General features: G+C 38.1%; 1 protein-coding gene and 1 long non-coding RNA gene across 8 annotated transcripts; both read right to left on the bottom strand.

Annotated features, from left to right (window-relative positions):
* Nucleotides 1–9,290: 9,290 nt before the first annotated feature.
* On the bottom strand, nucleotides 9,291–42,591 carry LOC117325355. Of its 2 annotated transcripts, none has more exons than XR_004532245.1 (4): nucleotides 42,460–42,591; nucleotides 35,310–35,385; nucleotides 23,744–23,788; nucleotides 9,291–12,650 (listed from the first exon to the last, which is right to left on the bottom strand). It is a non-coding gene; the product is annotated as an uncharacterized LOC117325355 (long non-coding RNA). The 2 variants fall into 2 exon arrangements; XR_004532244.1 differs by lacking the exon at nucleotides 9,291–12,650 and adding an exon at nucleotides 22,115–22,246.
* A 23,313-nt stretch (nucleotides 42,592–65,904) lies between these two features.
* LOC117325354 (GTP-binding protein Di-Ras2-like) lies at nucleotides 65,905–138,543 on the bottom strand. Of its 6 annotated transcripts, none has more exons than XM_033881507.1 (4): nucleotides 138,478–138,543; nucleotides 131,269–131,862; nucleotides 66,597–68,837; nucleotides 65,905–66,477 (listed from the first exon to the last, which is right to left on the bottom strand). In XM_033881507.1, the coding sequence occupies exons 2-3, from the start codon at nucleotides 131,356–131,358 to the stop codon at nucleotides 68,208–68,210; spliced, it is 720 nt and encodes a 239-aa protein (XP_033737398.1). In that variant the 5' UTR covers nucleotides 131,359–131,862; nucleotides 138,478–138,543; the 3' UTR covers nucleotides 65,905–66,477; nucleotides 66,597–68,207. The 6 variants fall into 6 exon arrangements, with proteins under 6 accessions (XP_033737398.1, XP_033737400.1, XP_033737401.1 ...); XM_033881509.1 differs by having other exon boundaries at nucleotides 66,696–68,837; XM_033881510.1 differs by having other exon boundaries at nucleotides 66,793–68,837.
* Between the last annotated feature and the right edge of the window lie 1,671 nt (nucleotides 138,544–140,214).

Genomic DNA, 140,214 nt, shown 5'->3' with positions numbered 1-140,214 from the left:
TGTCATACTAGACAATAAATCATCATTGGATGCAGGGGCATTCAGTCTGAATCTAGCACACTAAGATGGATGGCTACAGAAGGAGGAGTAAGACATTTTATGCCTGAACATCTATAGTGCTGCTGGATTTAAGGCTGGGTGCCAATCCTGTATCTAAGCAATAGCTGTTAACTGAGAACAAAATCTTTTTATAACTCTGTAACATGATATAATTTGACAAAGGATATACTAGAACCTTATTACCTCCCTTTCCCACTAATTGTTAGTTCTTTTTATAATTACCTCCCTTTGATCATATATAAAAATCAATATATTCATAAAAAAAAAAAAATTCATCTCCATAGATATTTCATCTCCATTGACTTAATTTATATACATATTTCTTATACTTTTTCACTTTCAATTGTTTTAGTTTAATTCTACTATTGTTCTGTTTGTATTGGGGAAGACTTATATAGGCCAAGCCTGCTGTCTAACCCATTTGTATAAATGTTATACAATAAAATATGTTGAAATGAAATGAAAATCATCATTTGATAAACATATGTGAATAGGTGAATAAAGATAACTCGATAATAGGAATTTTACGGAGACCAATAGAATACATTAGTCTGGACAGTTATAAGTTGTTGTACACGGCTTTGGTTAGACCACATATCGAGTATGCAAATCAAGTTTGGAACACTCATCTAAAAAAAACATCAAAACGATAGAAAGTGTTCAACGATATGACAGAGATCTACGCAATACTATCCGGGAAATATGGTTGTGAAGTGTCAGATTTTTTTTAAAAATCAGGAATGGTTCCTCAACACGTTGGCTTGGCCTTAAGATGTTAGACAATATGCGTTTGCACAGAGAACTGTCGATGTATGGAATACTCTCCCGTCGAATGTAGTAAATGCAAACACTGTCAAGGCATTTGAATATAAGTTAGACGAGCATTGGAAATATCAGCCACAGAAATATTGTTTTAAAGAAAAACTTGAACTGTTAATTTTTCATTTTTCATATATTATTTATTACAAAGCTGATTGTCATAGGAATGTACATGTATTTTCCTACTTTTGTCAGATTAAATCTATGTATCTATGTATATTATAGCTTTGATTAACAGACGGTGCGTTGGAAAAGAATTACAGTTGCTGAAAGAATTGCACACGGATGCTTATTACATGAGTTTTTAGAATCACAAATGTGTTTTTCTGTTTTTATCAAGTTGTGACTAGGGCGAGTAAAATTAGCAGACGTGCCGAATGGTCATTTCGTCCCCGCTTCGCAACATCTAACAGATATAGTAGTAACGTGGTCAAATGTTCTCCAGGAACTGTACGCGCGCTTCAGCTAGTTGTAAGCTTACCTCATAGAGAAGTTATATATGTATAAGGAAGAGATGTAACTATTTTATTATGTCCAAAAATCAAAGAAAATCGTAAATGCAAATGACTGCTAGTGACACTAACGTTCGAGGTTGCCTATCGGCAGTATACCGCCATGTTACTTTTACTGTACCCGGTTGGAATACAAAGAGTTAATATATTTCTAGCAGTTGAATGAGATTTCATTTTCTTTCAAAGCGTGTATATAGTATTGGTTAATTATGGGATTAATGTGACCAGGAAGAATTTGTAATGCAATCAGTAGAAGTCAATATCAATATGGACCAACTGTCTCCGCGAGGGGCGCTGCTGTTGGACAAATCGGCAATCACATGACATCGTGTCTGGTGAATGAACGATCAATTGCATAATTTTCAATCAGTAGGCTTAGGTAGATAGATCGATAGTGATATTCGCCAGGACGAGGTACTGTAAGCACCGGCTTAATGCACTACCGGCAACAATCGGATCAGGATAACATTGCTTTCATGTACACCTTTGTGAACATTCATTGTGGCGCCATCAAAGCTGTGTCGGTAAATAGCCGTGGCTAATTACAATATGACAGCTGATACAAGTCGAGTTGTCATGGCGACTTGATGGCATATATATATGTGTGTCTATAATGACACTGGAAATTATTCCTGGAGAGTTCATTAATTGCGTAGTGTAGGATTGAATCTCTTCTAAGTTAATATAAATTGACCAAACAGATTAACTTTGTCATACGAACTGTCATAATTGATCGGGAAAGGTAGTTTTCACCAAACGTAAATACATAAGGTATTATGAAAAGCCAGTGAGTCAGGCGGACCCTAATAACTACTCGCCCATCAACATCTTTCCAATTTATTATGCCTGCCGTGCTACTTTCAATTTAACAGTTGTACACCATTGGGGCATTCCGGGGCCAGTGATTGTTGTTTTGCCCTAGGCCTGTCATTTTCTGACCACTACAGAAATTAACAAAAGGTAGAGTATCCCCCCCCCCCCCCCCCCCCCCCCAAATATCGTTAATTGACAACACGTTATCATTGACAACACGCACAGACGTTATCATTGACAACACGCATAGACGTTATCATTGACAACACGCACAGACGTTATAATTGACAAACACGCACAGACGTTATCATTGACAACACGCACAGACGTTATCATTGACAACACGCACAGACGTTATCATTGACAACACGCACATACGTTGTCATTGACAACACGCACAGACGTTATCATTGACAACAAACACAGACGTTATCATTGACAACAAGCACAGACGTTATCATTGACAACACGCACAGACGTTTTCATTGACAACACGCACAGACGTTGTCACTGACAACACGCACAGACGTTATCACTGACAACACGCACAAACTATCATTTATAACACGCACAGACGTTATCATTGACAACACGCACAGACTATCATTTATAACACGCACAGACTATCATTAATAACACGCAAAGACGTAATCATTGACAACACGCACAGGCGTTGTCACTGACAACACGCACAGACGTTATCATTGACAACATGCACAGACGTTGTCACTGACAACACGCACAGACGTTATCATTGACAACATGCACAGACGTTGTCACTGACGACACGCACAGACGTTATCATTGACAACATGTACAGACTTTATTATTTATAACACGCACAGACGTTATCATTGACAACACGCACAAACTTTTTCAGGTACAGCACATCCCGACATTATCATTGACAACACGTCACAACATAGTACGAATTATTTTGACAATCTTTCACAACAATATTTGTTCCCTCAGCGGCGTCGTAATACATGCTCCACAGAGCCTATGTTGCTTTAACCATGTAAACGATGATAGATAAAATTGTAATTGTCGTCTATTCAGATGTAGCGAGTGCATTGATAATATAACGCACATAAATCGAAAGGGTAGATATCTTTGCATTAAAACATCGAGATGTTAAATTTTCAGATTTCAGCAGGTACGTCCGTTTTCAAGGTCACCGTGTTCATAATGCGCGTTGTAAAAGGTCACGTGATGTATGTCTCACCGGAAGATATGTGTTTTTACCCGGGTAACCCGAACCCTCGTATAGTGACCGCAAAAAAACAACAACAAAAAACAACAACAAAACAACAACCTTAGGTTAAAAAGAAAGCTAGTGAATATCTGTACAATACCTTACCTATGTAAACAGTCAAAGGCTCTGTTCGTACGCGTCTGAATAGAGCAGACGTTCGCCCCAAGTCTGAGTTGGAGCAATATTTTAAAGCGGATATATAGAATAATCATAGACTAGTCCCGACGTTATCATTGACTAATACAATCTTCTCCTACCTTGAGGGTGTGATAGATTAGTTTTCATCCAACAGATGATATTCTAGGTTGTCTAACCCGAAACTCTACGAGGGTTGAACAATCAAGAATATAATCCTAAGGGTTGGAGATTTCTATATCACATCCTTAAGGTAGGGGTGATTCTTTTCCTCCCATCAGCCTGTTCAAATATTGAAAAAAAAGATATACCGCAACACATTGTTGATGTGATGCGTTGAATTTTTGCGGCGACGTCATTGTATTGTTACCATGACGTCGTTACATTGTTTGAAAAAAATGCGATCTGTCATAACTAAGGGTTGACCGAGATATCACATCCCAGGGGGAGACAGAGAAATCTAAAAGTTAAATGGCAGACAAATCTGTGAACAGTGGGAAAAATACGTTCTCGTGGTTATCATTGACAGTATGTTGGCCGAGGTTATCATTGACAGTATGTTGGCCGAGGTTATCATTGACAGTATGTTGGCCGAGGTTATCATTGACAGTATGTTGACCGAGGTTATCATTGGCAGTATGTTGGTCGAGGTTATCATTGACAGTAAAATGGCAGACAAATCTGCGAACAGTGGGAAAAATACGTTCTCGTGGTTATCATTGACAGTATGTTGGCCGAGGTTATCATTGACAGCACGTTGGCCGAGGTTATCATTGACAGTACGTTGGCCGAGGTTATCATTGACAGTACATTTGGCCGAGGTTATCATTGACAGCACGTTGGCCGAGGTTATCATTGACAGCACGCTGGCCGAGGTTATCATTGACAGCACGTTGGCCGAGGTTATCATTGACAGCACGTTGGCCGAGGTTATCATTGACAGTACGTTGGTCGAGGTTATCATTGACAGTACGTTGGTCGAGGTTATCATTGACAGCACGTTGGCCGAGGTTATCATTGACAGCACGTTGGCCGAGGTTATCATTGACAGCACGTTGGCCGAGGTTATCATTGACAGCACGTTGGCCGAGGTTATCTTTGACAGCACGTTGGCCGAGGTTATCATTGACAGCACGTTGGCCGAGGTTATCTTGACAGCACGTTGGCCGAGGTTATCATTGACAGCACGTTGGCCGAGGTTATCATTGACAGTACGTTGGCCGAGGTTATCATTGACAGCAATGTTATTTCGTCAGTTATAACTGTCCAGAGTACATGTTATAGGTGACAGATGCTTTGGTACATGTGCATTCTTAATTGACGAAATAACATTGGTTCACCCCTGATTGCATTCAACTAGTAATCAATCAGAATGAGAATAGGTGTTAGATTTAGCTGTTGTCAAGCTAAATTTTATCGTCGATCACCCATTCCGGAAATCGGAATTCTCACACCAAGTAAAAACTAAATGAAATTGACAGGTGTTTTTTATTACTTCTCATCTCGCCCACTTCTAGACGGGAAATGATCAGTACCATTTGTACATATGTAAGTTCTTGTTATTCCTATCTAATAAAGAGGTTAAAAGTGTATTACCAAATAGCAATTCTCGAGTAGGTCTATGCTACTTAATATGACCATACTTATTTCAAATCACACATCGCAAATTTTCATGCATCGGAATGATACAAGAGGCCCAGAGGGCCTGTATCGCTCACCTGATTTATTTGAGCAAACATTAAAGTAATGTTTATGTTCCATTTGCTAATAGCTTTATTTTTTGATGTATGATTACAATAATGTATTTTGCGGGGATCTCAACTGATTCAAAGATATAACTCAGAAATGAAGTCAAGACTCAACATAATTGCATTTAAAGAAAATTTAAGTCCTTGGGGTGGGGAAAGACCCTGTGCCTATTTTTACATCAGGATTGTGTTAATCTCACGACGCTCAGCAAGGCTATATATGGTTATGGCGTGGGGATCTGAATGGTTTCAGAGGAAAAACAAAAGAAATAAGTCTTCAGGGGTGAGGAAGGACCCAAGACACCAGGGGGTGGGGGTTGTCATCCCCATTATTTGTATAAATTTGAATCCAAGCCTCCTGCAGATGTTACCACTGAAAAGCTAATGTCATATGGACTCATTTTGGGCTCGCACCTAAGGCCCCCAAGGGTCAGCCCCACCATTTTTACAATCTTGAATCCCTACACTATAAGGATGCTACCAATCAAATATGAGCGATGTACATAACTGAGTTTCAATATAGTCATTTAATTGTCTTTAGCCAAATTGGCCACTTTTAGACCAACCCCTTAGCCCCCTGGGGGTCAGCTAGACCATTTATAGTTTTTGGAATTCCTACCCCTAGGGATGCTACCAGTCAAATATGATTGATATTCATAGTTTACTTCCAGACAATTAATTGTTTATATCAATTAAGCCAAATTGACCCCTTTTTGCCCCACCTCTCAGGCGCCCACGGGGTCACCCCCACCATTTCTACAATTTTGAATTCCTACCGCATAAGGATGCTGCCAATCAAATATGAGTGACACACATTGCTTAGTTTCAAAGAAGTCGTTTATATCAATTTAGCGAAATTGGCCCCTTTTGGCTCCGCCCCTCAGGCCCCCGGGGGTCAGCCCTACCATATATACAATTTTGAATCCCCACCACATAACGATACTACCAGACAACTATGAGTGATATCCATTGCTTACTGCTAGAGAAGTCGTTTTACATCAATTAAGCCAAATTGATCCCTTTCGGCCCCACCCCTCAGGCCCCTGGGGGTCAGCAACACCATTTGTACATTTTGTTTTGTATCCCTAGTCCATAAGGTTGTAACCAGTCAAATATGAGCGATATCCATTGCTAAGTTTCAGAGAAGAAGTCGTTAATATCAAATTCCGCCAAACTGACCCCTTTCGATCCCACCCCTCAGGCCCCCAGGGGGTCAGTCCCCACCATTTGTACAACTTTTTATCCCTACCCAATAAGGATGCAATCAATAAAATATGAGCAGTATCTATTGCTTAGTTTCAGAGATGAAGTCGTTTATATCAATTTAGCCAGATTGAACCCTTTTGGTCCCTCCTCTCGGCCCCCGAGGGGGTCAACCTAATCATTTGTATGATTTTTATTCCCCACCCCATAATCATGCTACCAGTAAATTTTTTTTTCAATTTCGATCAGCGGTTATGAAGAAGTCAATTGTTGACGGACGGACGACTGACGCCGGACGTCACGGTATGGCATAAGCTCGACCAGCTAATTTACTAACAATTCACTTTCTAGTAATTCAGAATTTAAGGTTTAAATCACTATATACCATATATGTGAGGAGCCTTATTTTATGTTTTAAACATGAATGAATATATTACATTTTATGTCGTGTGTATATATATGCGCGCACTGGTGATGTATACTGTCTATAACATACCTTATACATGTCCATGTGACCGATCGAACCGAATAAAGTCCAGATAAAAAATATCAATCACCGACACCGTGAAATTACCGTAGCTTTTGCTACTGACTCACATTGATCAATACAAAACAGATCGGATCAGGTGCGGTTTTTCACACGTTATTTGGTCGTTGCCAACCAAGTAAAAATCATATCGTCCTAAAACCACAGAATACCCTTTTCCCTCGTTTTTCTAGCTAATGTCTATATGTAGGTTACTTCGTGTGCCCTTTAAGGGGATACGTCAGTCTAGAAATAATGAACCTATTGTGTTTAGAGGTTACTAAAATATTGAACTTTGAACATTTTTTCCAAAGAATCTTTTTTAAATGAATGAGATTATCTGACTTTTCTTGCATTGATAAATCATTGCTACCTTCCAAGGATAGGATGGTAGTAGCATTATAATTAGTCGCTGTACTAAACATATGGTAGGGATTAAACATTGATACAAATACTCTGTTTACTTTGATTGGCTCTCTAGCATTATTTCTGCTGATTGGTTACCTGCTGTCCGTGATTCCACCATTCGTAGAGGTACAATTATTTGCAAACAAAAGGTGATCGATAAAATCAAAGAGATCCGATTGTTCATACAAGATTGTTGGACATTGTGCTAATGCACGCACGAAGGCGTTGTTGTTAGGTTGTTGTCAAAAACTGATATAATCAGGGAGACATGCGGATGAGAGACTCCCCGCTCGTGGACACAATTAACACCAAAATATATTTCTCAGAAATAAATACTCAGCATAACTACTCAGCTTCAACACACCTATCTATCTCAAACTTTACTACAACAGATTACTAATAGATAAAACTGTTGGTAGTCCTCTTAACGTTTTGGGAAGCTAACACGTTTGATAAATATCAGATTATGGAAAAATAACAAAAGGCCCATGGCCACCTGAGTTTTGATAAATTTATGCATATTTGACTCCTGTGACCCATTGAAGTTAAAGGTCATTCATTCGGAAATCTTGATAGTCTTTCACCCCAGTATGCTACAGGCCCAATAACAGGTCTCGGAACCTCATGCATAATAAGAGAAAATCATTTAAATAGTTTGCCATATTTAACCCCTGTGACCTAAAATGTAGGTCTAGGTCATTCATTAGAACAAATTGTCTACCCCTTTACTCCAGCATACAACAGGGCCTATATCCGTTTTCATGACCTCTTGATTATAGAGAAGTTGTTTAAAATATTTTAGTATATCTAATCATGTGGCCTTGAATTAAGGTCAAGGTCATGCGTTTGAACAAAATCAATTTGGTAGTTATTCATCCAAGCATGCTGCAAACTCAACTTATGTCTTTGAGCTTTTTGGTTGTTGAGAAGAAGTCGTTTAAAATATTTTAGCATATTTAACCCCTATGGCCTTGGATGTTAGTCAAGGTCATCCATTTGAACAATTTTGGAGACCTTTTATCCCAGCATGCTACGGACTTTCGACTCGGGTAACCTAAAACATAGCCTTACCATGAAATATATGATTGCCGTTTTTCTTTTTATCACATAAAGATGTGTTATCTTCCCTTTATACTTCACTCCTTTCATACAAACATCGCTCCTGACCACATTAGCACTCACTTTGGGATAACTCTTACGAAGTGTATCTAAACACAGGTCTGGCGTTCATTTGGAAACTTTTTCTCGGAAGGTAACATACTATAAGTGTTTCGTGCCTGCGTTCTGGCTATCGTTGGGATCGGGAAGTTATCCAATTGACAGTTTGCACTGCTCCTTTGAACAGTCGCTGGTGTTGGCAGGAAACTGTTTTTACCTTTTCTGTGTTTAGGGTTGTAAGGGTGTTTGAAGTGATTTTGCCATCATCGTGTTTTACGGGTTGATTCCGTCCGTGCCTATAGGTCGTTCGAAGCATTCTATCACTGCAGTATTCGATTGTTGATTGTGTTGGTAGGTTGTTCGAAGTATTATTATTAGTTTTGTCATTGTTCTTTTTTAAGGTTTTGTAATATAGTAGGTTGTGCCAAGTTTTACGCCATTGCCGTGTTTTAAGAGTTGCTTACATTCGTACATGCAATTGTTGCGTTTAAGGGTTACATGGCGTTTCTAAGTTGCCTGAAGAGTTAACGACTTCGCTTTATTCTTAAGGATGGCAATGATTGGTACATTGCCTAAAGGCATACGTTGTTGTGCCAGGTATTGGCTTCGGTTTTCCTGGTTATATTAACCAATATAAAACACAAACACAGTAGTTGCTGTCTCTTACGATAATTTATTGGACCAATCCTAGAAGAGCACTTGTGTCGGGATACATTATAAATGACAGAGGAATCCTAGTCAGTATGTAAAAGAACAGTGTTGTTAATCGTATACATGCATTAAAAGACATGCAGGTCGCTCCACACAAGCACGTGCTCCTTATAAACACATGACGTCATTCTCCAGAATAATGGATGTCTAGTGATAGTTGTATATCAACGTTAAAGTCCAAAGGAGAGTACTACTGTTTCGTTATTTCAATATAATTTCTAGGTCTTATTAGATTTCGACTCTTTCTGTTTGGCCTCCGATGTGCAGTGTCAAAATATATAAAGGATTAGATACCGAATATCACCTTGGTAAAATCTAGAAAAGTTATGTTTACAATTTCCACATATGCATGCGTTTGCAAGAAGTACATAACTTGTGTGGGCGACGTTGTTCTGACAAGTTAACTTTATAGATTTGCTAGTGTAGACGGATTCCATGAAAAACTTTATCAAGGCTGAGGAAAGGAACATTTCGTAAAGTTTATTTGAACTGGCGTCTCTTTGTGTAAAGACAAAGGAACCCGATTTGTCACAATATGGCAGGACTTGAGCAAATGGCTGGACCAGGACAGATACTTTTAAGTATACGATGTTGTAAGTTAACGATCTTGTAGAATATAACGTGTGTACGATAAACCCTTACTGTAGGGTGGACCTCTGTATCCTAGGTCAGTAACCATGACTCTCCTTCTATTTACTCCATACCTTCCCGGGCATGCGTAAAGCGGACAGTAACAGGAAGGTGGAGCGACGTCAAGCGGACAATAGCAGGACTAGAGGCAGGGGTCCACTAAGTGAGGTTTTCATTGGACAGAACTCCGTCATGTGATATGTCCAATGATTGGATAACAAATCGGCAAACCATTCATACGGTACAGTTCGAGCATATCACAAATTTAGACAGCTTACAAATAATTTCGCATTTTTCAATATAGTGTCATAGACAAAAATGTTTACAACCATCACAACACACGAATGATTAACAGGAAAAATATTTTCCATTATGATACTATTCACATTTATAACATACATTCACATTCAGTGTACGAAATCGATCAAAATAATATGGGACCAAGATATCAAATGGGTTAGCATTACTTTGTGCTGATATAATTAATGAGATTTCGAGTTCATACATCCGATTTTTAGATTTCGATGTTAAAACATTTAAAATAATTTTTGACTTTTTAAGTTTTTGATCATCCAGCAATAAGATAATTTTATACAAACGAGAATGCAATTTTCGCGGAGAACATATGCAAGTTGCAATCAATCATCGATCTCCATGAAGTCTCGTGAAACGAAACAGCGCTTAAAGAAACAATCACCAACCCAAAATATAACCACCACCATCATCACTACCATTAAATAATCTACATTACAACAAGCGAATTACCAGACTCGCCCAACTTATCTTTAATATTAAATTCATACTTCTGTACTTTTCATCTTGGTGTAGGTAGGTATGAATCTAGAGAAAAAATAAAGCTTTATAATATATTAAATTTTCTGTATAACTTTATGTGTCTTGTATAGGTAACATCAATAAAATGATTTTTGAAAAATATATATTAGTAGTATACGCCAACTAGAGCAATGCATGTTTATATATTAATGACTATATACGCTAGCTTTCACCACAGTGTTAAAGCCTCCCTCTAAAATATAAATGTATGTTTTGGGTTTCCAAATGTTTAACTGATGACAACACGTACCAAACATCAGATTCAAAAAAAAAATCAAAAAAATCGTGAAATATCTTTGACTATTAGATTATTGAGTCTAGCTTTGATTAACTCGGCCGATAGCTACCACAGTAACCCAGCGATTACACAGGTTTTCCCTTGTGGCAGCAAGAGACCCCATACTCTCCCAGTTACTCTGATAGGTCCAGGAGAATCCGTTAGAATTCGGTATTCGCGACATAAAATGGGGCAACAAATCAATTTAATCCACACTTTAAGCGTGAAACTTTTCCGTTAGCCAAACTTTCATGGGCCTTACGGTAAATGTAATGTATATGTGTCTATGAACAACAATCTATATGCAGCAGTGACCAATATGAAAATAAATAAAACTTCAATCACCATACCCAAGAAATTTAAAGGTACTACAATATAGTATGTATCGTAATGTATATCATTAATTAAAATCCGAATGATATTGATCTATCAATAATTATCTAGAAATAAGGCATACACGTCGTGAGACACATGAATCCGCCAATCAGAATAGAAAGCTCGGCTCAAAAGAGTAAGTGTGCATAAAATATACGAATAATTTGCGTAAAATCTTAAGTTATACACGCAAAGTGGTACAAAAACCTTGTTCAGTCATTTTTTTTCCCTTTTAGTCCTTTTCAAAAACTATTATAAATCCCAAAAATATGTTTGAATCAGGTTATACAAGGTCTTTATTGTGGGCCAAAACACCGAAATGGCATCAACTACTATATAGCAAAGAATTTGATGTTCATAATGAGACAAACCTACTTTAATTTCTATAAAACTTGCGAGCTTTTTTCACATATCATTAACCTGACACTTGCTTCTGTGACACAAATCTGTAATTATGAAAGTCCGGCGAACCATTTTTTCCTGATTACGGAAGTCCGGACTCACAAATTTTCCGGTTAACGAAAATTCCGACTAACAAGTGATCGGGATGAATAAGATGACATGGCAATGCGTGTCTCGCTGTCCCTACGTATCCGAGTGTAAGTCATTCAGACGTGGGTTTGTTACCCACAACGGATTTATAAGGTTGATTCCGTCACAATAATATATGAAATACACACGAAACAAAAGTTACATGTATTACCAGCAGCTTACGACAAATATATACAATACGAAAATACACATTTGATTTAGAGAAAAAACATTTGAAATAGCAAGAGTCACTTTTGAGCCAAACATTCAAGGGAACGGGGAAATTTGGAAGGTACATGTATTTGAATTCGACATGTCTTCATTATATTATTCACGTCTTTGGCAATAAGTATTTTTCCAAGACAAAATCCTTATACAATATAGGTTTGAACCAGCATACAGCTGAAGTGTGCCCGACGACACCCCGTACAAGTCCTACAATATCGCACATCCACCCTTCTCCTTGAAGGGGTTGTCGCTGGGCCTTTGGAATCCTTTTAGTAAAGCGTCCTCCTCCGAGTGTTGCTCACAGTACTTCTCGATGTCGTAAATACACTCTGATACGCGCACACGCTGGATGGCCGCCTCAAGGCGTAGCTGCTCTACCAACTTCCGTTGCTGTTGAAGACCCTCTTGGAATTTATTCATTTTCAAACTGAAAGAAAATAGTCAGAATCAGAGTTCAGTGAAATATTCCAGAAATAACAGGTAAGATTAGAACATGTAGATTTACACAAAATACTATTAACTATTTACTATTAAATACTTAAGTTCCTCACAACCTTATGTAACTGATCATTACAGATACGTGTAGAATTCCCAAAAGAAACACGTGAAAAACACGTTTTTGATATAAAACTAGCATGGTAAAAACTTTGTTAATTGGATAATGTAAAAAGAACTTGCAATACGTGTGTATATTGCTTTATAATCCCAAGACATTACATGTATATACACAACATGTACATATATTGTATGAAAAGTAACGGTTAAAAGCATTGAATAAATCATGTATTTACTATGATACTACTAGAGACGATATCGCATGGAAAACAGATCAAGTTACCTGCCAGTTCGATTGACCTGGCTACAATGTCTTCGTTAAGTAAATATAAAATACACGATCTTGTAACCTGATAAGGCCCATTTAATCAATGTCTTCCTATCTGCATGCGATCCATACCCATGGCCCTCATAAATCGAACGGTGATTTTATATGTAAACACAAATGGATATCAATAATAAATTGAGAACGAAACAGAAAAACTGAGGATATCTAACTTCAGCTAGCTAAAGGTCTCTGGCTATTATTTGGTTCGGACTCCAACCGACCTTTAGCAACCAAACACTCTTTTACACTGCGTAGATTCGGCCCTACAATAATATCAGCATAAGCCTAAACTTGATGACAACGATGTGTGCTTACAAGTTAGGTATAGTATATTCCCTTTACACAGTCTAATCACTTATTTACAATAAATTAATAATACTTTAACACTAGAACACTTTGCTACCTCATTCAACGCTTCAAGTGACCTATTTCGAACATGGCGGATTTGGTTGTAAAAATGCGGAATGTGTGTATCAAGCGGAACAAATATCAAGAACAAAGAAAATAGCTTTTTGTTTGTTTTTGCTTTATATTCCATTTTTGTATATACCGGACCGCCATTTTCAATCCAAGTTGTTACCGGAATGAAACCTGGAAGTGAAAATAATCGTGATTGTGTGTCTTTGAGGGCTATTTTTATGATTCATGAAAAAGAGGTAATAACATGACACCGTTAAACACTTAATTTTATGTAATTTAGCTGTCAAATATAATAAAAATCCCAGCTTTGAAAATTTAACATTCTGGGTAGTGTAAATTCGCCTTTGGAAGTTAGAGAATACACGGCGACCTTCATAAGTTTCTCGCCGTGTTATCCTGACGGGTGCCGAGGGGAAAAACACATTCTGGCCAAATTCCAGTTGCGTGTTGATTGGTTAGTTGATATGCCATCTGAGTACGACACCTTACCGGTCACTGCCAGATGTTCGTGACATGTAGTGTTAAATGATGACCTGCATTTTAATCGGATAGAACTCCATGTTGCCAAGTTCACATGCTATTAACTTGCATCATAATATAACAAAGTTCACATGCAATTAACTTGCATCATCTTATAACAATGTATACGACACTTCAGCTGATTTAACATGTTCTAAACTGACGTTTTCTGCTTGTTATCGTCCTTCTGTGTCAGCTCTTCATTGACTTGTTCTGGTAGCGTACGGTCGTATTCGAAAGTATTAATTTTACAGTCGTCAGGCAGATACAGGGTAGAAAGTTGTTAAGGCAAACTCTCTGCTTCACTGTCGATAACGCATCGAAAACCAGAAAGACCATCAGGTTTGGGTGATAGCTAGGGTTTATTACTGTATTTATCATTATTACGTTATTAATTATATGTGATACATATATTGCACAATAGGATTACGTAACATATCTACGATTATTTCAAATACAGTTCGAGAAAATCACATGTAATAAACCAGGTCGTAAATTGCAGATAGAACCTCAAGTTGCCAAGTCCACATGCAATTAATTTGCATTATCGTAAAACAATGCATACCATACTGCAACTGATTTAATATTATCTAAACTGACGTTTTCTGCTTGTTATCATCGCTCTTCTCTATCAGCTCTACATCGACTTGTACAGGTAGCGTATTCGAAAGTAATCACGCTTTTTTCGTTAGTTTCTACACAATCATGATAAATAATGAGCGGATGCTTAGAGCAAGACTCGCACAAATAATTAACGGTAAACAAACCCAACGTATTCTGAGAAACACGCGTTTCCTTGGCGACTCATGTGAACTTGAAACTTTACGTTAATCCCCCTCAACAGTCGATGCAGCATACTAGGAGGTAAACCGCCGGCTATCTGTTCTGTTTTGATGCAATTTACAAGATACAAAGTATAAGCCGGTGACTTTTTTAAATATTATTTTGGGAAAACATGGGGCTAACAGCAGACAAGGTCATCGCAGCAAATCATCAGTTATAATCAGGCCTAGAGCAGAAATCTACTCCTAAATAAATGAGCTGATGTCCTATTCAAAACAAAAATATCTATTTCGGTTACAACTGATATCTCACTAAGTACAGAAGTCTCCATTTCGGTAACAACTGATATCTCATTAAGTACAGAAGTCTATATATCAGTATCAAAATATATCTGACTCAGTACAGAAGTCTCTATTTCAGTAATTTTAAACTGATATCCGACCGAGAAAATGAGTCTCTATTCCTGGTAACTGATACCTCACCCAGTACAGAAGTCTCGATTTCAGTAACAAATGATACATGACCGTGAAAAGATGTCTCCAGTTTTGGTAACAACAAATAGCTGACCAAGTTAACATATTAAATCATTGAAATTATTAACATCACATGTTAATATACGAGTCCTGTGGTCTTGAGAATAGGTCACGGTCATTTATAAGAGGAAATTTTAATGTACTCTTCCCTATGTACCTCATAGCAAAATATCAGTTATCAGATGCTTATAGTTTTCTAGAAGAATTTTAAAGTCGACGGACGGACGGACGGACGACGGACCACCACTCATACACATACCATAAGTTCACTGGCACTTCTTGCCTTTGGGTTAAAAAGAATACTTTATAATCACCATCTCAGGACCCGTTGGATCAGATGGCATAAAAATGCATTAACGTAATCTTACCGTAGTTGATCATTATATGACTACTGCTTTATTTAGGATATGTCCGTTGGTGTTTTGTAAGGTATATATCCGATCAAGGTGTGCCAGTCGCTCTGAATTTTGACTGAACTGGTGTAAAATGTAGTAAACTTTCATTGAAGGATGCGCGCGCCACAAATCACACATGGCTAACATATCTATATATCTATTTAGTAAGGACATGGGAAACATGCTAAATGTTTTTGTCTCGTCCGATCTGTCTGGCATCTTAATGACGTCATAATATTAAGTGCCATTAAATTCAATCGACCTTCTGGCGCATAACAAATGAAAGTAATTCAGTGGAATTCTAGAATTTAGGATTTCTAGAATTTAGGATTTTGTTTATGTTCATGGGGGAGAAAAGTGACATAATGCCCAGCTATTTACATCTTATTCTTAGATTCGTCTCAAACGAGATGTTTTATGTCAGCAGCTCTCCAACACATACAGGTAACAGTGTAATTGCTCTGCTGTCTCCTCCACGTTTCTGCTCGTCTCCTAGTTATTTGAGTAGGTTTCTGATTATATAATTTATAAGCATGACTTAGTTCAAGAAAAATATCTACTTGACCTCCCTCCAAAGCTAGCTAATTCCTATTGTAAATTTCGAACTTGTAACATTAAGTTACCAGTTGAATATGGAAGATGGAATAACATCACAAGAGAAAATAAAATCTGTAGTCTTTGCAACTTGAACGAAATAGGAGGCGAGTTCCATTATTTATTTTATTGTAGCGATCAACACATATAATTAAACAGGAAAAAAATATATATCTAGATACTTGATGTACTATTATGAAAGACCCAGTACATTCAAGTTTAATACCCAGTTGAATTTTATAGTAGATGATGAATTGAAATCACTTGTGAAATTAATTAAGCAAATAAGTATACGACTCAACACTATTTAAAATATTATTATCTAGCTTAACAAATGTATCCATGTATTATATCATATGTCCTGTATCATTTTTGTATGTATGTCATTCTCTACTCTTTACATGTTTATGAGAATAAAATCTTGTCATTGTCATTGATTTGATTTTTGTTTTAAATCGTTATCATGACTTTTGTTATTTCATAACAACATGAAACATAGGTCGAAATGTTAACGTTACATTTGATCTTTTTAAAACTGTTTTCTGTACCGTTTGCATTATTTACTGAATTTACTTAATTAATATGTGTCTGTATTCCAAGGATATGATTTCATAGACGATTTGCGTTGAAAAAAAATGTTAGGGAACAATTTCGCCATAATATTCATACACCCAGGCGGCAAAGAAGATTACTTTCGGAGCAAAAAGTGCGAGTTCCAGAAAATCGATGAATTAACTGAATATAGGTTTGTTTTTTGTTTTGGTTGTGCTGCACTTTTTTTTTATAGTTTTGAATCAGTTGGTAATCAAGGAGGCTTTATAATGCAGCTGACATTTGGTAGATTGTTTACTGTGACTGTTTGTACAAGCGTGGTGAATACCGTAACCTTGGCCTCAACAGTGACGAGAACGCTTTTCAGAAGGTTTGGCTAGATGTTTTATATGAAACTGAAATATTACGTTAACAGAGACCGAATTATTCAGTCTACATAAAAGAACGTCTAGATCAAATGAACATCACTTAAAAAGATTTGATGTCATCGGGCACAACCATGTTTAAAATATGAATTCCTGAATTACAGATATTTTCGTCCAATGTGTGTATAAAACAGGCTATTATTGTGAATGCAGTGTTGTTAAAAATGCTACAGTCCTACCATAGAGAAACCGACCTACAAACTAACGCACTAAAACTGAATACGTAGTACTGGAGCGGTCAGTGCCATTGATGTCATATGAAACTCGAGAAGATCCTTGATTTGTTTTTACAACACGCATCTATCTACATGCATTTTAGTATGAATTAATGAATGACAAGTTTGCCTATCTATTGCGTGTATACCCGTATCCGCCACTTCTTGTTTCCATGAAAACATGCTGTAGTGCCATGTTTGTTGAATATTGTTGACCATTACTCTATTCCTTTGAGTAGTTGAGGCTACAAACATGAAGACATTCCGTGGGTTCCTTAATCGGGTTGTATCAAATAGATACGTATCATATAATGCAATGTAATTTTGAATATCAAGCTCGCTTCAAATATAAAACCGATTATTTTCCTTTAATACCTGAAAAGTTCCGTCAAAAACAGACATATAATTAATAAAATTTCATCGCAAAGGGAGAGTCCCCGTCTCGTTTTTTAAACAAAAAATACATTTGCATGACAAATGAAGAATCACAGTACCGCATTTTTTATCCGAGTTGTACATTTGAAAAAAAAAAAAAAAAAAAAGATCCACGAAAACCGGTTCGAGTTGGCTGGTACAGAGCGTTCCGTTATGCGTAGAGCAGACTCGTGCCGGTAGAACTCATACGAACCCAATAAAGGAACGCACGGTACTTGTTTGCTACTGACGTACATAACGTACACACTGAATCAAATGTGTGGTGCTCGAGCGTCTCCAAGGGGTACTTGTAATCCCAGTACAAATGTAATCCCATTTCTATGCATTGAAGTTCATGATGATTCTGAATTTAGAGTACTGTTGTAAACATTTTAATTGATCGATAAAGAAATAACATCAGATGTAAGATGACATGGTTTTATTTAGATTGAATACTTTACCACCGATGTATACATTAAATATGATCGATACAATATACATCGATGTTATATGGGCTGCAACATAAACTATAATTTCATATGTTCTTTTTTTATTTTCACGATTCGACAACACCTGCATGCGGACTATTATTTACAACAAATTGATATTTAAAGACATGCAAACTTACATCCGTGAAAAAGACTAGACAAAAATAAAATCGTTACGTGCAGTTATGGTCACTACAGGTACACTAATAAAACATACTTCACGCACCACTGAATCGGGAAAAGAATCGGTATAATTTATGGGGATGTGTAGTTTTGTCGTGGAGGTACTGTATAGTATATAAAGTATCCCCCTCAGCAACGACACATGATTGATAGTTCTTCGTCACTGTCCTCTACTCTTGAGTTGATAACATTTTAACTCTTATTTTATTCAATATTTTTTGGTTAATGCGATCTTACTGAGAGATGACAATTCACATAAGGAAACTGCAGTCACAGCATGGTGTTAAGAATAATGAAAACGGGGGAAACTCGGGGTTCTGCCTGACGATAGTCCTTCCTTCAATATCAAATTACGGAATGATTTCCCGCTCTAGGAACAAATAGATATTTCTTATATATATGTACATAAAATAAATGTATATACAGATTAAAACAAGGTAATGTGTTGAAAATGTTTAGGAATCTCGTGTCAAATGTATCGATGGGAGGGAAAATAGTGTCCATCCCGTCAAATTTAAACAAAAAGTATAAAGATTAAAAAAAGAAAGCACGAATTTCCTAACATTACATCTCGAGTTTGTTTTAATATTTACACTTTTGTTTTAAATCTTACGGGCTAAATACCACTGGCCTCCATTCGATACATTCAACATGAAATTCCTAAACATTTAAATAATTCTAGTTCACGGGCTTCCCCTTAACCTCACATTTCCGTCCTCTGTCTTAGCACTGTTACCTCTCGAATTCCATCGAATGTGGTTTCTTATTTTTCACCTATGTAATGCAGTTGGCTTTTCAAAGAACATTTCAATCTATAATCCATACATTACAGTATGTATATGATGGCATCACCCAACCTCCGATCCTTCCATTTCCTTCTCACCAATACCACCTTCCAAACCCCATCAAATAAGGTTTCCTACACATAATAGCTATAGCACACCTAATGAAATTGACTTTAAGAATAATCAAATGTTCTAAACTTAAGGAGTCATCAAAAACCTTCTTGATTTCTGTGAAAAATATCTTTACACTAGTGTTTCTATCTGACGGGATCACAACTTCTCGCATTCCTTCTTCTTTCTCACTGATGATACCTTCCAGAACTCTTACATGTATTTCTTTTGAAAGCAGGATACAATAAAATTGACTTTTCTAAAAAGAATCAGAGAGCTGTCCATGCAACCAAAAACTTATTGAAATACAGATGATCATTGTGAACCCATCTGAAGGTGGCGGCTAAGGGATCATGGTTAACCTCATGCTTATCTTACACTGGGATCGAAGTTGTATTGTATATATATTTTCAGTCAATCAAAACGCGTCTCTAATAGTAATATGCCTGTTCAGCACTGTCTGCAAAAGGAACGGGCAATCCAAATAGTTTTGAAAACGCGAAGTTCAAGTCTCTCGTCTATTTTTTCCTTCTTTATCTCTTTCAAGTGATATCCGTTAAAACAAAAGAAAATCAACAATAGCCATGCTCAAATAATGGATCGTTTGGGGCAAAATTGGGGCTTGTAATGGGCGCGGCCATTTAAGTTTGGTGGAAACTCGGAACACTCGGATATCATTGATTCAATAACTACCAGCCATGATAAATAATGTGCCGAGGGAAACAGTTTACCACTGGCGTTGTTTTAAAGGGTTGGATGTAAGGTAATAAACATGACCCCTTGCCGGCCAGCATCAAATCTTCATAATGCGTAATGATGATCTGTGTTTGTAAACAGACTGGTGTAATCTTTGCTGTACCGCCGTTTGAATTGTTTTAATCTTTACGGATGGAAATTGTAAATATTTAAATAAATCTATTTTTGCTTTGTAAACCACATTTTAAAAGAAATTAGAAGTAAATGAAACAGTGTTATATATTGAATGCTTGTACATACACCTCATACATTCCAAAGGCCTTGTTACGTGTAGCTATACAATGAACAATTGAAATGCTCGAAAGGCCGCACATGTCAAAAGTTCCTAGAAAAACCTCCTACTCATTGGACACGTCGATGCTAAATGGTGCATCATCGTTCTTAAAAGAGCATATAGATTGATTTTAAAACGCTTATCGATTGGATAATTGTGGCCAAAACATTAAATAGTGTATTAAAGTAAATAGTGGTTTCAAAACTTGTAACTTTGGAAAAATAACTAACGAGAAAGAAAGAAATACTATATACAACACCCAGGGGTTTGTGTGAAATGTTTCTACAACAATAGAAAAGCTATTCTGAAGATTAATTGGCCTGTTTTGTGTCAACGTGAGTTATTTTGACAATATCAGGTGTGGTCTAAGGATACGACCTAAAACGAATTGCCGCTAACTTATATGCCTAACTAACAACATCGGAAATGTATGGCAATATTACAATCTATTACAAATCATAACAAATAATAAGTAGGTTTATTCCTTTCGATGCAACAAATTGACAAAAATCTATATATATTTTCATGAGTATAACAAAAACTGCGGGCTATTTCTTATGCGTTATCATGTCCGGGACATCGTGATGCGGTCTTCCGGTCAAAGGTCACTGTGTCAATCAATCAAAATGCATTTAGAGGTATTTCACGTGTGGTATAATCTGAATGTTATTCAACAGTTGTATAATGATTATTTCTTTGGATTTGAATAACACCCACCTATTGTGGTAGAAACATTTTTATACGTTTCTTTTTGAAAATGAACGAAGTGTTATTGTCCATCATTCGTGTAATTGTAAAAAAAAATATCTGTCTTGCTTTAATTATCGGAAAAGGATAGGTATTTTCTGTGACCAGAGGTTGATAGTAGCCTGTATCACTGGTCGATAACCCATAACGTGCATATCTCCCAAGTCAATATAAAACGGTGTGGTGCGCCCGCACTATAAACTACGACTTAGAGCACATAGGGCGAAATCCCAATGACTCGTGTCCAATCATTTCAGCTATCTACAATAAAACCTGTTTTAATCAAATCGATATCAATAGACTTGCCTGAAGACCCTAAAAGCAATAAGTTTTCAAATAAATTTATATCGACACTACATATTATTAATCATAACTGAATAAATCCCCCGCCTCAATTAATCCAATTAAAATCCTGTGCTAAAGTAGTAACCTTTGTCCTTAATTTCAAGAGGACATCAAGTCGAGCGTCTGTGATATTAAAAAACTAATCATTACATGTAGTCAAGTTTGCAATAACCCGTTAAACATCAGCCATGTATATTAGCGGAACTTTGTATAGCAATAACCACAGAACAACAATTAGACTTTGGACCGTTACAGTTCATATTATTGTGCATATCTTACACGGGTCGTCCTTAAAACGGTTTTCCTTGACAGGATTTACAAGAGGATCATTAGCAATGTTTTGTTGACAAAAATTGATCATTTCCTGGATAGAGACGCTCATCGGCGTGCGCTGACATTGCAGGTGGCGCTTCATCTGATTCACGTGACCTGTCGCTTTCTCTATTTGGTCACTTCGGCTTAGAACTGGCATGATGAATGATGACGTGGTACACAGATGATGTTTTTGTGGTGCACAGATGTTGGTGACGTATCACATATATGATGGTGGGCACGAAAATGTTTCACAAAGACACCTACATCCAATAAGCAATGCACTTTGCTACAATAAACGAGCAAAAATAAACACAACATAAACAAACAAAAAACAAAAACAAAAAAAAACAGAAAAACACAATGCAAGCAAACAACTGAACAAATTACAAAAATGCTACTCAACTACATTAACACATTAGGACAACACAAATTGATTGTTTCTAAAATGTAAATTGATTGTTAATTGATTAACGAGTATTTTACGCTAATTTTCAAACAAGAAGAAATCATTTAACATATTTTTTTTCATTTCTGTTAGCATTCAATTACTTCTTCAGTGTAATTAATTAATCTATTTTAAACTAAAATGCGTTAAAGAATTAATTTTGTAAAGGAAAGAAAATGAAGCTAGAAAAAAGAAGTTTTTACTTGTCAACACGATTGCGCTCTGACAAGTCAAAAACAGACACGTGTCTCCATGCAGTACCAAATTGGCAACACAAGATTCACAACATTACAAGCTACACAAAGATAAATCATTCTATTAAATATATTGATACCTTGACATCCTCACGAAGGCAATAACTTAAAAGAATACTAGAAAAGAATATAGAGGCTTTAAAAATTTTGAACTTAGAGAGAAATAACATGTGGGCTGTAACGGCTGGAAGTTACGCGTGCACGCGTGGTTTTGGGCAGTATCTTAATTGACCCAACAGACATATACATAATGTTATAGACGTTTTTACATCATATAATCGAACTTCGACCCGTTTTTACTGCAATTCCGACCTTGATTAATATGAATCTATATTTATGGTACATGTGCCCGCTAAGATGCTGCAGTCCACTTTATCTGACTTTTGACCCTCTCATTAGGCGGTACCAATATCTGGTAACACATGTACTCCTTCCTTGACGTAATACTCTTACTAGTTATAACGGTTGATCAAATTCAACAGTTCAAAATTACCAGAAACTTTCTTTAACGAAAGCAAAATCTACTTTTGAACCTTGTTCAAGTCTTGATTATTTGTTGACCTGGACATGGTACGAGACGTACCGTCTTTTTAAACGATGTTTGGGAATTCTTTATCTGTTCCGGACAAAATCTGCACCGACAAATTAAAGTAGTAATTGATTCCCTTCAAGCTTCGGTGTTTTCCAGAACGATTTGATAAATGAAATGTAAAAGCGCGTATGAGGAAATGTTGAACTTCAAGGGTACACTCAAAGGACTAGGACTTCCCAGCATAAATATGTGTACACCGTGTATTATCATCCGTTACACATACTGACAGCGTCTGACAAGCCGATTAATGTTCTAATAAGCAATCGCATTACAAAGGAATATGTATCAGTCTAAAATTAGATCAAATCTGACAGAGGAATCAAGGTCGTGCGTAGCAAAGAAATGCAAGACGATACTAGTATGACATGCTTTGTTACATGTAGCTAGGAGATAATTCCAACAAGGAATGATAGCCATCAACAACAAAGCTCAAGCGAATGAAATAAAAGATAATAAAATAAATGAATGAGGAAAAATATGGCGTTTACTTACTTGTATTGTAAATGATGTCACTGGTGTTACGCCGATAGTATTGATCTGAAAATGAAATATTTTGTTTCAAGACTGGTACAGTACATGTATGATGACGAAGTATTATCTAAATATACCGGTTCCAACCCAACACTGCATTTAAAACAGTACTGGCCACAGCGATTTTGAAAGTTCTGTGTTTACTACACTGGACTTTCCTAAAAAAAAACTTATAATGACTTCCTAGTGTAATGTCTACACATGCAGTTGAAAACGAAACCCAATGTAAATACAGTTATCATAATGTCCAATTATTTCCTTCTCGAAATATATTCTTTTGAGGGGAAAACGTCTTTTCCATTACCGTCTTGTCCTCTATTCCAAATAATATCCAAATTTGGAAACAGGAATATCGGATCTTTTGTTTCAACAGCAGCAGCGAGATTACAACTTAAGTCTTATTCAGCGCAGCAGACGACACGACACAAGGAAGTCGACAAACAATCCTATATATAGTCTGTTTCATATTTATGGTCACAAAGGCGACTCATCTAATTTCATCGCCAACGCAGGAAAATCTTTAAATGAAACAAGATCAAACAAAGGAGAATAGTATTTCAAATCAATAAAGGTGCTCTTGAAAGCGAGCTCTCCTAAGTATCGTTCAGCCGATTGGGTTTTGCTATAATCTCTCTCCGCGGCCACTTGATAACTTGAATACACAGAGAAAATGTTGATCCTGGCGGCTGTTTTAAGTTCCTGACAGCATACTGCTAATGATGTGAACAACGAGACAAACACTGGTTGAGCTGCTGGTCTAGTCTTAGATCAGCCCGATTGGCTAAGAATTGGTCAGACAGATGGAACACCGATTAGTAATTCGATTTCTGTCGAGAGATTTACCAATAAACCCTGTGAAACTACTTTGTGCTATCTGTTCCTTAATTTGTTTTAGATATGATCAAATATTAGAGCGAAATATAAAAAGCCTTTAATGAAATGACCCATAGACATCTACTGTATTTTCAGGAATTGAAGAAAAGTGAGAAAGTTCCATTCAAAATTTATAGTGCAAGAAGTCTAGAGGTGACGATCGCGAATGTGTAACAAAAAAAAAAAAAAAAAAAAACACCGAACAAAATAAACCAGTTATTCACATGTAATTAGAACACATGAAATGTATATGAAGTGTGTGTTGATTTGGAGGACACTGGTAGCGAGAATTGTATAACCGACCAGGAACTATTTGGTTACGTTAACGTTTAATTTCTTTATAATAGAAATCTTATCAAAGACCCCCTCGCAACCTTGAAGCAACGATAACTGTAAACTCGAAAATATTATCAGGCATATTTTTGATATAGAAAAACTTCCCCTTAAAATAACGAAAATTTAAAGTGCTCGCAACCTGCATGGTTTTATAAATAGCTAAACCAGTGTAAAACAATAACAATGATATATGTTACCGCTCGTTATAAACAGAACGTGTACGCTGTGCGGATCATCACTCGCACCCATGGGACTCCATTCGGCCTTCTAGATCTCCGTGTAGTATTCTTTAAGGGACATCTAAACAGCAAATCCAGTCAAAACATTGATATTTTACGACCTTACAAATTCCTACTATGGTGCAATTAAACAGAAATAACTTTATGAAGTTTTAGCAAGTATCATGGCAAACTGTGAGACTTGCTGTTGACATGTAATTTGTTAATCTGTTTTTAAATTTCAACAAAACATATGGGAAATCTATGTTTCAGGGGGACATAATTAGCTCATTTGTATCGCATATATTGCACAAACTAGTCATGTCATTTTGCTCACAAGTGTCTAAAGCACAAAATGTGGGCATTGGTTTGACAAGATTTAACTTTATAATATGTATAAACACTGTTTTTATTTTGACCTTGAAATGCAAATGGCCGTTGTGAATGATATCACACAAATATGGCATACGAGGAGGCATATTAAACATCAAAAATGCTCTTATTAGACAATATAAAGAACTCTTATACAGGCAAAAATTTCTGAAAAAGGCCTCAAACTCACCAGTTAAACAATTTGACTTAAAACGGTCCTTCTTACTATGATCAGATGTCTTAAAAGCATAATATAGGAGCATTTTTGATTGAAATGTCCCCCTTTATGCCATATTTGTGTAATATTATTCACAACCGCCATTTGCATTTTAAGGTCAAAACAAAACATGCGTTTATACGTACAAAAAGTAAAACCCGGTCAAAAAATGCTCCTACCCTGTGCTATAGACACTTGTGAGCGACTTAAAATTATTCCATACTACATCTTACTACAAAGTAACTCTATTTTATTTATTTATATGACGAAATCGGCGTTAATAGAGTAGTTAGTCACTTTAATACATTACATACCCAAAATGCGGGACACTGTACATGTGGTAACAATATCTTTTTGTATATTTTCTAGGCTTGTCCTCGTTTGATTTTTCACTTACCTACATGTACTACATGATATGTCTGATGTTTTCAAGAGAGAACATAGACTTGGTTAATAACAGATAGTACGTCTCTGAGGAGAGTGATACGCATCAATATGAACAATGGTATCTAGTTGACCCTTGATTTTTACAGGAATTAAGTCAAATCACTATTTTGTCAGAAATATGAAGGATTCCCCAATCCCAAGAGTCAAATCTCTTATTAATGAAATAGGCTCCAAAAATCCAAACATGAACGTGGCCGGAACAGCTCTATGTGTAAAACCCGTTGTATGTTCCTACTGCTGCGAAAATGATCGCGCGTTCTACGTTATAATGAAAGGTCACATATTTTATTTGATATAATCGCCAGTATAATCAGCAATATGTCAGAGTTGAGTTAGCTACAACTAGTTTACTCTCGTACAGGAAAGGGCAGCGGGCTTACGTTATTTACTTCCATTGGTAGAGTGAACAGGGAAGCTGAGGTTGAAGGTTCCTTTTGAAACACGTTACTTTCTGTTTTCCTATTAAAGAAGTTAGGTCAATGTGTCACTTAACTGTAGCTAAGTCACCACAATCTCATGCCATGTAATCACATAGATACCATTCACTACACTAAACTGTTACTTAGTCTACACAAATTACCAACATATATGCCACGTAATCACATAGATACAATTCACTACACTAAATTATAACTTAAGTCTCCACAAATTACCAACATATATGTCACTTAATCACATATGTACCATTCACTACACTAAATTGCAACTTAGTCTACACAAATTTCCAACATATCACATAGTCTACACAAGTTACCAAAATGTATGTCAGGTAATCACATAGGTACCATTCACTATACATTACCGCTATTAGCATTTCAAGGTCAAAATAAAAACAGTGTTTACACATATATTATAATGTTAAATCTGGTCAAACCAATGCTCCTTTTTCGTGCTTTAGACACATGTTAGCCAAACGAAATGGCTATTTTGAGCAATGTATGCGATACAAATGAGCTAATTAAGTCCCCTGAAACATGCATTTGTCTCATGTTTTGATGAAATTCACAAACAGCTTAACAAATTACATGTAAACAGCAAGTCCCAAGGTTTCCCATGATACATGCTGAAAGTTCAAGTTATTTCTGCTAAATTGTACCATAGTGGGAATTTAAAGACTTAAAATATAACTGTTTCGACCGGATTTGCTGTTTTGTTGTCCCTTAAGCTTTCAGCTTTCCAGCTGTTGAAATCAAATTATAGGGGTCTGTCCCTAAACTATCCTATAGGAATTTATGTTATACAAAGGTGTATATTAAAATCAATCATTACGAAATGGTTGTATTCATATTTGTAGAAAGAGGGAATATGGCACATTAGGTTCTAATAGACCGATAGCGGCATCATGATCAACTGTCGACATATTGCTGACCTTAGCTATTGTGTGTGTTCCCCTACCATTTGTGGACACGTGTGGGATCGTGTTGGCTTTTGTATATATTCATAAGCATATATTCATATTCATTTGTATATTCCCACTATTTTAAACACTGTCTTCATGCATATATGACACTAGTTTTAATTAACCATCTTAATTTGTGGGCTTAGTCATGACAATAGATTGTTATGTTTATCCCCGTAATTTATACACTGTTGCCATGACACTAGGTTGTGTTTATCCTCGTAATTTATAGACAGTTGCCATGACATTAGGTTATGTTTATCCCCGTAATTTATACACTGTTGCCATGACATTAGGTTATGTTTATCCCCGTAATTTATAGACACTGTTGCCATGACACTAGGTTATGTTTATCCTCGTAATTTATAGACACTGTTGCCATGACATTATGTTATGTTTATCCCCGTAATTTATAGACACTGTTGCCATGACATTATGTTATGTTTATCCCCGTAATTTATAGACACTGTTGCCATGACATTCTGTTATGTTTATCCCCGTAATTTATAGACACTGTTGCCATGACATTAGGTTATGTTTATCCCCTTAATTTATAGACACTGTTGCCATGACACTAGGCTATGTGATTGATGATTTATAGACACTGTTGTCATGACATTATGTTATGTTTATCCCCTTAATTTATAGACACCGTTGCCATGACACTAGGTTATGTTTATCCCCTTAATTTATAGACACTGTTGCCATGACATTAGGTTATGTTTATCCCCGTAATTTATAGACACTGTTGCCATGACACTAGGTTATGTTTATCCCCGTAATTTATAGACACTGTTGCCATGACATTAGGTTATGTTTATCCTCGTAATTTATAGACACTGTTGCCATGACAATAGGTTATGTTTATCCCCGTAATTTATAGACACTGTTGCCATGACAATAGGTTATGTGATTGATGATTTATAGACACTGTTGCCATGACATTAGGCTATGTTTATCCCCTTAATTTATAGACACTGTTGCCATGACATTATGTTATGTGATTGATGATTTATAGACAATATTGTCATGACATTAGGTTATGTTTATCCTCGTAACTTATAGGCACTGTTGCCATGACATTAGGTTATGTTTATCCCCGTAATTTATAGACACTGTTGCCATGACACTAAGTTATGTTTATCCCCGTAATTTATAGACACTGTTGTCATGACACTAGGTTATGTTTATCCCCGTAATTTATAGACACTGTTGCCATGACATTCTGTTATGTTTATCCCCGTAATTTATAGACACTGTTGCCATGACATTAGGTTGTTTATCCCCGTAATTTATAGACACTGTTGCCATGACACTAAGTTATGTTTATCCCCGTAATTTATAGACACTGTTGTCATGACATTATGTTATGTTTATCCCCGTAATTTATAGACACTGTTGTCATGACATTATGTTATGTTTATCCTCGTAATTTATAGACACTGTTGTCATGACATTAGGTTATGTTTATCCTCGTAATTTATAGACACTGTTGCCATGACACTAGGTTATGTGATTGATGATTTATAGACAATATTGTCATGACATTAGGTCCTGTGATTCGCCATTTAGTGTTCCTATGACCAATAACTTATAGACACTGAACATAATATTAGGATTTTTTCATCCCAGTAACTTATATTAGACATTGTTTATATAACATAATTATAAGGTACTATTTACTCCCATTATTTATGGACAGCTGTTATATTAGGTTGTGATTCCCCATTTATGGACAATGTTGGCATGGCATTAGGTTTTGTTAATCCCCATAATGTATCAACACTGTACATGTTATCACAACATTAAGTTAGAAGTTGTCTCTTAATTCTTTGACAGCTTTAAATTAGTAGTGACATTAAGTTTTAGGTTGACCCATAATGTATCGACTCCTTTGTTACGACACTTGGTTTTGTTTATACTCATAATTCATGACGTTAGTTTTCTTTTTCGCAATAATTTATAGGCACTGTTGTCATGACATTAGGCTCTTGTTCTCCATTGGCCATTTTGCAAATCCCCATTATTAATGGACATTTTTGTCATGGTATTAGGTTCCATGATTCTCCATCATTTAAAGACATTGTTTTGAAAATAGATTTTGTTTATCCCCATAATGTATGGACATTTATTATGTTAGTTATGAATTCTTATTGGCCCATCAATATTCCATAAAGGTCATTACATCAAGGCTAGAGAGGTAAGGATTCTTGTTATGACAATAGGGCTTTTTTTCTATTTTATTATAAATAATTATAGTTACAGTATCCTTGCTCCTTGCAGTACAAGAACCAACCCCTGCAAGCATTTGTGGTAAGGAAAAACTGCATGAAGTTGAGTTTGCTAGGGTCAAGGGAACTTAGGTTATCACTCGGAAACAAATTTTCTATTTTAGTAACAGTGACCTTGACCTTCAGACCTGAAAAGCAATCCCAAGCAAATCACTTTTGGTAAGACAGATCTGCATGAATTTTGAGTTTTATCAGCCCAAGGGAACTTGAGTTATCGGATGGAAGCCTCTGTGCAGACACCACTGACACGGACACCAAATTAGTGATACCTACATACATGTTGTCTGCAAATCTGCTTTTTGCAGGCGACACAAAAAGGGCTGTTTTATCCCTATAAATTGTGGAGGTTTCTCTTAATTTAGGGACATTGCCTTCATGACATGAGCTTTTGTTTTATGCTACCAAAATACATTTGTTTAATTCCTCAATTCATGGATATTTTTTGTTGCCATGACACAACACTTGATACAGCCTTGAATATTCTATAACTGGGATCCCTGGAATGTTGGTAATAAATCATCTCTCAAAAAACAAACAACAATAAATTATTTCAGATTTTCCATAATTTAATACAAAAAGTATCCAAAACCCGGATTTAATTATACACAAAAATACTCTTTTTAGCTTTATACATTATTTACATTTCAAAACGATACAATTTTTGCTAATTATGTGGCCTAATTACATATATCAATAAATTACAATGATGTAGACAAGTGAAGCTCCAAGTATTTACCAATATGTGTAAACTGCTACTATAAGTAATAGTGTAACCCACTCCATTCCATTGCACAATAATCTGTATATACAGTATCACTAGATATTCAGCACTTTATATATACACAGCAGGGCGCCAGCGTTCTGGATCAGGTTATTACTAATGTGATGTGGCTGTCACAATAGTACCTTTGTACTCCTAACAGATAATTACCTATACTCTAAAAGGTCTTAATTCTTCTGATCCGTTTCATAAATATTTAAAAGAAGAAACTATTCAAATACATCCTTTTTGAATCTATAAAAGAATATTATGTGTCTATACTTTAAAATTTATGTTGTTAAATTTAAAAGTCCCAGGACCCTTTTTTAGTATTTTTATTTTCTGGACTCCTAATGAATACATATGAAAAGCTGCCACTGATTAACAAAATGGTAATTATTCTAAATCACAGCAGTTTTTGTACACATTAATACACATCAACAGTTAAGTATGACTGCAGGCTACTTTTCCAAAACTGAGTTAGTGCAAGATGTAAATTGGCCAGTTTAAACAATATCTAACTCATTCTTCATGGGCATTCACTATTCAGCAGGTTTGGACTGGGACAGTTTATACATTGATTAGTCTAAACAGTATTTTGATGTCTGAAAATATTTATAAGTTATCAATGAATTAGTCTCTGAGCATATTTTGCTCTCATGAAGTCAGCTGAAATTGTACATTCATAAATATTGGATAAACAATTTACCAAAGCCTGATATTTTTGATTTATAAAAACTTTTTTAAATATAAAAGTATTTAGTTAGGTTGCAAGTACTAGTTCATGTGATCATGCAGACTTTGTTATATCAATGCATGCTGACTCAAAACTACTGTCAGGGTAAGATATCTATAGCCTGATTTAAATGCACTACTAAATAGATACAGTATCGCAGGCATTCAAATGTGAAAGTATGATAGAGATAACACAACCAAGCCTGCAGTAGAATATCAGATACATTGACATGTAGAGTTTCCAGAGATTACCTTTACAACATGCAATTCAGGCAATTAAACTGAAACAGATTTTTGACATTAAGGTACAGTGTATGTCAGAAATTTATATTGGGTTGTGCTCTTAATCTGCATACAATTGCAATAAATGCATTACTTCACAGACCAGATATTCACAGAATTGTTATACTAGCTATATAGATCACTAAAGATCAGTAGTAAAATGTCAGAAAACAACATGTACATCTGTTGGATATTCCCAGTCAATATCGAGCGACTGATAAATGTCATAAAACATGTAACTACTTTAATGATTCAACGATATCCTCATTTTATAAATTACAATTCACAACATACCCGACCAGTTCTTATCAGAAAAGATTTTCCAAAAAAAATTCACAAGCTCTATGTAAAAACTGATTTCCCCAAAGAATTCACATGTTTTGATCAGATCTAGAAAGTGATGTTAATAAATGGAAAAGGGAGAAATTATCATTTACCAAAATATTCCTGTCAGCTTGTTTCAATATAAGTTAATCAAATTTATAAAGACCAATATGATACCTTTTCTACATATTTCCTGTGGCCATGTGTAACTTAGCAACCCAATATCTGTGTCTGAATGTAGGAAGCACTTTATCTACATTCAATATAAAACAAGATCTTGATAAATAGGTATATAGGCAGCCCCAGCTGAAAGTCAATATACCAACCACTCAACCAGGAACAAATTGGTCCTACAGTACATCCAATTGTGATCTGCATACCAACATTGTTGTAATTACCAACAGCATAAAGCCTAGTAATATATTCTGTTACTGAAGCTATAATCAAAGTCTAAAATTATTCTGAGAGTGCATATTATGAGGATCTAATTATTAGGAGCTACCAAATGTTCGGTGTACATTTTATTTGCTGTGTTAAATCATTTGACAACTATATTATGACTCCTGATTTATAATTACTAGAATCACAAATAAAGGCATTCTGTATCAACCAAAAGCTAATTACTACCCGCATTTTAAATTAATTTCAGACCAAATTTGCTATTGCTTTGAAGAGTACACACCCACATGATGATAAGTCAATGCTCAATCAGCATGATTTCCAGAGAAGGATATCTGGTACAAGAATGTTTGCTATCAGCTGTTTACAAGCTACAATATCATTTCACTTTGACCATGACAAGACCAATGCAGAAAACACATAATGTTGGTATACATATTACAGTAAATGACTTCATGTTACAATATACTGCAGGGTTTCTTCTCCTTGAATGGATTTTCCTTGACGGGGAAAACTAAGGGATCCCCTGTAATATTTTGTTGGCAGAATGTGATGAGTTCATTCATGGTCCGACTGGCTCGCACTCTGTCAAGTTTCAGGTGGTGTTTCAGCTGTTCCACCTGACCTCGGAGCTTGACGATTTGGTCATTCTTGTTTGGGATCACCATGGCGACAAGATGCTATGTGAGGATTCAGTCAGTGTGTATACTACGACACCCCAGCCAAACAACACCATGCACTCAGCTAAGGTAAACAAAACGAAACAAAAAATGAAAATAAAAAAAAAAAGCTATAGGATAGACACACCAAGAAAGACATGCAGGAGTTATACTACAACATTTACACAACATAGAGACAGAAAGAAGGCATACTAGAGCAAAGTCTTCCATTTCCAAGAGAAAATTTGGTATCATTATGTCATACAGAATCAAAACCAAGTAAGTAAATCTTCATTTCTTTCTCTTGGATACTGTATAGTGAAGTTGTATGTTCCCCTATATATATTGTATGTACATATTGTTGCACATACATTTCAACTTCCTGAATCAAAGTGCATTATTGCCAATGATCAGATAAATGTTATTGTATTGCATTCAGTGAGGGCTACATCAATATTTTACATTCTCTACTAACTGTGATATATCTGTAAAATGTGTTTCTGTTTTCCTGCTACATAACAATTGGTTATCCCTGCAAAATAACAGTCTGCCTATAGCTAGCTGCTAGCTACCAAACATTTTTAAAGTGCTAAAAGTGGAAACACAAGTACTTAATTTATTTGACCTAGAAAAACTCTTTCTAATAACGTGAAGTGTATGTGAAATTTATCATTATGTCTCTAATCAAAATTAAACCTGTCAGAGATGTTGGAAGTTCATTTGATGAGACAAAGAGGATGAACATATTTTGATATTCTCCTGAAAAATCCTATTTAATTTTGTATATATACATATATAAACCAGTGACAGTGTTTTTTTTCACTTGTTTTAGATAGGGCCACTTTGTCCCAATTTGATAAGAAAATTGGCAAGTTGCAAAAAGAATTTTCAGTTCTGAGCAAGCTTAAGGGAACTTGTACATGTATCAACTTATATTACAGGAGATGATTTCATGGAATCATGGGGACCTGTCCAAACATTATGATAGTCGCCATAAAACCAGAAACAAAAGCCTGACAGGACAAATTTATGTCAATAAAATTGTTCTCTGATTTGAAGTCATATATATAAAGTTTGTATACTGTGCCAGGACTATAGAAGACTGGGAATGAATCAATGATGAAACGAACATGCGTCATGCAACAAACTGAAGTAATTTACAAGCTATATATACAGTACATACAGGACATGATGTCGTTCAAAATGCTTGTTGGTAGTTATATAGAAGGAGGTTAGGCTGTCACCTCGGCATTTGTACCGATATATGTTGTAGTGACATTATGTGGTTACCTCAAGCTCATCATCTGTAGGTATTGACATGTACAGCTGTCACCTAATTATAACTATAGGTAGCTATAGTGGCCAATTATGTCGTCACCTCAATATCTGTGAATAGTGACAGTGGTCACTTGATCATAATTAACTGTAGGCAGTGACAGATTATGTTGTCATCTCATTATAATTATAGGTAGTGACAGATTATGTTGTCACCTCAATGTAGGTAGTAACAAATTATGTTGTCACCTCATCTTATAATTATTTATATATATATAGGTAGTGACAAATTATGTTGTCACCTCATTGTAGGTAGTGACAGTTGTCACCTCATTATAATTGGCTGTAGGTAGCTTAAATAGTGACAGAATATGTTGTCACCTCATTGTAAGTAGTGACAGTTGTCACCTCATTATAATTATCTGTTGGTAGTGACAGAATATGTTGTCACCTCATTGTAAGTAGTGACAGTTGTCACCTCATTATAATTATCTGTTGGTAGTGACAGAATATGTTGTCACCTCATTGTAAGTAGTGACAGTTGTCACCTCATTATAATTATCTGTTGGTAGTGACAGAATATGTTGTCACCTCATTGTAGGTAGTGATAGTTGTCACCTCATTATAATTATCTGCAGGTAGTGACAGAATATGTTGTCACCTCATTGTAGGTGGTGACAGTTGTCACCTCATTATAATTATCTGCAGGTAGTGACAGAATATGTTGTCACCTCATTGTAGGTAGTGACTAGTTGTCACATCATTGCAGGTACTAACAGTTGTCACCTCATCATTATTTATGTACAGCAGCAGCTGCAGACAGATTATATTGACATCCTCATTATCTGTGGGTAGTGACAGGTTATGTTGTTGCTCCATGAACTGATTTTGGTCAGATGTGTGACAACAGATCAAATAGCTTTAATTTCTTGTCACTTACTTGGAATCAGAGGTTAATTCTGGTCCTCCTCACCATGTGCTGACTGCACACTTCAACAAGAATTGGCTTTCGAATTCTGTCAGAACAAAATGGAAAATTATATGAAATAGTTATAGCTGGAAATTCAAAGAGACTGAAAGTATTATTAATTACTGTTGTTACATGTACATAAATCATATTAAAACAAGCATGGGGTAAAACAATGTTGAATGCCATAATATTATAGTACTAGCTATATAGAGTTATCTTGCAATTAACAATGTATGAATTATTTGAAATTGTACACTGTCAGATGGAAGCGAAATGCGCATCCATGTGTTAAGTTTCCAGCAATTTTCTGTTAGTTCCCAGCAATTTTCCACAAGTTTAACCATATATATATGTGTACAGAAAACTATAAATTTTGACGTTCATCTAATTTACTGAACAGAAAAGTATGGTGGTTAGTAACTTGGTTTCAATGCATTTAAGCATTGAACTGCTTCGCGCTTCATGTTGAATTTGCCTTTGTCCAGTTGGCATTCATCAGCCCATAACTTCCAAATGAAAGCAGTTCAATGCTTATATTTGCATTTGACAACGAATTTGAAAGATTATATCCAGGAATTTTACTCTGATAATGAATGAACAAATTATTATCGTCAAAGACGGAACAGCCTTTTCAACAGCCATCTTTCGTTATCGCCGACTTGACAATTATGACGTCACTATAATAATGACGTCATAATAAAGATTTGGAAGTTATGGACTCATAATTATAACTTCCAAGTGAGCTTGCATTGGTAAAGTTATATAGTGGGGCTGCAGTGTAAATGTAAATATATATGCATGATCGATATGGACCTAATAAAAGCACAATTACATAACTGATCAGAAATAAAAAACATAATAAAAGTGCTTCAAAGAGATCAGTAAATAAATGCAGATCTCTGGACGAACAAATGTTGCTGTCATACCCCAATTCTCCCATCTTTGACAGCTGGCACACATAAACAATGAACGAAAGGTTTCAGCAATATGAAGAGAGCCCCTTGGTATGTATTATATATTATATATATATATATATCATTTATGTCCTGCAAATTTCATTTTTACAATTTGTCAAGTCTGAAGATGGATATATATATGTTATAATTACTTCAGCTCATTTCCTGTGTACAGGATGAAGTCATGATCATATACAATAGCTGGAAATTTCCAACTCCTTTTCAATCATTTCTAGTTGTTTTTTGTATTTTTCAGTGTAAGCTAACTAAGCTTGTGGCTACTCTTGGCTGTGGGGCTATTTTTTTTTGCAACACTCACTTCCATCTTATCCTGTCAGACTCAGTTTACAATCCCTAATGCAAGCTTAAGTGTTTATGTTTTTTATGTTGTAGTTACATATTGTTCAACAGAAACACTAATATATATCATTACTTAAGTACATGTACACTAGCAATTGTCTGGTATGTACAGCCGTAATAATTTTAATAACTTTGAAAAGCTTTATTTAAGTGGTTACTCTAGGGTGTTTTCCAAGAAATACAGTGCATTCCGCTTAATCGGGTTGCCTATTTGCGGGGACTTTTTACCCGATTAACCGACTTACCCGATAAGCCGAAATGCACGTCGCCATCTTGGATTTGGTCCGTAATGGTAGTCAGACTTGGGTCGATTTTGGATGAAAATATTTGCGTTATTATTGTTAATAAACGGTGTTTTTGTTTGTGCTTTTACTGATGTCAAATTGTCAGATTACTATTACTAATTGTATAAAAATGTGTGTATTAAAATAACAAAACCTTAATGATTTTCTTATTCGCGGCACAGTACAATCGTAGCACCTCAAATCGGGGGGTCATACATCCCTGTTTCATCCGTGTGTTCCTAATTTGACATACGATCTAAGGACTCTCCGACAATTACATCTAAAATCATTTATGTTTATCATAGAGACATTCTTATGTTCGCTTTGAAGTTTAAAATATTCCATATTATTTCCAATTACCAAAGCACAGAGATCGGAGAAACCCGAGTTTATTTAGGTCGTTTCCTGTGGTATAAATTTATACGAACTTGACACTGGCAGTCACTGATAAAACAACACGAAATCCAATGTAATGTTTTTATTAACCAGTTCTAATCCTAACCTGAATAGGAATTATGAGCTAACGTCGGGCGTCTGTCATTTTACTGCTCGCTACTGATTTTTAACTCACCTGTGTATCGGTGTCGTCACATTTCCCCGTGGCGAACCCCTCACTTTGGATTCGCCACATACAGTAAGCGGTGATATCAATCGATCTGTAGCAATATCAGACCCAGGTAAAAACCTATTGTTTTGGTTTTTGCTTCGAAGATTTTACATCCCAGACGTAAAAGTTTAATTGTCTAGTCCCTTAATTATGCTTTTAAAACCCCATTACGTTTTGCCTGCTGCTGACTCTAAAAATAACATTTAATTTTACCCACAATTCTTAGTCGACTTCCTGTTGGGGAAAAACCACACGAGGCAGAATCAACAACAACACAGTTCTGAACATGACAAAACCCCGACATAACATTACCGTTTAAGGTAATATTTAACTGTTTTTTGACATTTGAACCATCAAAATTACACTATTTGTTGATAAATGTCTAAAACTTAAAGAAATACGCGATGACTTTCGTGAAAATCGGAGCATTTCTATTTTTTGTCCCGATTGTTCTATTCGAATAACCGAAAAATACGACTTTTCCAACCCAATTAAACGAATTTTTTTAACATGATTTAAGAGAAAATGGTTTTGGTTTTTAAAATTTTACCCAATTAAACGAAATACCTGATTAAGCGTTACCCGATTAAGTGGAATGCACTGTATACGTATATACACTTTTGAAAGTAAAAACTGACAAATGCAAGACTTGTACATTTAATAAGTCCTGTACATGCTCCTGCATCTTTTCTATAGTGCTTTTGTTATGCAAGAACATGTACATTATGATTTACTTGGTTTTCGACTCGCTGTTATAATTACCTTGTTTTGAACTTTGGCTGAATATATGTACATTTTCTTTTTTTTTACTACTACTACGCAGTAAAGACTTTAATTATTTTCGAAAAAAGTGTTTATTAGAATCAGGGTTGCACAATTCAGAATTGCAGTAGCCCGACACCCCATGCCAGGGCCAGTGTTATTTAGTCTGGGCTATAGCTGCTCCATAGCACTGATCATGATTACCCTCAGCTCTGGGCTAGTGAAAATTTCACTGATATATAAATCTTCCGTTCATCAATCTACATTAAAAGTTTCTGTACACGTGTAGTTCTGCCAGGTGTAGACATGATAATTGGTCAAATTCATAAGATATTACAACCACAGTTGGTTGGAAATTGACATTGGCTCATGATCAAAAACCATTTCTCAAATTCTCAAATGTAAATCACTTAGTTATCCAAGTGATGGAACTAAGAACTCAAACATGTCGAACCAGATGTAAACACAAGTGCAGGTTTAATGACATGGGCAATAATATATATATGACATGACAGTGAGTGATCCTATCACTTTCATTATAAAGATATTGATGTCTTCTTATCAATTGAGTTAATTTTGCTGCTATTAAAATTTCAACATAGATTGTTGGTTGTACGAACTGTATCTGTTCAGGGGTGTAAAAATAATTTTCAAGTCACTTGCCCCGGGCAAGTAGAGCTCAGAAAGCCACTTGTCCGAATGCAATTTCTACTTGCCCCAGTGTGCGTTTCATTAAAATATATAAAAAGTCCATATATCAAAAATTTTATTTGATATTAAATAAATAGAAAATATTAACAATCCATAATTGAAAGAAAAGAATATGTATTTTAATTTAAATTGTAGTTTTTTTTTTGTTTTTTTTTAATTATTGTCTCTTTTATTTTTTTTATTTTTTGTTAATTCCTGAATTCCGGTCCGGATTCCAATCCGACTATTAGTCACACAATTCAAACTTCCTGTTTTGATAAACAAAGATCGTTTTACAGATAAATTTTTTTTTTTTCCTTTGTCTATTAAAAACATTTGGTCAAATATTACAGTAAAGTCATAAAAACGTTCGTGAAGTGAAGGCTTCAAAGTGCCACCAGCGACCTACTTTTCCCACCTCGGAAATTTGATTTATCAACACGGAAAATAAAGATAATTCAACTACTAATTGTTTATTTTATTATGTTTTAGCATACTTCTACACTACTGTCATTCTGATAAATTCCCTAATCACACAGAATTCAGGAAATCGAACATGAAAATCATTTGAGAGATAGAAAAATCTTATTTGTCTCGGGCAAGTGTACAAACATTTTTGGCTTGCCAGAACTCAAATTTTGGTTGTCCGGGTGTCGGGCAAGTGGATTTTTACACCCCTGCTGTTACGTACTGTATCTGTCTGTTTTCATGTGTGTATATTAATATTCACAAAGCAGACAAGATCAAACCAAATTTGTTAAACGGTTGGCTTTCTATATCAAATAGGAAAATCTTTCAGATATATTCATAACATTAAAAAGTTTTCAGTAAAAATTATAATATTGTAGTTTTTTTAAATCAAAATTTGAACACTACGTATACTTCTCTTACAGTTTCCTATAATTATAATTATGAGATAAAAGTGATATTAATTTCTTTGATATTGGCACCTTTAATAAGTTCAAATCCAATTCACATTTTGCTAGCTAGCTGTTAGACTAAATGTATCCCTCAGAAAATCAGATGGAGAACAATCAGATATGCCTGCGTTTTAACAGTATAGCGGGAATAATATGTCTTAAATGACATCGCATGACTATCATGCTAAGTGCACGCTCCGTGCGAGCAAGAACATGTGTACGATCTTAGGTACAGGTGTCTGTATGGTCAGTTTCTAGCTGCCATCTCAGCAGGGCGGACACAGCAAATTTTCATTTGTTTCCATTTGCTGTGTATGACAGTCATGAAATGTAATATAATACATTTTCTCAATAACACAGGTCCAGTACCAGTGTTACCCCTAGGTCCACCTGTACAGATGTAATTAGTTTCCTGCCTTTGAATACAGGTTTCTGGGGGCTATCTCCGGTTTTTCCTGGGTGCCAGGTGTGTACCGGTGATAGGGATATAGTATGTGTGCTGTAATATTTAATAATTTCCAATGCTTCATGTATCAGTATCATCACAGATACGTCAGAGAAGCAAGGTAGTGTCAGATATTTGTATAACATGTATATAATTAAACGCCGGCTGCTAAACAGGCACCCTAGTTTGCTCTTTTAGTTGTCTTTTAGGAAAGTAGAGTGGAGGGAAGACAATATCTAGCTAGAAAGAAGTGGATCAGAGATCAGAGTGACTGACTAACTGACCAACTTTCAAGTTCACATTAATGACATGAAATAGAAGCTATTTCATAGTATGCGTAGTGGTTGTATTGATAATCAGGATGTGTTACATCAAATGGTTTATTTAAACTAGCAGCTATAAATTTCTGAAATTAATTCCCTTTCATACCATGGTGCTTTTTTTAAATTCACAATTTAAATTTAAGTATATTTCAGAGTAACTAAATACAGTCTATAACATGTTGGTGTATTGGAAAATATGGAAAAAATAATACATGTTTTTACCAAAAAATAGGAACCGAAAAATTGCTAAAAGCAGGGACTAGTAAAATTCTGAACAATGATCAAGGCTAGTGGAAAAAATGGACTACTAGCCCCTGGCCTAGTGGGAAATTTTCAGAATTGTTGCATGCATATATACAGTACCTCATTATAGTTTAGTTATTTATGAAAAAATTAATAAGAATGACTTTTTTCACATTTTTCCCCAAATCAGTAGGCCTACTTAAAAGGAAACTTTGACTAACATGTACATCCAAAGGACACACATTAAACATATCTCATAAACTAAACAGATATCATCGCCTAATTTTCAAACTAGATAATCTTTTCTCACAATTTACAGAAGTGTTACATAATTGAGTTTGCGATGTTGAATTTTATAACTTTCATATTCAAATGTCTTATATGAATCACCTTTTTTTTTTCTTTTATGGATAGATTTTAGTGAAAATGTGTATTAAAATGAAATTTCTAATGTTTCCTCACATTATTTAGAGGTGCAAATGTTGGAAGAAATTAAATTGTTGAAGAATTAAAATAAGGTAGTGTACAAAACCTGATTAAGTTCATTACCAAATTAACATCAAAATGGATTTGCGAAAATCATGTTGTAATTTTGATTTGGACTTCCTTTATATTTATTAGCACCTCGAAGCTCGATCTAGGTCCCCCACCCCCTCCTCCTTCAAATTAAACATAACATAGAATATATTTGGAGGTGCATGAGATCAGGATCCAATTTGATTTAAACTTTCCTAATAGCCACCTCAAAATTCACAATGGTTTTTAGGCAATTTTTGGGATTGGGTCGTGTATCGGAACAAAAGGAATTCAAATTAATCGACCCATCAACAAATTCAGGAAAATCCATTGAAAAGAAGTTGGTACTCAAATATTAACATTATACAGTAAAATTTAGTTTCTTCGAACTCACTTTGGCATAGTACTGTAGTTATCCTAACAGTAAATAATCACTGCCCATCAGTTTAGTTAGAACTAATTAATATAACCTGTAGATTACCTTTCTAATTAATGACCAACTGCAGGTAGCTATATATAGCTAGCAGTTACATGGCATAATTTATACATATGCCTCTTTGGAGAATTCCATTTGAACAGTCAATGTTTTTCATATACAAAATCACAGCTTGCATACAGTACACTAGGCCTACATATTGCGTACATTTACAGTAAATGCCTATGTCTGATTTAGGCAGTCGTTAGCGAGAAATGTCGATGACATGTCAACATTACGAGTTGACTCGGCCGCACCCATTAAATTTGTGTTATACCCATACACGTCTTACAAACAGACGTTCAGCTTATTCAAATAGTAAGTTAAACGTCAGTAATTTTACTATAATTATGATGTCATAATTAGGTGTAGGGCACAGATTTTCTCGGCGATTTGCACGATCATTGGTTTCCGAGATTAGGGCACCTGTCGAAATAATGACATCATGTTTAGGATTCAAAATACGCACAAATAGTCAACGTGCCGTGTATAAATAATACATCATCAACTCGAAAGACAACAACGATATTATTGCTTACCTTCAAAATGTCGAGATTTCCTCGGCAACGACGGAGCAGTGAAGACGTCGACTGTTCCTCGATTGGAAATAACAATATGGCGAAAGCCTCGTTGTGAATGTGTAATACTTAGCACATACCAACTATAGTCTGTTTCTGAAAAATTGTCCTTCAGATTCATAATCAAAGTTTGATTATAAAAGCACATCGTAAAAATCTCGAGAACATATCAATATACGTTTCTCAAAAGCAATAATATCTCGCATATATATGCAGAGTTAATGAGAATAAACAGATTTATTTTATTTATCCAATGGATATGGGAGTTATTTCCCTTCAATCACATAGCCAGAGGCAAAGTCCCATATATTCATGAAAGACATGTTTATACTGTTTATCTACACTGTGATTTATAGTCTAGTTAACTAACAAAAATAACTCTCACCCCAAGCTAATTGAAATAAAACTGATTTATTTATCTATTTTCAGTTGTTGGAATGATAGTTATCAGTATTATAACAAGGAAAAATTGTCATGAAATTAAACTCAGGGCAAATATTTTTGGCCTTCTTTAGGACCAGAAAATGAGGGAAAAAAACGTATCTGAGCACGTTTAAAGTGTAATATCTATGGATGTTTTCATGAATTAAATTTGAGATAAAACATAAATACAATTTCAATATTTTTCTCGAAAATTATGTATCCTCCGTCCTGTACTATTGCGCGAAAGAAAAACTTTCACTCAAATATGATATAAGTTTAAACTTAACTCCCCTTAATGGAAAGGATAATGTTATGGCAATAATAATGCCAAATACATTGTAGTTTATCAATCGGATATATCAACATTTCTGTTGTTAACAAAGATAGCATATTTGCAAAGAATAACTAGATATTTATTATTTAACAATATTAATGATGTGATATTTTCCCAGTGTGATGATTCCTATTGGAAGTTTTGTGTCTAATCTGTATAATACACTGATTGTTCTTGTGATACAGTTAATTTCTTTTATTCGGTGTTGTACAAGATATCACATATTACATATCACACTTCAAAATTGGTCCAGACAGCAATCATTCTTATTTTTCTTATCCTATTTCGGGCGAAAAAACATTATCACAAAGGTTCATTTTTGGAGATAATTTTTTTCTGTTATAAAGTATATATCAATCTGTATGAAAAACCAAGAATAAATTCTGTTGTTATTGGTTTGAGATTTAACCATATACTAACCGGGCTATTATACTGTGCGTATTGTGAACAATATTCGTCATAGACTACGTCATAAAAAAAAAAACCCACTTTATTGTCATATTCATAGCCACCGCACATAACTGATTGTTTCTCAATTTTCTTAAATGTCACAAGTGGTTTCAAGGTTTCAATGTTTTATTGATATCACTCTGACACACTAACGTGTGTAACAAGAGGTCACATATACATAATAACAATGATACATGGCGTACAGTTATACAATCTTACTATATTCTATGCATGATATTTTCGGTAATTTTTATTCAAAGTTTCCAAAGCGTGGTCAGCTCTTGGATGGGTGACCGCTCCGTTGTTCCCCCTGTGCATGTTACATCATCACACTGTTTCTCTCTATTACCTTATGTGATATGAAGTGTTCGATACCTCTTGATATACCTGGTGGTTATGTTGTCATCGCCCTGGTTCTCTCTATTACCTTAGGTGATATGAAATGTTCGATACCTGTTGATATACCTGTTGATATACCTGGTGGTTCTGTTGTCATCGCCCTGGTTCTCTCTATTACCTTATGTGATATGGAGTGTTCGATACCTGTTGATATACCTGTTGATATACCTGGTGGTTCTGTTGTCATCGCCCTGGTTCTCTCTATTACATTATGTGATATGAAGTGTTCGATACCTGTTGATATACCTGGTGGTTCTGGTGTCACCTCTCTTGTTCTTATTTTGATATTGTGACTTAACCCGATTGCACCTAGAAGTGCATGACCGATGGCGTCTATGAAGCCAAAGACGCATACTCTTTAGGAACACCCGGTCTTATTGTACTCCAAAGGTTCGATATTTTGCCTTCGTTTTGTCGATTTTGAGTCAAAATTAAGACTTCGTTTGCGTATGGTATTCTCTATCATTTCTGCTTCTCTTCCTGAGTGAATAACTACAGGAAATAACATTTTAATACTCCCAGCTGGTCGTACATACAGCTCATAGCTAGGATTAGAAATAAATGTCTATACAAACCTCTTTTGGCCAGCTGATTATAGATTAGCATGAACACCCGAGGGAATGATGTATCAGAACTCGGATCTATAGCAGCTATGTGAATAAAAGGACTAAGATATTGGATATAGTGATATTCTCGAGAGGTGTTCTGACACAATGACACGGTATATACATGTACAGACCTGTACAGAGACAGTTTGAATGAAGTTAGCTGCATAAACGCACAGGAAAATAAATCATAAACGAGGGTTATTAATTATCAGGGAAACTGAAAAAAGAGTTTTGGAAATGATGATCGATTCGGATGTTTTCCAGCTGACCGTACAGTTATTTGTATGTTTACTGCATGATCAATATGTCAAACGTACAAAGGAACCATTCGTTAAAGAGTAAAATACTTAAACACTGAACTTTCTCGCTACGACATGCTCAATGCTTTTAATTGTCGTAATAAATGTCACATGGTTGCAGACAAAACATTATTTGGCTCTCTGTAGCTCATAAATATTTAGCAAATAAACGCAAAAATAACAATGTAAACTGATACCATGCAGGTGATCACGTGATTTTGTTATTAATGTGATTGGCATCAAGTCGTTTCTCTTACGGGATTGTAAAACTGTAGCTTGTAGATGATGGAGAAATAACAATACCGCTTGACTTAAAAGACACACTAGATATTGGTATCCTTCAAATCAAATTATATCCATACATTGAAACAAAAATGAATTAAAACCAAATTCACCGACGAATCCGTCTATTTACACCAAATTCGCAAATAAAAAGACTATAAACATCAAATAAGTAAATGGTTTTGAATTCAGAAATATTGTTTGTTTGTTTGTTTGTTTGTTTTTTTGTTTTTTGTTTTTGTAAAAACATACGATAATGAACTGACAGTAGAGGCGGAGTTACTCCACACAACTCTTTCTAATTAAAACGGAAATACCTATATTTTCAAAACAGTTTTGCAAAGAGCTGTCCAACTGGTTCGGTAAAATAGGTAAGCCAATCAGACAGCTCCTTGCAAAAACTGGTTTGAAAATACAGACACTTCCGTCTCAAAGAACAGACGATCTCTGCTTCAGAAATATATGAGAACAATGATGTCTTATACCGACAAAACATACATGGCTTATGTTTGGGACGTTACCTAGCTGTTAGTAGAGAGTAAATGAAAGTGATCAATGTAACTTCAAAATGCGACCAAAGCAAAAGAATATCGAATTTTCTATATTTTTATTTACGAGGGTGTTCGAGCGGTTTTCCGAGGATCTCGAACGGAAGCCAAATGCCTTTCTGTGTATAGTACTTATCGAGGATATTGGATGCTAACTACATGTGTGAGTGTTAATTGTATTACCAGATAGAAGTTCCTATTGCTGCTCCTACAAAATCAGAGTTATTCCTCTTCCATTATCACCGAGTTCCCGAGTCACTGAGTTGACATCTCAGAAAGGCCAGTTCGGACCGATGGTGATGATTCTTGAGTGGGTAATACGCGACTTATCGGGTTACGTACATTACACGAATGTCATTAATAGTATCTATGACAATGGAATCTTCCCAATTTCAATTCTTATCATACAAGGTGAAACACAATTTAGCTATCGGCCTGGTCTAATAAAACGACATATATATATGACGGCGAACAGAACCTTGGTTATTGTGGGATAAAATACAACAGTAACTAAAAAACAGGCAGCGGTTTGGTGAAAATCACCACCCGAGGACTGCCCTGCAGGTAGATCGTAAAAAATGAACATGCTGCCTATTGCACGATCGTAAGAGGCGATTGATTTAGGATATCATCACTTCTTCTCTTTCTGATTCTGAACAACGTTTTTTTCTTCATAAGTCTTGTTCATTGTTGGTCTCTAATTGAGGTTAGGAACAGTTCTGTCCCCTGACAGAGACCTGTCCACCATTGAGGAGTGGGACGACTGGTGACATAGAAGATGATTATCCCTGCCCTGTCTCATTGTTGGTCTCTAATTGAGGTTCAGAACAGTTATGTCCCCTGACAGAGACCTGTCCACTAATGAGGAGTAGGGCGACTGGTGACATAGAAGATGAATAGCACTGCCTCATTGTTGGTCTCTAATTGAGGTTCAGAACAGTTATGTCCACCATTTAGTTTGGTTTATTTTGTTTAACGTCCTATTAACAGCTAAGGTCATTTAAGGACGGCCTCCCGTGCGTGCGACATGCATGCGTGCGGTGAGTGCGTATGTGTGTTTTGGAAGGCTGCGGTGCGTTCGTGTTAAGTCTCCTTGTGATAGGCCGGAACTTTTGCCGATTTATAGTGCTATCTCACTGAAGCATACTGCCGAGGACACCCAGCAGCAAACCCCACTCGGTAACATTATACTGACAACGGGCGAACCAGTCGTCCCACTCCAAATATGCTGAGCGCTAAGCAGGAGTAGCAACTACCATTTTTAAAGACTCTGGTATGTCTCGGCTAGGGGACAGAACCCAAAGCCTTCCTCACAGGGGCTAACGCTCAACTAAAGGCCAAAAGTGAGGCATTGTCAAGGGAGACATTAGGAAGAAGAAAGTTGTTAAGAAAGAAGAGAAAAGATAAGAAACCAAATCTAGTCGCCTCTTACGATCATGCAATGGGGGCAGCAGGTACAATTCTTACGCCCTACCTGCAGGGCAGAATACCATTGAGGAGTGGGACGACTAGTGACATAGAAGATGAATATCACTGCCTCATTGTTGGCCTCTAATTGAGGTTCAGAACAGTTACGTCCCCTGACAGAGACCTGTCACACCACCATTGAGGAGTGGGACGACTGGTTCGTTCGTACCAGTAAAATGTGACCGGTTGAACTGTCCTGCCGAGTGTCTTCGGCAGTATGCTTCTCTTATTTACAACATGGCCAAACAGAGTAGACAACCAGCAGGAAACGTAGGTAAGTTTTGTTTTTCTCTGTACTGGATTTAATGTTCCAGGAACAAGTGTCATAAGAGGACAAATGTCAAGGAAACACTGTCTGTAGGCGAAATGTAAAGACAGGTATGTAGTGTAGGTAACCGGATAACTAGAAGGTAAAGTAGTGTATAGGTAACCGGAATAATGAAAGGTAAAGTAGTGTATAGGTAACCGGATAACCAGAAGGTAAAGTAGTGCATAGGTAACCGGTATAATGAAAGGTAATGTAGTGTATGGGTAACCGTAATAATAGAAGGTAAAGTAGTGTATAGGTAACCGGATAACTAGAAGGTAAAGTAGTGTATAGGTAACCGGACTAATAGAGGGTGAAGTAGTGTATAGGTAACCGGAATAATAGAAGGTAAAGTAGTGTATAGGTAACAGTAATAATAGAAGGTAAAGTAGTGTATAGGTAACCGGAATAATAGAAGGTAAAGTAGTGTATAGGTAACCGGAATAATGAAAGGTAAAGTAGTGTATAGGTAACCGTAATAATAGAAGGTAAAGTAGTGTATAGGTAACCGGAATAATAGAAGGTAAAGTAGTGTATAGGTAACCGTAATAATGAAAGGTAAAGTAGTGTATAGGTAACCGGAATAAGAGAAGGTAAAGTAGTGTATAGGTAACCGGAATAATGAAAGGTAAAGTAGTGTATAGGTAACCGGAATAAGAGAAGGTAAAGTAGTGTATAGGTAACCGGAATAAGAGAAGGTAAAGTAGTGTATAGGTAACCGGAATAATGAAAGGTAAAGTAGTGTATAGGTAACCGGAATAAGAGAAGGTAAAGTAGTGTATAGGTAACCGGAATAATAGAAGGTAAAGTAGTGTATAGGTAACCGGAATAATAGAAGGTAAAGTAGTGTATAGGTAACCGGACTAATGAAAGGTAAAGTAGTGTATAGGTAACCGGAATAATAGAAGGTAATGTAATGTATAGGTAACCGGAATAATAGAAGGTAAAGTAGTGTATAGGTAACCGGAATAATAGAAGGTAAAGTAGTGTATAGGTAACCGGAATAATGAAAGGTAAAGTAGTGTATAGGTAACCGGAATAAGAGAAGGTAAAGTAGTGTATAGGTAACCGGAATAATGAAAGGTAAAGTAGTGTATAGGTAACCGGAATAAGAGAAGGTAAAGTAGTGTATAGGTAACCGGAATAATAGAAGGTAAAGTAGTGTATAGGTAACCGGAATAATAGAAGGTAAAGTAGTGTATAGGTAACCGGAATAATAGAAGGTAAAGTAGTGTATAGGTAACCGGAATAATGAAAGGTAAAGTAGTGTATATGTAACCGGACTAATAGAAGGTAAAGTAGTGTATAGGTAACCGGAATAATGAAAGGTAAAGTAGTGTATAGGTAACCGTAATAATGAAAGGTAAAGTAGAGTATAGGTAACCGGAATAATAGAAGGTAAAGTAGTGTATAGGTAACCGTAATAATGAAAGGTAAAATAGTGTATAGGTAACCGGAATAATAGAAGGTAAAGTAGTGCATAGGTAACCGGAATAATAGAAAGTAAAGTAGTGTATAGGTAACCGGAATAATAGAAGGTAAAGTATTGTATAGGTAACCGGAATAATAGAAGGTAAAGTAGTGTAAAGGTAACCGGAATAATAGAAGGTAAAGTAGTGTATAGGTAACCGTAATAATGAAAGGTAAAGTAGAGTATAGGTAACCGGAATAATAGAAGGTAAAGTAGTGTATAGGTAACCGTAATAATGAAAGGTAAAGTAGTGTATAGGTAACCGTAATAATGAAAGGTAAAGTAGTGTATAGGTAACCGGAATAATGAAAGGTAAAGTAGTGTGTAGGTAACCGTAATAATGAAAGGTAAAGTAGAGTATAGGTAACCGGAATAATAGAAGGTAAAGTAGTGTATATGTAACCGGAATAATGAAAGGTAAAGTAGTGTATAGGTAACCGGAATAATAGAAGGTAAAGTAGTGTATAGGTAACCGGAATAATAGAAAGGTAAAGTAGTGTATAGGTAACCGGAATAATAGAAGGTAAAGTAGTGTATAGGTAACCGGAATAATAGAAGGTAAAGTAGTGTATAGGTAACCGGAATAATAGAAGGTAAAGTAGTGTATAGGTAACCGGAATAATAGAAGGTAAAGTAGTGTATAGGTAACCGGAATAATAGAAGGTAAAGTAGTGTATAGGTAACCGGAATAATAGAAGGTAAAGTAGTGTATAGGTAACCGGAATAATAGAAGGTAAAGTAGTGTATAGGTAACCGGAATAATGAAAGGTAAAGTAGTGTATAGGTAACCGGAATAATAGAAGGTAAAGTAGTGTATAGGTAACCGGAATAATAGAAGGTAAAGTAGTGTATAGGTAACCGGAATAATGAAAGGTAAAGTAGTGTATAGGTAACCGGAATAATAGAAGGTAAAGTAGTGTATAGGTAACCGGAATAATAGAAGGTAAAGTAGTGTATAGGTAACCGTAATAATGAAAGGTAAAGTAGTGTATAGGTAACCGGAATAATAGAAGGTAAAGTAGTGTATAGGTAACCGTAATAATGAAAGGTAAAGTAGTGTATAGGTAACCGGAATAATGAAAGGTAAAGTAGTGTATAGGTAACCGTAATAATGAAAGGTAAAGTAGAGTATAGGTAACCGGAATAATAGAAGGTAAAGTAGTGTATAGGTAACCGTAATAATGAAAGGTAAAATAGTGTATAGGTAACCGGAATAATAGAAGGTAAAGTAGTGCATAGGTAACCGGAATAATAGAAAGTAAAGTAGTGTATAGGTAACCGGAATAATAGAAGGTAAAGTATTGTATAGGTAACCGGAATAATAGAAGGTAAAGTAGTGTAAAGGTAACCGGAATAATAGAAGGTAAAGTAGTGTATAGGTAACCGGAATAATAGAAGGTAAAGTAGTGTATAGGTAACCGGAATAATAGAAGGTAAAGTAGTGTATAGGTAACCGGAATAATGAAAGGTAAAGTAGAGTATAGGTAACCGGAATAATAGAAGGTAAAGTAGTGTATAGGTAACCGGAATAATAGAAGGTAAAGTAGTGTATAGGTAACCGGAATAATAGAAGGTAAAGTAGTGTATAGGTAACCGGAATAATAGAAGGTAAAGTAGTGTATAGGTAACCGGAATAATGAAAGGTAAAGTAGTGTATAGGTAACCGGAATAATAGAAGGTAAAGTAGTGTATAGGTAACCGGAATAATAGAAGGTAAAGTAGTGTATAGGTAACCGGAATAATGAAAGGTAAAGTAGTGTATAGGTAACCGGAATAATAGAAGGTAAAGTAGTGTATAGGTAACCGGAATAATGAAAGGTAAAGTAGTGTATAGGTAACCGGATAATAGAAGGTAAAGTAGTGTATAGGTAACCGGAATAATAGAAGGTAAAGTAGTGTATAGGTAACCGGAATAATAGAAGGTAAAGTAGTGTATAGGTAACCGGATAATAGAAGGTAAAGTAGTGTATAGGTAACCGGAATAATAGAAGGTAAAGTAGTGTATAGGTAACCGGAATAATAGAAGGTAAAGTAGTGTATAGGTAACCGTAATAATGAAAGGTAAAGTAGTGTATAGGTAACCGGAATAATGAAAGGTAAAGTAGTGTATAGGTAACCGGAATAATATAGAAGGTAAAGTAGTGTATAGGTAACCGGATTAATAGAAGGTAAAGTAGTGTATAGGTAACCGGATTAATGGAAGGTAAAGTAGTGTATAGGTAACCGGAATAATAGAAGGTAAAGTAGTGTATAGGTAACCGGAATGATAGAAGGTAAAGTAGTGTATAGGTAACCGTAATAATGAAAGGTAAAGTAGTGTATAGGTAACCGGAATAATAGAAGGTAAAGTAGTGTATAGGTAACCGGAATAATAGAAGGTAAAGTAGTGTATAGGTAACCGGAATAATAGAAGGTGAAGTAGTGTATAGGTAACCGGAATAATAGAAGGTAAAGTAGTGTATAGGTAACCGGAATAATAGAAGGTAAAGTAGTGTATAGGTAACCGGAATTATAGAAGGTAAAGTAGTGTATAGGTAACCGGAATAATAGAAGGTAAAGTAGTGTATAGGTAACCGTAATAATATAGGGTAAAGTAGTGTATAGGTAACCGGAATAATGAAAGGAAATGTAGTGTATAGGTAACCGGAATAATAGAAGGTAAAGTAGTGTATAGGTAACCGGAATAATGAAAGGTAAAGTAGTGTATAGGTAACCGGAATAATAGAAGGTAAAGTAGTGTATAGGTAACCGTAATAATAGAAGGTAAAGTAGTTTATAGGTAACCGGAATAATAGAAGGTAAAGTAGTTTATAGGTAACCGGAATAATGAAAGGTAATGTAGTGTATAGGTAACCGGATAACTAGAAGGTAAAGTAGTGTATAGGTAACCGTAACAATAGAAGGTAAAGTAGTGTATAAGTAACCGGAATAATGAAAGGTAAAGTATTGTATAGGTAACCGGAATAATAGAAGGTAAAGTAGTGTATAGGTAACCGGAATACTAGAGGGTAAAGTAGCGTATAGGTAACCGGAATAATGAAAGGTAAAGTAGTGTATAGGTAACCGGAATAATAAAAGGTAAAGTAGTGTATAGGTAACCGGAATAATAGAAGGTAAAGTAGTGTATAGGTAACCGTAATAATGAAAGGTAAAGTAGTGTATAGGTAACCGTAATAATGAAAGGTAAAGTAGTGTATAGGTAACCGGAATAATGAAAATTAAAGTAGTGTATAGGTAACCGGAATAATAGAAGGTAAAGTAGTGTATAGGTAACCGGAATAATAGAGGGTAAAGTAGTGTATAGGTAACCGGAATAATGAAAGGTAAAGTAGTGTATAGGTAACCGGAATAATGAAAGATAAAGTAGTGTATAGGCAACCGTAATAATAGAAGGTAAAGTAGTGTATAGGTAACCGGAATAATAGAAGGTAATGTAGTGTATAGGTAACCGGAATAATAGAAGGTAAAGTAGTGTATAGGTAACCGTAATAATAGAAGGTAAAGTAGTGTATAGGTAACCGTAATAATAGAAGGTAAAGTAGTGTATAGGTAACCGGAATAAGAGAAGGTAAAGTAGTGTATAGGTAACCGGAATAATGAAAGGTAAAGTAGTGTATAGGTAACCGGAATAATAGAAGGTAAAGTAGTGTATAGGTAACCGGAATAATAGAAGGTAAAGTAGTGTATAGGTAACCGGAATAATAGAAGGTAAAGTAGTGTATAGGTAACCGGAATAATAGAAGGTAAAGTAGTGTATAGGTAACCGGAATAATAGAAGGTAAAGTAGTGTATAGGTAACAGGAATAATGAAAAGGTAAAGTAGTGTATAGGTAACCGGAATAATAGAAGGTAAAGTAGTGTATAGGTAACCGGAATAATAGAAGGTAAAGTAGTGCATAGGTAACCGGAATAATGAAAGGTAAAGTAGTGTATAGGTAACCGGAATAATAGAAGGTAAAGTAGTGTATAGGTAACCGGAATAATATAGAAGGTAAAGTAGTGTATAGGTAACCGGAATAATAGAAGGTAAAGTAGTGTATAGGTAACCGGAATAATGAAAGGTAAAGTAGTGTATAGGTAACCGGAATAATAGAAGGTAAAGTAGTGTATAGGTAACCGGAATAATATAGAAGGTAAAGTAGTGTATAGGTAACCGGAATAATAGAAGGTAAAGTAGTGTATAGGTAACCGGAATAAGAGAAGGTAAAGTAGTGTATAGGTAACCGGAATAATATAGAAGGTAAAGTAGTGTATAGGTAACCGGAATAATATAGGGTAAAGTAGTGTATATGTAACCGGACTAATGAAAGGTAAAGTAGTGTATAGGTAACCGGAATAATAGAAGGTAAAGTATTGTATAGGTAACCGGAATAATAGAAGGTAATGTAGTGTATAGGTAACCGGAATAATAGAAGGTAAAGTAGTGTATAGGTAACCGGAATAATAGAAGGTAAAGTAGTGTATAGGTAACCGGAATAATAGAAGGTAAAGTAGTGTATAGGTAACCGGAATAATAGAAGGTAAAGTAGTGTATAGGTAACCGGAATAATAGAAGGTAAAGTAGTGTATAGGTAACCGGAATAATAGAAGGTAAAGTAGTGTATAGGTAACCGGAATAATGAAAGGTAAAGTAGTGTATAGGTAACCGTAATAATGAAAGGTAAAGTAGTGTATAGGTAACCGGAATAATAGAAGGTAAAGTAGTGTATAGGTAACCGGAATAATAGAAGGTAAAGTAGTGTATAGGTAACCGGAATAATAGAGGGTAAAGTAGTGTATAGGTAACCGGAATAATAGAAGGTAAAGTAGTGTATAGGTAACCGGAATAATGAAAGGTAAAGTAGTGTATAGGTAACCGGAATAATAGAAGGTAAAGTAGTGTATAGGTAACCGGAATAATAGAAGGTAAAGTAGTGTATAGGTAACCGTAATAATAGAAGGTGAAGTGATGTAGATAATTGTTATGACAGAATGTAAAGTATGAAATGAAATGAAATGAAATGAAATGAAAGCAAGGTTGCCATGAAGAAGTTTGTGCTATTCCAACTACCATTGATGAGGTGTGTTAGTGAGATACTACACTATTTGAATTATTTACCCTCTGTTGTACGTTTTCCCAAAACATTTCCTTTTTGTCGTGGTGAAGGAAACACATGTTAAAGACTTAGGTGTGTGACTAACTCCAAATCTTAACTTTTCAATACATGTTTAATAAGTAGTTGGTAAGGCCATGCCAATATTTGGATTTCTAAGACGTACTTGCAGGCCATTTACAAACGTGTTTGTTATCCGCGCTCTGAACATAAGTATGGTACGCAGTCAGTTAGAATACTGCTCTGAAACATACGCCAGGTTGAAGTAGTACTTAGAAGTTTTTTAATTTTCTGCATCAAATCAAAATCAAAACTATAATAGTCTATCTTACTTGCAAATGTGTACACAATTCAACTTTCCTAGTCTGGAATGTAGACGTAGATTCATATATTTTATATGTTTATTCAATTCTATACATAGCTTACTTGATTGAACTTTGTAGTTTTTTCACAGGAGAAATTAACTTTTTAGTTCCACATCGGTTTTACGGTTGAGTAGCTCAACTCTGTTTGATATCCCTGTAAATGCCGTATTAATATATGACAATGTAGTGTCCAAACTAATTCTAGCTATCTTGGGCATGTTTCTGACAGGTTTTTAACATCTTACTTGAAAGATCTAAGTTGGACTTAAAGATTTGATTTTAGATTTAGTTGTTTTGCTGTTCATAACATGATCGTTTAGATGCTATTTATTTAGGACATTCTGAGTCCTGTTTATCATCTTTATATACCGTATTTGTTCTTACTATGAATTTTATTTACTCTTATGGTATATTTAATCAATTTGTTATTAATTCTGTAATTGGACCTTTTGGTCTGTTGAAATTAACCCAATAGAAATAGATCACGATGACATACTCATTAAAGTTTGAAGTTTTATGAAGCAGTCTATAGCCTTACCTGTAAGTATCTCCTATTGTTCTACCTTTCACACCTAGTATCACTTGGCCAACAAAATACCTTACCTGTATACCTCAAAATTCATAATGTAGGTTAAGTGAGAAGACACCGGTAAACTTAAGTAGGTTAAAGAGGAAAGTTGTCAGAAAGCAGCAGGAAAGTAAATTGATGTAGGCACATGCACAGGTAAATAGAATACTAATTGATAAAGGATACCACCGAGATGTTATTATGCATTTTGAATGAAAATATTGCTAAACTAAACAGGAGACAATGTCCTCCCGCGAAGTATTTGCTTGTGATTAAGTAATATGATTAACGCTTTTAGATGTTTGCAGACATAAGTTTAAGTTAACAGATTACAGAAAAACAGTTAAAATCGTACACAATGACCTGTTTTATCCATAAGTTTATTCCGAACTATTTTCTGTGCAAATTATTACGCTTGTTTCCCGGTTTTGCGAGGGAAGGTAACTCAGATACACTCTAGTTGATGCGAGACGAGTTTCTTCTAACGAAAGTTGTCAGTGAGATATCTAATCAGGATACAGATCAGTTAATACACGGAGAGAAAAAAGCAGTAAATTGAGTACAATTTGAAAACGTAGGAACCAAAATATATTAGAAAAGTATCTTATACGTAGGGAATAGCGATGTGGTTATCAAGAAACATGATTATATTTAAGGTTTTAAACCGCAATTCTTCACCGTTCATCACAACTTTAACGCAACCACAGCTTTTGTAAAGAAAATAAAATTCCTTAATATGACATAGGATAATCACAAGTAATATATTCAGGAATTCACTTTAAAAAAAAAAAGTCTTCTTATTTCCTGCAATTTTTAATTTATATACTTCTTGCTTTATCCTGTATTTCAATCCCTCATGCACAGCACCTATGAGTGACCTTGGCCTTAACCAGAAGTATAGCCAGAAGGCTATACAATATGTAGCGGACATTTGATTGAATACACGACCTCGCTCCACTATACAAATGGCTGCCTTTACAGCACGTTTTTTTCCAGCTGGATCTAAAACGCTCATTAAACAGTAATTTAGTACACAATAAAACCCATCCTATCTGAACGAGTGTTCAAACATGCATGTTATACTCATTTTAATAAAATGTTTACTTGTGCTACTGTGTCCACACGACAGATAGGAGCATACCACACGGGGATTAAATGAAATAATGACACGTCGACAAAAGCAGAAAATCATTAATTTTTATATGTTTGGTTTATTTCTATCGATAAACATTGAAGTGTATACAGGAGGTCATAAATAAATACAAATGAATGTTGGAGCTTGCAATTAAGAATGTAAGCGTAATATGTACCGTACATGACTGGTAATTATACACGACTACTAGAAATTGTACCCGACTAGAAATTGTACCCAACTAGAGATTGTACCTGACTAGAAATTGAACACCACTAGAAATTGTACCCGACTAGAAAATGAACACAACTAGAAATTGTACCCGACTAGAAATTGTACCCGACTAGAATTTGTACCAGACTAGAAATTGAACACCACTAGAAATTGTATACAACTAGAAATTGAACACGACCAGAACTTGCAAACAAGATGAAATTGTACAAAACTAGAAGTCAATTATACAAAGCTAGAAGTTGAACAAAATTATAAACTGTACACGACTAGAAATTGTTCACGGCTAGAAACTAGAAATTGTACACCACAAGAATTGATAACGACTAGAAATTGTACACGACTAGAAATTGTTCACGACTAGAAACTAGAAATTGTACACCACAAGAATTGATTACGACTAGAAATTGTACACGACTAAAAATTGTACTCGATTACAAATTATACAAAACTACAAATTGTACAAGACTAGACATTGTATGCGACCTGAAACTATACACGACGATTAGAAATTGTACACAACCAGAAACTGTAGCCAGAAATTTACAGTTAGAAAGCGTACATCAAATGTATGTTATCTCGACTGCTGAAGTACATTGTATAACGAATATCGACATTTGTGATTCACGATAGGCATGCCGAGTAAATGCTAGCCGTTTGCAAAATGTTTGCCTGGAATATGCAAGGCTTCTCTCATTTTCCTCTTATGATTTCATTCCTTTTCCATACAGTTATAGTATTGTTTTGTATGGCGTCCATACTTGTGTTGAGATATTAATGTACGCATGCGTATGCCAAGTACAGGAAGTCCCTCAACATGCGTTAATTCAATAAAAGATTCTGAACGTGAGCGCTTGTCCGTGTGATTTCAAGCATAAATCACAACATGGTGTCAGAACCAGTGCGTCGATTCTCAGGTAGGAACTTCAACATCGATTATTCCAGATGGCAAAGTTCCAGGTCCCAGAGAAGTACGATTTTAGCCGTCAAAGTTGATGGCAGGATTGGAGCACACGGTTCGCGCTCTATAACTTTCATTTCCAGACGAAACTTAATCCATAATCCAGGCACTCGGTGCGCCTTTGAAGAAATTAACAAGGGCGTTGCACGAAATCGCCGGACATTGTGAATTCGCCGAAAAGGATGAGTTTGTAGGGGACAGAGTAGTTATCCGAATTACTGGCAGGAAAGTTTCGGAAAAATTTCAGATGAAAGCTGATCCGACACTGGAGACTGCTATCCAAATGACCAAATGGGATAAATAATGAGCAGTTACGGATGACTTGTTGGGACCAATTAGACTGATGTCATGCGAGTCAATCAGTATTAAGTTGACGGACCATTCAGTTAAAGGTGTTATTATATACAGAACCAACAGACCGGTGTGCCCAAATGGTTCCAGTAGTAAAAATATTCTGTAGAAAATAGAATAAAATATTACGCTAGCAATCCCATATGGGGTAGCCCCAAAGCCAGCTGGAGGCTGAGGAAGATATTCTCCAAGTTAGATGCCAGCAGCGAATTTCACCCTTGGATACTGGTAGTAGCCGACTCACTACCTTCATACTCAATTTCGGTGATTTACCTTCAGTCGGGTTCCCTTTGGTATTACGCCGGCACCAGCGCAAGATATCTGAAATGCTTTCTAGTCTAGAAGGAGTTGCGGCAATCATAGATGACACTTTAATCGATGGGACATCACAAGAGGAACATGACGAACGTCTGGCTGAAGTTCTCACCAGGATTAGGACTCAAGACTCAAGATAACCAAGTCATATTGAAGCTATTAGAAGACTTGAGCTACCCAAAGGCCGCACTGAGCTACGGAGAGTCATAGGAATGATGAATTACCTGGGACGGTTCATTCCAGATCTGCCAACAGTACTACGTCCTATTACAGATCTCCTGAAGTCTGACGTAGTATGGCAATGGACACATTATCAAGGGACATTTGAGGGAATGAAGAGAAAGTTAACAGTACCATCACATTGACTTTCTATTCTACAGACAAATTAACGTTTGTCGGTGTTGACGTCAGTAGCTACGGACTGGAGATGAGTCAAGGTAGTTGCATTCTGCCGTCGCACGATAACACATGCTGTGTAAGGTACGCTCAAATCGAAAAGGAGCGTACGTCATCTGTGTAGGCCCACAAGAAATTTGAACGTTATTTGATCGAGCTAGAATCTTTCAAATTGTTCACTGACCACAAACCTCTAGTGACTTCCATAAACGCCAATGATATAGGAAGTACACCCCTGATTTGATTCTGAGGAGATTTACACCGATTGCAGAACATGTACCAGAGAAGCCTTTGGTCGTTCTAGTAAAGAAGCCCTCTCGAGATAACCAAAATTCCATCTGAAGAGGAAGTGTTTGTTGAATCAGCATTGCCGCTTTCGGACCGCAAACTGTCTTCGACACGACAAGCTGCCGCGGAACAACCACAGCTCATGAAAGCTCCAACAGATGCTTACTAAATCTGGGACGCCTGATCGCGAAAGCTCCCTACCAGGAGATAGAAGGTTATTTTGCTGTGTGTAAGGAGCTGTCAGTGCCAAATGGCTTACTCTATACAGACAAAGGATAGTTATACCGGGCTGTTTACAGAAAGAAATACCTGAAACACTACATGTAGGTCACAGGCAAAAGATCTCTTGAGATCTCTGCGATATTAGAGGGAAATCACTTAGTGGGCATAGACTACTATATCCCAGGTTCTTGGAGAATATTCATCTATCCAATATAACCAGTAGTCAAATTATTGGCAAACTGAAGAACATTTTTGCGCGATTTCTGAGTTCAGGAAGAGGTGTGCGATAATGGTAGACATTAATGGTAAACCTCACGGGAATTCAGCAATTTATGCGGAAAAGAACAACTTCGTTCATAGATGTTCATGTACTAAAATAGTCGGCACTACCTTCAGTCAAACGGGGAAACGGAGAGAGGGATGAAGATCGCAAGGCGGATTGCGGATCGACAGATAAGGATCAGAACCGGTCGCTCCAAAAACACTGACCCCAATCGGCCTTATGAGAAATTGATAGATTAGCGTGACATAAGCTATAACCAGCGGTACAAAGCTCAACATCTTCGTCGCAATGTCGTGCGTTCATTACCTGAAGCGAAGCCTAGAGACATCGTCAAGTTCAAACTCGAAAATCAGAAACCGTGGAGCTCAGAGGAAACGGCGGAGAGGGCCAATCATAATGCTTCACATTGTCTATATTACCTAGACGTGTCGGGCCAGGTGTCCCTGTCTATATTACCTAGATGTGTCGGGTCATGTGTCCCTGTCTACATTACCTAGATGTGTCGGGTCTTGTGTCCCTGTCTACATTACCTAGATGTGTCCCTGTCTATACTACCTAGATGTGTCGGGACATGTGTCCCTGTCTACATTTCCTAGATGTGTCGGGTCTTGTGTCCCTGTCTACATTACCTAAATGTGTCGGGCCATGTGTCCCTGTCTACATTACCTAGATGTGTCCCTGTCTACATTACCTAGATGTGTCGGGTCTTGTGTCCCTGTCTACATTACCTAGATGTGTCGGGCCATGTGTCCCTGTCTACATTACCTAGATGTGTCGGGTCTTGTGTCCCTGTCTACATGACCTAGATGTGTCGGGCCAGGTGTCCCTGTCTACATTACCTAGATGTGTCGGGCCAGGTGTCCCTGTCTACATTACCTAGATGTGTCGGGACATGTGTCCCTGTCTACATTACCTAGATGTGTCCCTGTCTACATTACCTAGATGTGTCAGGTCTTTTGCTCCGAGCACCTAGATGTCAAGCGTCGTATCTAATGTCGCCGTTATAATTGAATGCAATCTAGGAACCGAGCTTTTAGAGATCATTTAAAGACGTGGTTGGTTGATGTCATTGGCAGACGGTCCCCATGGCTACGTCACAGCCCTCTTGACTGACCAATCAGGAAGAAACAATTAGGGACGACATATGCATCATGAGGTACGACGTCCCGGGGGTACACTTGTATCTTCATCGTCATTCGCGTGCGGTCAGTGATCACGGACCTCGTGAATGCTTGTCATTCGGTTCTGTTGAATAGCATCGTCCTAAAGAGGGTTACTACGAAACGTGGAGTCACTAGCGAGAAGTATGTTCGTTGTAAGTGTCCAGAAAGTCAGAATAATCCGAGATTCACAATAGTTATCCGCTGAATATTAATCGGTTTTCTCTGTCATATGAATAAAGTATACCAACTGTGTTCAACGGAGAAAAAACAATGGATTTTCATATTGATTCCCTTTTTGTTTTAAATACCTACAATTACGACAATGCTACTACATCTGGAGTTTGATTACAACTAAGAGTTAAGCGCATTACGTTTGGCACCATGTATCCCATAACCTTGACAACAACACGTAGCCTGCGCTGACCACCATTTTACTGGACCAATGAAAACATAACAGTTGCTATACTGGAAAACCTAGTATATGTAGCGAATGTATACAAAAACAATTAATTATTTTACAACCACTCAAATTTTCAAAAACATTTTTCATATTTGTAACTATAAACATTTTGATTTTCCTTTGCGATATGAAGTGGATTTGCACGTTTACACCCAAGCCCGAGGTAGTTCTGTCACGAGGTAGTCTGGGTGTGTTAGACTATATAATGGAGGTTTCCTCTCATCGCTGGATTCCAAGGACCCGTATTTCCATGTCATATATTGAATGATTAAATGTACAAATGTTTCTGTGGTGAGTCGGGCTTTCTGCATTCATTTCTGTCTTGCATTGTCTTGAAGTCCAAACTGATCTATATTGTACGGAAGCGTATACAATATAAAAGGTTATCTTACACAGCCAATAAAAAAATATTGCTAGTAACGTTTCGATAACAACTATATTATCTTCCTCAGACTTGAATGACAAGTAAAGTGTGTGTACACTTGAAGCCCAAGTTGGCAGAACATTCACCAGATCAAAACATAAATAATCTGAGTCCCAGATCAACAAATCGGACATCACAGATCACGCTGCACAACAAAATCATGTGGTTCAAAAGTGATTCAGAGAAAGTGAAACATTTTCAGGCGAAACAACAACAACAACAACAACAATAACTTGATTGATTGTGTTAGATAATCTTTTATATAGATAATGATACTTTACATATCACCAATAACAGGAAGGATATATCCCTATGTTATTTAATAGTTTAATTTTGGTTGTAACGTGCTTTTTCATTGGTTGGTTCATTCTGTTTGTGAAGAATGAGCGCATGTTGTGATGACGTTAAACACAAACGACTAGGTTTTTGGTTGGTATCCTTCGCTACTATATAATGTAGATATTGTCGACCATGAATATCTAACTAACCGTCAAATATACGAACAGCATGTACATGTACAGAAGTGTACTTAGAATTGAAGCGAGCTAATTTGAAACACGGCCTGTGTTTGGTCAACGTCAAAATCACTGCCACATAGAAAGTGCTCTTCTTCTTGTAAATAAAACATATCTTCGATACAGATTATTCTACTTTAATTTAAAATTAGATAAAATTAAATCTACATAGTAATTACCAGCTTTATCTATTTGAAGACTATGTCATGTGATAGTGTGCTAGGCCAAGAGAAGAGAAGATCAAATATAGTGATGGGAATATTTGAAATGTATGGAAGTTGTTTTTTGTTTTTGGACATGTTGAATGAATGATGGTTATATCTGGAGGCAGGTTATTCCAGTCTGCTATGGTACGAGGGACAGAGGTATTGTCCATGCTCTACACGAGAGTGTTTGGTATGAGTTCTGGAGTGCAGGTCTTGTTAGGTGATGTGGAGGTATGAATTGGACATTTCTAATATTGACTTTGTCATATAAAGTTTTATGTAGTGTTGTCAGTCGTTCAGTAGAACGAGATTGTGAATTGGTCTATCGATGTATAGACCAAAATGCACTCCTCACATCAACTGATCCCCGCTTTATTCAGAGTGCACTTCGGTTTTCAGTCTATAAATCGATAGACCAATCACGTTTTGAAGTCACATGACGCTGACAAATTTTGTATAACTTTCATTGCCTGTGTGATCACCTTTCCAATACGAACCCTCTGTACTGTTTCCTGATTCCTTACCATTGTTCTTCCAAAGTTTAATTTATTTCAGGAATCTTTCTATCTGTAATGAAAACAGTACACAAATAAATAATTTGTCTTCCACATAAGGTCTGTCTGCTATGAACGTCAGTGTCCACAGCGTGACGCCCGACAATTGTCTCTTGCCGTGTAAACTGAAATGTCACGATTCTATAAGTTATTGGAGGCGTTCGTTGTTGTTATAACATTGCCACACTCAAATTTCACGATAGCAGCTTTAACGGCATTGTGATAATCAGAAAGAAAAAGCTAAACCTATATAATGTAGAGAATGTCTATCATGATCGCCAATACTCGTTAATACGAAGAATGTATCGTGTTTATAAATAAAGCATTCAGACACTTCATAATAACAGATTAACGCGAGTCATATACCGTGTATTCCAATACGAATTTTATGGCTGAACACAAGTATTTTTTATAAAAAATCTCTGCATATATCATTTGAATTAATCTGCATGGTGGGCATTTGATGTTATGACAAACAATAATTCCATGGAAATGGACGTGTCGCATGCGCAGCAAGTTGGGAAATTACGAGTTATTGCACAGCAATACATTTCTATATATAAGAACAGTTATCTTGACGCTTGACCTTTGGACCAATAAGAATTATTAAAAAAAAAAACAATGCAAGCACTTGTGGTTAGGAAGAACTTAGTTATCCCACTGAAACCTCTGTGTGTACGAAGCCGCCGCCGATGTCGACATAGTGATACATATATGTCGCCTGCGTTTTGCATGCGACACAAAGATATGAGCCATGAGTACCGATCCATCGAATGACCAAAATTGAAAATGGGATTTTTAACGCTTCATTCGTAGTCCATGCTTTCGTAGTGTCCATACGACTGCTCAGTGATGTCTTCTCTATAAATCCCTCTCTCTGGAAACATGCTGTTGGTCTGTTGCTGTGACGACCATACCACAGACGAGAACGCCACGATTTAATGATATATTAGCAGTGAAATAAACAAAGAAAACTGGGGTTTTATCTACCAAATGTTTTATTTGTGTTCAGACAGTATAAAACATTGCTATGTAATTCTATCATCCATCCCTGTGGACAGACGACGTAAAACAAACGCCGTGGGCCCGGGCTCTGGAGTGTCATCCCCGGAGTGTCACCCCCGGAAGGAGGGTCCCCACAAGGGGATGACACTCAAGGTCAACACTAAATGACCCCGAATAACGTGTGTCCTATACATAAACTAGTTCATTAGTAAGACTGCAGCCAAACGCACATTACAAATCAATAGTACCTTGTCATTAAAATTTAATACAAATATCTAAACCAACAGAAGACGCGTACCATTGCCTAGATCTGAACGTCCTTACAAAGCAGTCTAGTTTACTAGCCATCACAACGCTAGAATGGTCCAGGGTTGAGTGGGGGCGGTATAAAATCATTTTCTGAATTTTCGCTGATTTTTTTCAGCATAAATTCCATCGTCATTCCATGTGCTGTAGATCTGCAGTTTGCGTAACTTTGCTTGGGAGATACTAGTGTGAGTAAGATGACCATTTAAGAGGGCAAGATTTCCATAGAAAATCCATAACTTATTTGTCGACACTGTAGTAACTGATGTAGCCATGGTGACGTACTATAGATGTCGCAGAATCGCTATAGTTTGAATAGGAATATTTTGTCCGGTATAAATGTTCTGGGGTGTAATCAAAGCCAGAAAAAAATCTTATCAGAAAAAAATCATTTTAAATACTATTATGACGAGGTAGAAATCACAATTTTTATTGCTATATCATTCCGACTTGATCTCACTATGGACGAGTTACGAGTCAAAATCAGTCGCAAGTTATCAGTAATTCAGAATCAAAGATAAATGGCGGATATTCCTATCACCGGTCACGTGGTCAGACAGACGAACCACAGAGATATATTTTTGTTACTGATGGATACATGAATTACGTCATCTTCCGGTTAAGAGCAGTGAGTGTATAAGAACGAAGTTTATAATATTGTTATAGTGTTACTAACAAACTCTTACAACTAACAGAACAAATAACGGACCCTACATATATTGCACGCAGCCCCCGGAGGCTAACACATGTATGTACATATTACTGCTGATTCCAAAAAGGAGAGAAATCACAACCTTAATAACAAGTTTAACACGTGTATGACGTAACATTGTAACAACTAAATCACCTTATATATAGATTATACCCGTGCTGTACAAATCACAAAACGTCTCTCACTTCTGGTGAAGCATTATCGCAGATGCCACACAAATATCGAATGAGAGAAAACTTAATATAATATAATATAATATAATATACTATGATATAATATAATTCAATATAACATAATGTATAAAGTGTTATTTCTATTAACAGAAAGGGATGCTTATAAAACAATCTTACAACAGATGTCTTTATAACATAAACGATAAGATTCAATTAATACCAAACAAAAGTGATACAGGTACCGCACTAGAGTGATTTTCTTTTACTGTCCATGGATAATTATTTAGGATTAAATACTGGCATGATACGAGTCGGTATCTTACTCCAGGCGACATTGATTGTGCGTAATCAGTGGCTGTTAATGAAGCCATACCAAAACTTGTCGTTATAGAGGTATAAATCAATATTACAGCCATGTATCTGATCTATCTTAGGTTAATTAGGGCTTACTTCATACACTGTCTGTAAATAATGTTCCGAATTAACAGTGACTTTAACTAATGCACCCAGAGATACACTAAACGTAAACAATGTACCCATGTGTACGTTATCTGTGAACAATGTACCCATGTGTACGTTATCTGTGAACAATGTACCCATGTGTACGTTATCTGTGAACAATGTACCCATGTGTACGTTATCTGTGAACAATGTACCCATGTGTACGCTATCTGTGAACAATGTACCAATGTGTACGTTATCTGTGAACAATGTACGTTATCTGTGAACAATGTACCAATGTGTACGTTATCTGTGAACAATGTACCAATGTGTACGTTATCTGTGAACAATGTACCCATGTGTACGTTATCAGTAACTACTGTACAATGTATCCATGTATACATCAGTGCAAATAGTGTACGCTTGTTTACGTTATCTGTAAATAATGTACACATGTGTACGTTATGTATACATAATAATATATCATAATATAATGTACACATGTTCCCACTGCTTGCAAATGTTCAATGTACATACAGTTTCTAGAGAGGCAGTATATAATGTGCCGAAGATCATGTTTACAGTTATGCTCAAGAAATTAATTTTACACGTGACCCTTTAGTTTACATCTAAGTTGCATTTCTTTATGTTGTGTTATATAACATGAAATAATATGGTAAAGTAAATGTAAACAACTAATATTCTACTGAAACAAACAGACATTGTTGGTTCCTAATAGATTAATTAAACTTTAAATAAACATGTATTACCATATCGTGAATTATACTGCTATGTCACAATCTCATTTTATTAGACGTTAATTGCTGCGAGTACTACATATATAATAAAAGGCATAGTGATGTACATATCTATCTGTGACACAGAGATGTCTTCTGTAAGGTAGCATACAGCCTTAAGAGATAACAAGACTGTGATAGTTGACCAGTTGTGATACAATTACAGGTTTAACCAGTCATGCCTGTATGGTTACACAAGTTATATAACAATTACAGGTTAACCAGTAAAACCTGTATAGTTATACAAGTTATATAACAATTACAGGTTTAACCAGTGATACCTGTATAGTTACACAAGTTATATAACAATTACAGATTTAACCAGTCATACATGTATAGTTACACAAGTATAACAATTACAGGTTTAACCAGTCATACCTGTATAGTTACACAAGTTATATATAACAATTACAGGTTTAACCAGTCATACCTGTATAGTTACACAAAAGGGGGTTTAATTATATAAAACCAAGTACAGGTTTAAACCAGTCATTACATGTATAGTTACACAAGTTATATATAACAATTACAGATTTAAACCAGTCATACCTGTATAGTTACACAAGTATAACAATTACAGATTTAACCAGTCATACCTCTATAGTTACACAAGTTATATATAACAATTACAGATTTAACCAGTCATACCTGTATAGTTACACAAGTATAACAATTACAGATTTAACCAGTCATACTTGTATAGTTACACAAGTTATATAACAATTACAGGTTTAACCAGTAATACCTGTATAGTTACACAAGTTATATAATAATTACAGGTTTAACCAGTCATACCTGTATAGTTACACAAGTTGTATAACAATTACAGGTTTAACCAGTAATACCTGTATAGTTACACAAGTTATAAAACAATTAAGGTTTAATCAGTGATACCTGTATAGTTACACAAGTTATATAACAGTCATAAAACAAGCGAGTACTAAACGAAAAAAAATCACAATCAATACATGGCAAAAATATCTACATTTGTTTGCTGCAATCAATAGTTCTACAGTACCGATGTCTGACGTTGTGTGCATAGAACGTACGGTCCATGTCTTACTGATAAAATATCTGTAGGCAGAAGTATACCCTGTAACACAGTCGGAAGTCAAACTGTAGGTTTAACACAGATTCTGTATTTCTAAGACATATGTATTTTTATAACAGATTGTTTGAGGATATTAAACTCAGATATATTGGGTTTTGTATGGTTCCTTTATCCGATAATGTGGTTACAACTGTTGGACGTTCTAAACAAACCTACCTTTCGCTTAGGAGGTGAACAATAAAACCAGTAGTGTTCCGTCTAACCTATTTCGGATGTCCTCGTATATCTACAAACTCTCTAACTACGACCGAGTTTTACTGCTATATCACAGACGTATTAACTTGGCGTTTCCGTGTACGGCTTGGTTATAAAACATGAAAAAGTCTAGTATGTATTTACCAACAGATTAAATACACAGTCTTTAAAACTTATCGCCAAGCATCCACAAAACAGAACATAGACCACTACAGCGCAGCAAACTTACAGAAAGCACCGCAGAGAGACCGGAGACCCAACGAACCACTTCTCTATGACATTGCTAACTTGTATTCCAAATTGGGGATCAATAGAGAAATCATAGCAAGAAGTAGATGGCGCTGTCTGGGCGCTAGAAACGGTCCCTGGTGAGTAATTAGAAGTTAACGAGAGATAACTCTAGACGAATTTGTTTGTCCACCTCATGTGACAGATCGCTAACCCCTGCCTGGCCGAGCACTGACAGATTACACTCGGTCAGTGAAACTCTTCCACATCACTGGATTAAGACATCGATCAATCTACAAACAGTCAGCTTCTAGGTCGATAGTCCCATATCATTTCTTCTAGGGATATATTTACACTACTGGACATTAGAAAGAGATGGGCTTTTCTTGACACTGATGATGAATCTAGACAGATATCCACGGATATAACGACAGACGGACATGACATATTATGACATGTTCTGTCCATTGAGTAGATCTAATTGCACTAGAACCGTCCGCTGGATCCTGTATGCGGCGTCACTCCTCATTGAGGGAAACTCGACAGAATGTATTTAACTTCCCCACGTCCGTAGAGTAAGGCTATGGACGTAATGCTATATATACAAATCCACATCTATTGAATGTTTACATAACGGTACATTTGCCTTTCAACTTTTCCTTGCGTTTCTGTGATTTGGTTTTCTTTGTCTCTAATTGTAAACTCATAGTTCGCCTTTTTTCTAGCTGTAAGAGTTCCTGGAACAACTCCTTCACGTTATGATTCGTCTTCGCTGACGTCTCTAAGAAAGCACAATTCCATCTTTTTGCTAATTCCGCCCCTTCTCTTTGTGGGACCTCACGGTTCGTTTCATCACACTTATTTCCCACTAACATTGTAGGTATACTTTCCATTTCACTTTTGATTTCCGCGATTTCATCGAATATTGGTTTGAGCTCCTCTAGCGATTGCCTGCTAGTGATGGAGTACACCAAGATGAACGCGTGTCCTTTGGAGATCGACAATCGTTGCATGGCGGGGAACTGGTGGCTGCCGGTTGTATCTGTGATTTGTAGGGTGCACACCTGTTTGTTACAGCTGATTACCTGTCTGTACGTGTCCTCTATGGTGGGGATGTAGCTCTCCCTAAACGTGCCCCTCACGAAGCGCAGCACGAGCGAACTCTTGCCCACTCCGCCGGCACCAAACACTACCACACGGTAATCATTGCTTTGCTCAGGCATAACACGCAAGCGGACGGAACGATCTTTCGGGACCTGGAAAGACAGAAAGAATATTGCATTATTTATACAAAATCAGGGGAAAATAAGGAATGTTTTCCATAGGCAAATGATGATGTAAATTAACGAATGTTTGTTTTCCATCGACAAATGATCATGTAGAATAATTAAAGTAGTTGATCTGAAGCTTCCATACTTCAGAGAAAGCGTCTACAGTGCGCTCCACATTGAACATGACACATGTTAATGATAGCTGCCTAAATAGAGAAACATATAACATCATTAAACACTGCTCTGGTGGAATCAGTCTAACAGAGACGTCATATCACCGTGTCTAAAACGCCGCTCCAGGTTCCTAAATTCTAGATACATGGGTTTACTGTTTGAACCGGACAGAGGCGAGGTCAGGTAAAGGAAAGTGTTCGTGGTCCTCCAAATACGATCCTTTTACTTAACATGCGTTTATATGAATAATTCAGAATGCTCGTCAAAGTTTGACCAGTCAGGGGAAATTTTCATTTTTCATTTTTAAAACTCTCTATACCCCCATTGAAGGCTATTTGGCATACAGAAAACGTACGATCATTTATTGATGGATGTAGAATTTCAGAATTATAGGGTCGTAAAATGAAATATTATTTCCGTGCAGTAGTTTTTTTTTGATTTTTTTTCATTAACAATATGATCAATGTATCAACAAAAGAACAAATATACAATCCGATTCCTCCCTATCGGGCTAGAAATGGTATGGTATGGTTGACCTGCATATACAACATTCACAGATGTGGCATAATTAACTTTACATAGATTTACAGGATACCGCTGACAACTCGTCTCGATATCTTTAGTATGTAATCATTTTATAAGCCTGTCATTATTAGTATGGCGTTGTTCGTCCGTCCGACATAAACTTTTCTTTTGCAGTGATCTTCTCTAACATGTTTCAATTTATCCCTTTGAAACTAAGATTTTTCTTTTTGAAAATATAGTCATTTACAGTACAACAATTAGGCAATGTTGGCAAGGAAACACTATTTTTGTTAGAAACCCTGTTGTTTAGTTTTAATTTGGACATATGTCTGCATGAAATATCGAACATAAAAGACTCTAATTCCGAAACTACAGCCTCAGGAATAACTATACACAATGTAATGTTTCAATATACAAAAAGTCGACTTGCACAGCATTAGTATATAAGGGCACATTGCCTTGTTATGACGAAATAGCGAGTTTCAAAAGTGAAATAGGAACATTTCCCCTGACTGGCCAAAATAGGAACATTTCCACTGACTGGCCAAACCTTTGTCCAACATTCAGAATTAACCATACATAAACACACGATCTCAGGATTCCGTGCGCGACATGAAAAGAACAAAGAATATCGTATTAGGAGCGCCACGAACTCTTCCTTACCTGACTTCGTTCCTGCCCCATTCCCTGTATCATCAATATAGAAAGCCCAATGTGGTGATTAGACAGAGTATACTTTAATATAAAAATCGAATCAGGATAAGGATCATTTAAACGTGAACCGTGATGTATCGATAATTAAACCGATTGTACTAGTACAAGAGAATTTGTTAAACAAGCCTGAGGCTATTAAGCATGGCCTTCAGTCGTAGACCTATGCACGCGCCGAGATCGACAGCCGTAAAACGTATCGTGAACCTTTCTGCTATAATCTCAACATTTTACACGAAATGTACACGTTATGGCCCGTATCTTCCGTACGGCGGTCTACCACACGAGATTCGCCTTAAATGAACTAGTAGTAAATCCCTTGATACCGCCCTGATATCTGTCCCATTACCATCTGTCCGGGTTAATCGTGCTGGAAGCTCCTCTCAGCTAAAGGTCAAGTATCCAAATTACTCCCAAATATACCGGTGTTCCAAACAAAATCAACACACTGGTACGTTTTCAGTGTCTCGAGAGGTTTGAATTTAAACACATATCATCAAACACCATTGTTTGTTTATGAAATTGATGGTCAACAATCCTCTCTCGAACTTGAAATTCCTCCAGAACTCAACATAACCGAGGGAAGATCCGTCAAAATGAGACTATCCATACACAACACTGATAACAGATTCGGATCAGTATTTCAACATTTGACACCGTCCAGATAGATATTTCCAGCATCAATACTGAGAGAAAACCTTGGTAAGTCCGAGGCACCACGCAGCTATATATGATAGTCTGCTCACACCGACTGAATCGAGCTAAATGAAGCAGCAGGCGATATTGATGCGAAATCTGTGTATTTATAGACGATTGACTGAGTGAACGACCCGCCCTTGGTACTTAATGGTGACGAAACATGAATGAAGCCATCATTGATTATCGGCCCACAGTTTCCGTACAACTGTGTGGGCCAGGTCATTGACGGGATATGTCCGTGATTCCAGTGAGGTTTTCAACCACATCTAACAGGTACATTCCCGTTTTCCAATGAAAAAAAGAGAATATGTATTTACCATCAAGAAGATTCTCCCTTTTGTCATGCCTGCATTTTACTGTCAAGTATTTTATGGTTGGGTGCTCCGACTTCAGACTCGTGATACCCTTTTTCGGCATAGCATAGGGGGGTGGTGCGGGGGGCGGGGGGTTAGGCATACCGATTTTTTTTTTTTTTTTCTATAAAAAATTTTTCTCATACGAAAATCCTGGATCCGCTAGTGACAATAGTATTTGGAAAGTTTTGATAGATTTAATTTTACGTGTATTTTATCTTGTATTCGATACTTTTCTCCCGAAAATTTTGGCTTATTTTCAGATCATGCACCGACCTATCTCGTTTTTCACTACTATAGGCCTCTTAGAGGCGGATATAAGCTGTCACACAAATCCTATTTGCAGTTAAACTACAAGGCAATCTGTTAAATGGGTTAATGAAAGCATTGATCTCATGATACATATTATATATATGTAAGTGACTTATCAGAAATCGATTGTGAAAATCAAAAATCTACTAAAAAATAGTCTACCCGCTTATGGAATTATATGGTGGCTGGGAATGGACATGATCGAAACAAAATTTGCTTGGGAAAGCGATGTTATTGCGTGGGAACGTAATATGTAATCACATGGAAATGTTATACGTGTAATATTGTAGGCCACATTACTATCATATCACTCAGAACGGTTGTGCGTTTGACATAATGGACATGGATGATGTGATTAGATACCTAGTTGAAATGGGAATAAAACAAAGGAAATGGTTCCGCTATTGAATGGTACGGGATTTACGATATCGGAATGACACCTTAGGTTAACATTGCGTTCAAACACAATAATATTGCGTTCCCACGCAATCATTTTATCGATATCATGTCGGTTCCCAGGCACCGTATAAATAAATTATGATTGATTTGTATATAACGTTATCGGATAGAGATTTTATGTTTAACATGTACAGGAGATGTTGGGAAATATAATTAATAACTCCAGAGGATTCTTATACCAGCATATATATTTGTTGAAATATTGAATGTGGCAGAAACAGAAACATACATAGTAATAACAGAGTGTGCACTTTGTACATAAAGGAGAAATTGGGGATGAGTTTCATTTCAGTCTTAAATGTATCTTTTGTAATGATCTCGGACTTAAATATATAAACCATACTACATTTTGTACTTCAGTAGTGTTTCTAAGTACAATTACTAAGTGTACAGACTATGTAGGGGGCTTCGTAATTAAGACAAAATCGTTTGAATGTCTGAGTCTAGCAGTCATTCTATGGTATGTACATCACTATACCATAACTAATTGTACTTTCTAACATTTCAACTTGTTTAAACTCTTCGAGTGTAACGTTCGGCTTGACTTGTGGCCGTCGAGTGTAACGTTCGGCTTGACTTGAGGCCGTCGAGTGTAACGTTCAGCTTGACTTGTGGCCGTCGAATGTAACGTTCGGCTTCACTTGAGGCCGTCGAGTCTAACGTTCAGCTTCACTTGAGGCCGTCGAGTGTAACGTTCGGCTTGACTTGAGGCCGTTGAGTGTAACGTTCAGCTTGACTTGAGGCCGTCGGGTGTAACGTTCGGCTTGACTTGAGGCCGTCGAGTATAACGTTCAGCTTGACTTGTGGCCGTCGAGTGCAACGTTCGGCTTGACTTGAGACCGTTGAGTGTAACGTTCGGCTTGACTTGAGACCGTCGAGTGTAACGTTCGGCTTGACTTGTGGCCGTCGAGTGTAACGTTCGGCTTGACTTGTGGCCGTCGAGTGTAACGTTCGGCTTGACTTGAGGCCATCGGGTGTAACGTTCAGCTTGACTTGTGGCAGTCGGGTGTAACGTTCGGCTTGACTTGAGTCCTTAGTTGTTTACGCGACTGATAACATACGACCTTAGTCAACTCATTATACCGATAATCCCCTCGGCTGGGGACGCCGAATGGATTATACACGAAACGCTCTATCGGCGTCCGACCGGTATATGACCAAATAAATGAGCAATATCTGCTGATATTGCTATTGATGTGTTAGGTAACATTTTCGCAAGAAATCTGACAACTCAATGTTGATATTACATCATAGATTACATATCTATATCCATGGCAAATGCCGCGACAGGAATCGAACCCTGGCGCGATAATCCACGGCTTTGACAAATGAGCTAAAACAGCACGCTTTAACAGCTAAGTGACATGCCGTATTTAACACTATGTACAAGCCACACTGTACCGTTACTTCTTATAAATAAATATAAACATTATCACATCATCAGTCCTAGACCAGGTCATAAAAAAACATGACAAGTCGTGACTAGAAATTTCAATTTATTATAAAATGTGAATATTATTTAGATTTAAGATTTAGCGTTATATCAAGATATATAACAATAACAGACCAAGTATATACCAATTTGTCCAAATTAAGGAAACCGTGAATAAAAAAAATTATCGGATATAGCAAAATATATTAAACTTGTTAATAAGAAATGAATATGTAACAGTTTAACGAGGAAATTCACTGGATACTATCCCTGAGAACGACAGTATGTCTATGTACAATGCATGTATCTGTGTGTTAGTGAGAAAGAGAATCAAGGTTGTGTTTTGTAGACATATGTATTCTTATTATCAAAACGCCTACATACAATTTTATGATATATGGAGAACTTGTGCGGCTCCCACTTGATATCAATATTGGATTTTGGGCTAAATTGATAAAAATAATCAGAATAAGTTGAACAACAATCTATTGACAATTACGTTATATTATAAGTCGTCTTGGTTGAAATATGTAAAAAAATATTATAAGAATATAGCTTATTAGATATATTTAACAGTCAGGTATAAATTGGCTGAATAGTACAATATTTTAATGTTTTTAGCAAACTGGAGAAATACAAAACTTCCTTGAAAGGAATCATTATATAATCTACAAGCGTGAACACTATTTAGAGATTTATTTACTAGAACTACTTCCCAAATTATCAAAAGTTAACTGTTAATTTAGGACAAGTAATACAAAAATACAAATCGAAAGTGGTTGGTGGTCTAATATACCACGAGAAAATAGAAGTAGCACTTAATGTGATTTATGCCAAATAGGCTATCAAGTTCATTATATAACTATGATCAACAACTTATACTCTATAGCAGACAGAAATATATGTCTAGGTACTTAGTATTATTATGAAAGACCAAATACATTTAAATCCCATACATTATTCAATTACGTAACTCAAAATTTCTTTATTTCACAGGCTAAGATTTTTATTGATATAAATGAAATAATCAATTCACAATACTGATGTCCATCCTGTTTTACCATGTATCATTGCTATCCATTGTCTGTATCTACATTCTCTGCACTATACTGTTTACGAGAATAAACAATTGTCATTGTCATTGCTTATCATGCATTAGTCATTTCTGTATACAGGTTTGTTTTGAAGCGACGAGTCTTAAGCCCCAAGGTAACAAAGAACTGAACTGAACAGAAATGTAAATGTTATTATATCAAAATAGAAAAGTCAAGAAATTTATTTTTACTGTCGTGTAGAAATGGTTGGAAACGTAACGGGGCGTGAAATACCCCCGATACAATGACCTTCGTATTTACTGCTCAGTGACGTCATAGTTCGGCTCACTGACCGGTATGGTAATAGTAAAACAAACGCCTAAACCCACTCACCAACCGTCAACAAACGCCTGAACATACTCTCCTACCGTCATACAAACACCTGAACATACTCACCAACCGTCAAACAAACGCCTGAACATACTACAACCGTCAAACAAACGCCTGAACACATTTCCCATCTCCAACCTTAAAAAAGCTGCCTTATCACACTCTCCAACCGTCGAACAAACGCCTGAACACACTCTCCAACCTTCCAACAAACGCCTAAACACACTGACCAACCGTCAAAAAACGCCTAAACACACTCACCAACCGTCAAACAAACGCCTAAACACACTCACCAACCGTCAAACAAACGCCTAAACTTACTCTCCTACCGTCAAACAAACGCCTAAACACACTCTCCAACCGTCAAACAAACGCCTAAACATTGGCCGTCAAACAAAACACTAATGCACTCCTAACACCATTAAAGAAACGCATAAATACACGAAGCCATATTGCTATGTTAAATGTGGATTATTGCTATACAATGTAGTCGTACAACTTACTAATATATTTTTATTAACCGATCCGGTCCCCATGCAGGACAGTGTTCGATTCCAGGGCTGATGCGGAACTGCTACTGAACGGAAGTTATCTGTAGTCTTTTAAACTGTTTAAAATTGGCTATGTCAGCTTAGATACTACAACTACATTTCTAGGGAGCTGTACATGGTTTATACCGGTACTTACTTCTGACTATGTACATGATTTATACCGGTACTTACTTCTGACTATGTACATGGTTTATACCGGTACTTACTTCTGACTATGTACATGATTTATATCGGTACTTACTTCTGACTATGTACATGATCTATACCGGTACTTACTTCTGACTATGTACATGGTTTATACCGGTACTTACTTCTGACTCTGTACATGGTTTATAACGGTACTTACTTCTGACTCTGTACATGGTTTATACCGGTACTTACTTCTGACTCTGTACATGGTTTATACCGGTACTTACTTCTGACTCTGTACATGATCTATACCGGTACTTACTTCTGACTATGTACATGGTTTATACCGGTACTTACTTCTGACTATGTACATGATTTATACCGGTACTTACTTCTGACTGTTTACGCTTGGTCCTGTCTTTTTTTCGGATAAACATGATGTCCACCGGAACATGTAATCCACGCGCGAACAGAGGTCCCACTGGTGCTTTCAACTAGTGTCTAGTTCTAGTTTAGACACTAGTGCGCACCTGGTATATCCCGTCCTGCTGTCACTTCGACACACCTACAGAGTATCACAGAGTGGCCACTTTTATATATCCGATCGCGAGGCAGTACGTCAGATGCTAACATTGGTGGACGGTAATGGTCAGCCTACCTTCGTCACACGCATTACTCACAGTAGGCCGCTTCTGTGTTTATACATACCGGGGTATACGCCCGCCTGTGTCATCGTGTAAACAAGTCTTACTATCGTGTGGTGAAGCTTTAAACACCTGGACATGGTTACAGTCACATTAGGTATTCTATACATTGGGCAACAAGACCCAATCATTATGTAATGGTCTTTGTATAAGTCGTCTTAATATAGCATATCACTTTCATTGGTCGGACGGACTGATAAAAATACTTCTGGTCATAATGTACTATGGTCTATAATAGATACGTGAATTTGTTCAGTAAACCCAAACCTTTTCCCAATCAAATGGCGCCAGTGACGTCATCGATTGCAGATCGCGGCTGAGCAATTAGGCCGAACCGCCATTTACGACGTGTAACTTGGTGGTAATATGTAGGTAACACCAGAAACTCTAACACTGCACAGCTTCTCGGTTCAGTAAACTTCTTAATATAATCTAACACCGAGAGGGGCATTAGAGCCTTTATTTATGGGTTTTACGTCCGCTATTACGGCCTTACGGCCTTTCAGCTGACACACATTAGAGCCATTGTTACCATTTTCGTGTTGAAATTTCCGTTATTTTTTTCCAGACACGTAATTCTGGCAGTGCCCATACAGTGACAACCCTGCTGTCTGGCAGAGTACGGGACATTGATCCCAAGAAAGCCAGTTTAATAGATTTGTAAAATGATATATTTCAACTTACAACAAATTGCGTTCTGAGATTCCACAGCTTTCTTTTGATTACATAACCCTCATCTTTTGGCGAAGTCTAGAAATTAAAGCATGCGTACACGAGAGCGGTGACTGTCTATCGAATACAGGCCCCTTCATCAGAAACAACCAAACCAGGACGAACGATGATTTTCAATCTCAAATTCTGATGTTTATTAGTAGACAATGAAGCCGACGGCATCAGACCTACCCAGGGCCCAATGATATACATACTGGTTTATATTTGCTATGGAGGTGTTACACCTTCGATAAAGAGTAATAATAACGGAAGATTAAAAACACCAATAGGCTGTTGTTTGTTTTAATACACTAAGGGATTCCCTAATGGTGGACATTCAGGGATTCTCTAAAAGTGGACACTCAGGGGTCCTCTAATGGTGGACACTCAGGGGTCCTCTAATGGTGGACACTCAGGGGTCCTCTAACGGTGGACACTCAGGGGTCCTCTAATGGTGGACACTCAGGGGTCCTCTAATGGTGGACACTCAGGGGTCCTCTAATGGTGGACACTCAGGGGTCCTCTAACGGTGGACACTCAGGGGTCCTCTAACGGTGGACACTCAGGGGTCCTCTAATGGTGGACACTCAGGGGTCCTCTAATGGTGGACAATCAGGGATCATCTAATGGTGGACACTCAGGGATCCTCTAATGGTGGACACCCAGGGGTCCCCTATTGGTGGACACTCAGGGGTCCTCTAATGGTGGACACTCATGGGTCCTCTAATGGTGGACACTCGGGGATCCTCTAATGGTGGACACTTAGGGGTTCCCTAACGGTGGACACTCAGGGGTCCTCTAATGGTGGACACTCATCAGGGATCCTCTAATGGTGGACACTCAGGGGTTCCCTAACGGTGGACACTCAGGGGTCCTCTAATGGTGGACACTCAGGGGTCCTCTAATGGTGGACACTCAGGGGTCCTCTAATGGTGGACACTCAGGGGTCCTCTAACGGTGGACACTCAGGGGTCCTCTAACGGTGGACACCCAGGGATCCTCTAATGGTGGACACTCAGGGGTCCTCTAACGGTGGACACCCAGGGATCATCTAACGGTGGACACTCAGGGGTCCTCTAATGGTGGACACTCAGGGGTCCTCTAACGGTGGACACCCAGGGATCATCTAATGGTGGACACTCAGGGATCATCTAACGGTGGACACTCAGGGGTCCCCTTATGGTGGACACTCAGGGGTCCCCTTATGGTGGACACTCAGGGGTCCTCTAATGGTGGACACTCAGGGGTCCTCTAATGGTGGACACTCAGGGGTCCTCTAATGGTGGACACTCGGGGATCCTCTAATGGTGGACATTCAGGGGTCCTCTAATGGTGGACACTCGGGGATCCTCTAATGGTGGACATTCAGGGGTCCTCTAATGGTGGACACTCAGGGGTCCTCTAATGGTGGACATTCAGGGGTCCTCTAATGGTGGACACTCGGGGATCCTCTAATGGTGGACACTCAGGGGTTCCCCAACGGTGGACACCCAGGGGTTCCCTGACGGTGGACACTCAGGGGTCCTGTGATGGTGGACATTTAGGGATCACGTATTACGGAATATGAACTACGCAGTAAATTTCTATATTGATATAAAGTTTGACCCATGTCCAGCTACGACCTTTGGTCGATTGGCCCCAGTTAAGATATAAACGACATGCGAGTTGGCACGAACCTCAAATAAAGCAGCAAATTGTTCCTAATTCAATTTCAGACATAATGTTGACCAGTGGTCTAGGGTAAATAAATTCCGTCCCTCACGGGGGAGTGATTAGGTCTGGACGGTGTATTGACAGTTTGACCACAACATCTAGATGTAATAAAATTTTCTGTAATATTTAGATCAAACACCGGCCAGTGTTTTCTTTACAAGGATTAATCGTGATCAACACCATAGATCAAACATGATCACACGAGGGTTCCAGACAAATGTTATTATGGTCAAAATCATTAAGCTTTGTCAATATGGCCAGCCTTCAATTCATAACCATACATATTTATGTCTGTATTTTCACTATCAAGGCTTTGTGCGGTGGGTTTATTATTTGTGTACATTTCTAACTAAGGTCATCGTTATAATATTGACGTGATCAACTCTGTTGTTTGTGGTTATTGATGTGATCAAACTGTTGTTTGTGGTTATTGATGTGATCAGACTATTGTTTGTGGTTATTGATGTGATCAAACTGTTGTTTATGGTTATTGATGTGATCACTCTGTTGTTTGTGGTTATTGATGTGTTCAAACAGTTGTTTGTGGTTATTGAGGTGAGCAAACTGTTGTTTGTAGTTGTTTTGGTTCTCGAACTGTTGTTTGTGATTATTGATGTGATCAAACTGTTGTTTATGGTTATTGATGTGATCAAACTGTTGTTTGTGATTATTGATGTGATCAATCTGTTGTTTGTGGTTATTGATGTGATCAAACTGTTGTTTGTGATTATTGATGTGATCAATCTGTTGTTTGTGGTTATTGATGTGATCAAACTGTTGTTTGTGGTTATGTGATCAAACTCATGTTTTCGGCTATCTTTGTGATCAAACTATTGTTTTTGATTATGCGATCTGTTATTGGTACGTTTCTAGAGAAGGTTCAACAACAAGTCTTTGCATGGTGGCCATACTGGAAGATTTAAAGACTTGTAGCATTTAACCTTTAAAGTTCGCTACGCTAATTTATTTGATCAAACTCGATGACATGTTCTCCTAGGAAACTCAGGTCTAATTGTTACTATCAGTTGTCTTAATGACACCACGGAAATGTTTTGCATGTTTTATCACCAATGACACAATAGAACAATGATACTGATGTACAAAGACTAAGAGTCAATGCTATTCATCTTAATCAGTAAAACATTGAGAATCACTCAGTACTGGTATTAATTCATCACGTGAAAGTGTTCTACATTCGTCTTTCATTCATAAACAAAAGAATATATGATATCGGGTATGCGCACTGTCACCGAGTAATGAATGACGTCATATTTGAAGAGTTGGATACACTTGGCTACTCCATTTTCAATTCAGGAAATAACATCGGTAATAATTAATGTCAATCCGGGTCCACAAGCGTGAATAATATAAGTTGATATAAATAGATTCATAATTGTTGTAAAACAAAGTTCACTTTTGAATCATTTTTTTTTAAGATAAATTATTTTCAATTCCAGTTTTGCACGTACAAGTACTTTTCCATAATATATTGGTACCAGGGTGTTTTCCAGCTGAATGATCAACAATTTATTGGTACCAGGGTGTTGTCCAGCTGTACCAGGGTGTTTTCCAGCTGTACTTTGGTGTTTTCCAGCTGTACCAGGGTGTTTTCCAGCTGTACCAGGGTGTTTTCCAGCTCAATGATCAACAATATATTGGTACCAGGGTGTTTTCCAGCTCAATGATCAACAATATATTGGTACCAGGGTGTGTTCCAGCTGTACCAGGGTGTTTTCCAGCTGAATGATCAACAATATCTTGGTACCATGGTGTTTTCCAGCTGTACCATGGTGTTTTCCAGCTGTACCAGGGTGTTTTCCAGCTGTACCAGGGTGTTTTCCAGCTGTACCAGGGTGTTTTCCAGCTGTACCATGGTGTTTTCCAGCGGTACCAGGGTGTTTTCCAGCTGTACCAGGGTGTTTTCCAGCTGTACCATGGTGTTTTCCAGCTGTACCAGGGTGTTTTCCAGCTGTACCAGGGTGTTTTCCAGCTGTACCATGGTGTTTTCCAGCGGTACCAGGGTGTTTTCCAGCTGTACCAGGGTGTGTTCCAGCTATACCAGGGTGTGTTCCAGCTGTACCAGGGTGTTTTCCAGCTGTACCAGGGTGTGTTCCAGCTGTACCAGGGTGTGTTCCAGCTGTACCAGGGTGTTGTCCAGCTGTACCAGGGTGTTTTCCAGCTGTACCAGGGTGTTTTCCAGCTGTACCAGGGTGTTTTCCAGCTGTACCAGGGTGTTTTCCAGCTGTACCATGGTGTTTTCCAGCTGTACCAGGGTGTTTTCCAGCTGTACCATGGTGTTTTCCAGCTGTACCAGGGTGTTTTCCAGCTGTACCAGGGTGTTTTCCAGCTCAATGATCAACAATATATTGGTACCAGGGTGTTTTCCAGTTCAATGATCAACAATATATTGGTACCAGGGTGTTTTCCAGCTGTACCAGGGTGTTTTCCAGCTGAATGATCAACAATATCTTGGTACCATGGTGTTTTCCAGCTGTACCATGGTGTTTCCCAGTTGTACCAGGGTGTTTTCCAGCGGTACCAGGGTGTTTTCCAGCTGTACCAGGGTGTTTTCCAGCTGTACCATGGTGTTTTCCAGCTGTACCAGGGTGTTTTCCAGCTGTACCAGGGTGTTTTCCAGCTGTACCATGGTGTTTTCCAGCGGTACCAGGGTGTTTTCCAGCTGTACCAGGGTGTTTTCCAGCTGTACCATGGTGTTTTCCAGCTGTACCAGGGTGTTTTCCAGCTGTACCATGGTGTTTTCCAGCTGTACCAGGGTGTTTTCCAGCTGTACCAGGGTGTTTTCCAGCTGAATGATCCATTGCGATTATAGCTTTTAGCGACATAATTTTTATAAGTTGCCTGTGTAAACGTTTTACTCCTATACTTCATAAAAGTCTCTCAGACGTGTGTGCGGAACACGATATTTTAACAGACGCTCGGTTCGGATCCCGTCTTGGTATTAATTCTGTGGACGCTATTTCAACATTGCAGTCTATTATTTAAAAAAACTATCGGAAAAAAAGGTTGTATTGTTGTTTTGTCGATTTCCGCAAGCCCTTCGATTTTGTTGATAAGGCCAGTCTGTGGTAAAGTTGTCAAAATTGGGCATTAGAGGAATATTTGTGATGACTATTAAATTCCTTTATTCATTAGTTTGGTGTCGTAGTTAATGGTACATGTTTTAATCATTTGACTGGCAATGTCGGATTGATGCAAGGGACAATTGTATCCCCATTACATGTTTCGTTTTTGTGAATTATTTTGAAACCAGTTTCATTAAAAATGGCGCCACAAACTACGAATGATGATAAATGTATTTAAAGTAAAGTGTACAAGTTTTTGTTCCTGTCACGTTTGTACACTTAAACAGACAGCGTATAGACAACCAGGTAAAGCAAACTGGAGTATGTCGAGTAAGTGTGACCTACATGTTTATAGGTACATGTATCTACATGTAGTAGATAATGTTACTCTCGTATATTACTGTATCTACCTAAATCGTCCCCTAAGCAACGTAGAATTACAACATCAAACTGCGTTAACCAACAGAAATAATACCCGAAATAATAGATGTTGGAATAACTGTGACGAAAACGATATTGAGGATGAATGTCCTAGACACTCAGAATTAAAGGAGAAATTCGTTTAAAAATCATTATTGGTATAAGCTATCTGTCGGCAAAGATTTAGATTTACTGAATACCAATGCATCACAAAGAGAATCAACATTGTTGCCATGGTGATAGATACATGTACAGTGTTGTCATGGTGTTAGACAAATGTACAGTGTTGTCATGGTGTTAGCTACAGTGTTGTCATGGTGTTAGACAAATGTACAGTGTTGTCAGGGTGTTAGATAAATGTACAGTGTTGTCATGGTGACAGATACATGTACATTGTTGCCATGGTGTTAGACAAATGTACAGTCTTGTCATGGTGTTAGACAAATGTACAGTGTTGTCATGGTGTTAGACAAATGTACAGTGTTGTCATGGTGTTAGACAAATGTACAGTGTTGTCATGGTGTTAGACAATTGTACAGTGTTGCCAGGGTGTTAGATAAATGTACAGTGTTGTCAGGGTGTTAGATACATGTACATTGTTGCCATGGTGTTAGACAAATGTATAGTGTTGTCATGGTGTTAGCTACAGTGTTTTCAGTGTGTTAGCTACAGTGTTGTCATGGTGTTAGCTACAGTGTTGTCAGGGTGTTAGCTGCAGTGTTGTCAGGTTGTTAGCTGCAGTGTTGTCAGGTTGTTAGCTACAGTGTTGTCAGGGTGTTAGGTTTGATGATATTGTTATGTTTGCTCCGTCCTTCATTGAACGCCTCTGATGACACTATCATTACAACATACATAATAATGTATATACCACTGGTCAAGTCAATGGTGTCGACATTTTATGTAAGGAGAGAATCCTCGCCACACGTTTCCTTTAAGTGACACAGGAGAGATCGAGATATTGACACTGAACGGAAATCATCCGCGCCGCACGTGTTCTTTAAGTTAAATACTCCATGTTTTAGATATATACATGTATAATCATATTTGTACATGTACACATATGTATATCTATTATACCTATATGGAGTATAACATGTCACTATGGTGATAGTACATGTCAATTTCTTATGTTGATTGTTTACTTTGAAATGACGTCATGAACGCGCTTTTAGCGATTTAAACGAAACACGAGCTCCCACTCTTGTCAATGTGATTTAAATCTGTGACGTGTGTCCGGAGGTTCGTCGGTCCAGGCACTGGACACAGATCAGTAACACGATCCATGTTTTATGTACGTAGGGAATCACATCGATCGGATTAATGATCCAGAGGAAGGAAGCCTGTTGCTCTGTGTTCTGTATTTAGACACTGAAACCGAGTTTGGTAAGGTTCAGCACCTGTATCGGTACAGACAGATCCAGAAATACACAGGGGAAGTGTTATTTTGATGGAATGTTCCGACTTTAAATGATCTGATATTTAGGTCGGCCATCAGGGATCGATTGTGTTTGTACTACGTACGTATTGGTCACAGCCATATCGATCTGTCCTCTCCAACATGGCCGACGCCCGCGCGTCATAAAAGTTAATTGGAAGATCAAATTGACAATACGGCGGGTAATTTACAAACATTGTTTAATTTGGGGCTACATGTAGCTGTGTGTAGTTCCATTAATCTGGCACTGTTAGTTAAGACCAAAAATGATTCCCTACAAATTGTTTTTTTTGGCCGAGACGGAGTGCCTACCACTCCATACTTGTTTAAGATGACTGAGAGACGCTGCAATAGTTAGGTGTCTGTTGATGCCATCAGAGTTCAATGTTATTTTGAGTGTACTACAAAAACGAATATACTTTGCATAACATGTACTGAAATATATTTTGAAATCCAATATAAAAACCAAATCAAGCTTATTGAATTATTGGACTATGTATCTCTCCATCCAAATTCCGACATTTTTTCGATCTGTTTTGAGTGGGTTATGGCCCTTAGCAACACTGACAAGTCCTGTAGAAGGGCCAAACAACTGTATGTTTCAGTTTTATTTTGGCCCTAGTGTGTCTTACTCTCAATCTGTATTGAAAGGTGCTAGTGTCTCGTGTGCGTTTATGTACAATCCTACATAGACAGATGTTTATGACAACCAGAACAGTCCGCAGGTGACGGGTCCAGTATTCGTGAATTGCACACGTTGGCGCGATATGAATACAAATATCAAAATTATAATATTGAAGAATACAATCCATGAAAGTGATGAACAGGAAGAGCCAGAATCCCCATTCCGTATATTGAATAAAGATTTGAAATAAATCAAAGGAAGTCATTTAATAGTGATAAAATGTTTGTGTAGACCTTGAACTTTTTACTATGAATATAAATATTGATATGAAACAGTTTGAATGAGTGACGTCTCTTGTTTATCTAGATATCATCTAGTTGTTATTTTGCCCGCACTGCGTACGAAGTTATTGTTTACAAACACACCCTTCATTTGGACGCATCATCAATGGACCGTAGATAAGTACCTAACATACCTCAGGCAGTCAGGTCGTCACGGTCAACTGACCAGCTGGCTTTCACTTTCAGTGTCGACTTTGGACGTTCCGTATGTTTGTTTTTCTTTTCTTTTATACGGGCGTATACAAATAGAAGTCATTACAAAATAACATTTGTCGATAACACAATTATCGATCTGTGAACAACGTGTTTAGCTTTAAAGTCAAGATAATATACTAGTGGAGCAAGGACATAATGAAGTCACGCGAGAAGACAATCACGAGAAGTTAATTGATTTTGGCAAAAGCTCGTGACGTCACACCCAGGGCCTTGAAAAGCCAAAGAAATGTAAACAAAGTGACCGCATGACGTCACACATGTAATCGCACCTAAATAAAGACATAATGTGTAGGCGCTAAATAATGACCAGGTTTAAATATAGATCTGTCCGAGACATGGTCAGCATTGACCAGAACATGTCAATCAAGTCTATTATAACCCTGCAAGTATAGAAACTTGGATACCAGCGTAAACTGGTCTCCATTTCCAGTGATTTCCGGTGTGGAGGCGGAGTATGTCAATATAACCATGCTACCCGTTTACGTAAGCATCATGCCAATTAACGGAATCGGTCTTCGTATATACACGATTCCATAGATAGCGTTGCTGTTGGAACATTTCTAGAGTTACAATCGGTGAACTGGATTGCTGTTATATCGTTGTATGCTGAGTTTACCGCCCAGTAAACAGCCAGTCATTTTAAATCAGTTTCCTTGTAAAAGTGACTGCCCCACATAACCACATATGCGAGGCCCATTGTTTGCTTATGAAAGGCAAAGTGTCTTGCCAAAGGAGTTCCAAGTTCCACACAGCACAGAACTGACCCGATGTCATCACCTGATGTACGGGATTCACAGAACAGAATTGGGTGTACGGGATTCCCTAAACAGAAATCTATGTACGGGTCATGACAAGAAATCTATATACGAGATTCCCTAAATTGAAATCTAAGCACGGTTCCATGAACAAAAACTTATATATAGGATAGGATTCCTCGACCAAAAATGTATGTACGGAACTCCTAAGGTTAAATCTATGACTAAATGCATAAACAGAAATTTATGCATGGGATTCCCTGAACAGAAATGTATTTATAGGATTCCCTGAACGGAGATCTATGTACGGGATTCTGTGTATGGGATTCCCTGAACAGGAACAGAGAATAAGATCTATTAATGAGATTCCGTGAACAATAATCTGTCTACGGGATTCCCTGAACAGACATCTGTGTGCGGAATTCTGAGTGTTTCCTCGAGTAGCAATTGATATTTAGGATTCCTAAAACAGCAACCAGTGTACGGAAGTCTTTGAATAGTCCACCTTACACAGAGGTATATCATGTTGTAGTCCGCTGTAAATGAAAGGCCATATTTCCAAGCTTATGCGGTATCAATGAAATATAAATGTGTGCTTTTTAAACAATCGAGGAAGGTTTAAAGCATGCTGTAACACGTATATGGTACAGCATTAGCCAACTATTGACGATTTCTCTACTAACTCTATCAGACGAATTTTCGTGCCCAAATCTATCACCCCGGTGGTACATTTGATTCTGCTAGTACAGAGGAGCCCGGCTCGGTTTACAATATTACTTTTCACACCCTAACCGCCGTGTGGTATTGATCTTCCTGTTCCTTAGACCTCTGATACTGCCAGAAGTAATGCCAAATTTCTGTAACAGCTACTCTGCATAGTGTGACCTCTGATATTGCAAGAAGTTATATCGAATTCTCTACAGTGTCACAGCTGTAATTTGTGTAAGTCCTATTTGATTAGAGTTTGTTACAGTGATACGTGTATTTTACAATTTTGTCAATGCTATAGGAAACGAGTTCCGGTTGTATTTGTCACTTTATTATACTATATCTGACAAACGTCAGAGAAGTTCTACAGAGAAAGACCTAATACTGATTTTAATCGAGAGCTCATGGTTTGGTATTTTTCCACTTTCTTCGCCTGCCAAAAATATTTCCTGGATCATTGCAGAATACCTTACTAATTATACATACTTATCAGTCACGTCTAGTCATGCATTATTAACTCTATACCGAGATGTAGGCGAGTTATCATTAAATATTCCAATGTACGGAGTCATTCATCCGAAACTCGCTAGGAATCTTATTCACATTCAACGGTCCCTGTGCAGAGCTCACATTCACAGCACACAAATCACATTCAGTATTTACTGATGGGGGTTCTTGTTAGGAAACAATGATCAATTATAGCATGAAGCGATATCATTATACATGTATGAACAATGACTTTTCACATCACCAAGACAACAGCCTGCTTCCCTTCAGATCTGCTCTCGTTCACATAGAAAGCTAATGGCACAGGGAAAGAACTGTGAAAGCATAAATAACAGTTCACTAGGGCACTTCCTTATACATCAACGTACCTCTGTGGTTTATTGTAAGTAAACTGCACTTTGTGTTAGAAATATCCGGGCGGATAACACTGTATATTACATGTATGAAGAAAAATGTGCGACAATCGATACTTAGTGGTCTCAAAGGAGTCTCGACACCAATCCATTGTCTCCCGACTGTAGGGACCATTGTCTCCCGGCTGTAGAGACATGCTCTGTTACATGCTGTGTATGTACCTGTTTGACAAGGCTATTACAAACGTCCAAGTGACGAGCAGCAGACACGACGGAAGTGCTTCTCAGTAGAATGTCTTTGTGACCTTTAATTTAAAACATTTCTCCGATACAGATTGCTTACCAGCTGGGACACGTGGGTGGTCACTATGACTCTGTCCAAACGTTGATTAAAATATGAATTAATGTGAGTTGTACTACCGATGTTACTGGCTACTCGCAAAGTTAGAATGATACCAAATCTAAATGCGAAAGTCCAGTCGTAGTTCTAGATGATACCAATTACACATACAGACATAATTTCTCTACAAAGAGATTACCTATAACACCACGATGTGAACTATATAATGAACCACGAGGACGATCTGTACCACGACGACAAACTGTATCAGGACGTCAACAAAAATGACCTATACTGGTATACCGCGTCGAAATCACGAAAACTAATATTTCAATGCAGCACTAAGCATCGTCTCTCGGCGCGATAGAACGATATAACGAACAGTACAAAGACATACAACAATGTCAAGGTGTCAAAAGACATACAACAATGTCAAGGTGTCAAAAGACATACAACAATGTCAAGGTGTCCAAAGACATACAACAATGTCAAGGTGTCCAAAGACATACAACAATGTCAAGGTGTCCAAAGACATACAACAATGTCAAGGTGTCAAAAGACATACAACAATGTCAAGGTGTCCAAAGACATACAACAATGCCAAGGTGTCAAAAGACATACAACAATGTCAAGGTGTCCAAAGACATACAGCAATGTCAAGGTGTCAAAAGACATACAACAATGTCAAGGTGTCCAAAAACATACAACAATGTCAAGGTGTCAAAAGACATACAGCAATGTCAAGGTGTCCAACAGGTTTCCCCGACAATAGCTGTATATTACCAGAGTAAAGACATAAAAAATGACACAAGCATCCAACAAACTTCCTTAACAATAACTTATGTTTCCGTTACACAGACTTACAGAATGTCGGAGGTATACCACATATTTCGCTAACGATAGTTGTATATTTCGTATACGCGAACACAAAAATATCAACATCATATGATTACATTAATTTTCTTTCATAACAAGCAAGTGAAGTTGCACAATGTCCATATTACAAAAATATATACGCCTTAAATGTCAAGTTTGAGTATCTTGACAGGTACTGCCTCACACTTAACTAACAGTCAATTTCAACCATACATAAACAATCCTTACTTACACTGAGAAACATCACAGGTCCTAAATCAGCCGGAGTATCCTCCAATGTGGAGGGAAACCTGTCATACAGGTGAAGACGACAGCCGAAATATTCTATAATGTAGAGAGGAACTTACCATACAGGTAAGGACGACGACCGGAATATCCTCCAATGTGGAGGGGACTTGTCAATGTGGGGCCAGACATATGCTACGTCACGCCATCCTCCTACACCGCTGTAGGAGTTATCAATTATTTACGTCTAGTTATTTGCATCGATGATTCAAACAGCGGCGATCTATTTTAAGAAACATAACACTAACACAATTAACAGATTTCTCACACTCTTCTGCGTTCGTCTTCATCTATCAAACATTGTATCAATATCTAGTCTGTTATCCGACACTTTGTATCAATATCTAGTCTGCTATCCGATACTTTGTATCAATATCTAGTCCACTATCCGACACTTTGTATCAATATCTAGTCTGTTATCCGACACTTTGAACCAATATCTAGCCCCCTATTCGACACTTTGTATCATATCTAGTCTGTTATCCGACACTTTGTATAAATATCTAGTCTGTTATCCGACACTTTGTATCAATATCTAGTCTGTTATCCGACACTTTGTATCAATATCTAGTCTGTTATCCGACACTTTGTATCAATATCTAGTCTGTTATCCGACACTTTGTATCAATATCTAGTCTGTTATCCGACACTTTGTATCAATATCTAGTCTGCTATCCGACACTTTGTACCAATATCTAGTCTGTTATCTGACACTTTGTACCAATATCTAGTCTGTTATCCGACACTTTGTACCAATATCTAGTCTACTATCCGACACTTTGTACCAATATCTAGTCTGCTGTCCGACACTTTGAACCAATATCTAGCCCCTATCCGACACTTTGTATCAATATCTAGCCCCCTATCCGACACTTTGTATCAATATCTAGCCCCCTATCCGACACTTTGTATCAATATCTAGTCCGCTATCCGACACTTTGTACCAATATCTAGCCCCCTATCCGACACTTTGTATCAATATCTAGTCCGCTATCCGACACTTTGTATCAATATCTAGTCTGTTATCCGACACTTTGAACCAATATCTAGCCCCCTATCCGACACTTTGTATCAATATCTAGTCTGTTATCCGACACTTTGTATCAATATCTAGTCTGCTATCCGACACTTTGAACCAATATCTAGCCCCCTATCCGACACTTTGTATCAATATCTAGCCCCCTATCCGACACTTTGTATCAATATCTAGCCCCCTATCCGACACTTTGTATCAATATCTAGTCCGCTATCCGACACTTTGTACCAATATCTAGTCCACTATCCGACACTTTGTATCAATATCTAGTCTGTTATCCGACACTTTGAACCAATATCTAGCCCCCTATCCGACACTTTGTATCAATATCTAGTCTGTTATCCGACACTTTGTATCAATATCTAGTCTGTTATCCAACACTTTGTATCAATATCTAGTCTGTTATTCGACACTTTGTACCAATATCTAGTCTGCTATCCGACACTTTGTATCAATATCTAGTCTGTTATCCGACACTTTGTATCAATATCTAGTCTGTTATTCGACACTTTGTATCAATATCTAGCCCCATATCCGACACTTTGTATCAATATCTAGTCTGTTATCCGAGACTTTGTATCAATATCTAGTCTGTTATCCGACACTTTGTACCAATATCTAGTCTGCTATCCGACACTTTGTACCAATATCTAGTCTGTTATCCGACACTTTGTATCAATATCTAGTCTGCTATCCGACACTTTGAACCAATATCTAGTCTGTTATCCGACACTTTGTACCAATATCTAGTCTGCTATCTGACACTTTGTACCAATATCTAGTCTGTTATCTGACACTTTGTACCAATATCTAGTCTGTTATCCGACACTTTGTACCAATATCTAGTCTGTTATCCGACACTTTGTACCAATATCTAGTCTGTTATCCGACACTTTGTACCAATATCTAGTCTGTTATCCGACACTTTGTACCAATATCTAGTCTGTTATCTGACACTTTGTACCAATATCTAGTCTGCTATCTGACACTTTGTACCAATATCTAGTCTGTTATCCGACACTTTGTATCAATATCTAGTCTGCTATCCGACACTTTGTACCAATATCTAGTCTTCTATCCGACACTTTGTACCAATATCTAGTCTGTTATCCGACACTTTGTACCAATATCTAGTCTGCTATCCGACACTTTGTACCAATATCTAGTCTGCTATCTGACACTTTGTACCAATATCTAGTCTGCTATCCGACACTTTGTATCAATATCAATTCAATTCAAGTTTTATTGAATGTTAGGCCTTACAGCATGTGTTGTAATTATACACCTGTAATAGCGGTGGCCCTAGTGACCGATTCCACCTTAAATATTAGAGCCACACAGGTGGTCTGAACTAGTGGTCCATAGGGGCCGTATCAAGTTAATGTACCCACTATTTCTATTTTTGACATCTACTGGTAGTACAATCTATATACAGTATCATATATAATATTAACTGAATCTAATGAATCACGGCAGTTTTATGTAAGAATGCCTTAAAAGTACACAATATTCACCTGTCAGTAATTGACTTACACTATTGTCGGGTTCCAACCGGACTTATACATATTTGATATGATTTCTACTCGCGGTATATCGACGGACACAGGTGATTATGGATAATTGTTCACCTTTTCCGGTCATTCACAGGTAAGCTGCTATTTAATTACGAGAAGAATTTACGCCCACGTTGTAGTTTACAGACTGATCATGAGTCTGGATACTTCCCATCATATGGCACGCCGCTGTGATCACACCAGGCGTGTTCATTCTAACTCTCTAACTTTCTCTTTGGGGTTCAATTTTCCAGCAACATTATCTTACATCTTTCCGACGAACGTAGCGCACTAATGCGAAAGGTTTAAAGTTACCACGTGACGCCCTTAGGAGACTCAAAATCATTATAATTATGTGGTATTGCTGGAAAAGGAATAATATAATATAATAACTCATAATATACAATTATTGCCCTTGTTCCGGGTTGACATGAATATTTGACCACCCGAGAGGTGTCATGTCACCCGAGGGCGTAGCCCGAGGGTGACATGACACCTCAAGGGTGGGCAAATATTCATGTCAACTCGGAACAAGGGCAGTAATTGTTTTATTATACCGAAAAAAACATAAGTGAATTAATTTTGGTATCAATAAGTTTATTTATTACTATCAACAGTTTTTAAGAAAAGTTTTTAAGAGGTACCCCATCGTCTTTCTGGACCCGGCATAAAATTCTCCCAGTTGAACTTTCAATGTATGGACGTCGAAGTTTTCACAATCCTTTGGTCTAGGCCTACCTGTTACAGATAGGAAATGTCTAAAGGAATCCACGGCCACATTGATGACCCTTTTGGTGTTTTTAGAATCCTTTTCTTGCAATAATTTCGTCAATTCCTCCTCTGTTGGCAGACGATAGCGTCCGCCGGCAGCCATTGTTGTTGTCAAGCAGAATACTCGGAACTTCTCTGATTCGACTACTTTTGAAGACGTTACGGAAGAGAGTTCCGAGTTGGGGCTCACGAGAGGGTGACATAACGATTTTGGAGGGCTCACGAGAGGGTGACATAACGAATGTTTTTAATCACGTGACATGGTTTTCACTAATCAGAAGCTGTGATACAAGTCTGAGGTATAATAATATATAATAATGACGTCACGAATCATCTTGACATGTGTCCCAAATGTTAAAATTTTAGCTCGGCTAACCTGTTTCTGATATGTGCCCCATGAGGACCATTTTCAGTGCTAAAACAAAGAAAGGAGAGAGGAGGGAAAGAAAATGAAGAACAGGAAATAATTACATGTATGTAAAGGAAAAACAAGCGACCAAATGGGCCTATGTCACTGACCTGGCATTAATCCAAGATGTGGGTTTAAAGTGAAAATTTATTTGTTAAGTATTATGAGTTTGTTTTGTTGAAATCATTGATAGTTGAATGTTGAGGGTTTTGGTATCCATTCATCCCAGCATATCACTGGACAAATGTCATCATTCTTGGCCTTTCGAGTTTTTAGAAGACTTTGTTTAATTGTTTTAAACAAATTTGACCCCTTTGACATTGAATGTAGGCCAAGGTAGTTCTGGTAGTCCTAAACTCAAGCATGTTTCAGGCTCAATTTCAGGTGTCTGTGCCTCTGGGACCTTAGATTTCTTTTGAATTAAAATTTGATGACGGACAGATGTCGGACGACAGCTGGAATCTATATCGCAATATACTGCAATTTTAACAGAAATCAATCCAACATTCCATGAATTATCGAACATTTTGTTTAAGGCTTAGGCATAACAAAAGTTCTAAGTGATGCAAGGATGCCAGCATTTGTTTTTCTAATTGATAATAGAACAAAAGATAAACAATAAAAAAAGAATGAATATCAGTCCTCTAGTACAAACATTTGACTTTCGTGTTCAAAATGATTAAAGTGCATATTGTACAGAAGCTTTAGTGTCAAAATATCCTCTAATGTTACTCGAGTAATTAATTATAAGCACCAACTGAAACATTAATACCAAATATCGGTGACTAGTTCTGCAAATTATTATAATAAGTGTATTAATACATATCATCACCAAATATTGTTTTAGAATCCTTTAAAGTAAATGCATGTTATTCCTTTGTCATGTGGCAATGATTTAAAGATGGCAAAATGGGCCAAAAGCAGTCGTGCTAGCGGACGAGGTATCGACTGTGGAAACGAAGTAGGCTTTCATTTTAAAGCGGTTTTGCAACGGGCAATCTGATTTGTCAAAAGCTCTGTAAATAATACTACATCTTAAAATTTTAATTTACGACCAATCAGACTGCCCGTTTTAAAACAGTTCTAATGCAGATATATATAGATATAGTAGAGTAAGGGGCTACTTATATATATTTTATAAATACTAACCAGAGGCCGGCGCCTGTGCTTACATCGGCACTCTATCTATATTTACCGATCAGAATGGAAGGATATCCGCCGGAATAAAATATAATATGGAGTGTCTATAAGAGGATATACTGGTAATTTTTAGACCGCGCGAGGAGCGTGTAAATTGATGTCAACACGGAATCGGTACGAACTGTAGTGATATAGAAAAGGATTTCACGCCAAGGACAGCAACAGGTTTTGTCGGAATAGATTTCACGCCAAGAACAGCAGTAGGTTTTGTCGGAATAGATTTCACGCCAAGGACAGCAACAGGTTTTGTCGGAATAGATTTCACGCCAAGAACAGCAGTAGGTTTTGTCGGAATAGATTTCACGCCAAGAACAGCAGTAGGTTTTGTCGGAATAAATTTTACACCAAGGACAGCAGTAGGTTCTGTCGGAATAGAATTCACGCCAAGAATAGCAGCAGGTTCTGTCGGAATAGAATTCACACCAAGGACAGCAGTAGGATTGTCGGAATAGATTTCACGCCAAGAACAGCAGTAGGTTTTGTCGGAATAGAATTCACGCCAAGAACAGCAGTAGGTTCTGTCGGAATAGAATTCACGCCAAGAACAGCAGTAGGTTCTGTCGGAATAGAATTCACGCCAAGGACAGCAGTAGGATTGTCGGAATAGATTTCACGCCAAGAACAGCAGTAGGTTCTGTCGGAATATATTTCACGCCAAGGACAGCAGTAGGATTGTCGGAATAGATTTCACGCCAAGAACAGCAGTAGGTTTTGTCGGAATAGATTTCACGCCAAGAACAGCAGTAGGTTTTGTCGGAATAAATTTTACACCAAGGACAGCAGTAGGTTCTGTCGGAATAGAATTCACGCCAAGGACAGCAGTAGGATTGTCGGAATAGAATTCACGCCAAGGACAGCAGTAGGATTGTCGGAATAGATTTCACGCCAAGAACAGCAGTAGGTTTTGTCGGAATATATTTCACGCCAATGACAGCAGTAGGTTTTGTCGGAATATATTTCACGCCAAAGGACAGCAGTAGGATTGTCGGAATAGATTTCACGCCAAGAACAGCAGTAGGTTTTGTCGGAATAGATTTCACGCCAAGAACAGCAGTAGGTTTTGTCGGAATAAATTTTACACCAAGGACAGCAGTAGGTTCTGTCGGAATATAATTCACGCCAAGGACAGCAGTAGGATTGTCGGAATAGAATTCACGCCAAGGACAGCAGTAGGATTGTCGGAATAGATTTCACGCCAAGAACAGCAGTAGGTTTTGTCGGAATATATTTCACGCCAAGAACAGCAGTAGGTTTTGTCGGACTTAGATTGGAAAATGACTAATTAAGTAATCGTTAATTAAGAAATAACTTACAGACTGCTTCGAAATACAAAATGATACATTCACGATATATTGACACATTTTTTTTAATTTTGCAACAAATAAGCCAGGTTTTATTTGTGTATGAATCACTTTGTAGAGCACAGCTGGTCTTTTAGTGGGAGGAAACTGGAATACCCGAAGGAAACCAACGTGGTCGGACAAATGCATTCCATTTCACTTCTGATCAGGATTACTGACATTACCACGTGATATTACATTGAAATAACGACCAATTACAACACCCACTAAACAACATTGTACCAATACGCTGTCGTAAAGTAGCATTAGGAGACCTAATACAGAATACTCTAATATCACCCGCAGTGGCAGATTCTTCCTACAGTACAACTATCACCAATTTACAGGCGATATTTTGGTTGTAGCTCAGCAGTACTACCATACAGGTACTTCTCACTTTTAACATTGTCTTCTCGAGGTTTAAGATTTTTAGACTGGTTTTAGGTACATTGTAATAAGGTTTATACGTACCGACTACTTGTGTTTGGACTAGAGCACGAGAGGAGAGCGATTTAGATTGAATGTATAACATATGGATCCAATGACGCATCACATTCATCAATAAATACTGATTCTCTTAGATATACCAAGACAAGTTAGAAGTTTTAGATATTGGTAAAAACTAAAATGTTTTGATACCTGCAGATATGTTGAAAAATAAAAAAATAAAAGCCCGTGGAACCATAATGTTCTTCTACTTTATGATGATGGTATCAAGAAAAAGTTCATATACTGTTATATACTGTTATCAAATAATACAAAGTTGTAAAACTCACGGAATCAAATTATTGAATTGAAAATGTAGCTACAGTAACTGGTAATAACAGCAGATATTTATTTACTGATTAAGGGAAATTTATTAAGTATATGTTTATTAAAGTAAATTTGGCAATCCTTTTAACCAATACATGTAAACGAAAAATCGGTTTTGCGTTTGATTTTTGTAATTAAAACATTCTAATTATTAAAGCGTGTTTGGCAATCATTTTGTATTTAATGGAAAGAAGTATAAGCTATACAGGCCTATAGAGAATTACGTACATCACGGATCGATACAGATTGTCCTTGTAGGCATGGATTGGAGCCGTTAAACTGATTGTACAACATAATCTAGTGACACAAGTCTCCTCATTACCAAGTGTGTGGGACGTCGTTATTGTTCTACTTCCGGTTTACTGCCTTGGAAATTAAAACACCGGAAGTAACTAGTCACCGGAAGTACATGAACGTCACTGTACACTAACTATATTTTCACTGTGAATGAAACCACAAATCTGTAATCATGCCACCAAGATGCAAATACTCTGAAATATAATTAAACCCAAGGTTCATGAGATGGATTCCCAGCATTCTGTTCACGGGGTCAAGGGATGGAGTTCCTGCTATAGGGTAACGGGCTGGAGTTCCTGCTATCTGTTAATGTGTCGGAGTTCATGCTATCTGTTAATGTGTCGGAGTTCCTGCTATCTGTTAATGTGTCGGAGTTCCTGCTATCTGTTAATGTGTCGGAGTTCCTGATATCTGTTAATGTGCCGGAGTTCATGCTATCTGTTAATGTGTCGGAGTCCATGCTATCTGTTAATGTGTCGGAGTTCCTGCTATCTGTTAATGTGTCAGAGTTCCTGCTATCTGTTAATGTGTCGGAGTTCATGCTATATCTGTAAATGTGTCGGAGTTCCTGCTATCTGTTAATGTGTCGGAGTTCCTGCTATCTGTTAATGTGTCGGAGTTCCTGCTATCTGTTAATGTGTCGGAGTTCATGCTATCTGTTAATGTGTCGGAGTTCCTGCTATCTGTTAATGTGTCGGAGTTCCTGCTATCTGTTAATGTGTCGGAGTTCATGCTATATCTGTAAATGTGTCGGAGTTCCTGCTATCTGTTAATGTGTCGGAGTTCATGCTATATCTGTTAATGTGTCGGAGTTCCTGCTATCTGTTAATGTGTCGGAGTTCATGCTATCTGTTAATGTGTCGGAGTTCCTGCTATCTGTTAATGTGTCGGAGTCCATGCTATATCTGTTAATGTGTCGGAGTTCCTGCTATCTGTTAATGTGTCGGAGTTCATGCTATCTGTTAATGTGTCGGAGTTCATGCTATCTGTTAATGTGTCGGAGTTCCTGCTATCTGTTAATGTGTCGGAATTTCCGCTCTCTGTTCACGGGTGGGGTTCCTGTAATCTCCTGTCCCCAAATGAACAAGTCTGATTATTTCATACAGACTAACAAGTTTAGCGATGTACAAAGTCATCAATGCTGTTTCGCTAATGCAATACGTGCAGGTTAGAAAGTGCGTGTAATTCCAAACAAAACTAATATTTCCACAATCCCATTTGATGAAGATTTGATTTAGTGGTTAACGGCTCATAACGATCAATGATGGTTACAATGGCGAGAGCTGTTGGCCTGATCAATGTTACCAAGTCGGCTTTCTTAATTATAGATTTTTGGGCCCATTTTACGTGATCTTTGTTAGAGTGGAGAGCTGTCCTGCCCAATGTCTCTTGTTCCACGGGGGACGTGCGGGTTCCTCATAATACCGGCATGTGTGCATGCTGATGTGAATTATTTCAGTCCATTGAACGGCATATCGCCGCACACAGTATCTAGACTTCTCTGTATCAAAATCCCGTTATAGATTTTAAAGGAAAAGAAGAAACATGCAGTAATATGATTCGCGTAGGATCCTATCAATAAAATATCAAAATGTAAATGGCCATGAATATGTTCACCTTCTAAAATACTCGTATGTTTTCCCATTAAATGTAGATTTGCTATGAAGTATTTTGACCCTATTGGTTTGTCTCTCGACCCCTGTCTGTTGCCCGTGAGTTGGTTGTCGTACGCCTAGCCTGGTCTGTCTCCGACCTCTGTCCGCTGCCAGTGACTTGGTTGTCATACTGTCTCCCGGTTCCTGTCCGCTGCCCTTGAGTTGGTTGTCGTACGCCTAGCCTGGTCTGTCTCCCGACCTCTGTCCGCTGCCCGTGAGTTGATTGCCGTACGCCTAGCCTGGTCTGTCTCCCGACGTCTGTCCTGCTGCCCGTGAGATGATTGTCGTAAGCCTAGCCTGGTCTGTCTCCCGACCTCTGTCCGCTGCCCGTGAGTTGGTTGTCATACTGTCTCCCGACCTCTGTCCGCTGTCCGTGAGTTGGTTGTCATACTGTCTCCCGACCTCTGTCCGCTGCCCGTGAGTTGGTTGTCGTACGCCTAGCCTGGTCTGTCTCCCGACCTCTGTCCGCTGCCCGTGAGTTGGTTGTCATACTGTCTCCCGACCTCTGTCCGCTGTCCGTGAGTTGGTTGTCATACTGTCTCCCGACCTCTGTCCGCTGCCCGTGAGTTGGTTGTCGTACGCCTAGCCTGGTCTGTCTCCCGACCTCTGTCCGCTGCCCGTGAGTTGGTTGTCGTACGCCTAGCCTGGTCTGTCTCCCGACGTCTATCCTGCTGCCCCTGAGTTGATTGCCGTACGCCTAGCCTGGTCTGTCTCCCGGTTCCTGTCCGCTGCCCGTGAGTTGATTGCCGTACGCCTAGCCTGGTCTGTCTCCCGACCTCTATCCGCTGTCCGTGAGTTGATTGCCGTACGCCTAGCCTGGTCTGTCTCCCGACCTCTATCCGCTGCCCTTGAGTTGATTGCCGTACGCCTAGCCTGGTCTGTCTCCCGACCTCTATCCGCTGCCCGTGAGTTGATTGCCGTAAGCCTAGCCTGGTCTGTCTCCCGGTTCCTGTCCGCTGCCCGTGAGATGATTGTCGTAAGCCTAGCCTGGACTGTTTAATCAATCCACTTTACACTAGTAACCCATATACCGACGGATATCTACCGTTTCCCCCTAATAGGGTCGGAGCACTGCTGCACTTCTTTTGTCCAAATTCCACACTATTTTACTCCGGTGGCGTCACTATGACGTCAATCGCACGGTTTAAAAGGGAATTTATGAATGAGAAGTAGTGTTCCTCCTGCTGGTAGACTGTGAATTATTTAAAGACGATCGAGGCAAATGCGTTGATTTTCTGAAGATATGCAGTATTGATGACACGCGGTTGCTCGCTTCGAGCACTAAACTCACTTCCAGGAGTATTCATGTAAATTGAAATAAATCAATTTTTCGTCCATTAAGTATTTGCACCCAGTCGGCGAGTACAGTTGTAATACCCTCCCTAATATAACTGTAAGCTCTAGAGAATCTATTTTAATTAACTTTCAAAGCACACAAACTGTAAACTGTAATTTGCATATGAATCCCGAAGGTCGCACAGCTTTTCCAATGCTTCACCTTCTTGGTAACTTAATGTAAAGGCGATGGTTCACACAAATTGATCTCACCAGTCACCTTAAATGATATATTATTTAAGAATACATTTATACTGCTTATTGATCAGCAAGTTGTAAAAACAATTTGATCAATTGCTGTGCACACCTCTAACAAGGTTCCTGAAGGTATTTCGCTGTCACCCCACGGTATATAACTATACAGTATCATCCGAGAGTGTATTGCGTTTTCTCATCGCGGTATAAACATATATAGTATCATCCCAGAGTGTATTTCGCTTCCCCCCACGGTATAAAAATATTCTATATAATCCCAGAGTATATTGCGATTTCTCCAAACGGTATAAAAATATTCTATATAATCCCAGAGTGTATTGCGATTTCCCCCAACGATATAAAAATATTCTATATAATCCCAGAGTATATTGCACTTCCCCCCCACGGTATATAATACATACATGTAGTATCATCCCATGTCAAATTGTGCTATCTCTCCACGTTATATCGTTATATAATACATATTATGCTGTAATCGTATTTAATTTGGCGTACTCAAAAGTTAGCGTTATTCTGAATTACAACAGATTAGCGCATTGATGAATTAGTGGAATGCTTCCGGCGCAAAAAGCGCTGAAATAAGATTACCGCTGAAATATGTACCTTTACAGTAATCTCGGAACATACTGTGTTACCTACAGGGGACGAGACATGTGTGTACTACATTCTGTGTTACCTACAGGGGACGAGACATGTGTGTACTACCTTCTGTGTTACCTACAGGGGACGAGTCATGTGTGTACCTCATACTGTGTTATCTACAGGGGACGAGTCATGTGTGTACCTCATACTGTGTTACCTACAGGGGACGAGACATATGTGTACTACCTTCCGTGTTACCTACAGGGGACGATCATGTGTGTACTACCTTATGTGTTACCTACAGGGGACGAGACATGTGTGTACTACCTTCTGTGTTACCTACTGAGGACGAGACATGTGTATACTACCTTCTGTGTTACCTACAGGGGACGAGTCATGTGTGTACTACCTTCTGTGTTACCTACAGGGGACGAGACATGTGTGTACTACATACTGTGTTATCTACAGGGGACGAGACACGTGTGTACTACCTTCTGTGTTACCTACAGGGGACGAGACATGTGTATACTACCTTCTGTGTTACCTACAGGGGACGAGTCATGTGTGTACTACCTTATGTGTTACCTACAGCGAACGAGGTATGTGTGTACTACCTTCTGTGTTACCTACAGGGGACGATACATGTGTGTACTACATTCTGTGTTACCTACAGGGGACGAGACAGGTGTGTACTACCTTCTGTGTTACCTACAGGGGACGAGAAATGTGTATACTACCTTCTGTGTTACCTACAGGGGACGAGACATGTGTGTACTACCTTCTGTGTTATCTACAGGGAACGAGACGAGAGAGGGCATGAGACAGGTGTAATACCTTGAACACTAAAATTTCATAAAAAAAAATAACTAATAATAATGAGTGGTGGTCGATAAATCAAGCAAAGTATTATTATTAAACGTATAATGAGCGGGAAGGCAGAATAGTTTGTCATTTTTCAATTCCAGTTGGCCCACAGTTCAGGGACAATGCAAGGAAGCAAGGGAACATTCAAAGTACCCAAAAGAGACAAACAGTTAAAAACGCTGAAAAAATTACTAAGCAAGAATGGGCTGAATAGCATTGCGCTAAAGCAATATGTATATATAAGGCGTTTTGAAACAAAAGAAAGCAGGACATATTGACCAAACATCCTATTCAGCAGATAAAAAAAACTGCGACTTTTTCTGGTTTCCTTTGATGACGAAAACTCTCCTTTGTGCAAAAGTATGCGCCCAGAAGCACGCTGGGTGCTAGGATATTCCAGTGTCTCGGCAGTATAGGAAAGGGAGACTACACTGTACAACACATCGTTTTACACCTTGAATAGAGGGATTACAATAGTGAGTTTCTACTGAGGGGGAACTTCGAGGGTTTGCAACAGAAAAATCAACAAGCAGAGATTTTTGAATGAACTGGGGACCACTTTAAAGGAAATGTATAGGTTTGTTGACCTTGTAGAGCTTGGAGACCTTATTTCCCTGCTCCATGATCTGCAAAAAGGTCAACAAACCTCAACAAGGTCCACGAAGCTAAACAAGGTCAACGAACCTACACCAAGGTCCACGGACCTCAACCAGGGTCCATGAACCTCACCAAGGTTCACAAACCTCAAATAAGGTCCATGTACCACAGTAAGGTCAACAAGGTTCAAGAAGCTCTACAAAGTTTACAAACATCAACCAAGGTCCTAAAAGCTCAACCCAGGTCCACAGACCTGAACATGGTGCACTAAGCTCAATGAATATTCACGAAGTTCAAGTCAGACCAGTAACCTCTAGCTAAAGCCACACGCTCAATTCAAGTCCACGAACATTTAGTTAAGTCCGCGAACATTACGCGTGGCCCAAATGCCCCAATCTAGATCAACAATTCTCAAGCGAGTTCCAAGAAGCTGAAGCTCGAAGCTTGGACGACCCTCAATATAGGTCCACGAAGCTCGAAGTTTGGATGGATTTCGAACTTTGATCCACAAGACAGGTCAACGCACTTCGAAACTTTGACGGACCTCAAGCTATGTCCACGACCCTTGAAGCTTGGGCAGACCTCAAGCTAGGTCCCCGAACCCCATAACTTCGACGGAGCTTCTCTTTATCCGATCTATTGAAATACACTTGGGTACAGGCGGGATGTAAGATACTTCAGAAGAAATAACGAGCTGTGAAACTAGTATGGCTGCTTTAAATCAATCGGAAACTGGCCAAACACCGCAATCACAGACTTAATGTTAGACGTACATTACGGGTCCAGACAGCGCTCCCGCCGTCTGTTATAAGTCTGTGCAATAGAGATATGTTATCAATTTCTAGTCTCTATTTTACACTGTCTCAGGACAGATAGACAAAAGTAGTCGATCAATTATAAAAGTTACGAGTATTAACGCTGTATAGGATAGTATTTACTAGAACACATTAGACCATTGGAACCTGACTGGATGCCGTAGGTCCTTGGTATTCGTGTCTTTTAATACTACTATGACCGCTGCATTACTTTTTAATTTAATACTCTCTGGCAGTTTAAAGTCGTTCAAAGTGCTCAATTCGTAAGAAATTCTTTCGAGGAAAATTTAGTATCAGGCGAAAGAAAACCCGAATCGTACCTGTAATAATATTTAACACCATTTTCATTTGGAGTCTAGATAGCAAGAAATAATGGTGTAGACTCCGGGTATACAGTGTAGATTGTTCTTGATTGATACCCTGAGTAACTATGTCCAATGCCCTGTGTGTTTATGAGAGTGGCATATCGAGACTCTGTAGTCAATGGTGTTTATGTTTTGAGAACTCTATAGTCAATGGTCGTGTTAAGGTTTTGAAAGTGACAGATCTAGACTCTGCAGTCAATGGTAGTGTTTATGTTTTGAGGGTGAAAGATAGAGACTCTGTATTCAATGGTCATGTTTAGGTTTTGAGAACTCTATAGTCAATGGTCGTGTTAAGGTTTTGAAAGTGACCTATATAGACTCTGCAGTCAATGGTCGTTTTTAGGTTTTTGAGAGTAGTCGAATCGAGTCTGTAATCAATGGTCGTGTTGAGGTTTCGAAAGTGACATATCTAGACTCTGCAGTCAATGGCCGTATTTAGGTTTTTGGGAATGCCAGATCAAGACTATCTGCAGAGAGTGGCCATTTAATGCTCCTAATCCAACTGTCCCCAGTGTCAATGGTAAGAACGGGCCTATATGACACTATACTGGTGCTCGTTGTAACTGTCGAGAGAGCTTTACGATAATGCTAAATGAAATATTCATGACGGAGCGGTATTGTTTCTCGTTCCGATTTCCCGCTCAGTAAACACTTGATCGGAAATTCCGACCCGGCGATGCGGCTGTGGCTTGTGGACAATAGAGGAGATGGTCAGTGGTCTCGCGATGTGAACCCTTTATCCGCAAATAAAAAACAAAAAACAGTTGACTGGTGTTTTCACTCGTATTCTTATGACCATCGAATCAGTCCTGTCTAGCCACTATCATAATGGGCCATCAATTATATTGCACGCGATATCCTAGAATCCACTTCAGGTCAACATACTGTATTACGAGTGTAGATGTCTGTACATTTATATAACAAGACAAAGTATGAAAGTATCAACACTTTAACGCGACTATTGACTACAGAGTCTCGATCTGTCCCTCTCTAAACCTTAACATAACCATCGACTGCAGAGTCCTGCTCTGTCACTCTCAAAACCTAAACAAGACCATTGAATATAGAACTACAAAACCTAATCACGACCATTGAATATAGAACTCTCTAAAGCTAAACACGACCATTGAATATAGAACTACAAAACCTAAACACGACCATTGAATATAGAACTCTCAAAACCTAAACACGACCATTGAATATAGAACTACAAAACCTAAACACGACCATTGAATATAGAACTCTCAAAACCTAAACACGACCATTGAATATAGAACTACAAAACCCTAATCACGACCATTGAATATAGAACTCTCTAAACCTAAACACGACCATAGAATATAGAACTCTCTAAACCTAAACACGACCATTGGCTACATAACTCTTTAAAACCTATACACGACCATAGAATATAGAACTCTCAAAACCTAAACACGACCATTGAATATAGAACTCTCAAAACCTAACCACGACCATTGAATATATAACTCTCAAAACCTTAACACGACCATTGAATATAGAACTCTCAAAACCTAATCACGACCATTGAATATATAACTCTCAAAACCTAACCACGACCATTGAATATAGAACTCTAAAAAGCCTAGACACGACCATTGAATATAGAACTCTCAAAACCTAAACACGACCATTGAATATAGAACTCTCAAAACCTAATCACGACCATTGAATATAGAACTCTCAAAACCTAAACACGACCATTGAATATAGAACTCTCTAAACCTAATCACGACCATTGAATATATAACTCTCAAAACCTGAACAAGACCAATGACTATCTTTTTTTATCTGTCAGTCTCAAAACATATACGCGACCATTTAATACAGTGCGAGTGTCTTCCTTCGTTATTTGTGTTTTTATTTTGTGTATATTTGCTTGCTCTCAACTACCTGCTTGTGTAGGTTTTCTGTAGAAACATAATGTGACTGTGCACGTTTTCTGGAGTGTGAGTCCACGTTATACCTAATTATTTCTACAGAAAAAAGAAGTAAAAATCCATATGCTAAAGAAAGACGTGATTTAAAAAGCCAAGAAGCAAGGTCGCTGTAAAGCGTGGGCGGCACGCCGTCAAGCTCTGTAGCTGTCCTCAAAATGCCAGTCTCACAACAGGAGAGGATGCTGACAGTCAGATCCACAATAGTATGCCTATTGCGGCTTGTCTCGAAGTCTATTTAGCTAGAGATATGGTTATGGTGATGGCAGTCGTCATATATTTAGGTTTACTCATCTCAGTGTTCATGCTGTTCTCGCATTAAGGTTTAGTTAATTCATTGGTGATTTTGCTCTCATAATTAGGTTTTACCTGAGTCATGCTATTCTCACTTCAGGGTTCAATCACTTAAGTTATAATTTTGTTCTTATATATAGATTAAGTCACCTCAGTGATAATTCTATTCTCAAATTTAAGTTTAGTCACATAGTGATAATTCCGTTCTTACATATAGATTAAGTCACCCCAGTGATAATTATATTGTCACATTTAGATTAAGTCACCTCAGTGATAATTCTATTCTCAAATTTAAGTTTAGTCACATAGTGATAATTCCGTTCTTACATATAGATTAAGTCACCCCAGTGATAATTATATTGTCACATTTAGAGTAAGTCACCTCAGTGGTAATTTTGTTTTCATATTTAGATCAAATCACTTCATTGATAATTCTGTTCTCATATTTAGATTAAGTGACCTCAGTGATAATATTTTTTCACATTAGAGTTTAGTCATCTTAGTAATAAATCGGTTATCATAGTTAGATTTAGTCACCTCTTTGTTGATTCATAATGTTCTCACATTTTGATGGATTTAAAGCTATCATTGTCATATATGTTACCAGCAGCCAGCCATCAAAAATACGATAAGACAAAATACGTCAAGATGTTCATCACGTGTAAAGCAGTGCGGGGGCGGGGAAGTGTCCAGGGCCGTACACAGTGCCCAATACACTGTACCTTTAAAACGTTAGGAATACCTATCTAAATAAATGTTATAAGCATTTTAACCAAAACACCTGTACTTTATCCCAGTGACATGTTATGGTGAGTACTTTATCCTAGTGACATGTTATGGTTAGTACTTTATCCAAAACACCTGTTATGGTTTGTACTTTATCCTAGTGACATGTTATGGTGAGTACTTTATCCCAGTGACATGTTATGGTAAATACTTTATCCCAGTGACATGTTATGGTTAGTGCTTTATCCCAGTGACATGTTATGGTTAGTACTTTATCCTAGTGACATGTTATGGTAAGTACTTTATCCCAGTGACATGTTATGGTTAGTACTTTATCCCAGTGACATGTTATGGTAAGCACTTTATCCCAGTGACATGTTATGGTTAGTGCTTTATCCCAGTGACATGTTATGGTTAGTACTTTATCCCAGTGACATGTTATGGTTAGTACTTTATCCCAGTGGCATGTTATGGTTAGTACTTTACCCTAGTGGCATGTTATGGTTAGTACTTTATCCCAGTGACATGTTATGGTTAGTACTTTATCTTAGTGGCATGTTATGGTTAGTACTTATCTCAGTGGCATGTTATGGTTAGTACTTTATCCCAGTGACATGTTCTGGTTAGTACTTTATCCCAGTGGTATGTTATGATTAGTACTTTATCCCAGTGACATGTTATGGTGAGTACTTTATCCTAGTGACATGTAATGGTTAGTACTTTATCCCAGTGACATGTTATGGTTAGTACTTTATCCCAGTGACATGTTATGGTTAGTACTTTATCCTAGTGACATGTTATGGTTAGTACTTTATCCGAGCAACATGGTATGGTTAGTACTTTATCCGAGCGACATGTTATGGTTAGTACTTTATCCCAGTGACATGTTATGGTTAGTACTTTATCCTAGTGACATGTTATGGTTAGTACTTTATCCCAGTGACATGTTATGGTAAGTACTTTATCCCAGTGACATGTTATGGTTAGTACTTTATCCCAGTGACATGTTATGGTTAGTACTTTATCCCAGTGACATGTTATGGTTAGTACTTTATCCCAGTGACATGTTATGGTTAGTACTTTATCCCAGTGACATGTTATGGTTAATACTTTATCCCAGTGACATGTTATGGTTAGTACTTTATCCCAGTGACATGTTATGGTTAGTACTTTATCCTAGTGACATGTTATGGTTAGTACTTTATCCCAGTGACATGTTATGGTAAGTACTTTATCCCAGTGACATGTTATGGTTAGTACTTTATCTCAGTGACATGTTATGGTTAGTACTTTATCCCAGTGACATGTTATGGTTAGTACTTTATCCCAGTGACATGTTATGGTTAGTACTTTATCCTAGTGACATGTTATGGTTAGTACTTTATCTCAGCCACCTGATATGGTGAATATTTTACGTCCGTGTTATATAACTCATGGTTATATTTTCCTATCATCACCAGATTTACGTTTGATCACAATCCAATATTGAAATCAGGCAACGTTCTATAAAATACTCTGCTATAACACAGATCGTCCCAGGGGATATCTGTGTATCATCACGGAGTCGGGGCAGCAGAGGTGTCGTTATTGGGGAATAGTGTCAATTCACAGATTCCACATCCCTTCACACCAGATTGAACAATACACAGCGTTGAGATTGTGTTTTGGGAACATAATCACCTATCAATCATTGACACCAAAATAAAACCTTCAATATACCTAAACATACATCAACCGTCAATATACCTAAACATACATCAACCTTCAATATACCTAAACATACATCAACCTTCAATATACCTAAACATACATCAACCTTCAATATACCTAAACATACATCAACCTTCAATATACCTAAACATACATCAACCTTCAATATACCTAAACATACATCAACCTTCAATATACCTAAACATACATCAACCTTCAATATACCTAAACATACATCAACCTTCAATATACCTAAACATACATCAACCTTCAATATACCTAAACATACATCAACCTTCAATATACCTTAACATACATCAACCTTCAATATACCTTAACATACATCAACCTTCAATATACCTAAACATACATCAACCTTCAATATACCTAAACTTACATCAATCTTCAATATACCTAAACATATATCAACCTTCAATATACCTAAACATACATCAACCTTCAATATACCTAAACATACATCAACCTTCAATGTTATATGAACATGCATCAACCTTCAGTGTTATCTTAACAGACATCAACTCTCCATGTTATCTAAACAGACATCAACTCTCCATGTTATCTAAACAGAGACATCAACCTTCAATGTTATCTAAACAGACATCAACCTTCAGTGTTATCTTAACAGACATTAACTCTCCATGTTATCTAAACAGACATCAACTCTCCATGTTATCTAAACAGAGACATCAACCTTCAATGTTATCTAAACAGACATCAACCTTCAGTGTTATCTTAACAGACATTAACTCTCCATGTTATCTAAACAGAGACATCAACCTTCAGTGTTATCTAAACAGACACCAACCTATAATGTTATCTAAACAGACACCGACCTTCAATGTTGTATAAACAGACATATCAACCTTTAACACTTTCTTAGAATAAACATTAATTGCCAAGTTTTTCACACACAAAAAAACAACCCTGAAAGATATCTGTAAACAGTGGCATTTAAAGCCGAGAACATAAAGTAGACCGGAATGAAACCAATATAAATTCACCTTCCATTTAATTAGTGTTTCAGATCTACCTAACTGTAGTAGACGTCTTTAATGACATATCCGGGTGATTGCTACGTTAGTTAAACACCAAAGTTTGTAGATGTAGAAATGGCTATCGACTAAAACAATTGTATACTGAACGGTATTCCAGTAATGTTTCAGTCATATTTCTATCCGGCTTCAAATGATGAAGATCTAATATAGATATTTTGACTTTAACTATAAACACACCATGTAACAGTTTACAGTTATGTTGATTCAACATACAAATGTCAAATACATGTGTCAACATACAAATGTCAAATACATGTGTCAACATACAAATGTCAAATACATGTGTCAATAATACAGCTGTTAAATGCATGTATCAACATACAGATGTCAAATACGTGTGTCAACAATACAGCTGTTAAATGCATGTGTCAACATACAAATGTCAAATGCATGTGTCAACATACAAATGTCAAATACATGTGTCAACATACACATGTCAAATACATGTGTCAATATACAAATGTCAAATACATGTACAAAATACAGGTGTCAAACGCATGTAGCAAAATACAGGTGTCAACATGTCAATTGTCAAGTGTAAACATGTACAGTTGTCAACATACAAGTTTCAACATGCAGGTTTCAATATACAGGTTTCAACATAAAATTGTGAATACATATGACCAAACTCGTAGCATGCTTTGTAAACATTAATGGAACCGCGGCAACCGTGAACAAACCTCCTGTGTTACGCCTGTGTCCGAAAACGCTATATTTTCGAAATCGGAAATCGAAATCAGAAGAAGCAGACTGAATGGTAGTGACAAATCCGACCGTGGTCAAGCCATGTCCATTATGACGGAAGCCTTACCTGCATGACTTTGTGGGAGGTGTCGCCTGTCTCAGCATCGCCGTGTAAACAAACTAGGGGTGGCTATATACTCGGACTACACTGGGCTGGTAGCGCTATCCCAACAAACTCTCCAACACATGTATGGCAATTGTATCACACCGAAAGGAAGCCCACTTGAGCACACGGAGAAGGGAGACCCTGTGGTAGATCGATAGCACGCGAGATTTAAACGGCCTGCTCTGGTCTGGAGTATATACAACGTTGCTGCTTCGATGGCGGCTGTGCTGGGGAGACACGCTAGTGACGTTTCGCGTATTGATTGGGGCTCCCCTGTACAGAGGCAATGCTTACTATTAGATCCACAGCAAACAAACTTCAAAAGCCACGGTGTTTGTTGGCAATACAATATGATAAACTCAATCTTATGTGAATATGATGACCGTCCAATGAGGACCTTGCTAGAGTTCTGCTGCCGTATACCGGAAGTAAAATTGTTCTAACGCTGCACCGGCGACATGCGATATGGAAGAATCTTTGATGTGATTTGTTTAAAACCACCTATTAAAGAAATGTCGATTCTAAGTGGAATTAAGCAATATATCTGAGCAATTAAAAGAATTACTACTAATTATAATAGAGGAAATGAATGTGAGGTCATTGTTCGTCATTGGATGTCAGTTGCTCTTATGTTTGCAGTCACACAAAACACTGAATGATCACACATCTCTGGCTTTTCACGACATTTTATCAGGGAAGGTTAACACGAACGACACGAAAGAGTAACCAGAGTGACATTACAAACATCCGTGTTTACCTTTTCCAGTATGCTTAAGCTGACTCAGGAACACATAAAACTTATAGTATTTCCCCTTAGCATCAATACACTAAGGTTATCTGTCTAGAGATTGGCGCCAAAATTAGGTAGTCCACAAGTGTAGTATAACTTGCACAATCAAAACGAGGTATGTAAAGGAAATTATGGCTTATTCTTCCATTAGATTTTATATAACCCTTCAATAGTGCAGGTAGAAAATATCCATCGATAGTACAGGTGTAAATTATCCTTCGATAGTACAGATGTAAATTATCCTTCGATAGTACAGGTGTAAATTATCCTTCGATAGTACAGGTGTAAATTATCCTTCGATAGTACAGGTGTAAAGTACAGGTGTAAATTATCCTTCGATAGTGCAGTTGTAAATTATCCTTCGATAGTACAGGTGTAAATTATCCTTCGATAGTACAGGTGTAAAGTACAGGTGTAAATTATCCATCGATAGTACAGGTGTAAAGTACAGGTGTAAATTATCCTTCGATAGTACAGGTGTAAAGTACAGGTGTAAATTATCCATCGATAGAACAGGTGTAAATTATCCTTCGACAGAACAGGTGTAAATTATCCTTCGATAGTACAGGTGTAAATTATCCTTCGATAGTAAAGATGTAAATTATCCTTCGATAGTACAGGTTTAAATTATCCTTCGATAGTACAGGTGTAAAGTACAGGTGTAAATTATCCTTCGATAGTGCAGGTGTAAATTATCCTTCGATAGTACAGGTGTAAATTATCCTTCGATAGTACAGGTGTAAAGTACAGGTGTAAATTATCCATCGATAGTACAGGTGTAAAGTACAGGTGTAAATTATCCTTCGATAGTACAGGTGTAAAGTACAGGTGTAAATTATCCATCGATAGAACAGGTGTAAATTATCCTTCGATAGTACAGGTGTAAATTATCCTTCGATAGTACAGGTGTAAATTATCCTTCGATAGTACAGGTGTAAATTATCCTTCGATAGTACAGGTGTAAAGTACAGGTGTAAAGTACAGGTGTAAATTATCCATCGATAGTACAGGTGTAAATTATCCTTCGATAGTACAGGTGTAAAGTACAGGTGTAAATTATCCTTCGATAGTACAGGTGTAAAGTACAGGTGTAAATTATCCATCGATAGTACAGGTGTAAATTATCCTTCGATAGTACAGGTGTAAAGTACAGGTGTAAATTATCCATCGATAGTACAGGTGTAAAGTACAGGTGTAAACTATCCTTCGATAGTACAGGTGTAAAGTACATGTGTAAATTATCCATCGATAGTACAGGTGTAAAGTACAGGTGTAAATTAAAAATTTAAGCTTTGAAAATTTGACAATATTTGTCCTTGTTTGTTCGTAAAAATCAACTTTCTTTCAAACAGTCAAAATGGACATAGTAACAAATAATACAATTCATCACTTATACATTCTCATTTGATCATCCACGTTCGTCCATGTCACCACTAATACATTCTCATTTGATCATCCACGTTCGTCCATGTCACCACTAATACATTCTCGTTTGATCTACCACGTTCGTCCATTTGTCACCACTAATACATTCGCATTTGATCTACCACGTTCGTCCATGTCACCACTAATACATACTCATTTGATCATCCACGTTCGTCCATGTCACCACTAATACATTCTCGTTTGATCTACCACGTTCGTCCATGTCACCACTAATACATTCTCATTTGATCTACCACGTTCGTCCATGTCACCACTAATACATACTCATTTGATCTACCACGTTCGTCCATGTCACCTCTAATACATTCTCATTTGATCATCCACGTTCGTCCATGTCACCACTAATACATACTCATTTGATCTACCACGTTCGTCCATGTCACCTCTAATACATTCTCATTTGATCATCAACGTTCGTCCATATGTCACTTTACACTATAGATACAAGTATTTCTTCTGGACTGACAACACTGAAATTGCAAAACATTGAATAACTAGTTTTAGTAATTCTAGAATAATCATATTTTGAAAAAAAAATCAACATCACTATCCCATTTTTGCAAGAATTTATTATCAAATATTGAATTCTAAGCAATATGTTTTACACATTGGGTATTCAACTAGTCCTCAACTGAGAAATCCATAATTCATCTCCATCAATCCACATTAAGTCAAAATATATTGATAAAAAATCTAAAAATTGAAATTCTTTGTGTTCATTGAAATAAATGTGACATAATGTATAATACATTAATATTATTTCAACTAGAAGTGGATTGGTGCCAAGTTCCTCATGAGAAAGCGGACACTCGTGGAAAGGGAAAGACATGGCCGTGTAGCATTGAAAGGCGACATTTCGTGCGTCAATAGAACAAGACTGGAGAGGACGCAGCAAGTCCCTTCTGTAGGCGGCTACACACACTTCCGTGGCAACACGCCCCCGTCTTCAGATTCCGCACAAAGATTTATGAACAGTGGCCATCAAGTTCATTTACCTCCAACAGCTGCGCATGCGTACATCGACGTATAGGATATTATTGAATCGATGTCAATATTACTTGTCACCGAGTTACGGCAAAGATCGAAAACATGTCTTTCAAAACAAAGGTGATTAACGGTTTACCGTACAGGAATAATGTCGCTGTGGAAGCTTTGTTCATGACAATTCCAACAACATCTTACACTCTGTTAGAAACGTGAAATCAATCCCTAATATTATTACAGACAGTGGGGTGGGGTGTTAGTACAGACAGTGGGGTGGGGTGTTAGTACAGACAGTGGGGTGGGGTGTTAGTACAGACAGTGGTGTGGGGTGTTAGTACAGACAGTGGTGTAGGGTGTTAGTACAGACAGTGGTGTGGGGTGTAAGTACAGACAGTGGTGTGGAGTGTTAGTACAGACAGTGGTGTGGGGTGTTAGTACAGACAGTGGTGTGGGGTGTAAGTACAGACAGTGGTGTGGGGTGTTAGTACTGACAGTGGTGTGGAGTGTTAGTACAGACAGTGGTGTGGGGTGTTAGTACAGACAGTGGTGTGGGGTGTTAGTACAGACAGTGGTGTGGGGTGTTAGTACAGACAGTGGTGTGGGTTGTTAGTACAGACAGTGGTGTGGAGTGTTAGTACAGACAGTGGTGTGGGGTGATAGTACAGACAGTGGTTTGGGGTGTTAGTACAGACAGTGGTGTGGGGTGTTAGTACAGACAGTGGTGTGGGGTGTTAGTACAGACAGTGGTGTGGAGTGTTAGTACAGACAGTGGTGTGGGGTGTTAGTACAGACAGTGGTGTGGAGTGTTAGTACAGACAGTGGTGTGGGGTGTTAGTACAGACAGTGGTGTAGGGTGTTAGTACAGACAGTGGTGTGGGGTGTTAGTACAGACAGTGGTGTGGGGTGTAAGTACAGACAGTGGTGTGGAATGTTAGTACAGACAGTGGTGTGGGGTGTTAGTACAGACAGTGGTGTGGGGTGTTAGTACAGACAGTGGTGTGGGGTGTTAGTACAGACAGTGGTGTGGGGTGTTAGTACAGACAGTGGTGTGGAGTGTTAGTACAGACAGACAGTGGTGTGGGGTGTTAGTACAGACAGTGGTTTGGGGTGTTAGTACAGACAGTGGTGTGGGGTGTTAGTACTGACAGTGGTGTGGGGTGTTAGTACTTACAGTGGTGTGGGGTGTAAGTACAGACAGTGGTGTGGAATGTTAGTACAGACAGTGGTGTGGGGTGTTAGTACAGACAGTGGTGTGGGGTGTTAGTACAGACAGTGGTGTGGGGTGTTAGTACAGACAGTGGTGTGGGGTGTTAGTACAGACAGTGGTGTGGGGACATTAGTACAGACAGTGGTGTGGGGTGTTAGTACAGACAGTGGTGTGGAGTGTTAGTACTGACAGTGGTGTGGAGTGTTAGTACAGACAGTGGTGTGGAGTGTTAGTACAGACAGTGGTGTGGGGTGTCAGTACAGACAGTGGTGTGGAGTGTTAGTACAGACAGTGGTGTGGGAGTGTTAGTACAGACAGTGGTGTGGGGTGTTAGTACTGACAGTGGTGTGGGGTGTTAGTACAGACAGTGGTGTGGGGTGTTAGTACAGACAGTGGTGTGGGGTGTTAGTACTGACAGTGGTGTGGGGTGTTAGTACTGACAGTGGTGTGGAGTGTTAGTACAGACAGTGGTGTAAAGTGTTAGTACAGACAGTGGTGTGGGGTGTTAGTACTGACAGTGGTGTGGAGTGTTAGTACAGACAGTGGTTTGGGGTGTTAGTACAGACAGTGGTGTGGGGTGTTAGTACAGACAGTGGTGTGGGGTGTTAGTACTGACAGTGGTGTGGGGTGTTAGTACAGACAGTGGTGTGGAGTGTTAGTACAGACAGTGGTGTGGGGTGTTAGTACAGACAGTGGTGTGGGGTGTTAGTACAGACAGTGGTGTGGAGTGTTAATACAGACAGTTGTGTGGGATGTTAGTACAGACAGTGGTGTGGGGTGTTAGTACAGACAGTGGTGTGGAGTGTTAGTACAGACAGTGGTGTGGGGTGTTAGTACAGACAGTGGTGTGGGGTGTTAGTACATACAGTGGTGTGGAGTGTTAGTACAGACAGTGGTGTGGGGTGTTAGTACTGACAGTGGTGTAAAGTGTTAGTACAGACAGTGGTGTGGAGTGTTAGTACAGACAGTGGTGTGGGGTGTTAGTACAGACAGTGGTGTGGGGTGTTAGTACAGACAGTGGTGTGGGGTGTTAGTACTGACAGTGGTGTGGAGTGTTAGTACAGACAGTGGTGTAAAGTGTTAGTACAGACAGTGGTGTGGAGTGTTAGTACAGACAGTGGTGTGGGGTGTTAGTACAGACAGTGGTGTGGGGTGTTAGTACAGACAGTGATGTGGGGTGTTAGTACAGACAGACAGTGGTGTGGGGTGTTAGTACAGAAAGTGGTGTGGGGTGTAAGTACAGACAGTGGTGTGGGGACATTAGTACAGACAGTGGTGTGGGGACATTAGCACAGACAGTGGTGTGGGGTGTTAGTACAGACAGTGGTGTGGGGTGTTAGTACAGACAGTGGTGTGGGGTGTTAGTACAGACAGTGGTGTGGGGTGTTAGTACAGACAGTGGTGTGGGGTGTTAGTACAGACAGTGGTGTGGGGTGTTAGTACAGACAGTGGTGTGGGGGGGATATAATACAGACAGTGGTGTAGAGTGTTAGTACAGACAGTGGTGTGGGGTGTTAGTACAGACAGTGGTGTGGGGTGTTAGTACAGACAGTGGTTTGGGGTGTTAATACAGACAGTGGTGTGGGGTGTTAGTACAGACAGTGGTGTGGGGTGTTAGTACAGACAGACAGTGGTGTGGAGGGGATATAATACAGACAGTGGTGTGGAGGGGATATAATACAGACAGTGGTGTGGAGGGGATATAATACAGACAGTGGTGTGGGGTGTTAGTACAGACAGTGGTGTGGGGTGTTAGTACAGACAGTGGTTTGGGGTGTTAGTACAGACAGTGGTGTGGGTTGTTAGTACAGACAGTGGTGTGGGGTGTTAGTACAGACAGTGGTTTGGGGTGTTAATACAGACAGTGGTGTGGGGTGTTAGTACAGACAGTGGTGTGGGGTGTTAGTACAGACAGTGGTGTGGGGTGTTAGTACAGACAGTGGTTTGGGGTGTTAGTACAGACAGTGGTGTGGGGTGTTAGTACAGACAGTGGTGTGGGGTGTTAGTACAGACAGTGGTTTGGGGTGTTAATACAGACAGTGGTGTGGGGTGTTAGTACAGACAGTGGTGTGGGGTGTTAGTACAGACAGTAGTGTGGTCTTTCGGTGTCTTTGTACAGATGATATAAGGTATCACAAAGTATAGTTTCTGAACTAAGCACACACAATGTCCCAGAAGACCTTTCCTAACAGCTCGGGACGATTAATTATTTACAGTAGATGGAATGCAATCATGACAGCATAACGATGCAATCAGAAAGCACATCGACTGTCTGTAACACGAGTCAAGGTAATTGGAAGGGGAAGGGGGTTTAATTAGAAACACCAACAACATAATTTCGTTATATAATGTGAGGAAGACTTTAATAAATTGTATTTTGTGATGTACACATTAACAGTGATATGTAGCTGTGGGGGATCTCAGAGATAAATATGACTGGTGATATGTGGAAGGAAAGCCTGGTGTGAGAGACTTTGGTAATGGAAAGCGATAGAGGCTTGTGGGTAATGGAAGAACGAATTTAATGGTGGTAAAGGAGAGATAGTTTAGTGAGTGTACGGTAGAGAGGTGTAGGTTTGTAATGTGTTCATCGAAAACCAGTCGTCTTAACACGACTCTATCCGGTCTAAGCACTGTTATACCTGGTCTTATCACGATTATACCTGGTCTTATTATGATTATACCTGGTCTTATCACGGTTATACCTGGTCTTATTACGATGATACCTGGTCTTATTACAGTTATACCTGGTCTTATCACGGTTATACCTGGTCTTATCACGGTTATGCCTAGTCTTATTACGGCTATACCTGGTCTTATCACGGTTATACCTGGTCTTATTACGGTTATACCTGCTCTTATTACGGTTATACCTGGTCTTATCACGGTTATACCTGGTCTTATTACGGTTTTACCTGGTCTTATCACGGTTATATCTGGTGTTATCACAGTTATACCTGGTCTTATCACGGTTATACCTGGTCTTATTACGGTTATACCTGGTCTGATCACAGTTATACCTGGTCTTATCACGATAATTTCTGGTCTTATCACAGTTATACCTGGTCTTATCACAGTTATACCTGGACTTGTCACGATAATTTCTGGTCTTATCACGGTTATACCTGGTCTTGTCACGGTTATTCCTGGTCTTATTACGGTTATACCTGGTCTTATCACAGTTATACCTGGTCTTATCACAGTTATAACTGGACTTATCACGATAATTTCTGGTCTTATCACAGTTATACCTGGTCTTATTACAGTTATACCTGGTCTTATCACAGTTATACCTGGTCTGATCACGATTATACCTGGTCTTATCACGATTATACCTGGTCTTATCACTGTTATACCTGGTCTGATCACGGTTATACCTGGTCTTATCACAGTTATACCTGGTCTTATTACGGTTATACCTGGTCTTATCACGGTTATACCTGGTCTTATTACGGCTATACCTGGTCTTATCACGGTAATACCTGGTCTTATTACGGTTATACCTGGTCTTATCACGGTTATACCTGGTCTTATTACGGTTATACCTGGTCTTATCACGGTTATATCTGGTGTTATAACAGTTATACCTGGTCTTATCACGGTTATATACCTGGTCTTGTCACAGTTATACCTGGTCTTATCACTGTCATACCTGGTCGTATTACGGTTATACCTGGTCTTATCACAGTTATACCTGGTCTTATTACGGTTATACCTGGTCTTATTACGGTTATACCTGGTCTTATTATGGTTATACCTGGTCTTATCACAGTTATACCGGGTCTTATCACAGTTATACCTGGACTTATCACGATAACTTCTGGTCTTATCACGGTTATTCCTGGTCTTATCACAGTTATACCGGGTCTTATCACAGTTATACCTGGACTTATCACGATAACTTCTGGTCTTATCACGGTTATACCTGGTCTTGTCACGGTTATTCCTGGTCTTATTACGGTTATACCTGGTCTTATCACTGTTATACCTGGTCTTATTACGGTTATACCTGGTCTTATCACGGTTATACCTGGTCTAATCACGGTTATACCTGGTCTTATCACAGTTATACCTGGTCTTATTACAGTTATTCCTGGTCTTATCACAGTTATACCTGGTCTTATCACAGTTATACCTGGACTTATCACGATAATTTCTGGTCTTATCACGGTTATTCCTGGTCTTATCACAGTTATACCTGGTCTTATCACAGTTATACCTGGACTTATCACGATAACTTCTGGTCTTATCACGGTTATACCTGGTCTTGTCACGGTTATTCCTGGTCTTATTACGGTTATACCTGGTCTTATCACTGTTATACCTGGTCTTATTACGGTTATACCTGGTCTTATCACGGTTATACCTGGTCTAATCACGGTTATACCTGGTCTTATCACAGTTATACCTGGTCTTATTACAGTTATTCCTGGTCTTATCACAGTTATACCTGGTCTTATCACAGTTATACCTGGACTTATCACGATAACTTCTGGTCTTATCACGGTTATACCTGGTCTTGTCACGGTTATTCCTGGTCTTATTACGGTTATACCTGGTCTTATTACTGTTATACCTGGTCTTATTACGGTTATACCTGGTCTTATCACGGTTAAACCTGGTCTTATTACGGTTATACCTGGTCTTATCACAGTTATACCTGGTCTTATCACAGTTATACCTGGTCTGATCACTGTCATACCTGGTCTTATTACTGTCATACCTGGTCTTATTACGGTTATACCTGGTCTTGTCACAGTTATATACCTGGTCTTGTCACAGTTATACCTGGTCTTATCACAGTTATACCTGGTCTGATCACAGTTATACCTGGTCTTATCACTGTCATACCTGGTCTTATTACGGTTATACCTGGTCTTGTCACAGTTATATACCTGGTCTTATCACGGTTATATACCTGGTCTGTCACAGTTATACCTGGTCTTATCACGGTTATATACCTGGTCTTATCACTGTCATACCTGGTCGTATTACGGTTATACCTGGTCTTATTACGGTTATACCTGGTCTTATTACCGTTATACCTGGTCTTATTACAGTTATACCTGGTCTTATTACGGTTATACCTGGTGTTATTACGGTTATATACCTGGTGTTATTACGGTTATATCTGGTCTTATTACGGTTATACCTGGTGTTATTACGGTTATACCTGGTCTTATTACGGTTATACCTGGTCTTATTACGGTTATACCTGGTCTTATTACGGTTATACCTGGTCTTATTACGGTTATACCTGGTCTTATTACGGTTATACCTGGTGTTATTACGGTTATACCTGGTGTTATTACGGTTATACCTGGTCTTATTACGGTTATACCTGGTCTTATTACAGTTATACCTGGTCTTATTACGGTTATACCTGGTCTTATTACAGTTATACCTGGTGTTATAACAGTTATACCTGGTCTTATCACGGTTATATACCTGGTCTTGTCACAGTTATACCTGGTCTTATCACAGTTATACCTGGTCTTATTACGGTTATACCTGGTCTTATTACGGTTATACCTGGTCTTATTACGGTTATACCTGGTCTTATCACAGTTATACCTGGTCTTATCACAGTTATACCTGGTCTTATCACTGTTATACCTGGTCTTATTACGGTTATACCTGGTCTTATCACAGTTATACCTGGTCTTATCACGATTATACCGGGTCGTTGTAGGATTATGTATGGTCATAGCACGCTTTTACCTTGTCTTAGTTCGATTTTACATGATATTAGCTTGATTTTTCCTGATGTTAGCACGATTGTACATGGTCTTTGCAAGGGTTTACCTGGTCGCTGCACGGTTCTGTCTTGTTGAAGAGCATTTTACCTTATCTTAGCACAGTTTTACCTGGTGTTTGCATTGTTTTACCTGTTTTCAGCACGGTTATACCTGATTTTAGTACGATACCTTGTCGCAGTTCAGTTATGTCGCGTTTTATCAATAGTTTACCTGGTTTTAGAACGGCACTATTTGGTCTTAGCACGTTTATACAAGACGGATTGGGGAAAATGCCACCTCATACTTTCCAAGTCATATGGACTAAATGAGTTGAAGGGCCTATTTCTTTAGGTCACTTGGCTAAAATGTGTTGTTAAAATCTATAAAAAAAAATAATTTTTCTCGAAAATCAAAAGGATAAGGGTCATAGCATTGGGCCCTTTGCATGCCTACCAAGTTTGTTCAAATGATTTACCTTGACCTACTTTTAAGATCAAAACAAAACCAACTACCTGCATACACATCATATAGCAGGTGCTCTAGACGCGGTGGTACTACTCGGAGATAGGAAACGAATGTCTGTGTTTACAATATACTTTAAATCAATTTTACCATAACAAAGGAAAATTTTGCATGTTATTGGCGATTTTGACCTGAAAGCATATTTACTCAGAGGTGCAGACATTGCAGTCATATATGTACATGTCGTTCCATGTATCTGAGGATCTGTTCTGGGCAACAAGCGATTGATGAGCGAAGCGAGTGAAAATAAACACTTTTGTCATACTACCACAGTATTTTACCAACAAGGTATGCCAGTTATCTCCCTTACACCGTCAACTGTGCCAAACGATATGTCAGGAAATGCCAATTATCATTCAGTTACACGTTAACGAGTAAAACAGTTGTGTGTTTAAAAACGAGAAATCAATGAATTAATGTAACCGATGTAACGTGACCGCTGTTACGTGGTCGCTTATACATTGTAATTGTACTATGGCCGATGATACATTGTCGGTATAACATGGCTGTCTGTACATTGTCGGTATAACGTGGCGATCTACACATTGTCGGTGAAACGTGACCATCTACACATTGTCGGTATAACGTGACCATCTACACATTGTCGGTGAAACGTGACCATCTACACATTGTCGGTGAAACGTGACCATCTACACATTGTCGGTGAAACGTGGCGATCTACACATTGTCGGTATAGCGTGACTAATATATTGTCGGTATAACGTGGTCCCTGATACATTGTCGGTATAACGTGTTCGCTGATACATAGTCGGTATAACGTGTTCGCCGTTACATTGTCGGTATAACGTGGTCCCTGATTCATTGTCGGTATAACGTGACTGGTTCATTGTCGGTATAACGTGTTCGCTGATACATTGTCGGTATAACGTGACTGGTTCATTGTCGGTATAACGTGTTCGCCGTTACATTGTCGGTATAACGTGGTCCCTGATACATTGTCGGTATAAAGTGACTGGTTCATTGTCGGTATAACGTGTTCGCTGATACATTGTCGGTATAACGTGACTGGTTCATTGTCGGTATAACGTGTTCGCTGATACATTGTCGGTATAACGTGACTGGTTCATTGTCGGTATAACGTGTTCGCTGATACATTGTCGGTATAACGTGTTCGCTGATACATTGTCGGTATAACGTGACTGGTTCATTGTCGGTATAACGTGTTCGCTGATACATTATCGGTATAACGTGACTGGTTCATTGTCGGTATAACGTGTTCGCAGATACAGTATCGGTATAACGTGACTTATACATTGTCGGTATAACGTTACTGATACATTGTCGGTATAACGTGTTCGCTGATACATTGTTTGTATAACGTGACTGGTTCATTGTCGGTATAACGTGTTCGCTGATACATTGTCGGTATAACATGACTGATACATTGTCGATATAAGGTGGTCGCTGATACATTGTCGGTATAACGTTACTGATACATTGTCGGTATAAAATGGCCACATTGGAGTGATCAGTATCGTAGACGTGACACATTGTCACTCCCACAGCTCGCCACGGCTCTCGGGTGTATAGTTACTGAAGTTACACCATTTAACGCGTTTCCATGCTGAAGTTACATAATTAGCGGCTGTGTTAATGAAACTATCGTTATCTAGTGACAACGCGATGGTTAAAAAACTGGTTCCGTTTAATAAACTTCTGTTATGTTCAAACGCGAGATTGAATATCTGTGATACTGAGTCTATTTTTGCTGTATGTTATATATTCCTTTATTTTCCTCCTAAAAGCCAGCATGCACGTGAAGCAAACTTTACTAAGAAAGAAGTACACGTGGTTTCATCTTGAAGTAAATAACGGCTAGCTCAGGGGATCGTTGTATACCATCTAGAGCAATGTGGGTAAAGACACAACCACGACAACATAGAATGGATTTTAGCAGCTTCCTGAAAACGCAAACCGTCCCGGTAGGGATTAAAGTACATGTACACACTTTCAATCATAAATGTAGATTACATTGGTCCGAACTGATCTTTTGCTGCTCTCAGAAGTCTAAACAAGTTGTGGTTGATAACAAGACAAAAAACATGCAAAACGGCATATCAAAGAGAGAAAACAAATGTCAATCAGTGAGTCATCCATTACACAAATGGATTATCGTAACTATTCAGCTCTAGTACGTCATAAGAGCATCTCTACGCCAGACAAGTCGTCCGGATACACTCGCATATCAATGTCCATAGCTCTAAAAGGTTTCAATAGGTCTTTGGGGATAAGGTTTTATAGCTTAGCTTTTTTATCTAATGCTGATCTATTAAACAAGATTCTCATCCAACAAATGTAGGAAGACACCTAGTTATGGCCCTTTTATTTTAAGTCTATGCATTTATTAAGATGCGGGGAACATAACTACTCGTATCTATGAATGGCGGGTTATTGATGTCGTAATGTCGTTTACTAGTCATACTCCTGTTCTAATGGAATAAGAGGATGGTATTGGCTATGGCCCTATCGGCAGTGTTAGACCCGCCGTATCTATACAAATGTAATCCGTCTGTAATCAGACCCCGGGAAATCTCTAAGTAATTCTAATATATACATTAAACAACTCAGATGCAATAAGTGTCCCAATGTGTTGGCCGTTATGGGAGTCGTTACCTATATTTATTGGGTCTGTACGTCGGTATCATTTAGCCGAGGGACAACACAACACATGTCATTACATTTTATATCACTGTGTGTGTGGTAGGACACATGGTGCTGTCTTCATGTTCGCCAAAGTTGTACATGATGCGTTCGAAACTGTTCGGGAGCAGTGTGAGGTACAGCGGGGTTAAGGACGAAGACCGAACGAGGTAAAGTTCACATCCTTCATACAATCGGAACACCTCTTGTAGTTTCGTAGAAAATGACGAGGGGTTCCGATTGATCCGTCGGTTTTACAACACATGTCCAAAATTGCGTTATGAAGTACACGTATTATCCCATGCTGAGATGGCCCTATAAGTACATGTAAATATAAGTAAGTAACTGGATCATATATAAAGATTTTGGTCGATTATCTGTTACGATAAAACATGAAGAGAAAACATTCTTTATGCCATTTTTAAGCAATAATGCAACTAGTGGAAATATATAAAATACTCAATGGACATAATATGGATGAAGACCATGTTAGCGCTGGTTCGAAAGGTCGAAGACGTCAGTAATTATTTAAATAACGTAATGTGATTAGGTGAAACGCACTCAACACAAAACAATGAAGTTTTAATTAGCACTGACCTTGATTGGGCAGTGACCGTACCATTACGTAACCGACCACGTGAGATATTTTTCAGGAACCTGAAAGGCATATCCTGTAATGAAATCACTGAGATATAGCTTGTGGACGAATACATTCAGAAGCACACTCCGACGAATAAAACCCAACCCAAGGGCATATCCTCACACATACACGTACCATGTGCGTCAAGCAGCAACAAACTGCAATTCCAATATCCTAGGATACTTCGTTTTGAATTATACACGTCCTGTTTATGAAAGTAAATGTTCGATTCTGTATGGTATTTCTAGTCTCTTTATCATTGCTTCGTTTCCTGAAAGAATCTGGCCATCTCATACACAGTACGATTGCCTTGCAAGTCACAACACTCAAACAGTATGCCCAACAAAAAGCATGTTTTCATGGCGAATAACTCTAGATGAGTAAAACAAAATGCCGTTTTAGTAATATACGATTCTGTCAAGACAGGTCGTCAGTTATTAAGCCGTTTAAAATCAATCTGAGTCAACAACCGATCCTCCCCGAGGAAGCCTACCTCCCAAAACGGCCGCCAGGGTTGACCGTTGTAAACGATTAATACACGTACTTGCGCAATCGACAAGTACATTTTTCAGGCGTTATGTGTCCACAATAGTTGAAAGTCTACCAATTAAAACACGACGGTCCATTGCTGGACTCATTATGTTTGGACGTCGTTACGACACCGTAACAATGTTCCGTTTTCAGATCTGCCCAGCTTTTGTCTGCAATAAGGCGACGGAACGTGCAGAGTGTGGAGGCGCCGAAGGGGGCGTTTTGCGAATTCAGCGGTGCAGAACTGGACCACATTGGCTGATGTTTTTATGGTTTGGGGGCGTTATTTGTGAGAGGGGTCGTAAATGACAATTACTTGATTGGCTATCTCGGTGTCCACGATAACGCACAAGAAATAGTTCGCGGTTGTTTTTGTCACATTCTTGAAAATATATATCGATTTTCATCAATTCATTGCTTTGAAAACAGTAAATTCGGTAATTATTTGGTATAACGTTTTAATTAACTGTAAATTCCATTCATTTCTGAAATTGTCAATTTTGCATATTGGCGGCATTCAATTTAGGTCATATATCCTTACACCACACTCTGATATTGTAAAAAGAACACACGTTGACACCAAATAGGTCAATTCTTCCTCAAAATAGCTTTTCTATCGGGGTAGAAACAGGTCACTTTGTTGTTGTATATCGTATTTCTTTCTCTCTCGATGGTTATTTTCCAAAGTTATATAAAAAAAAAAACACTCGCTAATGCTCGTGGTTTTGTAACTTTTGAAAAATAACCAACTCGAGTGACAGAAATCCCATATACTACGACCACTCTTTGTGTAACCTACATGATGAATATGTGATCTGTAACATGTTTCCAGACGAAGATGACACCTGGGCACCTATTGTAAAATGTGTATACTCTCTTCTAGAGAGACTAGTGTTGACTGATTAATGAGCTCCTCTGAGACCAGAGATATTTTATATCACTTTAACGGCCTATCTATATAGTCGATATAACTCTGGCTTTCACTGCTATCGATGAAAACGATTTTTATATCCCTCATTACGAGTCCAATACCATGTAAACTGAGTAACTACATGTACCCCTACCACACGAGACACGTCACACTACCATAGTCAATATCTAACCTCAGTATTCAGCCACTGACTCTGACAAGTGATACATTTTAATAATGATCATCACACTAACAAGTCTGCTCTGCAGGTTCACAATAGTCGAGTATCAACGCGTATTATTGTCAAACACTCATGCTTTATGTTTATAAGTAATTATATACGAGGTTTCTCCTCCCTACCTACTATATTCAAACACTTCCGGTTCATACCACCTGAGGTCCTGAGCTACGAGCTCAGGTGACACCCCAGGCTAGCTCGGAGATGTAACTTGACCACTCGGCTCTATCAAACTTGATATACAACAGAAAAGTGCAGTGAATGCCGGGCGTTGAAAACCAGAGCTACGAATCAGCTCGAGCGAAGCACACAGAAATGAATTATCAATATAAAGCTAAAAAAGAACGCTATAATTTATTAATTGACTCCGAGGAAACTTTAGTTGGTAGTTTAAGACTCTGTCTGACACAACCTAATGCCGGTTTGTATAGCTAAACCAGTCAGCCTCCAGCTGGCGCCCTGTACAGTACGGACCGTAATTACCATCTAAGACTCAATACAAATATGTAGATATGGAAAAAGATACTATAATGTCTGTGATTCTAATGTAGACTGATAAACAAACGAATAAAATATCTGTTAAATATTAATGAATACCTATAGTCGGGAGTCGAGAACATATTTCAGGTAATTAATACACGGGGCTGTTACAGGGATACAGTTAGGATTGTTACAGGGATACAGTCAGGGTTGTTACAGGGATACAGTCAGGATTGTTACAGCTAGGGATATAGTCAGGATTGTTACAGGGATATAGTCAGGATTGTTACAGGGATACAGTTAGGATTGTTACAGGGATATAGACAGGGTTGTTACAGGGATACAGTCAGGGTTGTTACAGTGATATAGTCGGGGCTGTTACAGGGATACAGTCAGGATTGTTTCAGGGATACAGTCAGGGTTGTTACAGGGATACAGTTAGGATTGTTACAGTGATACAGTCAGGATTGTTACAGGGATACAGTCAGGATTGTTTCAGGGATATAGTTAGGATTGTTACAGGGATATAGTTAGGATTGTTACAGGGATATAGTCAGGGTTGTTACAGGGATATAGTCAGGGCTGTTACAGGGATATAGTCAGGTCTGTTACAGGGATACAGTCAGAATTGTTACAGGCATACAGTCAGGGTTGTTACAGGGATACAGTTAGGGTTGTTACAGGGATACAGTCATTTCCGTCACAAGGATATAGTCCGGTCTGTTACAGGAATACAACAAGTGTTTTACAGGGATACAGTCACATATGCTACGGGGATATAATCAGGTCTGTCACGGGGATGCAGGCAGGTATGTTACAGGAATACAACAAGTGTTTTACAGGGATACAGACAGGTCTGTTACAGGGAAACAGTTAGAGGTGTTACAGGAATACAGACAGGAGTATTAAAGGCATACACGCAGGTATGTCGTAGGGATACAGTCCTTACTGATACAGTGAGACAGAGGTGTTACAGTGATAGAGACAGGTCTGATACAGTGAGACAGTTAGAGGTGTTACAGGGATAGAGACAGGTCTGATACAGTGAGACAGTTAGAGGTGTTACAGGGATAGAGACAGGTCTGATACAGTGAGACAGTTAGAGGTGTTACAGGGATAGAGACAGGTCTGATACAGTGAGACAGTTAGAGAGGTGTTACAGGGATAGAGACAGGTCTGATACAGTGAGACAGTTAGAGAGGTGTTACAGGGATAGAGACAGGTCTGATACAGTGAGACAGTTAGAGGTGTTACAGGGATAGAGACAGGTCTGATACAGTGAGACAGTTAGAGGTGTTACAGGGATAGAGACAGGTCTGATACAGTGAGACAGTTAGAGGTGTTACAGGGATAGAGACAGGTCTGATACAGTGAGACAGTTAGAGAGGTGTTACAGGGATAGAGACAGGTCTGATACAGTGAGACAGTTAGAGGTATTACAGGGATAGAGACAGGTCTGATAGAGTGAGACAATTAGAGAGGTGTTACAGGGACAGAGACAGGTCTGATACAGTGAGACAGTTAGAGGTGTTACAGTGATAGAGACAGGTCTGATACAGTGAGACAGTTAGAGGTGTTACAGGGATAGAGACATGTCTGATACAGTGAGACAGTTAGAGGTGTTACATGGATAGAGACAGGTCTGATACAGTGAGACAGTTAGAGGTGTTACAGGTATAGAGACAGGTCTGATACAGTGAGACAGTTAGATGTGTTACAGGGATAGAGACAGGTCTGATACAGTGATACAGTTAGAGGTGTTACAGGGATAGAGACAGGTCTGATACAGTGAGACAGTTAGAGGTGTTACAGGGATAGAGACAGGTCTGATACAGTGAGACAGTTAGAGGTGTTACAGGGATAGAGACAGGTCTGATACAGTGATACAGTTAGAGGTGTTATAGGGATAGAGACAGGTCTGATACAGTGAGACAGTTAGAGGTGTTATAGGGATAGAGACAGGTCTGATACAGTGAGACAGTTAGAGGTGTTACATGGATAGAGACATATCTGATACAGTGAGACAGTTAGAGAGGTGTTACAGGGATAGAGACAGGTCTGATACAGTGAGACAGTTAGAGGTGTTACAGGGATAGAGACAGGTCTGATACAGTGAGACAGTTAGAGGTGTTACGGGGATACAGTTAGAGGTGTTACAGGGATACAGTTAGAGGTGTTACAGGGATAGAGACAGGTCTGATACAGTGAGACAGTTAGAGGTGTTACAGGGACAGAGACAGGTCTGATACAGTGAGACAGTTAGAGGTGTTACAGGGACAGAGACAGGTATGATACAGTGAGACAGTTAAAGGTGTTACAGGGATAGAGACAGGTCTGATACAGTGAGACAGTTAGAGGTGTTACAGGGACAGAGACAGGTCTGATACAGTGAGACAGTTAGAGGTCTTACAGGGATAGAGACAGGTCTGATACAGTGAGACAGCTAGAGGTGTTACAGGGATAGAGACAGGTCTGATACAGTGAGACAGTTAGAGGTGTTACAGGGATAGAGACAGGTATGATACAGTGAGACAGTTAGAGGTGTTACAGGGATAGAGACAGGTATGATACAGTGAGACAGTTAGTGGTGTTACAGGGATAGAGACAGGTCTGATACAGTGATACAGTTAGAGGTGTTATAGGGATAGAGACAGGTCTGATACAGTGAGACAGTTAGAGGTGTTATAGGGATAGAGACAGGTCTGATACAGTGAGACAGTTAGAGGTGTTACATGGATAGAGACATATCTGATACAGTGAGACAGTTAGAGAGGTGTTACAGGGATAGAGACAGGTCTGATACAGTGAGACAGTTAGAGGTGTTACAGGGATAGAGACAGGTCTGATACAGTGAGACAGTTAGAGGTGTTACGGGGATACAGTTAGAGGTGTTACAGGGATACAGTTAGAGGTGTTACAGGGATAGAGACAGGTCTGATACAGTGAGACAGTTAGAGGTGTTACAGGGACAGAGACAGGTCTGATACAGTGAGACAGTTAGAGGTGTTACAGGGACAGAGACAGGTATGATACAGTGAGACAGTTAGAGGTGTTACAGGGATAGAGACAGGTCTGATACAGTGAGACAGTTAGAGGTGTTACAGGGACAGAGACAGGTCTGATACAGTGAGACAGTTAGAGGTGTTACAGGGATAGAGACAGGTCTGATACAGTGAGACAGCTAGAGGTGTTACAGGGATAGAGACAGGTCTGATACAGTGAGACAGTTAGAGGTGTTACAGGGATAGAGACAGGTATGATACAGTGAGACAGTTAGAGGTGTTACAGGGATAGAGACAGGTATGATACAGTGAGACAGTTAGTGGTGTTACAGGGATAGAGACAGGTCTGATACAGTGAGACAGTTAGAGGTGTTACAGGGATAGAGACAGGTCTGATACAGGAACACAGTTAGAAATGTTACAGGGATACAGTTAGAAATGTTACAGGGATACAGTTAGAGGTGTTACAGGGATACAGTTAGGCGTGTTACAGGAAGACAGCCACGGGGGATGCTACGGGGGATACAATCAGGTATGTTACAATGTTACATGGATATAATCAGGTCTATTACAGGGATACAGTCCGGTCTGATAAAGGGATATAATCAGGTCTATTACAGGGATACAGTCCGGTCTGATAAAGAGATATAATCAGGTCTATTACAGGGATGACGGTATGTTACATGGATATAATTAGGTAGGTTAAAGGGATATAGTCAGGTATGTTTCAGGGTTATGATCAGGTCCATTACGGGCAGATCGATTACAATGAACATAATCATGTCTGGTACGGAAATAATCAGGTATGTTACAGTAGTATAATAAGGTATGCTACGGAGATATAGTCAGGTCCATCACAGGGATATAATCAGGCCTGTTAAATGGGTATAGTCAGGTATGTTAAAGGGGTATAGTCAGTTCTGTTAAAGGGGTATAGTCAGGTCTGTTAATGTGGTATAGGCAGGTCTGTTAAAGGGGTATTGTCAGGTCTGTTACAGAGATATAGTCAGGTATGGTAGAGGGGTATAGTCAGGTTTGTTACAGGGATATAGTCAGGTCTGTTAAAGGGATATAGTCAGGTCTGTTATAGGGATATAGTCAGGTCTGTTATAGGGATATAGTCATGTCTGTTTCATGGATATAGTCAGGTCAATTACAGGGATACAGTCAGGTCTGTTAAAGGGATATAGTCAGGGCTGTTACAGGGATATAGTCAGGGCTGTTACAGGGATATAGTCAGGATTGTTACAGGGATACAGTCAGGATTGTAAAAGGGGTATAGTCAGCTATGTTAGAGGTATATAGTTATGTCTGTTACAGGGATATAGTCAGGTCAATTACAGATATATAGTCAGGTCTGTTAAAGGGATATAGTCAGGTCTGTTACAGGGATATAGTCAGGTCAATTACAGGTATATAGTCAGGTCTGTTAAATGGACATAGTCAGGTCTGTTACAAAGATGTATTCAGGTCTGTTACAGGGATATAGTCAGGTATGTTAAAGGGATATATTCAGGGCTGTTACAGGGATATAGTCAGGGCTGTTACAGGGATATATTCAGGGCTGTTACAGGGATATAGTCAGGGCTGTTACAGGGATATAGTAAGGTCCATTACAGGGATATAGTCATGTCTGTTAAAGGGGTATAGTCATGTATGTTACAGAGATATAGTCAGGTCCGTTACAGAGATATAATCAGCTCCATTACAGGGATATAGTTATGTCCATTACAGGGATATAGTCAGGTCAGTTACAGAGATATAATCCGGTCTGTTAGAGGGTTATAGTCAGGTCCATTACAGGGATATAGTCAGGTATGTTAATGGGGTATAGTCATGTATGTTACAGAGATATAGTCAGGTCCGTTACAGAGATATAGCCATGTCCATTACAGGGATATAATCAGCTCCATTACAGGGATATAGTCAGGTCCATTACAGGGATATAGTCATGTCCATTACAGGGATATAATCAGATCAGTTACAGAGATATAGTCAGGTCCAATACAGGGATATAGTCATGTCCATTACAGAGATATAATCAGCTCCATTACAGGGATATAGTCAGGTCCATTACAGGGATATAGTCATGTCCATTACAGGGATATAGTCAGGTCCATTACAGGGATATGGTTATGTCCATTACAGGGATATAATCAGGTCTGTTACAGGGATATATCTCCATTTGCTTTGTATTTTCACTATATAACCTTACCAAGCAAAATAGAAAGTTACCAAATCATAATTCTCATACAATTTCCATGGGTGGAAGAACAATGTTAGTGACGTCGTCACTTAATGACGTCGTTTTGTCTGACCTCATTATATTAAGTGTATTATTTAACGTCACTTAAATTCGTGCTACCTGATGAAAAAAACCATTGTAGCTATGTATTTGATAAAAGTTCAATATACTCATGATGAAATATATTGATCAAAAGATTGTAATTAAATTGATAATTTTGTTTTTATTTCCACGAAGCATATTTTTGTTGTGTACGGTCGCGTGTTCTCTTGAAGTCACAAGAATAGGTCGGATTGACTGCGCGAAATTTTGACTTTGGACTGCGATAACACTGTTACAGGTTAAATATCAGAGGAATTAAAATTTTAAACGGAAATATAAGTATTTAACTACCGTCTTTTGGAAGTTCTTCTCCCCTAATTCTCACAGGATTTCAGACAAATTAACCATGAAGCGCGTTATCAAATGTGTCTGCGATTCTGTGATAATTATAGGACAATAATTTTCCCAAGAAGGCAGATAATTGTGTAACTAACTCACATCAGACATGATATGTTACCCACATCAGACATGATATGTTACTCACATCAGACTTGATGTTACATGTGTAATCAACAATGATTTGGGTTACATATGTGTGGTTAAACGACGATGTTGCTTTGATAATACAAACAGCTGACGTGTGGTAAGTAGCTACCATCATCATACAATTATATCCTTACCTTTTCTCGCGGTTGCCACACCTCCGACATGTCGACATTCATGCCTGTACTTTTAGAATTTGACCGCACCGCCCTCCCAGATGCGGCCATATCTCTGGGGAACGTTTCCAGTGTTGTTAGTTTCTTCTGCTATCAAGATTAACATGTGACCGATATCCGTGACGTTCTACACACAATCAAGTGTCAAGAATGATGATTTGTTCAACTAGAATAAATCCCTCGACATTAACCTTGTCACAAGTCATATCAAAATGTTTTATCTTCCACATATGAAAATATGTCTGTCTTTCCCTCCGAGTTACCTTAAATTCACAATAGGGCCATTCAAGTTGATTTTGAAGAAGGGCGTGCTCCTTCCGGTCCCTTCCTCTCCCTCTAGCTTTCGCCAGATGTGGACGTCAAGATATCTACTCCCGTTCGTTCGTACTTGGAAAGGTGGTCAGTGATATTTGGCCGGATCGTTAAGGCAGTGGACAAACCCGTGTCACCAGCAGCCGCGGTATCTGCCAATAATTAGCGTGCTCCACCGACACTACGGCACTCCACTAGAATGTTCTGTCCCCCAAACCCACCAATCATTGACAAATTGATTTTCTGAAATAAGAAAAAGACAAATAGGTTGGTAGTGGAGCATGATCGATATGTTTTAACATGTATATTTAAATATGTTATAATACAGAGGAGATAGATACCTGATACTGTGATGACAAATTGAAACCTCGCCTAGGGTGACTCTAATATAGTGTGAGATGGTTGCCCTCGCTTTATGACAGCTCCTAGCTATTTAGCATCACACTGTAGTATACAAACACGTGGACCTATATATATACTCTTTACAACGATCGTCATTTAATGGCGAGAGTTCCGCCATCTCATTTCCATAGCCTGTCAGACGACAGCGACCGTGTTCACTGAATGGTTTGGGGTATCAGCCTTTCACGTGGTTCCTACATGTTGTGTATCTTGCTGTTTGCATCAGCATGAGTTTTTAAAACTAATTTTAATGTCATTGATAGTGGTAACATCAAAGATTCAAAACCTCGTTAAATCAATGTCTTTTCTTCAATGGATTATATATGTTTTGAATATACATTAAATACCCAGTATGATGTAGTTGAGAACGGCTGTCCGCTCTCAGCCAGATTACATGTGGGATTCATTCCGTAAAAACAAATCTTCGATTCCTATATCAAACGAAACTGCCTTATTTGGTTAATCGTTACCCATAGTGAATATCAAAACTCACTGTATACGACGGAATTAACGGGAAACTGTACGGAATTTTAAAGACGGATTCCAGCGTTTGTATTTTTCCATGATTGTCTAAGTAATGGGCTTTGCCTTGATACCTTTGTAAATTAACTTACTGTATGTTATAAAATGGAAAAAAAAAAAAATATTTACGTCTCGCATTGAAATAATTGTCAGGACGGAGAAACGCCATATCTGTAACAGACAATCACGCGACAAACATGCTACCAAAACGTATAATGCATTCTCACCATCCAACCAGCCACACGAACGTTCAAAGTATTACTACGTGTTTTACTATACACGAACACGTGCTTTGTGCAATTCTTGGAGAACTTCCCACCCGCAGGACGCGGTTTTAGTTGAGAAATTGGACATCAAATTGGCATCTGTTCATGTACTCAGTTTTCAGTTTCACCGTTGCGTTTTTGTTTTGACATTTATATTAAACTCTAGTGTAACTAAGTTAACAATTTACATGTCTCCAAGTGTCGTTTTAAATCGCCTGAACAAACTGTATTTCACGTGTTCTATAAAATTGAACCCAGGATCATAACGTATGCACATGTATACTTACAATGGAGAGTTCACGAATTCGTATGCATGTCTTGCACTAGCGCGATGTAACTATTATTTCCTCCAAAAATGGTGAGTTAATGTGCTTTATGTAATACATTCCTCCACCACCCCCCTCTCTCTCTCTCTCTCTCTCTCTCTCTCTCTCTCTCTCTCTCTCTCTCTCTCTCTCTCTCTCTCTCTCTCTCTCTCTCTCTCTCTCTCTTTTTTACTGTTAAGCAACTATTCTTCTATATTTGTATTTGTCTATATATTTTCCATTTCCGTCTCTCTATCTGAATATTTGTATATTTTTGCCTTTCTGTGTGTCGAAGACTCTATCTTCGTCCAATGCAGTCTCTAGCCGTACCTACTTCATCTCCCTGGCTGTGGTGTGTTTCAGGTCTGTTTGCTTAAATGGCAATTTATCAGTATCCACCGGCAGGAAGAATTATCGAAATACACGCCTGTTCGTTGTCATTTTGGAGATTGATTTTGTCGGAAGTCACAACATCTTGGTCCAATCTGTCTGTCTTGGTATCACCTCCTTTGGCTGGACTCGTATGACCGGAGCAAGCAAGGTCTTATAACCTCGCGACAGACAGGGGAACCCAAGCATTAACATTCTATAGGACATATATACCAGTAATTCAGTCAGTGTCCCGACCAAGCTTTATCGGCAGTGCACGTCGATGGCGACGCGTACCGCGCTATTTCATTATTCATGAACTCCACTGTATGCCTTTCATAGTGTTGCAGAATTGTGGGTATAGAAATGATTACAACTGTTTTCGTCAATTATATGTCTGCAGCGGTAAGGCTAGGGGCAATGATGGGGTGGCGATACCATATACCCAAAATGGTAGGGGTAGTAGGATGATGATACACTTGTACCATAAATGCAAGGGGCTGTAGGGTGGCAATAACATAAATAGTAGTGTTGGTTGGGTAAAGATACCATATACAATAAATGGTAGGGATACTAGGGTGACGATACTATAAATGGTAGAGGCAATTATGATATAACAAATTCGAAAAAGTAGGTACATGTGTAGATAAGGCTGGGCTGACAAATGCATCTACGACATCCTAGCATTCGGAGCGCTCTCCTAAACACCATAACATTCGGAGCGCTCTCCAAAACACAAATTTCCAAAACACCATAACATTCGGAGCGCTCTCCCAAAGAACATAACATTCGGAGCGCTCTCCCAAAGAACATAACATTCGGAACGCTCTCCCAAAGAACATAACATTCGGAGCGCTCTCCCAAAGACCATAACATTCGGAGCGCTCTCCCAAAGACAATAACATTCGGAGCGCTCTCCAAAACACAATAACATTCGGAGCGCTCTCCCAAACACCATAACATTCGGAGCGCTCTCCCAAACACCATAACATTCGGAGCGCTCTCCCAAACACCATAACATTCGGAGCGCTCTCCTAAACACCATAACATTCGGAGCGCTCTCCAAAACATAAATGTCTAAAAGAACATAATATTCGGAGCGCGTTCCCCATCAGCAATGTTTTGAGCGTCAGCCTGACAAAGATCGAGGCTGAAATTCAGTTAAATCTGTCTCAGTCTGACGTTTTTGAGTCAACGACTCGTCTTACATATGGTCAAGCAAAATGTATATTATTTACAACATCATTACAATTTTGATGTCAATAGTTAAATAGAAATACAACAGGTTAAGTTAAACTTATAATTGGACACATAAATATGTAATGCACGTTGCTGTAAATAGTTTAGTAGTAATATAATGATGGACAATTATCACAGTTATATTATTTGAGATTGGCATATTGCACTAATGTTCCAGTTTCCTTGTAGCCTGATCAATCATGCAGAGGGCTCTGCTTCCGTGTTGGTCATATCAACTCTTACCACGTCTACAAAGTCATCAGCACGATTGCCTTGGCTCCACACTGATTTACCAATTTTAATTAGCATAGATACTTCTATCACAGCTTTGAATTATTTCATCTAAAATGTAGTATATTTTCTATAGTAAAAAAGTCAATACATATTGCATTACGACACCATAAAATACTGTTTGGCGCATTTCTTAAAAGATAAAAGACTATTTTGTGTTGATAAGCTGGTAGTTCTTGTTTGAATTTCGGATGCAAACTTAAAGTTATTCAAGTAATCTGGGGAATTATAACAGCTGAGATTCGAGTAACTAAAAGAAGTTAAGGAACAACGGGGATAAATTCCCGTTAAAATACTACTGTTACATGTGTCATTATTATCTTAAGATCAATGCCTATTAGTAAGAATCCGATTTCAATGTCGCCGACTAACAGTAGACATCAGGATTGGTCAGTGGAGCCCTATAACACACATCCCAGCACCACGCTCAAATATACAGTCAACAGAACACGAGGATAAAAAGAAACATGTTTGCCTAGGGTCGAACCAGAATTGTTTCATATATATGGACTATGGTCTAAATGATCGTACATTATATTGGGTTGTCAACCTGTGTTCTACATTAGCTTCGGTGGCCGGTAGCAATCTGATAGTAAAAGAAGTACGAGACAAAACTTCATTTCGAAGCGTTACGATATAGTGTGTATGTTTGTGGAAAACCATCATCTGCTGGAACTTCCGGAATCTCCTCGGGAAACATATATGGGCTCCTAATGATATACACTATTATATAAGTACACCGGATGTAGTCACAGATGATGTTGTTATGTATTATATATATATGATATTACGACAGGCTAAAAGTGGACTATGGCCGCCGCTCTAATCGCTATAATCATCGATATTTATGGCAGCGAGCACATCAAAGAAGAAGATAATGCTACTCTAAGGAATGGTGTTGTGTGAGAATACAATTAAAACAGAGTTACGTCGTGGTGTCGTACGCATGTCTCAGATGAGATAACAATGAAATGGATATTTTGAAAAACTCAAAAGAACGCTTTGGGGTACATTGCCATACCTCCCTACATATTTAAGGAACGTTATGTTGTTATAAGAGCTGTCTTTTCTAAGAGGCAACATGACAACGTGTTCTGAACAATACTGGAGCATAATTAGTGAAATACAACAATAAAGCCAGGATGAAATATAACGAGCATGGTGTAAGTAATTTCGGAAATGGTTAAATCTTGGTTACATATTTCTTGAGAAAATGGTCTTACAACAAACATTGGCATAACAGAGGATCGACAAACTGTTAGCAGACTTATCTGCGCTTTCATACAAGACTAAATTGATAGAAGAACTATTAGAGTAGGTTATTATGACATTTCCTGGTCCATTTCACTTGTATTGAAGATGTGTTTTCTTTAAACATTATTTACTGACCATGTCTACAGAATTGACCTTTGAACCCAAGGCCACTCGAGAGTTTTCAGCATCAGTTGTTTTTCTCTTTCTTTACTTGTGAATTAGAATGCTTTAATTTTTGGACACTTTAATGGACATGGTACATGTAATTTTGTTTTTGGGACAGTCGTTTGACATCTCTACTGGACGTGGCATACGGAAATGTTTTTCGTTGAGTCTTGCTGTTGTAGTTCTTTTGTTGCTCGGTCCTGCGGGATACTAATTCGGCTTACGCTTTCTGAATTGGTTTTCGTACCTGTTCAGAGGTAGACTCATACCTTTTAAAGCATCTCTAGCAAACACCTATAAGATGTACGAGCTCACCTCTAAATTGTACTCAATTAATAAGAAGACTAATCAAGGACGAAGTGAATTGCGCTAACCGTGTTGTTCGACGCGTTAATACGGTAGAATTCGATCCTAATGCAATTATTTACGTGAAAACAAACGATCTATATAGAGAAAAGCGATCTGGAGGAGGATGAAATCTTTACAGTGCTTTATCTAAACACAACTATTGCACAAATCTGTGCAAGCCTACACTTTATATCATGGTGGGTTTTGATATAGTACTTTGTATTTCACCTTCTCTCGTCCGGATATCTCTAATAATCTTTGTCACTGAAGCGTTCGATTGATGTCTCTAACAGAATGTGCCAATCATCAAATTGATAAAAAGACATTCCAAACGATACAGATCTCATCGCATGTACCGACAGAATTATCCAACAATTGATTAGCAGTTATACCAACTCGTTCGAGTTATTGTCATACATGACAATTAAACGAAGTATAATCAAAATATGTTTAAAATGAAGTCGCTACGTTTCTTGAGCTCTCTTGTGTCACTTTAACAGAAGACAAAAGAGAAACCAGCCCGACCCTGCAAGGGGGAGGTGCAGGGGGGGGGGGGGGGGGGGGGGCTTACAATTAGTCGTTTTGCAGTGTTATACACTAGGTATGTTATTTCACGGTTTGACCTTGGCAGTATAAAATATGAGCTCGTTCGAGGAACACTCACACGTGACTACATGAATGCAGAAATGGAACGCTACACCTCTCCCCGAATCCATCTTGAGGGGAAAATTTAATTGAACCATAATCGTAATCAATCTATCACTGATATGTTCCGTGTTAGTTACACTAGGAATTGATGTATACATGTATATTATTCCATAGTCCCTATACTAGATACGGTATTTGAACTCATGAAATCAATGCATCATTCAAATAATGTTTATGTTACACGATACCAATTTACCTGTAACCCCATTGTAATGTAGACTCGAGAATACATATTTACCTGTAACCCCATTGTAATGTGGACATGAGAATACCTATTAACCTGTAACCCCATTGTAATGTGGACACGAGAATACCTATTTACCTGTAAGCCCATAGTAGGGTGGACATGAGAATACCGATTTATCTCTAACCCCATTGCAATGTGGACACGAGAACACCAAATTACCTGTAACCCCCATTGCAATGTGGATATGAGAATAACCATTAACCTTTAACCCCATTGCAATGTGGACACGAGAATACCGATTTACCTCTAACCCCATTGTAAGGTGCACACGAGAATACATATTTACCTACGGACCCATGGAAATGTGGACAAGATAATACCAATTTACCTGTAACCCCATTGTAATGTGGACACGATATAATGTCCAATGTCAGTATAACGAGAGATGTTTCAGTAAAGGGCACTATAAGGATTCCCTGTGCTTGTGCCACTCGACGATTAACAACTGACTAAAAAGGTGTCAATGTTTATTCTCGGTTACCATCTACCCCCACATTTACAAAATCATCCTTGATGTATACACTGGCCATTTATAGGCCAAGCAAGCTAATAAAAATCGTCCTCTTTATCAGTAACAGTTATCAAACGGTCTCACACCTAACTCTTGAGATCTGTTCGATCTGTAGAGCGATAACAAACGGATGAATTCCTCCACGTTTGTACTGTGATCGGGAAATAAGTCCTAATTATCGATCCATATCTGCCCTTAGATATGTCGACCCCCGCAAGCAATAATACATACCTCGAGAGGTTCCTGTATCAAACATCCAACATAAACCAACTGTCTAACCATGGAGCCTCTCCATGTCCGCAGTGTTATATATGTATTGGCGCACTAATAAAATACGTATATGTGTAATTTATCTGACACCTGTACCTATATTAGTCGGTCCGTAACAGCTCATAGGTATGTAGTGTGTGTTATCTAAATTGTGTTTGAAGAGCTCATTGCTATCAGAGTTATTTACCAATAGGACATCACTGTCACACGTGTGTAACACAGACCTACTATGATTTTACCACTTGCAGAGACAGACCCAGTTTTCTATTGAACTTTATCCAATCAAATAGTCGTATGCGTCAGCTCCCCATTATCAACTTCCGGTGTGACTTCCGGTGTCGATATGATGTTGAATGTGAGGATCAAAACCATATTGGGTAATTCAGTCCCAGCAGTAAACTCGTGTCATAATTATATGAAATTGGCGTCATCCTCTAGTCATAGTCAAAAATGTTAGAGAGTTGGAAGAAATGAGAAGGAATGTTGGAGAGGTGGAGGAAAGCGAGAAGAAATGTTAGAGAGTTGGAGGAAAGTGAGAAGTCATCTTTAGATACTGAACCATGCCATTGTTATATTATATACCACCGCATTATAGTAGTATTCATACATGTATTGTTACATCACACACACTGGGAGCACATACTATGTCTTTGTTCCTCGGCAAAATGTACTTTATCATAGGACAGCACAAATTTAAAAATCAACATTTTGATTAAATGTACTGGTATGAAATCCTGTTTCGACATAATACTTTTGTTAATGCTGGTTTATCCAATTGAATTGTGTGTTCTGAATCTAAGTTCAGAGTAAATTTGACGTAAATGGAATATCCTTATCGATTGTATGAACAAACATGAAGTCTCATGCATAGTCTTGGCTTAGAACAAAGATAGGCAAAATACACGCAGGTAAAAACTAATTCAGACCAAAACACATGCTCGGATTTCGGATTCCGGATTAATACTTATATTCCACCAACATATTTACGCATTTATTTTCTTCACTTGATTATCATTATTTTTTTTTGTAGTACTCTTTTATTGAAAGAGTTGTTGACTTATTTATTTATTATTACTTTATTTGTATATTTACTGGTCCAAACAATTATGTGGAGAGAGACAGAGAGACAGACAGAGGGAGAGAGAGAGACAGAGACAGAGACAGAGAGACAGAGAGACAGAGACAGAGAATTACCGAAATGATTACTTTATGAATTATATTTCAAGACATAATATGCAAGTAGAATGAATGTGAAAAAAGTAGAATGAATGACGTGTGCAAGTCCTCCTGTGAGAGGACATATTTTTAATATCAACATGTTTTGCCTGAATAAAAAGAATTTACTCAAAAAAACAACAACATAAAAAGATAGGCAAAATCTCCCTTTTGATAACAATGTTATGATGTCATGACAATGGTGATTTAACGTCATGTGAATAAGTCAATATCGTCACGTCAACAATGACTGAGGTACAGCAGTCGATATTTTATACAGAAAAAACCAGCGTTTCACTCTATTAGAGGTGATACTAAACTATGTAATAGTATTGAATAATTATAGTAATATTAGACTTGTGTAGGAGCCGGAAAGCACAACGACTCAGTTGTAACATGTCGACGGGTAGATATCTTACTTTTACGCAAGTCTCGATCTCAATAGAGTAGCTAAAATTAGAGGTAGAAAACTTAATCTAACGT

This window comes from Pecten maximus, chromosome 4 (genome assembly GCF_902652985.1).
Source record: "Pecten maximus chromosome 4, xPecMax1.1, whole genome shotgun sequence".
NCBI classification, from domain to species: domain Eukaryota; kingdom Metazoa; phylum Mollusca; class Bivalvia; order Pectinida; family Pectinidae; genus Pecten; species Pecten maximus.
This window is presented reverse-complemented; position numbering and strand designations above follow the sequence as displayed.

Excerpts from the sequence above, each read along its gene's own strand:
- LOC117325354 (XM_033881507.1), bottom strand. The coding sequence starts at position 131,358 with ATGGCCGCATCTGGGAGGGCGGTGCGGTCAAATTCTAAAAGTACAGGC. Across the intron at positions 68,838-131,268 it reads TGTGGCAACCGCGAGAAAAG|GTCCCGAAAGATCGTTCCGT; the intron begins GTAAGGATATAA and ends CTGTCTTTCCAG.